The sequence below is a fragment of the Mesoplodon densirostris genome, chromosome 18, assembly GCF_025265405.1.
Source record: "Mesoplodon densirostris isolate mMesDen1 chromosome 18, mMesDen1 primary haplotype, whole genome shotgun sequence".
Classification (NCBI taxonomy): Eukaryota; Metazoa; Chordata; class Mammalia; order Artiodactyla; family Ziphiidae; genus Mesoplodon; species Mesoplodon densirostris.
In genome coordinates, this window is record NC_082678.1 from 57,586,267 (window position 1) to 57,708,055 (window position 121,789).

General features: G+C 39.5%; 1 protein-coding gene across 1 annotated transcript; it reads right to left on the minus strand.

Moving 5' to 3' along the window:
• Positions 1–813: 813 nt before the first annotated feature.
• Positions 814–67,504, minus strand: APPBP2 (amyloid beta precursor protein binding protein 2). The gene is made up of 13 exons (XM_060081353.1): positions 67,074–67,504; positions 44,395–44,483; positions 40,225–40,376; positions 35,355–35,478; positions 19,866–20,034; positions 16,017–16,106; positions 15,088–15,155; positions 14,902–15,007; positions 14,076–14,200; positions 11,347–11,432; positions 9,497–9,687; positions 8,040–8,205; positions 814–5,813 (listed from the first exon to the last, which is right to left on the minus strand). Exons 1-13 carry the CDS (start codon positions 67,209–67,211, stop codon positions 5,560–5,562), a joined length of 1,758 nt encoding a protein of 585 aa, XP_059937336.1. The 5' UTR covers positions 67,212–67,504; the 3' UTR covers positions 814–5,559.
• Between the last annotated feature and the right edge of the window lie 54,285 nt (positions 67,505–121,789).

A 121,789-nucleotide genomic window follows, 5' to 3' on the forward strand; every position in this document is an offset into this window, starting at 1 on the left:
GAAAAAAATTTAAATTCAGTATCACCAGGGAATTCCCTGGTGGTCCAGTGGTTAGGACTCCATGCTTTCACTGTGGAGGGCTGGGTTCAATCCCTGGTCAGGGAACTAAGAACCCGCAAGCCACACAGTGCAGACAAAAAAAAAAAAAAAAAAAAAAATTCATTATCACCAAAGGTGGCAGGTGATGAAGTCAGGGCTGACTATTCCAAGTGCAGGTGGGGTTTTGTCTAAATGTTGATCAATTTTCTCTGTAATCTTTTAAGCTCTCGTTTCATTTCCTGTAACTGTTTTGAGTGCTTTAGAGTCATGCTGTTTCACGGTGGATTTTTTAAAAGACCTAATGTGACCCCGCCATTCATACGAGGAAATAAAACACGAAGAGGCTTGTACTGACATATCTCAAATTCCTACTGTTGAGAGGCAGGGCTTGAACCCTAACACACACCCAGGGTTTTCCCCATTGTCCCCAGAACTTCACCAGGTCTCATCCCCCATTCTCAGCCTTTTCGAGTTAGAAGACTAGGGAAAAGAGTGGTGTGATTAATTCTGTAAAGACCAGAAAGCCCCCTGCATTAATGCAGTGCTTATCGTTTCCAAAGTACTTTCACGAGCACCATCTCCAGATGCTGTTACCATGTGTCTTCTCTGCCACACAGCTTACTTTTGTTGAACAAGAACACTGTTGTTTTAGTTCCGACAGTTTCTCTCACACTGTTCTCTAATAAAAAGTCTGTGACGTCTCAGCAATCCCAAGTCCCAACCAAAAGTGAGCCCAACTAAATTGGAAACAGATACACTATGAATGCAGGAACACTATATTTATTAAGTCAATAATTCATTTTTAGCAATACAAGTACAGAATATATCACAATGCTGGTTACAAACATACTTAGTATGGTTTAATGGTTACAAATAATGGTGGGCACTACAAGTTTGTGATAAGGATGACATGAAAGGTCATTCTGACACAATGAAGAATTAATTGCCTTTAAAAAAATCTATCAATGACCTTAAGATATTTCTATAGAAATTACTGTGGCACTATTAGTGGGGATTTTCATGTAAAGAATTGATAGTGATTTGCTTTTAATTGTTTCATTAAGAGATTTTTGAATCTATTAAACTAAAATCCCCTGTTGCTTAGTAAAGTATAAAAATAGTACTGACCTGGTAATAGTTAATAAAACATAGCATTCATTCACATCATCAAAGTGGAACTAAATTGAAAAGTTTTAGTTACCATGGCAACATATCTTCCCATAAAAGAAATCTACAGAAAGGAGTAATGTTACACAAATGGTACCTGCAAAGTTATTTAGTGATCCAACACCTGTGCACCACAAACCAAGTTTTCTAGATACTTATATATAGCATATATTTTTAATCTTAAATTGTACTTTTGAAAAAAACATGTGCACTTCAAAAAACTCACTAAGGCCACTCATGCTATAGATGCCTAGGACTGTAATTAAAGAATAGCATTATTTTAAAAAATGCCAAAGCACACTCCTTCAGATCACCAACAGGGTAAAAACCAGTTTTCTGCCTAAAACATTCCTGAGATTTGTGGACAATACAACTACTAGTGTTCAAGCTGGAGATTAATTCAAATGTCAGATACAAAAAGGAATTTTCTAGCAAGAACTGAGGTCCTCCAAAGCCAAGAGGTGAAATATACATGTTAATTCTTAAAGCAAAAATAAAACTCTTAAAGACGTTTTTACTTATAAGTAAGTATTTTTCCAGTAGTAACTTTGCCATCCAGAAAAAGGACAGTTTGGAAGCAGCAAGGCTACAAATTCAGGGGAAAAAAAACAACAAAACTGAGTAGCAGTTAATACAGGTCTCCTCCGCTTTCTGAAAATTCACTTTATGCTACTTTGCTTTTATGAAAGACCTACATGAGCACCTGTTTTCGCTAACCGAAAAAAATCCAAAAGGATCTTCACTCTTATGAAAAAAGGTGAAAAGCAAAAATAGCTTTCGGCGCTTGTTTTGCAGACAGCTGTTATAGAGGCTGTAGCACCCTGAGCAGGAGTGGCACCGCCAAGCTCCTCCCCCAGAACTCCGCTCAGCATCTCAGCTTCAAGCCACAACTGTGCGAGTTTCTGTGCTTTATCTCAATTTATTTTGTGCATCCATTAGCAAGACATGTCCTAAGGTAACTGCCTCTCTGCTGTTCACCTGTTTTGGCTTAAAGAGGTTTCATGGGAACGCTCTACTTTTGGATAGCGGTGAAAGCCTCTACCTGCTACTCAGCAAACCATTCTTTCAATCTGTAAAGTATGGCCAAAAGCTTCAATCACGTTCTAGGCATGTGTTTACTGTTCAGCATTCTGTCTGCACTAGAAGGCGCAGCCAAATGGCACTCTCATTATTTATGATTGCAGCCGCTGGACCTAGTTTTCACAATATTATGAACCCTTCTCTAACAGGCTAAGAACAAAGGTCTTTGTCAAATCTTTCATTTTCACAAGTGAAAGCACACCTGTGTGGGGATTACCCCAAAGCAATAATGAGTTCATTTTTTTTTGCTGAAAAGAGACAAATTTTGATGATAATAAGGGTCCTAATGCTTCGGGCAAAGTCAGCTTTGGGGACCCATAAAAATTATGGTCTAAAAAACCCAACTGGCTCTCCTAAACTGAACATAGAAGTGACCGACCACCCGTGTGGCTCATGAATGTTACAGGGCTCCCTGATGCACCCAACTTGAGTAGCACCAAACTTTAGGAAAAAGACTGGGTAAGAGAGAAAAAATGAAAGCCAGGAAAGGATGAGACCAAAGGCCCCTTATTTAATATTACTTTGCTGAACTTCCAGAAAAATCTTTTAAGTTGGTCTAGGATTTCTTACACACAACTCCACCATATATAAAAAGTTTGTTCAAGCAATTGGCTATTGTGAGGTAATTTTATTCTTTTCTTTGAGATTTTTTTCTAACCCCAAAAATCATGATGATATTTACCTCCCTAACTTATCCTAAACATCCCTACTGAAAGGATAAATCCCACACTTAAAAATTATTAGGGTATCATTCTTCATTAAAACCAGAAATAATAGCACATTAAGTTACATCACTAACAGAAACTGGCAATCTCTCTTCTCAACCTAGAGTGTCTGCATTAAGTCAAAGTATATGGATTTACAGAAAACTACATTAAAGCAGTGGCAGTAAGGGGGAACTACCAATAATGACTTTTTTTAAAAGAAAAACTGGCTGCCGTTTAATATTATCACCCGGTGATCCTAGGCTTCTAAATATCATGTTGCTTTATCACTGAGTGTGAGCTAAGTTGAGTTCAAACTGAATTAGAGAAGATGAGGCCTTAAGTCATTTGCTTGATTTTATCCTAGGAAATGTTATATGTGCACAAAACCAAAAATATAGATTTTAAAAAAAAAACTTCATATGAAAACATAAGTTTCAAAATATTTATTGAAAAACAATTTACCATGACATTCCTATACCACAAACATACCACAGGACTCTAAATAACCAACAAAAGTATACAAAGCCTATCCTTAAAGTATCTTTGGAGGTATTAAATATATAGGCCCATGAGGATAGAGCTGAGTAACTTAAAAATGTTAGTCCTTGGTCACACAGACTATTTGGTAATTAATAAAGAGGTGCCTCTTGGCATTAGATTGTAATAAACTGGAAGGGGAGGTGCAGGTGTGCCAATGTACTCTTTTCAAAATTAAAAATAATTCAATTTGAGGATTAAACCCAGGTTTCAAAATCACATAGCTATAATCTTAGGGTCTGGGCTTGCTTCATTTCTTTAGGTACCTCCCCTAGTCAGCGCCCACTTCGGGACTTAAAAACACTGGCTCATAACTAACAAGATGGCAAATAACAGTTTTAAACAAGGTTGTATTTAGGAAGTCCAAAAAAGTGTTTAAAATCACATTTATCTGAAATCTCCAATTACTTTTTCTGTAGTCAATGTGGTGGACAGTTTAGATTTTTTCCCCCTCCCACCCCAACGTGCCTGTTAAAAGAAAACCAAAATTCAGCACACATCCACTCACCCACAGACCACTCCCAGCATTAGCCAGGAGCAACATCTCTAACAGCCAAGTCATGAACCCCTGAAAATAGGGGGGAAAACCCTGATTCTTAACTATAGAGGCACCAAACAGGCCACTATGATAAGAACTGAGGTAACAGCAAAAGACCTGTTTTGTGTCTTGGATTTTGCTACATGTCACAACGTCTCCAATGTGAATATTACCTCAACATTAAATAACCTGACTGGCTTTAAAAAAAAATCAAAACCCAATAAACAGAAAGACAAGTTAGTGAACTAGATATATCATTAGGGGAATCTTTCCACTTGATTCTTGAATTTCAAATAAAATGACCTAGTTGCAGTATTATTTACCATAAACATGAAGGATTTCTAAGAAGACTTGCTGTTTCTCATAATTCCTTTTTCCATTAATCCCCATAGACCACACAGTAACTGATAATTCCCATCTGGACATGAGCTATTTCATGACTCTTAGCCAATATACTTGCTAACTGTGTTGCTTATTAGGGTAACATTTAAAATGAGGGAGATGGCTGCAGCAGGTATTTATAGACTTGCTTATGGCATTGCCATCTGTGTACCTTCACTAAAATATGCCACTGAAATTGCCAAATTTCCCTAGTTCGGTGTCTATTACATGAATATAATTTTTGCATGATCACTTTTCATTATACATCTAAATGAAATCATTCTACTGATAAAAGTATAGGCAGGGGCTAAAATAATAATCTAAAGCTTCTGGTCCAAATAACCCCTTTCTACATTAGGCTGGTCCTTTTCAGATCCTCCTGGTCCTGTTAGCAAACGCTATCAGAGCATCTTGCATTTTTGTACCCCCAAAAAACACAACAAAACCAAAACAACCAAAGAGTTAAAACTGCTGGTTTATCAGCTTTCCTGTTACTTACAGATCAACACTGGTCCAGTTCAGATGAATCTGACAGTCCTTCCCTTGTAATAGAGCTCTGGAGTGGTTGTATCCACTTCTCTGGGTAAGGTAGCCAAACCTAAGTCTGGATGTCCCTCTTCTATTAGTACTTGTGTTAACTTTTCTATACTGCATATAAAGATTTTCCCCATAAAATTTCTTTACAGTACAGTATTGAATACCTCCTCAAGGAAGAATTATATGTTAAAAAGTTGTTAAAATCATCCTTACATAATAAGAATGCAACTCTTTTAAACTCTTAAATAGTTTTATTTAGGGATTCTTTTTTTCTTTCAGGCTTTCTGCAAAATGAATTATTTTTTAAAAAGAAAAAAAAATTCCTGTTGTTTGTTCTACTAGGTTGAAAATATGGGCCAGATTACTTATACATGCGGTACATGCTGAATATAACTGAATATATGCTTATTCCTACGGACACTCTGCAAGATAGGGATCACCCAAATAGGGTCAATGGACTGGACCAGTGTTTCAATGCAAATTCCAGCCCCGAAAAAACAACATGGTTTTGATTTCACAGTATGAATTCCCTGGAATCTGGGAAAAGGTAAATTAGTTAACTGAGGTCCTCCCTCAGCAGCTCGGTCCCTCAACATTTTGAGAAATCAGGAAGGACTGCACCACTTCTTCAGTGGACTGGGGGCTGGTGTTGACATCTTCAAGAGCATCGGTCACTGAATACTGCCGATCTCGCAGCCGGTTCCAGTTAGACAGAACATTGTGATATTCAAACACTTTCTCGTAATTTCCAACGGAGTTGTAAAGTTTAATGAGACCTCGGTAATCATATTCTAGTCCACTGTAGCCTTCACCAAAAAGTTTCTTCCCTGAAAGTAAACAGAAAAAGAAAGAAAACTCAAATAAATAATGAAATAACAAGTAGTTTCCACAACACAAGCTCAGTTCTTTAAAATAAGGTGGCTTCGTTTTATTCCCTTAAAAAGAATAGATTCAATTCTTTTATCAGCATTCACCAACATAGTGCTACCCATAATCTACCTCTAAGACTTAAAAGAGATCTAAAGAATTGCAGCACCTTCAACAGCAGAAAAATACGTATGTACAAGGCTATTTAGTACAGCATTGTTTTTAAGTGCAGAATATTAGAAACAAATGAAGATTTGTTTCAATCAACTATGGAACATCCACTCAACTATGGAACATCCATTCAAGGCATACTATGCAGCTATAAACAGAGGAGGGAGCTCCCAGCTCTTTATGAACTGACATGGAGTCATTTATAGGGTATACTGTTAAGTTTAAAAAAAAAAGCAAAGTACAAAATAAGTACCAAGAGTTTGCCACCTTCTATGTATAAAAGGGAAAATAAAATATTTATGTATCTGAACATTTGTGCAAAAAGATACACAGAAAATATGGGACTTCCAGGATTGAGCAAGGATAATGAGCAATCTCACATACATGGATATATGATTTATTGGCAAAGGTAGCACAGCAGAGGGGAAAGGACAGTCTTTTGAAAAAATGGTCCTGGTCAACTGTATATCCATACGGAGGAAAAAAAAGGCGGGGGATGGGGGATTTGTTTGCTACCTTACACCATAAACAAAAATCAATTTCAGGACTGTGGCTCTAAATGTGAATGGTAAATAAAGTTTCCAGAAGATAATCTTCCAAAAGAGTATCTCCATGACTTTGGGGTAGGAAAAGATTTCCTAAACAGAATATTAAAAGTGTTAACCATAAAAGAAAAGAGCAATATTGGATTACATTAAAATCTAAGAACTTCTGTTCTTTGAAAGGCACCATTAAGAAATAAGGAGTAGAGACTTTCCTGGTGGCGCAGTGGGTTAAGACTCCATGCTCCCAATGCAGGGGGCCCGGGTTTGATCCCTGGTTAGGGAACTATATCCCACACGCATGCTGCAACCAAGAGTTTGCACACGGACTTCCCTGGTGGTGCAGTGGTTAAGAATCCGCCTGCCAATGCAGGGGACACGGGTTCAAGCCCTGGTCCGGGAAGATCCCACATGCCGTGGAGCAACTTAGCCCATGCACAACTACTGAGCCTGCGCTCTAGAGTCCGTGAGCCACAACTACTGAAGCCCATGTGCCTACAGCCCATGCTCTGCAACAAGAGAAGCCACATCGATGAGAAGCCCGTGCACCGCAATGAAGAGTAGCCCCCACTCGCTGCAACTAGAGAAAGCTTGTGCACAGCAACAAAGACCCAACACAGCCAAAAATAAATAAATAAATAAAAATTTTAAAAAATTTAAAGAAGACAGAGTTCGCACACCACAACTAAGGAGCCCGCCTGCTGCAACTAAGACCCGGTACAACCAATCAAAAAAGAAAGAAAGGGAGGGAGGGAGGGAGGAAGGAAGGAAGAAGCAGTAGAGTGAGAGTTATCTGCAACACACTTAACCAACAGATACATCCAAAGTATACAAAGAACGTCTATAAACCAATAAGAAAATGACAGACAAGTCAATATAAAAATGGGGAAGAGTTTTAATAGGCACAACATTCAGATGATGACCACAGTATCTTATTTTGTAATAGGGCTGAACTGAAAACATTCAAATGTTCCAAATATCCATTAACAGTAGAATGGATTAAATAATGATATACTAATCCTATACAATATTACACGGCACTGGAAATTAACAAGCAACAGTGATATGAACAACACAGATGTATCTCACAATTGATGTTCACCAAAAGAAACCAGGCATATAAAAATATACATTGTATGATTTCATTTATATCAAGTTAAGAAACAGGTAAACTGGGTCTATGTTAAAATCAGAAGAAGGGAGAGGATGGGCTGGGGGTAGTATTTACACAAATATTTAAAAATAACTACTTTTGCCTTTACTTGACACTCTACTGTCATATTTCTTACTAGTGGCTTCAACATCAATAAATAATCTTTAGCAAAATGTTTCAGATGATTTTTGAGTGGTTCCTGGATATCCTTAGCAGCTCTAAACTCACTTAAGTCTTAATAATAACACTTCCCTTTACAACATATGACATGTTGATCTCTACTCTAATCAATTGACTAAGAAAATTTTAAAGTAACATACCAATTGCTATGGATCGCAAATAAAGTTTCTCAGCATTTTCATACTGATTCATGTCATAATTATATAAAGAAGCCAGATGTCCCACTGAAAGGGCTACTTCATAATCTTCTTGACCAAGAAGTTGCTCTTTAATCTGAATTGCTTTGATGTGCATTTCTTCTGCTTCCTGAAAAATAATTAAGGTGTATTAACCATTAGATTATACTTTTTCTTATGTCAACAATTCTTACCCCATGAGTTAAGATTCTTCTAAATGCCAAAGACATCTTATGGATGGCATAAGGTAGTCTGATCAGAGAACACGCTATATTCTTCCAAAAGTTGCCTACAGGAAGCCTTACTGGTTTGGGGAAGCTATGCACATAAGCTGATGAGAGTAATAGTGTCCTATACCAAAATGACAAAAGAAAACCTGTCCTTGTAATAAAAAATTGTTAGAAGAAATTAACATCAAAATATTCTAAAATGAAAATTTCTTCTTTCAGTTAATACACTCCAAAATTTAATTGAACCTTGTTAAGAAACTCTACACTATGTTATTTTACATAGAAGTACACTTTATTTTATTTTTTGGAGTTTTGACAATTTTTATTCCAACAAACCAAACTCAGGTTAATTGAGGAATGTGTAAACTGATTTTTAGATAAAAATGAATGTCTTAAGCAGTAACTCTCATCCCTTCCTTATTGTGACCCTGTAATGAACAATAATAAGAATCTGTAACCCAAAATTCTAAAAGGGAACTAAATTCAGTAAACTTTTATCGCTATAATTAATAACACTTGCAATATCTTATATTTCTTGCATACCTACTATGTGGCAGGCATTCTGCTAAGTGCTGTACTTAAACTACTAGCTAAGAGCTATGTTTTAAGTCTAACTATAATAACTGTTTTAGTCTTTATGGTTTGATATATTTATTTTTCTAGGGTCTGTATTTTTGAATTTTATTTATATTTTGACTGTCTTTTTAAAAAATTTTATTTATTTTTATTTGTTTATGATTTTTGGCTGCAGTGGGTCTTCGTTGCTGCGCGCAGGCTTTCTCTAGTTGAGGCAAGCGGGGGCTACTCTTCGTTGCAGTGCGCGGGCTTCTCATTGCAGTGGCCACTCCTGTTGCGGAGCACGGGCTCTAGGCACGCAGGCTTCAGTAGTTGTGGCTCACAGGCTTAGTTGCTCCGCGGCATGTGGGATCTTCCCAGACCAGGGCTCGAACCCGTGTCCCCTGCATTGGCAGGTGGATTCTTAACCACTGCACCACCAGGGAAGCCCCTGTCATTTTATACTAGCCATTTTCTCAATTCTTATGTGAAATAATGTAGGAGTATAATAAATGTATACCTCATTATTTAAGATGACTAAAGAAGCATTATTTAAGATTTATTTATTATTTAAGATTATACTTTATTACCTAAGATTATTTAGAGAGAAAAAATATAGTAAAACATGCTTCTAACCTTAAATTTTCTCATTGACTGATAAAGTCTTCCAAGGTTTCCATAGTGTTTTGCAGTCTGTACATTAAATTCCCCAAAAGCTTTTTTAGCTAGCTGGAGTGAAGACAGGTGCAAATCATGAGCTTCTTGAAGCAACCTCTGTTCAGTTTCTTTATTATGACAGTCAATTGCAATCTCCTCTAAAATAAGTGCTGAATAAGAAGGCAATAAAATTAGTGCATTTCCAAACCATGTATCAAAGCTAATCAGAACATAAAATTTAAAACTAAATTTTACAAATGTTAGTTGTATATACTTATATATGCTTATGGTTTAGAACCATAAACCATATCCCATACCACAGAACTGGTAAAGATGAAAGTGTTCCATTTTAATGAAAAAATACACTTTTGGGGTCATTCTATTTTGCACAGTATAATGAATTTCAAATTTAAGAAAAGCAATGGTATACAACAAATTATTTTGCAGAATTACTCTCTATTTTACCAGACCTGTTATGCTTTGCTGATGTGAATTTGTTGTTTAAGCAAATACAAGGAAGACAAGAATAAAGAGGCATATTTTTTAAAGTTGTGAAAAAGTTGTCAAGGAGTACCTAAGCACTGTTGAAAATTTTGAAACCACACTTTGTAAGTTATATAACCTTTAACCAAATACAACTAAAAGAACTGGTTTCCTCCTAACTCACTTGACCAATCAAACCAGTCAAGAAGATAATTTAACTTCAAAGTCCCATTCAAGACCCTCAAATTCCATTTAAAGTCTTAAAAACACATATTCTTTTACCAGGCAATTTTATTTCTAGGAAAATTGTCCATGTACACAAAAGTAAAAAGAGATTTAGTTCACTGTAGCATTTTTAAAGAACAAAAGGTTAAAAAACAATTTAAAGGTCCAATAAGACAGGTGAGGTTAAGAACATTAGAAAACAAGATATATACCTACATGTACTGAAATGGGAAAATGTTGATAATATATTAATTGAACAAAGCAGATTATAGAACTAAAAAAAATTATTCACTCATTTCAGCATTTGAAGAAAGAAAAGTCTAAAAAAATATTTACCAAAATGTTGATTCTGGATCAATGAGATTTCAGGTAACTTAATTTTTTCTCTTTTCTAACTTTTAATTTTTGACATTAATCATGTATTACTTGCATGACTTTAAAAATGCAAACCTAGAGGGGAGGTAAAACCCAGTTCCAGAATTAAGGTAAAAGTTATCCAACATGCATGGAATTACCACATGGGTGACCCAATCATGTTGGCAAAATGAAAGCCTTGGTAGTGATTTGCAGAAGAGTTAAGAAGAAAAGAAGAAAGTGGTATGTGGTAAGAGCCTTAAGGGTAACCTGATATGAAACTGAGTTTCAGAAGCTTGCATGATAAAACTGAAGGTATGAGAAAAACCCATCTTAAGTTTCCTACCCTTGTCACTGCACAGTAATGATTTGTGATTCTTCCATCCTCTCCTCAAAAGAAAGGACTGAATGAATGCATGAATGAATGAGTGAAAGGAAAGAGAGGAAGGAAGGTAGGAAAAGGTAAAGAAAGAGGCAAAAGAAATGTATTCTGGCCTATCAACAATGTTATATGAGAGACGTGAACAACCTTTCATTATGAACCACCGTAAATTCTTAAGAGTTGTAGGCAAATACTTAAAATCAGTGAATTGGCTATTTTAGTAATATGCAGTCTAATCCTGAGGAAATAAACAAATACCCCTATTTTATACCATATACCATCGATTTTAAAGTATCAGAGTAGACATCTATTATAATTGACAGCGAAAGAAATCTTAAAAAAAAAAAATATATATATATATAGGAGACTAGATTACAAAGGGTACCTTTCACCCTCTTTGAAGAAGCCAAAAGAAGATGATCTTCAGGTAGGATGTGGGTAATGATACCAATAGCTCTTTCTGCATGAAATCTGCAATACAGATAGATATACTCTGGCATTTCTTTTAAGTTACAAATAATTTAAGCATTTAAAAAAATCACTATTTATAATACTGAGAGAATTTCTAAAACTATCTGTGGAAAAGGACCAGTTTTTTGTTTGTTTTAAAGTTCCAATCTTTTGTAGACTGAACTTTTAAACATCTAGTGGATTCCCATCTCCCTCAGAATCAACTGTGAAGTTGCTATCACAGCCTATAAGGCTCAATATAATATGATCTTTCACTGGGCTACCTGTCTGACCTCATCTCCTACCATTCTCAGAAACAATCCCCTCTTTTCCTTCCAGGCACACAGGAACTGCAGTTTTCTGAACACGTAAAGCACGTGCTCACCTATGACTCTTGCATTCACTTTACTGTCTCCCTGTAATGGCTGTCCCCTGAATATCCACATGGCTTACCCTCACTGAAGTTTTTCCAGACCAGCCTATACAAAAGACCCTAAAAAATCTACCATCACTCTTTAAACTCTTAGCTTACTTTATTCTCCTTCATAGCATGTATTCTCACCTGACATGTTTGGTTATTTGTTCATGGCCCATCTCGTCAAACAGAAGGCAAGCTGTTTGTCTATTTTATCTGCCAGATCCTCTCAAACAACTCCACGCCTTCTATTACCACCTTCCAGGTAATCATAATTTTCTCAGATCCGTCTTCCAGTTCACTGTCTCTTTAGTTGTGTTTAATCTGCTGTTTAACTTGTCTACTGAGTTTTCATGTCAATGACTATTTTCCAATTCCAGCTATTACAATGTTTTTTATAACAAAAGTGCTTATTAAGACAATTCATACCAACACAATTCACCCATTTAAAGTGTACAATTGAAGGTTTTTAGTATATTACAGAGTTATGTACCCATCACAATTAATTTCAGAATATTTTCATCACCTCAGAAAGAAACCTTGTGCCCCTTAGGAGTCACTTCGGTTTCCTCCAACTCCACCAGCCCTAGGCAACCACCAACTTACTTTGTTTCTACTTGTTTGCCTGTAACTAGATAGTTCATATAAATGAAATTATACAATATGTGGTCCTTTGTAACTGGCTGCTTTCACTTAGCACAACGTTTTAAAGGTTCATTCATGCTGTAGGATGTATCAGTTGTTTTGTTTTTTTAATTGAAGTATAGTTGATTTACAATGTTGTGTTAGTTTCAGGTGTATGGCCAGGTGATTCAGTTATACATACATATATATCTATTTTTTTTCAGATTCTTTTCCCCTTATAGGTTATTACAAAATACTGAGTATAGTTCCCTCAGTTGTTTTATTTTTAAATCTGCCTTTTTTTTTTTCATTTTCCCTCCAGAATATTACTGATTCCTTCTTTTGTATCAGCGCCAGCACATTTTTTCTGTAAAGGGCCATATATAGTAAATACCTCAGATTATGTGGCTACACTCTGTCCCAAGTACTCAACTCTGCTGTTATAGCATAAAAGCAACCACAGACAATACATGAGTGCATGAGCACTGCTATGTTCCAATAAACCTTTATTTTGCCTTCAGGCCATAGTTTGCCAACCCATTTTATATCTTTAAACATTTAAGAAACCTTACTTTATAGTATCAGCCATAAAGTTCTGTTAACTGATATTTTTAGTGTTCTAATCTTGATCATTATGTCTGCTGACTCACCCATGGGGGAAATGTTCCCTTATTTAAATATTTTTTATGATGAGTTCATCTCAGGTACAGCTAGATCTATGGGAAGTCTGTATGGCTTGGATGGAAGGTTAATTATTTCCAAGAGTTTTGCATTTTCTCCTGAAAAGCATCCCAGGAGAACTAGCAGTCCCAAAGTGCTTCTTAATGTTTTCCTCAGTTTGGGGGTTCCTGCATGCATGATGCCCAAACACAACATAGACATCTATACATTATAAATTCCCCTGTGAGGCTCCTTTTTTTTTCAACTAGGGCCCAACTTAAGTTGGACAAATTTCCATGTCACCTCTCTTGCCAGTGGGCAGTTTTTTTCCCTAGTCTACTCTTTCTCCGAGGGTGTAGCCTTGATCTTGGCTGCATGTGAGGGTTTCATTTTTAAGTCACAGCTTCCTATGGGCTAAATGCCTTGTCTCTTAAACCCAGGATTGCTGTTCAACCAAGGTTACAGAAACGTCTAAGCCTTCTAAGCCTTTCCACCCCAGAACGCTCATACTGTAGATCATGCCTACCCTTTTTGGATTTTAGTCCATTACTGGCCCTTGGGGATTTCTTCTCTCTCTTACAAGCTCAGTTATGCATTTAAAAAGATGATTGTTACATTATTCAGTATTTCTGCATGTTATAAGCAAGTTTTTAGGTTAAGTCTGTGATTTAACCAGACACTACTGTATTAGTCAATGAAAAATTACTGAAGGAGACACTTAAAAAATAAGTCATGTTCTATATGGAGATATATGTCTCAACATTAAACCACATAAGATCTAAATAAATGGCTTATAAATTGATATGATTTTAAATGACTCCAAGAACATTTTAGGTATCTTGTTCAAGTTCCAGGAGGACAAATTTAATCCATAAGATACACTGAAAAGTATTGTATTAGGAAAAAACAAAACAAAATATAGCAATAGTATTTAATCCCTCACTGAAAAGGAAAGTGGAACTTACAGTGCATTGTCAAATTTCCCAGAGCTATACTGGTGAACATAAGAAGAATAAGCCAAGTCTTCATGAGCTGTTGCTACATGGATATTTTTGCCACCAAACACTGACTGCCGAATGTCAAGGGCTGCCTGAAAGAGTCAAGAGAATAACTGGTAATACTGTGAATCCTTAAAAGACACTACCCAGTTAAATTAAGCATCCTAGTAATTTAAATATATATTCTATATACTCAATCCCATCAGTTTTGAAAAAAGTCCTGCTGTATTTAAATCACAACAGAACATAAAATTCACCTACAGCCTGATTTTCTAAAGAGTAAGTCTGACTTAAAAGGCAATGGTTTAATAGTAAAATCATTCACATGTCTTAGGAATTAACATTAGCGTTTTCCTCTATGTCCTCTTCAGAAGTAAACTATAAAATCAAGGATACCTTGTCCAGAGTGATGGCATAACACCTCATTTTCCTGTGACTGACTGAGGTAAAGCCTAAAATAACTGCTATCAAGCCTCCTTGCTACTACAAAGGCAGCTATAATGATTTGTGCTAAATCAACAACAAAGACAAGCCATCATCTCGGTAAATGAAAGGTGGAAAACTACTCCTAAATACTGACCCACAACCCCCGAACTTTTTTCCTGGATGATTCTCTTTAATTCCTAAAACATTAAGTTTTAAGCCTTCTAGGTATTATTTAGTAAAATAATGGAGTACCATATATGAGGAAGGGCTCAGAAAGAGTTATTTTTAGATAGTGGTTTATACATCACAAATTATAGGTCAGCAAGTCAATTTACATGAAAGAAAAAAAGTGTAACTATTAACATACCTGATAAATTGCAACAGACTGACAGATATTATCTACATTGAGTAAGTAGAACCCATAATCTAGCAGTGTATCAGAATATTTTGGGTGTTTGGATCCAAAATGATCCCTATAAAAAGATACAAAACTATTAGGATATAAAGTAGAAAGAAACAATTTGAAATGGTATTTTTAATAACAATCACCTACCGTGCCAAATACACTGCATGCTTAATTAACTGTTCTGCCTTCTTAAATTCACGTTTTACAACACAAGCCTAAAGATAAAGTAAAAAATTGTTAAATAACTCTAAAACAGTTAATTAGTGTGTTGAAAGAAGTGTGGCTTATATTGATATAGTCAAACTATAATGGTTGAAAAAAGCATCTTCAAACATAAATAGAATGGTTCTATTCGTAATTTCTTTCCTTCCAAGTATTTGAAAATTCCATTATAAACAGATCTGTACATATCCTGGGAAATTACAAAACTTGCTCTAATAATAACCTGAATATTTATGCTGTTTACTTGCTCTAAAATGACATATTTCATAAATTTCACAGAAATCTTAAACTCTTCTAAATCTATAATTTTAGAATAATTCTTCTAATTGAAATTTCCATAAGTAAAACCAACCAAAATGGAATATTCAAAACTGAAAAGCCTCTGGGTAGAAAGAGTATATCTGAAAAGTACATTAATGCTTCAAAGAGCCTCAGTGTACAAAAGCAGCAATTTTTAAATATTACTAAATAGCTTCAAAGACTTAATGCATTTTTTTTTTACAGAGTAAGAAGAAACTAGAGAAAAAAATCAAATAAGTATTGCCTACCAAGTCAAGAAAAAAAAAGCTATCACACTGTGACACTGCCAATACTGTGACTAAAAGATTTAATACCAGGCTATTTTTTAGGAGAAAAGTGACGAAAGCCCATACAACTATGACATAAGGAATTCAGGTTGCTGTAAAGGTTTAAGAAGAAGCCAGATTTCTAAAACTGAGCAGAGAAACTTAGAAAATAGACTTTGTTATCCATGAGTATGCAATACCTAATTTGTTAAATAGTACGTTAATTTACACACATTTAAAGCTTACTAAATCCTATAATCCATTTAATAATTTCAACATTATATTCACCTTAGAAGCTTGTCTTAAAACATCCACCACGACTTTGACTGGTAAGCCTGTTGTGATTTCTTTCATTGCCTCAATGCACCATTTGTATGCCTAAAAAATATTTACAGAAGAGCAAAACCTGTGATATATCAAATTGACAATATTTAATGAAGTGATTATGAATTTTTCCTGCAAGCTTACAAGTACTTGAATAAGAACACATACAAAATATTTACACTTAAAATTTTCTCTCAGAGGCTGAGTCTTCTTGGAAGTGTAAGTTTGTTACATTTTTCTTTGGATATGTGACACATATTCAGGAAATCAGAGGCATGTTCTTTGTGGCCCAGAAGCCTTTGCACATACCGTTCCCTCTGCCTTAAAATACATTCCCCTCCGCCCTCCGACCCCTTAAACCACCTAAGTTGTCCTTCAGGTTTCAGCCCTAGATTAGGCTTCCTGTACTTTCCTTCCCCTACTGTAACACTTATTATTTTGTATCTTAATTGCCTGTTCAGTTGAGTGCTTACTTTGTGCCAATTATTGTCCTAAGCACTTTATGTGCACTAACACATTTAATTGACACAACACCCCTTTGAGATATGTACTATTATTATAGGAAAACGAGGTGCAGAGAGGTTAAGTACTAGGCAATGTGCTGGCACATAGGTATCTATTGGGGAGCACAACAGAAAATGTCCTTCGTCTCCTAGTGCTTAGTGGGGAAAAAAAGCAAAATAAATTACTTTAGATAGTAAGAACTGCTTCAAAGAAACAAAATAATATTATGAAGGGATCACAAAAAATGTGGGGAAAACAAATTGAAAATATTAGAAAGTAAACATTTGTTTTCCTCTGTAAGCTTCCGTCTCTTCCATTCCACCTAAAAGATGTAGCTATTCAGAAGCAATTTTGATGCAAAAAGGAAATATATGAGATTAAGGCCAAAAAACCTGATTTGTTTGTAAGATACTAATAAGCTGATTTTGTTCCAGAATAAGAAGGTAAAATCTGTGGTAAGTTGTAATATTGCTTTTAACATATTTACTGCCCCTCCTCGGGGAAAGATAAAGTTCCCTTCCACATTAAAGACGAGAACGGTTATGTGAGTTCCTTTAGCCAAAATATTAATTAAAATATAAGCAGAGGTGAAACATGGCATTTCTGGGAGAAAGCTCTAAGAACCAGTAATCCCTTCCCCATAATGTTTCTGTCTCTGCTCAAGGCTGGTAATGTTCTAGATACAGGCTGCTCCACAACACAGGGTTTTGATCAAAGTATAGATGGGATGTTAAGCAGAGCCACAGAGTTCCCAAGATGGGATGTAGCATGAGCAAGAAACAAACTTTTGTTATTCCAAGTCAGTGCTATTTGGAGGTTGATACTACCTTAGCATAACCTAGCCTACATGGACTAATAACAGAATATGGTGATAATTCATGAAACTATTGATATATCCTCAAGATTTGTGTACTTTTCTGTAGACACAACGACAAATTTATAAACTATCAAGATTATCCAAGAAACATCTATAGACTTAAATTCCTCATGAATGTGCGAGTTGCAAAGATCATGAATAAGACACAGTATGACACCCCAATTCAAATGTTCAGAAAGAAAATAACTGTCAATTAAATAGTAACTGCCTAGTAAAGAAAGTGGGAACTGGTGGGACTTCTCTGGTGGTCCAGTGGGTAAGACTCTGCCCTCCCAATGCAGGAGCCCTGGGTTCAATCCCTGGATGGGAAACTAGATCCCACATGAGGCAACTAAGAGTCAGCATGCTGCAACTAAGAAGCCTGCATGCCGCAACTATGAGCCCGCATGCCGCAACTAAACACACCGCAACGAGGATCCTGAGTGCCTCAATGAAGACCCAGTGCAGCCAAAATAAGTAAATAAATAAAAATAAATATTAAAAAAAAGAAAGTGGAAACTGGTGAATAAAAGGTACTTTTCTTCCACTGAATACATCGGTGAGTCTGGACATATTAAGGTGGGTCTGGAGCTGAGTACATGAGTAAAAAATGGCAAGACATGACTCACTTTATAGAACAGAAAGAAGGATGCAGGGCAGTATGAAAAACGAGGATGAAAAGAAACAATGAAAGAGGAAACAGAGATGGCCAAGAAGAGGAGGACATATGCAGAGAGATAAAAAGATGGTGGGGCACCTGAAGAATTTTTTTTTCTTTTGGGCGTACCATGCGGCTTGCGGGATCTTAGCTCCCCAATCAGGGACTGAACCCGGGGCCCCGGCAATGAAAGCACTGGACCGCCAGGCAATTCCCAGAAGAACTTTTCAGGTAGGCATTTCTAATACTTGAACTGTTGCTGTTTACTTCATTCTCATTTCTAGTAAAGGCTATCCACACAAAGGCCCTCGGTGAATGGGGTTCGTTGTTTTTGGTGTGTGGAAATCATAGAAAGGGGCCAAATTCTATATCTGGGTCAATAAGCTATGGAATAGTCTGCATAAAAGGGGCGGCAAAATAATCCATCGACAGAACGAGTTCAGCAGACACAGGAATTCAGCATCAAAAATAACCGAAGAACTTATATAAACCTCCTGAGAAAATGCTGGCATGCTGATAAGGATTTTAGATTTTAACACATACACTTAATAACTTAAAAAAATTTCCCCCCAACTTTATTGACGTATAACTGACAAATAAAAATTGTATATATTTAAGGTGTTCATGATGACTTGATATACATATACACTGTGAAATGATTATCACAATCTAATTAACACATCCATCACCTCACACTGTTACCTTTTTTGTGTGTGATGAGCACACTTAAGATCTACTCTTAGCAAATTTCAAATACACAATATAGTATTAACTATAGTCACCACACTGTACGTTAGATCCTCAGAACTTACTCATCTTATAATGAATTGTTAAGCTTTCAAAAATAGTTAATGTAAACAATGAGGCATGCCTATTAGAATGGCGAAAATCTAAAACACTGACAACACCAAATGCTAGCAAGGATATGGAGCAACAGGAGCTCTCATTCATCGCTGGTGGGATATATACTGGTACAGACAGTTTGGCAGTTCCTTCAAAAACTTATACTCTCACAATACGATTCAACAAATGCATTCCTTGATGATACCTCTTAGATATTAAAAGCAGGATGATCCTAGCACTGGGATTGTAAACATCACTTCACAATTATTCTAGAATTCTGCAGTTTCACTTCTAATGATGACTTTCTTTTAAATATGGAACATACACGTATTTATATTACAGGGTAAAAATTGAGATAGGGATAATTTTAAAATATGAAAGCTAAATGACAGCTATCTGACAGCATAAAGTAATTATGATATTCTTCCATAAATAAAGGAATTAAGCTTACACAGCTCACTTCTCAACTATGTATTCATTAGCACCAAAGCCTTAATTTAACAGTATAAAGCCAAGAATGAGGCTATCTTTCTCATAATGCAGAGACAGAAGCAAAACAATGCAATAAAGTATAAATAAAATCTAGGTTCCCACTGAAACGAATGCCTTCAAGTTATGAGAGTTCACCCAGAGCTACACATCCAATAAAAAAGCACCTATTAAAGGTTCATTTAACAGAGCATGCCCTCAAAATAATTTAGGCAGAGATACATTTGGTCAAATTAAAAACAAAAGCAAAAACAGGCTCTAAACTGTATATGTATGTTTAAAATCCATCTCACAGAATAATCCCTTTGCCTAATTTAAAATATTCCATTACAAATGTATATTGCTTTAGGTAAACCTAATATGTCAAAATGAGATCTATTAAAACCAATATGACATTACATGATTTATCTTTTGTTTTATAGATACTTACTGGTCACAATGAAATGTTCTTCAAAACACTCACCTCATCATAGTGACTTTTTGCAAATAGGAGTGCACACAGTTCTCCATAGAGTGCAGCTCTGTTTGCTTGCTGGCCATGTTTTGAGAGTTTATCCATGTATGTCTGAGCTAACTTAAATGTTTCTTCACCCAAATGATATTTGCAGTTTCCATTTCGTACATGAAGCAATCTGCAGAAGCACAAATAACATTACTCTATTTCTGAGAGCTATTTCCAGAATGGTAGAACTGATGACCTCTTACTGACCACTATGGAGCACCCAAATGAGTTAAGGTCACGAGGCAGAAGACATGAGGCAGCACACTGGAAAACAACCATCCGGCTGAAGCTGGGACCGACTAATGCACAGGAGAAAGTATATGCTCGTTCCAGAAAGCTACCTATGGTTATCTCATCCAACTTCGATTCCTTATCTTCTCTAAATATTTTGTGTATTCGCGCACTTACCATGTGCTACATCTATCACTTAATTCTTTTTGTTCCAAATCCCAAAGGAATGCAGTTTCATTATAAAAAATTTGGAAAACAATGAAGACAATAAAAATCAACATGAAATTCTATTACCTACCATTCTTTTTTTTAGTATATTCGTGCAACCCTTGATCAGTTACCACTCATTTTAAGTTGCTTCATAAAAGTTGTTTTTACTTATCTTTCCGGTAAGATAAGTTCACTGAAAATAGTGGTACTGCCAGTTCTTTCTTTTATAACCTTTATCCTCTATGGTGGAAAAATACAGAATTCTTTACACAAAGTATCTGTAAAACCATGCTATCTAGATTTTTTAAAAAATATTTATTTATTTAGGCTGCACTGGGTCTTAGTTGTGGCACGTGGGATCTTTAGTTGCAGCATCTGGACTCTTAGTTGCATCATGCAAACTCATAGTTACAGCATGCATGTGGGATCTAGTTCCCAACCAGGGATCGAACCCGGACACCCCAAACTGGAAGTGCAGAATGTTACCCACTGAACCACCAGGGAAGTCCCAAAACCATGCTATCTAGTGATATGTAAGAGTAGTAAAATGCTTTAGGTCAGAATGAGGTCAAGACAGCAACAGACTATGCATCTGTATAGACCATACAAGACAGGAGAACAGAGTAAGGACTGGACATATATTTATGTACCTATTATAATGTTGGCTAAAACATTATGTCCATATATCATGCTAAACATTATGTCCATATATCATGACAATTTTCTGAAAATGCTCAGCCCTGAGACGGAACAAAATATAAATGTAATTTAAAAGAAAACCAAGTATTAAAAAAAGAAAACTAAGTATGAAGAGGTTAGGAAGCATTCTTCAGGAGTATTAAATAAAACCCAGATACTTAAAATCTAATTTTTATATCTATTCCAAAAATATTAACAGATCAATAACCCAAGATGAGAAACACTCTAACAATCTTCTGATGTCTATCATTCCATTGTACAGTGAGAAAAAAGAGAGTACTTTTTTTTTTTTTTTTTTTTTTTTTTTGCGGTACGCGGGCCTCTCACTGTTGTGGCCTCTCCCGTTGTGGAGCACAGGCTCCGGACACGCAGGCTCAGCGGCCATGGCTCACGGGCCCAGCCGCTCCGCGGCATATGGGATCCTCCCGGACCGGTGCACGAACCCGTATCCCCTGCATCGGCAGGCGGACTCTCAACCACTGTGCCACCAGGGAGGCCCAAAGAGAGTACTTTTAATTTACTTTTTAAAAAATTGAAGTCCAGCTGATTTACAATGTTAATTACTGCTGTACAGCAAAGTGACTCTGGTTTACATGTATATATATATATATATATATATGTATATATATACATACATTCTTTTTCATATTCTTTTCCATTATGGTTTAATCACAGGCTACTGAATATAGTTCCCCGTGCTATACAGTAAGACCTGTTGTTTATCCATTCTATACATACCAGTTTGCATTTGCTAATCCCAAACTCCCAATCCATCCCTCTCCCACTCCCCTCTCCCCGTGGCAGCCTCCAGTCTATTCTAAAAGAGAGTAATTTTAAATTATCAGTACTATTCAATAAGTAAGGTGGCAAATATTACACAATGCCACTGTGTATCCTCCCAACACTCACAATACAGTTATCTGCTTTTAGAAAAGACTAAAACCCTCAAATAAAATACAGTATTGAAGTTAATAAAAAGTTCTGGGGACTTCCCTGGTGGCCCAGTGATTAAGAATCAGACTTCCAATGCAGGGGACGTGGGCTCGATCCCTGCTCGGGGAACTAAGACCCCACATGCCACAGTGTAACTAAGCCCGCACGCCACAACTACTGAGCCCGAGCGCTCTGGAGCCCGAGCACCACAACCAGAGAGCCTGCACACCACAACTACTGAGCCCACACGCCACAACCAGAGAAGCCCGCACACCACAACTACTGAGCCCACACGCCACAACCAGAGAAGCCCGCACACCACAATGAAGAAGAATCTGCACACCACAACGAAGACCCAGTGCGGCCAAAAAAATCTGAATGGAGTATATTTCATATTACAAAATTTCAACTTAAAGAATAAATATAATTATCAGGCAACTCCAGAATGGTGAGTTGATTAGATTTATATTTTAAAGCAGAAATATAAAAGTAGAAAAAATATGTTTTGTATACAGGCAACTTTTCATGCTAAAGTAAGTATACTCATACAGAATAAAGAGACAATATCACTTGACAGTCAAATTGCTGATCCAATGACCAAGCAGTCTGCAATGATCCCTGTCACTATGAAAAAAAAGTGAAATCTAGTAAAATATTATAGTAAAATGAAGTATGTACTTCAGATGATAAAGTTTTCAGAGACTCTCACAGTCAAATATTGACTGAACACCTATATGTGCCGGTTATTTCTATTTCTCTAGGTGCAAGGGATATAGTGGTAAACAGGAGAGAAAGAATCCATGACCATAAGAAGCTTCATTCTAATAATGGAGGCACTATACAATGGGGGAAAGACAGCCTCTTCAATAAATGGTGTTGAGAAAACTGGACAGCTACATGCAGAAGAATCGAACTGGACTACTTACTTATACCATAAAAAATAAATTCAAAATGGATTAAAGGCTTAAGTGTTAAGTCCTGAAACCATAAAACTTCTAGAAGAAAACATAGATAGTAAGCTCTCTGACATCAGTCTTAGTAATTTTTTTTTTTTTTTTTTTTTTTTGCGGTATGCGGGCCTCTCACTGTTGTGGCCTCCCCCGTTGCGGAGCACAGGCTCCGGACGCGCAGGCTCAGCGGCCATGGCTCACGGGCCCAGCCGCTCCGCGGCATATGGGATCCTCCCAGACCGGGGCACGAACCCGTATCCCCTGCATCGGCAGGCGGACTCTCAACCACTTGCGCCACCAGGGAGGCCCAGTAATTTTTTTTTTTTTGGATATATCTCCTCAGGCAAGGGAAACAAAATCAAAAGTAAACAAACGGGACCACATCAAACTACAAAGCTTTTGCACAGCAAGGAAAACTATCAAAAACCCAAAAGGCCACCTACTGAATGGGAGAGGATACTTGCAAACAATATATCTGGTAAGGGGTTAATATCCAAAATATACAAAGAACCCATGCAACTCAAATCAACATCAACAAAACAAACAACCCGATTAAAAAATGGGCAAAGATCCTGGGTATTTACTCAAAGAAAACAAAAACACTAATTAGAAAAGATATATGCACCCCTATGCTCATTGTGGCATTATTTACAACAGCCAAAACATGGAAGCTACCAAAGTGCCCATCAACAGATAATGGATAAAGAAGACGTGGTATATACACACAGTGGAATATTAGCCATAAAAAAGAATGAAACCTTGCCATCTATGACAACATGGATGGAACCAGAGGGTATTATGCTAAGTGAAATAAGTCAGACAGAGAAAGACAAATACTGTATGACTTCACTTATAGGTGGAATCTAAAAAACAAAACAAATGAACATATAACAAAACAGAAACAGAGTTACAGACAAAGAGAATGAACAGGTGGTTACCAGAGGGGAAGGGGGTAGGGAAAGAAATAGGTGAGGGAGATTAAGAGGTACAAACTTCCAGCAGCAAAATAAATGAGTCACAGGTATGAAATGTGCAGTACGGGGAATACAGTCAATAACTGTAATATCTTTGTATGGTGACACACTGTAACTAGACTTATCTGGTGATCATTTGAGTTGTATAGAAATATCAAATCACTATGTTGTGTAACAGGAACTAACATAGTGTTGTAGGTCAATTATACATCAAAAACAAACTCATTGAAAAAGAGATCAGATTTGTGATTAACAAAGGTAAGAGGTGGGGGGAGGGGGAATCGGACGAAGGCAGACAAAAAGTACAAACTTCCAGTTATAAGATAAATAAGTACTAGGGATATAATTTATAACATGATAAATTAACACTACTGTATGTTATATATGAAAGTTGTTAAGAGTAAATCTTAAGAATTTTCCTCACAAGGAAAAAACTTTTTTCTATTTCTTTAATTTTGTATCTATATGAGATGATAGATGCTCACTAAACTTGTGATAATCATTTCACAATGTATCTAAGTCAAATCATTTTGTTGTACACCTTAAACTTACACAGTGCTATATGTCAATTATATCTCAATAAAGCTGGAAGAAAAAAAAGCTTCATTCTAGTGGGGAAAAGTGTATTAGGCAGACACACACCAATTAAGTAAGACAAAGATAAATGCTACGAAGATGATAAAAACGGGGTGATATGATCAAAGCCTTCTTAAAGGAAGGGCTTAGGGTAGACAGGGAAGAATTCTCTTGCAGAGGTAACATTTGAGTTGACACTTAATGATGAAGAGGCAATCATGCGCAGATCTGGGGGAAGCATGTTCCAAAAAGAAGGAGTAACGAGTGCAAAAGCCCTGAGAAATGGAAAAAAGTTCTGGCATAATCAAAGAACAGTAAGAAGGCCAATGTGTCTGGAGTATTTTGAATAACAGATTATATAAAGAGAGATGAGAAAGTAGAGAAAAGAAAGATTTTTATAGGGTCTTACTGGCCATGGTAAGTCATTTTGGTTGCAAAAGTGAGATTACTTGATTTATGCTGTAGAACAATGCTATCTAATAGAACTTCTGAAATGTTCTATACCTGCTCTGCTCAATTTGGTAGCCACAAGCGGCTACTGAGTATCTGAAATCTGCCTAGTGTGGCTGAGGACTGACTTTAAATTTTTAATGTTAATTAATTTTCTTTTTAATTTTTAAAATTTATTTATTTATTTATTTTTGGTTGCATTGTGTCTTCGTTGCTGTGTGCGGGCTTTCTTTAATTGTGGCAAACGGGGTCTACTCTTTGTTGCGGTGCACAGGCTTCTCACTGCAGTGGCTTCTCTTGTTGTGGAGCACGGGCTCTAGGTGCGTGGGCTTCAGTAGCTGTGGCACATGGGCTCAGTAGTTGTGGTGCATGGGCTTAGTTGCTCCGTGGCATGTGGGATCTTCCCGGACCAGGGCTCGAACCAGTGTCCCCTGCATTGGCAGCATATTGCTAACCACTGCGCCACCAGGGAAGTCCCATAATGTTAATTTAAATAGTCACATATGGTTAATGGCTACCATACTGAACAGTGCAACTCTAGAAAGATTGCTCTGGTTGCAGTGTGGAGAATGGATTACAGTAAAGCCAAGAGCGGAAGCAAGGCAACCAGGACAGAAGATATTACAACAGCCCAGAAAAAAAACCCTTGAGAAAAAAAGGATTGGTATAAGGAATACAGATTTGATAGTTATCCAAATGGCCAAATGAGAAAAAAGTTAAATTTAGAGAATTTAAAGAACAGTGCTCACCAATCATTTCTACAATACTAAGAACTGCATTTCCAGCAAACTTCACTATAGATATTCTGCCTAAAAATTAGTTTCTGGAAATTATTTAGTAATTGGTGGGGGTAGCAGACTACATATTTTATGCCAGAAAAGCACAGCTTGATATTTTCTCCAGTCTCCACTGATGATCTATTGAAACAAAAGGGCAAATTCAACATATGGAGACTCTTCAGGGTCTGTGTGTCCATCTGGGCTGACAACGAGCAGGATGCAGGATCCAAAAAACTTTTGGTCCAACTAAGGATCTAATTTTGCCTCAATGTTCAGCCTAATAAAAAGGCAGGTTCTCAAGGCTCTCCAAATGTGGCACTGCCATGTAAGCACAGTATTTTATTTTAATAGTTTTTAAAGATAGATTTTATTTTCTAGAGCAGTTTTAGATTCACAGCAAAACTGAGAAGATACAGCGATTTCCCATATTCCTCTAGCCCCATAGTATTTTATTTTTATGACAACGTAAAATCATATCTCCTTGATCAATAGCTATTATCAAAAGCAATTACTATGGGACCTCCCTGGTGGTTCAGTGGTTAAGAATCCACCTGCCAATGCAGGGGACATGGGTTCGATCCCTGGTTCGGGAAGATCCCACATGCCGTGGAGCAACTAAGCCCATGTGCCAAAGCTACTGAGCCTGCGATCTAGAGTCCACGAGCTACAACTATTGAAGCCCGTGCGCCTAGAGCCCGTGCTGCACAACAAAAGCCATTTGAATGAGATGCCTGCGCACTGCAACGAAGAGGAGCCCACGCTCGCCACAACTAGAGAAAGCCTGTGTGCAGCAACAAAGACCCAATGTAGCCAAAAATAATAAATAAGTAAGTAAATTTAAAAAATAAATTTAAAAAAGCAATTACTATTTAATTAGTTAAGTTATTCATTGTTTGAAGTGGAAAATATACAAATCTAGAGGTCACTAGTTTATAAATATATTTACTATAAGATTGATCAAGATGACTAGTTAGATCCTCATTAGATAGACATGACAAAAATAAAATTTTAAAAGTAAACCCAAAGGAAAAAATTTCTTTCCTGCTTATGCAAGCATATTTTTCTATGAACTACTTAAGAATTTTAGAAATAAATGATAAACTGAAAGGGGAGGGTTGGGTAATTTTAAAAAAAGACTGGTGGGCTTTTTAAAAAATTGTGGTGAAATATATAACATGAAATTTGTCATATTAACCATTTTTAAATGTACAGCTTGGTGGTATTAATTATATTTACCATGTTTACAACCATCACCACCATGCATTTCCATAACTTTTCATCACCCCAAACACACACTATAATACACAATAGCTTCCCATTCTCTCCTTACACCCCCCAGCTCCTGGTAACCTTTAATCTATTTCTTGTTTTTATCAATTTGTCTATTCTAGGTATTTAAGTAAAATCATACAGTATTTGTCTTTATATATCTGTCTTATTTCACTTAGAATATTACTTTCAAAATTCACCTATGTTGTAGCATACATCAAAACTGGCTGAATAATATTCCACTGTATATACAGTTGACCCTTGAACAACATGACGGGGGGAAGTTGACCCTCCAGGGCAGTAAAAAAAATCCACCTATAACTTTACAGTCAGCCCTTTGTATCTGTGGATTCAACCAGGAGTAGACTGTGTAGTACTGTAGTATGTATGTACTGGAAAAAAAAAATCCGTGTATTAAGTGGACGCTCACTGTTCAAACCCACGTTGTTTAAGGGTTCTTTTGTCGATGGATACTTGGGTCATTTCCACCTTTTGGCTAATGTGAAATATTCTGCAATGAACACTAACACACAGGTATCTGTTTGTGTCCCAGTTTTCAATTCTCTGAGATATTTATACCTAGGATTGAAATGGCTGGGTCATATGGTAATTTTTTTTGCTCAGCTTTTTAAGGAACCACCAAACTATTCCATAGCAGCTGCTCCATTTTACATCCCCATTAGCAATGCATGAGGATTCCAATTTCTCCATTCTTATTAACACTTATTTTGTTTCTTCCTTCCCTCCTTTCCTTCTTTGCCCTCCCTTCCCTCCCTCTCTCTTTTTCCTCCTTCCTTCCCTTCCCCCCTTTCGTTTTCTTTTCTTTCTTACATTACAGCCAAACGGGCAGATGTGAAGTGGTATTTCATTGTTTTTGATTTGCATTTCCCTAATGACAAATGATGCTTATTGGCCATTTATCTATCTTCTTTGGAGAAATGTCTCTTCAAATCCCTTACCCATTTTTAAATTGGGTTGATTGTTGTTGTTGAATCGTAGTACTTGAAATATTCTGAATACTAGACCCTTATTTGATATACGATTTACAAATATTTCTCCTATTCCATAGGCTGTCTTTTCACTTTCTTGATAATGTCCTCTATGTACAAAAGTTTTTAATATTGGTGAATTCCAATTCACCTGTGAACAGAGATAGTTTTACTTCTTTCTTTCCAACACGGATGCATTTAATTTTATTTTATTTTTGTCTAATTGCTTTGGCTAGAACTTTCAGGACAAAGATGAATATTAGTAGTGAAAGCAGGCATCCTTGTCATGTTCTTGATCTCAGGGAGAAAGATTTGAATATAATGTTAGCTGTGGGTTTTTCATAAATGCCTTTTATCATATTAAGGGAGGTTCCTCTATTCCTAGTTTTCTGAATGTTTCTATCATGAAAAGGTGCTGGATTTTGTCAAATGTCTTTTGTGTCAGTTGACATAACCATGGTTTTCACCCTTCATTCTACTAATGTGGTGTATACTGCATTAATTTTCTTACGTTGAATCACCTCTGCGTTCCTGGGATAAATCCCACTTAGTAATGGTGCATAATCCTTCTATATTCTTTTTTTTTTTTGCGGTACGGGGGCCTCTCACTGTTGTGGCCTCTCCCGTTGCGGAGCACAGGCTCCGGACGCACAGGCTCAGCGGCCATGGCTCACGGGCCCAGCCGCTCCGCGGCATGTGGGATCCTCCCGGACCGGGGCACAAACCCGTGTCCCCTGCATCGGCAGGCGGACTCCCAACCACTGCGCCACCAGGGAAGCCCCTCTTCTATATTCTATTGCATCCAATTTGCTAGTATTTTGTTGAGACTTCCTGCATTTATATTGATAGGAGATATTAGTCTGTAATTTTCTTTTCTTTTTTCTTCTCATGTCTTTTTTCTGGTTTCGATATAAGTTAATGCTGGCCTCATAGAGTAAGTCAGGAAGTGTTCCTTCCTCTTGATTTTTTTTAAGACTTTGAGAAGAACTGGTGTTAATTCTTAATTTTTTAAAAAAATATTTATTTATTTATTTGGCTGCATCGGGTCTTAGTTGCAGCACGCACAATCTTCATTGTGGCGGCAGGATCTTTTGCTGTGGCAAAAGGGCTCTTCGTTGCAGTGCACGGGCTTCTCTCTAGCTGTGCTCAGGCTTAGTTGCCCCACAGCACATGGGATCTTAGTTCCTTGACCAGGGATCGAACCCGCGTCCCCTGCATTGGAAGGCAGATTCTTAACCACTGGACCACCAGGGAAGTCCCTATCTTCTTTTAATGTTTGGTACAATTCACTACTGAAGTCTTCTGGTCTTGGACTTTTCTTTTTTGGAAGGTTTTTGATTACTGATTCAATCTCTTTGTCATAGGTTTGTTCAGAATTTTCATTTTTTTCTTGGGTCAGTTTAGGTAACTGGTGTATTTCTAAGAAATACCTGTCTGGTGTGGTTTTAATTTTAAGTGGGGAAGCAAAGCACTGTGAGATGTAGCAGATATTGCTGGCTCCCTAACCAAGTCATCTTTCCCATCTCATGCTTGTTGGCAGAACCCTGATTTTGTTAGGCACTGACCCCTTTCTCATAGGACTCATAAGTAAATCATGATTAGTTTAAGCCAATCCTAACATGGTGATCCCATTCAGATTGCCACTGATTGATTTAGAGGTCAACAAATGACCTAGCTCTGGTTAATGAGACTCAAGGGTACGTCAGCTAGGTGGTTTCTGAGAAAGGCTCCTTTGTCATTAGAGATAAAATATGGTCTTTCTGGGCCTCCCTGGTGGCGCAGTGGTTGAGAGTCCGCCTGCCGATGCAGGGGACACGGGTTCGTGCCCCGATCCCGGAGGATCCCACATGCCGCGGAGCGGCTGGGCCCGCGAGCCATGGCCGCGGGGCCTGTGTGTCCGGAGCCTGTGCTCCACAACGGGAGAGGCCACAGCAGTGAGAGGCCCGCGTACAGCAAAAAAAAAAAAAAAAAAAAAAAAAAAAAAAAAATATGGTCTTTCTTCTGCCAGACAATGTGGAATCTGCATGTGATACCTCAAACCACAGCAGCAGTCTTAAAATCACTGGGGATAGAGGAGCCAGAAGATGGAAAAAACCTAGTTCCCTGATAACCTCTATGAATTCTGAATTAACCCATCCTGGAGGTACTCGACTTTGTAGTATCTTTTTAATCAAATTCTTTGTATTTTTAGGGTGCTGTGTTTATGCAGAGGGCTACTATCTTATTTGCTATAATGGGTTTATGGCCTTTTTGTGGATTGTACATTTTATTATCAATATCCCTTTTGTATCAACTAATGTTTTTTATCCTGAATTCTGCTTTTATTGTTAATATTATTGTCTAAGGGTAGTTTCTTTTAACAATATATAGCTGGGTTTCATTTTTTATTTATTTTATTTTATTTTTTTTTAAAGAATTGCTTTATTTTTTTATTTTTGGCTGCGTCGGGTCTTAGTTGTGGGATCTGCCTTGCACCATGTGGGATCTTTCGTTTGCAGTGCGTGGGCTCCAGAGCATGTGGGCTCTGTAGTTTGCAGCACACGGGCTCTCTAGTTGAGGAACGGGGGCTTAGCTGCCCCGCAGCACGTGGGATCTTAGTTCCCCGATCAGGGATGGAACCCGCATCCCCTGCATTGGAAGGCAGATTCTTCACCACTGGACCACCAGGGAAGTCCCTGGGTTTCATTTTTTAACCTTCCTGGCAGTCGCTGTTTCTAGATAGGGGAATGGAGCCCATTTACATGGTCATAGTTATATTTGGTTTTAATTGTTTCACATTTTTCAGTTATCATACTTAGTTATTTCCTCTATTCTCTTTGCTTATCTATCTACCTTGGACAAGTTTCCAATCATTCTTACCCCTACTCCCACTATTCTAATTTAGAATGTCTATTGTATTTTTCCATTAGTCAATTTATTATATACCCCTCCCTAGCACTGACAATGTTTGAACATTAAATGATAGGCATTCATATTCCCCTTACCAAGATGAGACCTTTATAATACTTTCTTATACTACTACATTTTCCCAAATGTGTATTTTTAAAATAGGCTATTATATAATATATGCCCAACAGCAAGCAACCTGAACATAATAACATGAGCCTCAATTTTCCATCCAAAGAGGTTTTTTGCCAACTTGAATACATCAAGTTTTAGGGATATATGTGATAACATTTTGAAATTTATAATATTTAAATCATCTTTATGTTATGTTATAGATACATATTTAAAATCTAAATTTTCAAAAATTAATTCTCCTTCTTGTAATTTATGAAATGTTACCCAAACTATTCACATGCATCTTAAAACATTTATCTTCATCATCACCAAACTACTTCTGAGTCATCTAACAGTTTTTCAGAGTAAAACATTTTCACTTGCTTGAAAATCAGCACTTTTGAGTCTGGTATCATGTCCCTAGAAATGTTATCCAAAGGTACCAGCAATCATTTGCAAAGCATTAAGACAGTTGGGCTTTCCCATTCCACCTAAGACAAGTAGACACCCATAATCTCCACAACCAAACCACTTAATGCATCACATTTCAAAGTAATATCCAAGAAGCCAGTTAATAAAGATATCTAACACAACTATAAGGTTATGACCCCTAGAATAATTCTAAATTTTGTGTTAAATTATGTTAAATTCCATTACTTCCGTAAAAAGAAAATTCTGCCAGGTGACCTCTATGAGCTTCCTGTTGCTGGCACTGGCTGAGTTTCAGGCTAACATTTCTTTCCCAAACAGTACTTTGTTGTTCAAAACAAGAGACTTGAAAGAACATCACATAACATGAGGGACTTTGTAAGGCAACTCTTTTTTCAATTTTCAGGTGGAAAAAACACAAACAAACTTATCTTACATTTAATAGTATGTGGTAACTGAGAATTTGTCTTGTTATTTCTAAAATTTCCCTTTCATTTCCAGTTTGAAAAAAAATCCTTACATAAGACATATGACAAATTCACCATTTGTTCTTCATTCTTTCCACTCCATTACGTCCAACTATATATGACAATATTCACTGCTTACCACTGTTTCTACAGCAGCTTCCCCTGTCTTGAGATTTGTTACTATTGAACTTTTATTTGGTCAGAGATATTCATTGACTATTTTCCTCAGATAAAGTACCTGGAGGTATATTTGGTATCTACAAATTTGAAAAATCTGAATTTTATCCTAAAAGTTTGTGAAGTGCAGTATTTTCTCAGTAATTGAGATACTGCTCTTCTCTCTTAGCTTCTAACTCCTATTTATCCTTGGATTTCAAGAAATTCACGTGCTTCGGGCTCAAGGTTCTTTTTCAATCTAGATTCAAGTCTTTTCCCTCCAGTTCAGGAAGTTCCATTTTTCACTTAAAATCCCCAAAATACACCAAAATAATAATTGTGGTTATTTCTAGGCAGCAGGGTTACAGATAATATTTATTTTCTTCTTCATAGTTTTCTGTATGTTTTCAATTTGTTTGGTAATAGACACGCACATGAGCAGAACAAACAAAGCTATTAAATAGAAAGCAAGTAAATGAAACTAAGCAGAGACTTCAACGAATAAAACAAAGACTGAGAAATGGTACCAGGTTTAACAAGAAGAGTCTCTGATATTTGCTCTATACTGCTTCCATGCCAGTCCCAGATTAGAAAATGGTTTTGTGCTATTAAAGTTAAAAACACCCTGTTACATTAGGCTCAAAGCTCCTGGGATTGGCTAAAGGATTTCATTAGTATCTGTTCTCCAAAATAATCCTCTCCCAAATCAGTTAAAAGCTAAGTAAGAATAATTTAATATTTTTTCAAAAAATACTACTATAATAATAAAAATTATCTTAACATCTGTAATGGCCAAGAATTTAGCAAGCAAAGCTGTGTAGAAGCAAATTTTATTTTGAAATTTAAAATTCTTAAGAACAAGATGTCTAGGTATGTAGGCAGTAAGCTGGTATAAATAGTTTTGTTTCTTGGCACAGGTATTTTCCTATTCACATGTGCTTGTTCTGAAAACAGCCCGAGCACTCACAGTATTTACAGTTACCTGTCCAATATTCCCCTCTCCTCCTTCCTTAATGTAGACCCATGAGTTCATTTGGGGCAGCAAAATGCACAGTTGAAAATGTTTTGCTCTCCAGACCCCCTTATACTGGTTGGAGGATGTGCAGAATGTGTCCCAGTTTCCCAGTTTCAAAGAGAGGTAATAAGTAAAGAAGATAAGGCTAGGCCTCTGGGAAAGCTATTTTTTCTTACTGAAAAAAAAAAAAAAAAAAAAAAAAAGGAAAAGGAAGCAGACTCAGCGGGCATGAGCCCTTTGCCCTTCTCTTTGCCTGTAGCATTTGCAAACATAATGACGTGAGCTACATGCTAAAGATGACAAAATAGGAAAAAGAAGAGGAGTCCTGGTCCTTTGAGAAAACTAAATCTTTTGGTTATATTAATGCAAAATTTATATAAGAGACTTAAAATCAGACAGATAGGAGAAATGTTAGTTATCTGGATGGAATAAATCTTCTGACTTTGTGCATAAAAAGCAAGCACTTACAAGAAGAAAATGTTTTACCTTTTGGTCAAAAGACTGCTTGCAGTGAAACAGCAATCTACAATGAAATCATACAGAATGGGTTTTCTGTTCTAAATTAACTAGTTCATACACAAAGAAACATTTAGCTAGCCCCTAAAATCCCTATGAGATAGTCTAGTCTTCTATTCCTAGGATAGGCAGAAGTGGGGAGGAAAGATGACATAGATTGTCAGTACTACAAACTACAGGTCCAGTACCAAGCCTTTTATAGTTTCTGAGCACAAGTATTACTATAATTTATCATAAATATCTGTGGGAAATTAACCTAAGCTTCTAAAATATTATTTATAATTAAGTTTGCACATTATAAAATTAACTTCAGGATTTGAATGTTTGTCTAACACAGGTAAGCCCTGTATAAAATGGAGTAATAACCTCAAAAGATTGAGCAGAGAGAGCTTTAGTCAATAGTAGCATAAATCAACAATGGTTTTATATAGAAGAACCTGTATTCTAGCTCTGAAGAGGTGCAGATTTAATTAACTCATCTCTAAGGTACAAAAAAAAAATATGACCCCTTATTCAAAAAAATAGAAGACTATAAATTCAGTAAACTGACCAGACTCTAGTTAACTTAGGACAAAGAACTATTTTGCTATTTTTTCAACTTTATTTCGATTTCCCTTTAGTTTCATAAAAAAATTCTTTTTAAGAAACGTCAAATCAAATGGGGCGGACAGAGAGAAAACCTACATGAAAATAGCTAAAACTAAACGTTACATATACAAAAAAAAGACAGTAAAATCAAAGAGTTACTTCTGTATCTGCTTGCCTTTCATTTAAGTACATCTGTTAAAAAAATGTATTTTAAAGAAAGTTAGGGGGACTTCCCTGGCTGTCCAGTGGTTAAGACTTCGCCTTCCAATGCAGGGGTGTGGGTTCAATCCCTGGTCAGGGAGCTAAGATCCCAGGTGCCTCGCAGCCAAAAATCCAAAACATAAGACAGAAGCAATACTATAACAAATTCAATAAAGATTTTAAAAATGGTCCACATCAAAAAAAAAAAAAAAAAAAAAAGAAAGGTTAGGGACTTCCCTGGTGGTCCAGTGGCTAAGACTCCATGCTCCCAATGCAGGGGGCCTGGGTTTGATCCCTGGTCAGGGAACTAGATCCCACATGCTGCAACTAAAAACAAAAGATCCCACATGCCACAACTAAAGATCCCACACACCTCAACGAAGATCCCGCAAGCAGCAACAAAGATTCCCGCGTGCCGCAACTAAGACCCCGTGCAGCCAAATAAATAATAAATAAAGATTTTTTTTAAAGAAAAGGTTATTTAGGGGCTTCCCTGGTGGCGCAGTGCTTGAGAGTCTGCCTGTCAATGCAGGGGACGCGGGTTCGTGCCCCGGTCCGGGAAGATCCCACACGCCGCGGAGCGGCTGGGCCCGTGAGCCATGGCCGTTGAGCCTGCGCGTCCGGAGCACAGTAAAAACAAAACAAAACACACACACACACACAAAAAAAACCAAGAAGGGACTTCCCTCGTGGCACAGTGGTCAAGAATCTGCCTGCCAATGCAGGGGACACTGGTTTGATCCCTGGTCCAGGAAGATCCCACATGCCACGGAGCAACTAAACCCGTGTGCCACAACTGAGCTCGCATGCCACAACTACTGAAGCCCGTGCTCTACAACAAGAGAAGCCGCCGCAAGGAGAAGCCCACACACCGCAACGAAGAGTAGCCCCCGCTCGCTGCACTAGAGAAAGCCTGCACGCAGCAACAAAGACCCAACACAGCCTAAAATAAATAAATATTTTTTAAAAAGCCACTAATACCATTACAGCATGTAATTAAAGGACTGTTCCAACTTACCTCACACAACATTCTACTGCACGAAACCAATGAAGCATCTCATCATGTAGAGTACACAACTGAAGGCAAGACAGGAAAACTTTCTCAGCATCACTGTACCAGCCTGCATCTGAAAGAAAGCCACCTAAGGGACAAGAAAAACCAAAAGCTTTAGATAATATAATAAATCACTTGAAAGCTAAAATGACATGCTTACAATGATTATTACCTAAAATGAAAAAACCTCTGTTTAGTCTGAAACAAAGATACTAACTGTGAAATTAAAAAAAAAAAAAAAAGGAACTTTCAAACTAGGGAAATTAGATCAAAGTTGCGACCCTGAATAAGGAGTAAAGAATTTTTGTTTTGTTTTGTTTTTTTACTTTCGGCTGCATTGGGTCTTCATTGCTGCGCGCGGGCTTTCTCTAGCTGCGGTGAGCAGGGGCTACTCTTTGTTGCGGTGCGCGGGCTTCTTGCTGCGGTGGCTTCTCTTGCTGTGGAGCACAGGCTCTAGGTGCGCGGGCTTCAGTAGTTGTGGCACACAGGCTCAGTAGCTGTGGCGCACGGGCTTAGGTGCTCGGTGGCATGTGGGATCTTCCCTGACCAGGGATCGAACCCATGTCCCCTGCATTGGCAGGCGGATTCTTAACCACTGTGCCACCAAGGAAGTCCCAGGAGTCAAGGGTTTTAGCCTTGGGCTTCCCTGGTGGTGCAGTGGTTAAGAATCCGCCTGCCAATGCAGGGGACATGGGTTCGATCCCTGGTCCGGGAAGATCCCACATGCCTCGGAGCAACTAAGCCCGTGCGCCACAGCTACTGAGCCCACTCGCCACAGCTACTAAGCCCGTGCACCTAGAGCCCGTGCTCTGAAGCAAGAGAAACCACTGCAATGAGAAGCCCACGCACAGCAACAAAGAGTAGCCCCTGCTCGCTGCAACTAGAGAAGGCCAGCCCATCAACGAAGACCCAGTGCAGCCCAAAATAAGTAAAATAAATAAATTTTAAAAAAAAGTTTTAGCCCTCTAAATGTACTTCATCGCCTAAGAGTTGACATTTTCCAGCTCATCAGCCACTATATTTAGTGATTTGTCTAACATTTTAATCATGCAGGGTAAACACAACTTTCCAATCTCTCCATACCCAATCCCAAAGAAGATGAAGAAGTCTGAATGAACTTAATCTTCTCAGCAGAACAGCACATCACAGAGGTCACGCAGATGAAAGGGACAGTAGTGCTTGCAACTGCTGTCCTCCAACAGTCGTAATGCATGGGGCATGTGGGCCTCATTTCCTTAGGACACCGTCCCTCTTTTTAGAGGCTCCTGACCCCCTCCTAATAGTTTAATACATTTTTTGATAGTGTCAACTAATCTGAATAGCGTCAATAGTATCTGGGTCAAGAAAAAATATATTTTGCTCAGACTGGTGTTTCATGTTTGATCAAAGCTATATGAAATGAAACAAGTATTTTAACTGGAGAGAAGTGTGCTTTAGAACACTTTTTTATCCCCCCAAATATGACATTTTAGGGCCCTCACTGAATGACTGGAATAATGAGATTGTAATATTCATATGAAGCAACCTCCTACTCATTACCTTAACATATTGTGCACTGTGCTGGGTTATTAGGCTGTTATCTCTCAGCTTCAAACCAACCCTTCTAGACTGTTTTATGACGCTGGGCTAGGACTCTATAACCACATTTCTCCTCTGCCAGCTGGCTCCCTAGTAGTCTCTACCAAAGAAGGCACGAGAGAGAAAGACTGTAAGACTGGAGAAGTAAGAGACACTCCCTGATAGCTTCCAGTTTCTGCCAGCAATGCCCCTGCTAACAGCAGTGTCCCAGGGTAATGTTTCTTTACTCTGGCAGTGGCAATTCATCTCAGTAAGCCAATTCCAGCTGCAGTTTTCCAACACTTACAGAACCTGATTCACAGCACCCCATCAGAGAGGCACCACTACCAGCCAGTCGGGTGTCCCTCCTAGAGGTCGGGATTCTAGACCCACAAGCTCCCTTCTCAGAACTCTGAGGCACCTCTACCAGCCAAGCAGCATCCCAGCTCTGCGAGGTACCTCCTCAAGCTTCTTTTTTTTTTTCTTTTGGCCACGCCACGCAGCTTGTGGGATCTTAGTTCCCTGACCAGGGACTGAACGCTGTGAAAATACTAAAGACCTTTAAATTATATACTTTAAATGGGTGCACTGTATGGTATGTGAATTATATCTCAATAAAGCTGTTATTTTTTAAAAGTTTCCATCATGTATGCTTCTGGTATGAAGTGTTTTCACTGTTCTGGTAATTTTAGGATCAAGACTGATAATATAACTGAATCTGTTAGGACTTGGTTCTAACTCCAAGATACTCGTTCCATCTGGCTCCTTACAGTAGCCAGACGGGTACAAGTGAAGAGACAACAGAGGACCTCAGTGAACATTAGCCTTCCTGCCTTTCATCTTCCTCGATACTAAACATCTCCCACATAGATTTTTACATGACTACCTAGGACTAAATGGATGTCAATATTAACATTCATCTAGGTCACAAACACTCTATTAAGAAACATTCTTTAGTCACAATTCTTTGTTGCAATTTATATTCCACAGGACTATCAAAGGACAAATGCTGAAGGTTGTTTTCGGAAAAGAATGTTCTTAAGTTCCTCCAAGCAAACTCTCTATGACCACTACAAAAAAAATTTTTTTTTCCTAATACTGAAGGAAATGATCGTGAAAACTTGGCAAAGAAAGTAAATGTGCACGTGCCAAAGAGAGAGAGAGAGAGAAAACATGCACACACACACATTAATGTGAGAAGTTAAAAATGAAAAGTAGGGCTTCCCTGGTGGCTCAGTGGTTAAGAATCCACCTGCCAATGCAGGGGACACGGGTTCAAGCCCTTGTCCGGGAAGATCCTACAAGCTGTGGAGCGACTAAGCCCGTGCGCTGCTACTGAAGCCCGTGCGCCTAGAGCCCGTGCTCTGCAACAAGAGGAGCCACCACAATGAGAAGCCCGCGCGCCGCAACAAAGAGTAGCCCCCCACTCCCCGCAACTAGAGAAAGCCTGCGTGCAGCAACAAAGACCCAACGCAGCCAAAAATAAATAAGTAAGATAAATAAATTTATAAAATAAAAAAATGGGCAGAGGATCTGAATAGACATTCTTCCAAAAAAGACATACAGATGGCCAACAGATACATGAAAAGATGCTCCACAACACTAATCATCAGGGAAATGCAAATCAAAACCACAATGAGATACAACCTCACACCTGTCAGGATGGCTGTCATCACCAGAAAACAACAAATAACGAGTGTTCGCGAGGGTGTGGAGACAAGGGAACCCTCCTGCACTGCTGGTGGGGCTGTAAATTGGCACAGCCACTATGGAGAACCGTGTGGACGTTGCTCAAAAAATTTAATGTAGAACTGCCACATGATCTAGCAATTTCACTTCTGGGTATTTATCCAAAAAAGGCAAAAACACTAACTCAAAAAAGATATATGCACCTCAATGTTCAGTGAAGCATTATTTATAATAGCCAAGATATGTAAGCAACCTAAATGTCCATCAATAGATGAATGAACGGATAAAGAAGGTGTGAGATATATTTATACACACAACAGTGGAATATTACCCAACCACAAAAATTAAACCTAAAAAAAAAAGAAAAGAAATCTTGTGACAACACAGATGGATCTAGAGGGTATCATGCTAAGTGAAATAAGTCAGACAGAGAAAGACAAATACCGTATGATCTCACTTATACGTCGACTCTAAAAATCAAAACAAACAAAACAAAATGAAAATAGACTCGTAGATACAGAGACCAAACAGTTGGTTGCCAGAGAAAGGAGGTGAGGTGTGGGGTGAAATAGGTGAAGGGGGTTAAGAGGTCTGAGCCTCCAGTTAGAAAATAAATAAGCCATGGGAATGTAATATACAGCCTAAGGAACATGGTCAATAATATTGTAATAACTTTATACAGGGACTATACTTGTCGTGGCAATCATTTCATAAAGTATGCAAATTCCAAATCACTATGCAGTACACCTGAAACCAACATAATACTGTATGTCAACTACTTTTAAATAAAACACACACACACACACAAATGAGTATATGTAAAAACCAATGAAAGTTAAATAAGGTCTATAGTCTAGGTAACAGTATTAAACCAGTATCAATTTCCTGGTTTTGATATTGTCTGTAAATCTACAATCATTTCAAAATAAAAATTTTTCCAAAAACAAAGTAAAAAGGTAGCAATAACTTGAATAAATAATTGCCTGAGACATACTTATCTATGTAGATTTGTAAAAGCCATACTAAAATGTTATGCAAACATTAAATGATATTTTTCTATGTGTGTAGCATACAAAACCTTTTCAGAATCCTTTTCCATTTATGTTTTTAGAATTCTCATACCCATGAGGAAATGGAGATTTACCCTCATTTTAGAGATGGGAAAACTGAGGTCCCAAAAGGATTAAGTCCCATGTCACAACACACAGTAAGCTGGTGAAAGAGGTTGGTAGCAGCTTGACATGGTAGAAAGGTAAGTGGTTCAGAATCACAGGGCCACAGGATTCTAAACTTAGCTCCATTACTATGTGACTTGAGCAAGTTACTCAACTTTTCTGAGTCCGTTTTCTAAAACTCTATGAATACCTTCACATCATTGGAATGTCATGAGGATTTTCTCGAAAGACAGCATTTAGATACATAGTATCGTACTTAGCACAAAGTTAATGTTTAATATACCACATCTAGTTCTTCTCATAACCTCCCATGTTGTCCTTGGGAATGTCCTGTGAGAATACTTTAATGCCAGCAGGCTTAGTTCTGAGTCACGTTACAGGACAAAACACCCCTCTGTTTTACCATGACTTACCTAAAACAAAGCCAACCTGAATGGCTTTTTCCTTTACTGCAGCATCGGATTCCGCTATGTAAGAGCACCGTCTACTGAATGAGTAGGCTAACACTGAAGCAACTTTCACACCATGATCCATCAAAGCCTGGAAACAGTGATGAAGCAAATGTCTGCAAGAGAAGGAAAAGGTCGTTTTTGTTTTTAGAAAGGTAACATATTTTGTCCTTTTAGCAAGTGCTAACTTTCACGCACATTGTTCCTTCCTGCCTCGGGTAATCTGCACATGCTGTTCCTTCTACCTGAAAAAGCTCTTCACCACCACCACCTAGTTCTCTCCCATAAATCGGTTAGACTTCAGCTCAAATGTCACTTCCTCCAGGAGATCCTCCCTGTCTCCTGTCTCTCTCTCTTCACCAACCTGATGGGGCCATGGTAGGCCTATCCCAGGATCCCCAAGGACCTTGTAGGTTATGTTAAGGCATTTACTCTTCTATCTAGAAGAGAACAGGGAGTCACCAAAGTGTTGCCAGCCAGGAAAGATAAGATCAAATATGCTGGTAGGTCTGGCTGGGGCTCAGAGAATTATGAACAGCAGCAAGCAGCTTACTTGGGACACAGATGACCCTTGCTCAACAAACAGTGGCCTCATCCTACCTCCCCAGGGTACCTCCAGTAATTCCCTACAGTAGTGTTTTCCAGAATGGGGCATGACTATCACTAGGGGCTCTAGGCACAATTTTAGTGGCATATAACCAAATATTTTTCAAAGATTAACATATTTATTTCAATGGGGATTCAAAAATAAAACTTGCAATCTAAAAAAAGAAAAAAGAAAGTGCTAACTTGCTCTTTTGAAGTAACAGTACCATTATTTTCAAAGGTGGAATAAGATAAAAAGCAACTGTTTGCCTTATGAATTATGAGGTCATAATAATTCACAATTTAGCCTAGTATCTTTTACTCAGTGGATCACTGAATGATTCTGTATATGTAAGCTGATGACAATGAAGGATGAAAACAACTTCTAACATCAATCTTAAAAACCAAATTGTCTTGTAATTCAACAATGACCCAATTAAAAAATGGGCAATAGATTTGAACAGAGATTCCTCCAAAGAAAATATACAGAGGCCAATAAGCACAAGAAAAGATGCTCAATATCATTAGTGATTAGGGAAATGCAAATCAAACTCACAATGAGATACGACTTCACACTATCTAGGATGGCTATAATACTACTTGTTAAAAAACAGTTGATGGCAAGGATATGGAAAAATTGGAACCCTCATACGTTGGTAATAGGGACATAGTGGGCTGGCCAAAAGGTTCATTTGGTTGTTTCCGTAAGATGGCTCTAGCAGCACTTAGTTGTCTTTAGCTTCATTCAAAACAATTCTGTTAGACTGTATGTGACAGCTGTCATATCAGTGTGCATTTAAAAAAACACATCAAAATTGGTGAATTTTTGTGTAGCCATTTTAATATTGAAGATGGAAGAAAAAAAGCAACATTTTCAGCATATTATGCTTTACTATTTCAAGAAAAGTAAAAACGCAACTGAAACACAAAAAAATATTTGTGCAGTATATGGAAAAGGTGCTATGACTGATTGAACATGTCCAAAGTGGTTTGCGAAGTTTCGTGCTGGAGATTTCTCACTGGATGATGTTCCACAGTTGGGTAGACCAGTTGAAGTTGAAAGCAATCAAATCAAGACATTGATTGAGAACAATCAACGTTATATGGTGCGGGACATAGTTAACATACTCAAAACATCCAAATCAAGCGTTGAAAATCATTTGTACCAGCTTGGTTATATTAATTGCTTTGATGTTTGGGTTCCACATAAGTTAAGAAAAAAAAACCTTCTTGACTGTATTTCTGCATGGATTCTCTACTTAAATGTAACGAGAAAATGTTCTGTTTTTAAAACAAATTGTGATGGGTGATGAAAAGTGGATACTGTACAATAACCTGGAACGGAAGAGATCATGGGGCAAGCGAAATGAACCACCATCAACCAAACCAAAGCCCGATCTTCACCCAAGGAAGGTGATGCTGTGTATATGGTGGGATTGGAAGGGAGTCCTCTATTATGAGCTCCAAGACCGCATGTCTCTTTGATGACCAGGCAAAAACTGTTACAGCTTGGCTGGGAAGTTCTGATTCATCCACTGTATTCACCAGACATTGCACCTTCGGATTTCCATTTATTTCTGTCTTTACAAAATTCTCTTAATGGAAAAACTTTCAATTCCCTGGGAGACAGTAAAAGGCACCTGGAGCAGTTCTTTGCTCAAAAAGATAAAAAGTTTTGAGAAGATGGAATTATGAAGTTGCCTGAAAAATGGCAGAAGATAGTGGAACAAAATGGTGAATATGTTGTTTAATAAAGTTTTTGGTGAAAATGAAAAATGTGTCTTTTACTTTTACTTAAAAACCAAAGTCACTTTTTTGGCCAACCCAATAAAATGGTGCAGCTGCTGTGGGAAACAATTTAGGAGTTACTCAAAAAGTTAAACCTAGGTTTACCCTAGTTATATATACATACAAGAGAACTGAAAATATACATCCACACACAATCTTGTCCATGAGCATTCATAGCAGCATTATTCATAATGGCCAAAAGGTAGAAACAACCCAAATGTTCATCAACAGATGACTAGATAACCAAAACATAGTATATCCACACAATGGAAAATTGATACAAATAACAGCCATGAATGAACCTTGAAAACATTATAGGTAAAATCCAGTCACGAAAGACCACATACTGTATAGTTCCATTTATATGAAATATCTAGAGCAGATAAACCCAGAAACAGAGAGTAGATTAATGGTAGGCTAGAGACCAGGGGTAAGGGGAAATAGGGAGTGACTGTTAATGGGTACAGGGTTTCTTTTGGGGATGATGAAAGTTTTCTAGAATTAGATAGTGGTGATAGTTGCAAAAATTTGTGAATATACTAAAAACTAATGAATTGTACAGTTTAAAATGATGAATTTATGGTATGTGAATTATCTCAATAAAAAAACTGCTTTAAACAAAATTGTAAATAACCAAGTCACTGCTTTGCATAAAGGGGGAAAAAAGTCAAACTACATGCGTTTAGTTTCACAAATATATTAAACACTTACCAAGGGATCTGGACTTGGTAAAAAGATAACCTGAGAGATGAAAGAGAGGTAGTCCACTAAATCTTTATAATGGCCATCTTTAGAACTGCATAGAGAAATTCAAATCCTAGAAAGCTAACCTTTTCCAAGAGTAAAGAATTTCTTTAAAAAGTTTTTCTATGGCCTTCTTGTCCCAAAATGAAGCTCTCATCTATTATTTTTTAACAGATTAATTTTTTTTTTTTTTTTTTTTTTCTTTTTGCGGTATGCGGGCCTCTCACTGCCGTGGCCCCTCCCGTTGCGGAGCACAGGCTCCGGATGCGCAGGCCCAGCGGCCATGGCTCACAGGCCCAGCCGCTCCGCGGCATATGGGATCCTCCCAGACCGGGGCACGAACCCGTATCCCCTGCATCGGCAGGCGGATTCTCAACCACTGCGCCACCAGGGAGGCCCAACAGATTAATTTTTAATTAGTCAACTAACCAAGAAATTTCTCTTAGGCTTAGTACACAGGTCACATCCAAAGGTATCCCTAAACAATGAAATCATGTTAATTTGTTAACATGTTACTTGTTGATTATTTTATCTTCTCTTTCTAAAATACAAACTCCATGACGAAGAGACCTTGTAAAACTTATTCACTGCTGTAACCCCAGCATCTAGAATAGTACTTGACATATACTACGCATTCTAACAAGTATTTACTTAACTTGGCAACATTCATATTAGAGATTAACAATATTTTGTAAAACTACATTCTTATTTTCCCAGAAATGTAGGTTCGGAAAAAGAAATGGCATTTCAAGCAAATTTAGGCAAGAATGCTAAAGAGAACAGCAAGGACAATCAAAGGCCATGTCACCTACATCCACATGTAACTCCTACTACATAATAGCCAGAACGGGGAAGATGAATTCAGTCTTTCTTGAACACAAAAAGCAAAGGTGGTACTGATGGTTTCAAAGCAATATGAATGTACTTACTGCTACTGAACTGTACACTTAAAATATGGTCACAATGGTAAAATTCAGATATGTACCGTTTACCACAATTGTTACAAAATGAGTTTACCTTTTATCCAAAGCTCTCAATACTTTAGCAAAAACTTCCAATTCACAAAATTCACTGCCCAGTTGACATAAGCGTCCCTGTTGGTACAGCTGAAATTAAAAACAAACAAAGAAAGATAACATTTAAAATTTTTAATTTAATTTCAATTTCTACTTTACTTATGAATATAATTTGATGGAGTTAATATTTGATGAATTTATGACTATTACTCAAAGTTAAGATTACACAGTAGTATCAGGGAAGATGCTTATGCTAAGAGAAATGTAACGCTAAGTTAACAAATCTCTATAATTCATAGAGAACACTTTAATAGTTGTATATAATATTTAGAAATTAATATTTGTATAATAGTATATGGTACATGCTAAGTACTAAAAAGTGCTATATAATTACTTTATTTATTAAACACTAAAAACAGTTATACTCAGGACTTCCCTCGTGGAACAGGGGTTAAGAATCCGCCAGCCAATGCAGGGGACATGGTTCGATCCCTGGTCCGGGAATATCTCACATGTTGCAGAGCAACTAAGCCCGTGCGCCACAACTACTGAGTCCGCGTGCCACAACTACTGAAGTCTGAGTGGCTAGAGCCCATGCTCCACAACAAAGAGAAGCCACCGCAATGAGAAGCCCACACACCACAACGAAGAATAGCCGCCGCTCGCCGCAACTAGAAAAAGCCCACGCACAGCAATGAAGACCCAATGCAGCCAAAAAATAAACAGATAAATTGATTTAAAAAGAACAATTAGGGCTTCCCTGGTGGCACAGCAGTTGAGAGTCTGCCTGCTGATGCAGGGGACACGGGTTCGTGCCCCGGTCCGGGAAGATCCCACATGCCACGGAGCAGCTGGGCCCGTGAGCCATGGCCGCTGAGCCTGTGTGTCCGGAGCCTGTGCTCCACAACGGGAGAGGCCACAACAGTGAAAGGCCCGCGTACGGCAAAAAAAAAAAAAAAAAGAACAATTATATTCAAGAAACTAAACTTTTTTTTTAAAAACTTCTTTTTTTTTTTTAAAACAAAACTGGGTAAAGTAAAATTATCAAAATGATATCAAAGATAATATCTAGAAGCCAGAACTGGTCACTAGGCCCCACTAAGGGCTCTTCAGACCACAAAAACCTCAGTTCAGTTCCAGGCATGAAACTTCACAAGCAGAGTAACAGTAAATTATATCTAAAGTAATCCAGCATGGCAGGATTTCTGATCATGTCACAATCATTTATGCCTTTTGCTTGACTTTTCTTTTTCTTTAACATCTTTATTGGAGTGTAATTGCTTTACAATGTCCTGTTAGTTTCTGCTGTGTAACAAAAGTGAATCAGCTATATGTATACATATATCACCACATCCCCTCCCTCTTGCATCTCCCTCCCACCCTCCCTGTCCTACCCCTCTAGGTGGTCAAAAAGCACCGAGCTGATCTCCCTGTGCGATGCAGCTGCTTCCCACTAGCTCTCTGTTTCACATTTGGTCGTGTATAGATGCTACTCTCTCACTTCGTCCCAGCTTACCCTTCCCCCTCCCCGTGTCCTCAACTCCACTGGCTATGTCTGCATCTTTATTCCTGTCCTGACCCTAGGTTCATCAGAACCTTTTTTTTTTTTTTAGATTCCACATATATGTGTTAGCATACGGTATTTGTTTTTCTCTTTTTGAATTACTTCACTCTGTATGACAGACTCTAAGTCCTTCCAACTCACTACAACTAGTTCAATTTCGTTTCTTTTTATGGCTGAGTAATATTCCATTGTATATATGTGCCACATTTTCTTTATCCATTCATCTGTTGATGGACACTTAGGTTGCTTCCATGTCCCAGCTATTGTAAATAGTGCTGCAATGAACACTGTGGTACATGTCTCTTTTTGAATTATGGTTTTCTCAGGGTACATGCCAGTAGTGGGATTTCTGGGTCATATGGTAGTTCTATTTTTAGTTTTTTAAAGAACCTCCATAGTGTTCTCCGTGACTGTATCAATTTACATTCCTACCAACAGTGCAAGAGGGCTCCCTTTTCTCCACACCCTCACCAGCATTTATTGTTTGTAGATCTCTTGATGATGGCCATTCTGACCCCTGTGAGGTGATACCTCACAGTAGTTTTGATTTGCATTTCTCTAATGATTAGTGATGTTGAGCATCTTTTCATGTGTTTGTTGGCACTCTGTATATCTTCTATGCAGAAATGTCTATTTAGGTCTTCTACCCATTTCTGGATTGGGTTCTTTGTTTTTTTGATATTGAGCTGCTTGTATATTTTGGAGATTAATCCTTTGTCAGTTGTTTTGTTTGCAAATATTTTCTCCCATTCTGAGGGTTATCTTTTTGTCTTGTTTATGGTTTCCTTTGCTGTGCAAAAGCTTTTAAGTTTCATTAGGTCCCATTTGTTTATTTTTGTTTTTATTTCCATTACTCTAGGAGGTGGGTCAAAAAGGATCTTGCTGTGATTTCCGTCATAGAGTGTTCTGCCTGTTTTCCTCTAAGAGTTTTATAGTGTCTCGCCTTACATTTAGGTCTTTAATCTATTTTGAGTTTATTTTTATGTATGGTGTTAGGAAGTGTTCTAATTTCATTCTTTTACATGTAACTGTCCAGATTTCCCAGCATCACTTATTGAAGACGTTGTCTTTTCTCCACTGTATGTTCTTGCCTCCTTTATCAACGATAAGACCCATATGTGCAAGGATTTATCTCTGGGCTTTCTATCCTGTTCATTGATCTGTATTTCTCTTTTGTTGCAGTACCATACTGTCTTGATTACTGTAGCTTTGTAGTATAGTCCGAAGTCCGGGAGCCTGATTCCTCCAGCTCCGTTTTTTTTTCTCAAGATTGCTTTGGCTATTCGGGGTCTTTTGTATTTCCATACAAATTGTGAAGTTTTTTGTTCTAGTTCTGTGAAAAATGCCATTGGTAGCTTGATAGGGATTGCACTGAATCTGTAGATCGCTTTGGGTAGTATAGTCATTTTCACAATGCTGATTCTTCCAATCCAAGAACATGGTATATCTCTCTATCTGTTTGTATCATCTTTAATTTCTTTTATCAGTGTCTTGTAGTTTTCTGCATACAGGTCTTTTGTCTCCTTAGGTAGGTTTATTCCTAGGAATTTTATTCTTTTTGTTGCAATGGTAAATGGGAGTGTTTCCCTAATTTCTTTCAGATTTTTCGTCATTAGTGTATAGGAATGCAAGAGATGTGTGCATTAATTTTGTATCCTGCTACTTTACCAAATTCATTGATTAGCTCTAGTAGTGTTCTGGTAGCATCTTTAGGATTCTCTATGTATAGTATCATGTCATCTTCAAACAGTGACAGTTTAACTTCTTCTTTTCCAATTTGGATTCCTTTTATTTCTTTTTCTTCTCTGATTGCCATGGCTAAAACTTCCAAAACTATGTTGAATAACAGTGGTGAGAGTGGACATCCTTGTCTTGTTCCTGATCTTAGAGGAAATGGTTTCAGTTTTTCACCACTGAGAACGATGTTGGCTGCGCGTTTGTCATATATGGCCTTTATTATGTTGAGGTAGGCTCCCTCTATGCCCACTTTCTGGAGAGTTTTTTATCATAAATGGGTGCTGAATTCTGTCAAAAGCTTTTTCTGCTTCTATTGAGATTATCATATGGTTTTTATCCTTCAGTTTGTTAATATGGTGTATCACACTGATTGATTTGGTATATTGAAAAATCCGTGCATTCCTGGGATAAACCCCACTTGATCATGGTGTATGATCCTTTTAATGTGCGGTTGGATTCTGTTGGCTAATATTTTGTTGAGGATTTTTGCATCTATGTTCTTCAGCGATATTGGCCTGTAGTTTTCTCTTTTTTGTGACATCTTTGTCTGGTTTTGGTATCAGGGTGATGGTGGCCTTATAGAATGAGTTTGGGAGTGTTCCTCCCTCTGCTATATTTTGGAAGAGTTTGAGAAGGGTAGGTGTTAGCTCTTCTCTAAATGTTTGATAGAATTCACCTGTGAAGCCATCTGGTCCTGGGCTTTTGTTTGTTGGAAGATTTTTAAGCACAGTCTCAATTTCAGTGCTTGTGATTGGTCTGTTTTTATTTTCTGTTTCTTCCTGGTTCAGTCTTGGAAGGTTGTGGTTTTCTAAGAATTTGTCCATTTCTTCCAGGTTGTCCATTTTATTGGCATAGAGTTGCTTGTAGTAATCTCTCATGATCCTTTGTATTTCTGCAGTGTCAGTTGTTACTTCTCCTTTTTCATTTCTAATTCTACTGATTTGAGTCTTCTCCCTTTTTTTCTTGATGAGTCTGGCTAATGGTTTATCAATTTTGTTTATCTTCTCAAAGAACCAGCTTTTAGTTTTATTGATCTTTGCTACTGTTTCCTTCATTTCTTTTTCATTTATTTCTGATCTGATCTTTATGATTTCTTTCCTCCTGCTAACTTTGGGGGTTTTTTGTTCTTCTTTCTCTAATTGCTTTAGGTGCAAGGTTAGGTTGTTTATTTGGGATGTTTCTTGTTTCTTGAGGTAGGATTGTATTGCTATAAACTTCCCTCTTAGAACTGCTTTTGCTACATCCCATAGGTTTTGGGTCGTCGTGTTTTCATTGTCATCTGTTTCTAGGTATTTTTTCATTTCCTCAGTGATCTCTTACATTATTTAATAGTATATTGTTTAGCCTCCATGTGTTTGTATTTTTTACAGTTTTTTTTCCTGTATTGATATCTAGTCTCACAGCGTTGTGGTCGGAAAAGATACTTGATATGATTTCAATTTTCTTAAATTTACCAAGGCTTGATTTGTGACCCAATATATGATCTATCCTGGAGAATGTTCCATGAGCACTTGAGAAGAAAGTGTATTCTGTTGTTTTTGGATGGTATGTCCTCTAAATATCAATTAAGTCCATCTTGTCTAATGTGTCATTTAAAGCTTATGTCTCCTTATTTATTTTCATTTTGGTTGATCTGCCCATTGGTGAAAGTGGAGTGTTAAAGACCCCTATTATTATTGTGTTACTGTTGATTTCCCTTTTTACGGCTGTTAGCATTTGCCTTATGTACTGAGGTCTTCCTATGTTGGGTGCGTAATATTTACAATTGTTTTATCTTCTTCTTGGATTGATCCCTTGATCATTAATGTAGATTCCTTCTTTGTCTCTTCTAGTAGTCTTTATGTTAAAGTCTACTTGTCTGATATGAGAATTGCTACTCCAGCTTTCTTTTCATTTCCACTTGCATGGAATATCTTTTTCCATCCCCTCACTTTCAGTCTGTATGTGTCCCAAGGTCTTTTCATTCTTTTTTCTTTATTCTGCTCTGTGGTAGTTAGTTCCACTATTTCATCTTCCAGGTCACTTATCCGTTCTTCTGCCTCAATTATTCTGCTATTGACTCCTTCTAGAGTATTTTTAATTTATTTATTGTGTTGTTCATCACTGTTTGTTTGCTCTTTAGTTCTTCTAAGTCCTTGTTAAACGTTTCTTGTATTTTCTCTATTCTATTTCCAAGATTTTAGATCATCTTTACTCACATTACTCTGAATTCTTTTTCAGGTAGACTGCCTATTTCTTCTTCATTTGGTCTGGGGGGTTTTTACATTGCTCCTTCATCTGCTGCATATTTCTCTGTGTTCTCATTTTGTTTAACTTACTTTGTTTGGGGTCTCCTTTTCGTGGGCTGCAGGTTTGTAGTTCCTGTTGTTTTTGGTGTCTGCCCCCAGTGGGTGAGGTTGGTTCAGTGGCTTGTGTAGCCTTTCTGGTGGAGGGGACTGGTGCCTGTGTTCTGGTGGACAGGGCCGCGTCTGGCCGTGTTTTGGGGTGTCTGTGAACTTAGTATGATTTTAGGCAGCCTCTCTGCTAATGGGTGGGGTTGTGTTCCTGTTTGTTTGGCATGGGGTGTCCAGCACTGGAGCTTGCTGGCTGTTGGGTGGAGCTGGGTCTTAGCGTTGAGATGGAGATCTCTGGGAGAGCTCTTGCCGACTGCTATTACGTGGGGTGGGGAGGTCTCTGGTGGTCCAATGTTCTGAACTCGACTCTCTCATCTTGGAGGCACAGGCCTGACACCAGGCCGGAGCACCAAGACCCTGTCAGCCACACTGCAAGGTATGTGGGGATTTTCTTGCCTTTGGGGACGTCTGAGGTCTTCTGCCAGCGTTCAGTATGTGTTCTGTAGTTGGTCCACATGTAGATGTATTTTCGATGTATTTGTGGGGAGGAAGGTGATCTCTACGTCCCACTCCTCTGCCACCTTGAAGGTCCCCGTGCAATAGGAGGCTCCTCCGCAAGAGCTAGAGGTGCAGAGGCATTTTTTTCAGAGGATTTGCAGAGCTTGCTTTTCTTTTTCTTCTCCTTTGTGCTCTGTCTGGTTTCACCTGTTCACAGGGTGCTTCACGCAGAGGCCCCACACCCAGTACTTCAGATCAGAGTGCCTAGTGAGAAATGGCTGAGCTGACACCTCAGCTCAGCGGGCCGGGCTGTGTGCGGAAGCACTGCCCCTGACACTGCAGCTCAAGATCTGCCCGATGTTGTAAAACTTCCACTTAAAATAGCATTTTAAGAAATGTGTTACATGTTTATCCCAAATAATACATGTACACAGTTAAAAAAAAAAATACGACTGCCTCTCTTTCCCCTGCCTCGACGTCACCAAACGTTACTGAATTTATATATGCTATATAAATACAGTGCCTCAGAAGGCAGGAATTTTATTGTATCAACTCACTTTACATTAGTAAGCACTTAACACTCAGCTCATTTGACAATAACATGGGTTTCAGAAAGAGGACACGATCCTGAATTCATCTGCCAAACGGGCCAGTTAACTTTGCACAGGGAAAACATACTACAAACTCATTTAGCAAACTCTTAGGCATAAATCACTAGTCATAATGGAGGCCAGGTCAGATTAGGTAGATATAGGAATACAAATCAATAATGACTGCTGGAAGGGAGGGGACAGGGAGTGCCACATGCTCAGGAAGGGGAGGCAGAAATGTTATCTTCAAACAGTGATTGGATATTCATCTTAACCATAAACTTTCATAAGGAAAGATTTGCAGTTTTTGGAGATGATGTTTTCTGAGGTTAGAAAAACAGGGACTTCCCTGGCAGTCCAGTAGCTGGGACCCAGCGCTCCCACTGCAGGGGGCACAGGTTCGATCCCTGGTCAGGGAACTAGGATCCCGCAAGCCACACAGTGTGGCCCCCCCAAAAAAAAGCTTCTGGGAATGTATATGATAAAATTCCCTTCCCTCACATATACCTTCACAGTTAACCAATAAAGAATTACTCAGGGAAAATAAAGCTGAGAATTTATAATCACATCCTATTTGGGGGCTTAACAATGTGATATATTTCTGATTTGGGGCAGAAAAACAAATGCACGTATCAAAATATATACAGACACATACTCCAAAAACAGTACAGGACCAAAAAACCTTAGTTTCTTACCAAAGTAACTCATCATTAGCAAACTTAAGGCTTAGAATTTCTTTTGTAAGACAGAAGAAATGGAAACTTGTACAACTTTTTTTGCCTACACTTACTAGTCAAATAAAGACAATTAAACTAAACTTTATATGTTCTACAACTCATAGTATCCCTTTAATACTGAAAATTTCCTAACAAATGGATTTGAAACTAAAATTTAGGAAAGTAGTAACTTTAGTTACAATTTTAAATGTAAGTATGCCTATTAACAAACACAAGCTTTTTTTTTTTTTTTCTCTCAGCCGTTTAATTTTTCTAGCTAAAAAGGGGTTCGCATTTAAATTCTGGGGAGAGAGTAGTGATTTAACTGTTTCAAACCATCCTTTCCTGTACAGCAACTATAATTCAAAAAAAGAAAATCCTTACTAGGCTTATCCCCAAAAATGAAAATTTCTACATTTTATGAATGGGATTTTTGAATACCAATCCAGAATAAAAAGAGCATTTAATCCTTACAGAGATCTTATATGTATGTGCCAGGCACTGTTCTAGGTGCTTTTCATAAGCAACTCACTCTGTCCTTCCACAGATGAGGAAACTGAGGCATATAAAGTTAAACAACCTGGTCTAAATCACACAATTAAGAAGTGGCAAGGCATCTGCAGCAACATGGATGCAACTAGAGATTATCATACTAAGTGAAGGAAGTCAGAAAGAGAAAGACAAATACCACATGGTATCACTTATAGGTGAAATCTAAAATATGGCACAAATGAACCTATCTACAAAATAGAAACAGATTCATAGATACAGGGAACAGATTTCTGGTTGCCAAGGAGGACAGGGGGAAGGAGAGGGATGGACTGGGAGTTTGTGGTTGGTAGAGGCAAACTATTACATAGAGAATGGATAAACAACAAGGTCCTACTGTATAGCACAGGGAACTATATTCAATATCCCATGATAAATAATAATGGAAAAGAACAAAAACAAAAATCAAAAACAAAACAAAACAAACCCAAAATAATCTAGGCTTATTCCCCAAAACAAAAACTCAGAAAGGTTTAGAAAAAGATATAAAAGAAATCAAGTTCAAAACTATGGTCTAGGGACTTGCCTGGTGGTGCAGTGGTTAAGAATCTGCTTGCCAATGCAGGGGACATGGGTTCGAGCCCTGGTATGGGAAGATCCCACATGCCACAGAGCAATTAAAGCCATGTGCCACAACTACTGAGCCTGTGCTCTAGAGCCCATGCTCCACAACAAAAGAAGCCACTGCAACGAGAGCACGCACCACAACACAGAGTAGCCCCCGCCTGCTGCAACGAGAGAAACCTCGTGCGCAGCAATGAAGACCCAACGCAGCCAAAATAAATAAAAATAAAGTAATATTTTGTTTTGTTTAACACACATAAGATACATTTATTCTTGTTCTCTAATCTCAAAATTCACTTGAAATGTAGCTCTGAAAAAATTAACCTTGGCATATAACTTGATATTCCTTTACTTTGCTCTCATGTTACACTGTATATTACATGTAATGTCCTTTATCTGCTGTTTAATTACAATCTTAACGTGTTGTCAGATTACACATTCTTGGATTAAAGTATCACAGAAGTATTTTAATATAACGCACTTAATTAAAAAGCATTGGCTTGGCAAAAAAGTTCATTCGTTTTTTTCCTGTAAGATGGCTCTAATAGCACTTAGTTTTCTTTAACTTCATTCGAAACAATTTTGTTAGATTGTATTGTGACAGCGGTCATATCAGCATGCATTAAAAAAAACTCATAAAAATTGGGGAATTTTGTGTAGCCATTTTAATATTGAAGGTGGAAGAAAAAAAGCAACATTTTCAGCATATTATGCTTTATCATTTCAAGAAAGGTAAAAATGCAACTGAAACACAAAAAAAGATTTATGCAGTGTATGAAGAAGGTGCTGTGACTGATGGAACGTGTCAAAAGTGGTTCACGAAGTTCTGTACTGGAGATTTCTCACTAGATGATACTCAACGGTCGGGTAGACCAGTTGAAGTTGAAAGCAATCAAATTGAGACATTAACTGAGAACAATCAACATTATACCACGTGGGATATAGCCGACATACTCAAAATATCCAAATCAAGCATTGAAAATCATGTGCACCAGCTTGGTTATGTTAATCACTTTGATGTTTGGGTTTCACATTAAGTTAAGCGAAAAAAGCTTCTTGAGCATATTTCCACATGCAATTCTCTATTTAGATGTAATGAAAATGTTCAGTTTTTAAAACAAATTGTGACGGGTGATGAAAAGTGGATACTGTACAATAACCTGGAACGGAAGAGATCACGGAGCAAGCGAAATGAACCACCATCAACCAAACCAAGGCCCGATCTTCACCCAAGGAAGGTGATGTTGGGTATATGGTGGGATTGGAAGGGAGTCCTCTATTATGAGCTCCTTCCGGAAAACCAAACAATTAATTCCAACAAGTACTGCTCCCAATTAGACCAACTGAAAGCAGAACTCAATGAAAAACGTTCAGAATTAGTCAACAAAAAACACGTAATCTTCCATCAGGATAATGCAAAACTGCATGTCTCTGATGACCAGGTAAAAACTGTTACAGCTTGGCTGGGAAGTTCTGATTCATCCACTGTATTCACCAGACATTGCACCTCCAGATTTCCATTTATTTCGGTCTTTACAAAATTCTCTTAATGGAAAAAAATTTCAATTCCCTGGAAGACTGTAAAAAGCACCTGAAATAGTTCTTTGCACAAAACGATAAAATGTTTTGCGAAGAAGGAATTATGAAGCTGCCTGAAAAATGGCAGAAGGTAGTGGAACAAAATGGTGAATATGTTGTTTAATAAAGTTTTTGATGAAAATGAAAAATGTGTCTTTTATTTTTACCTAAAAACCAAAGGAACCTTTAGGCCAACCCAATAAATGCTTTCTTCTGGAGGTAAACCAAATATTTTAATTTCTTGCTTCTTATAACATTTTAATTGCTCAGTTGTTCCACTCATTGGTTCTATGTCATACTTTAAAAAAAAATACAACTGACCAACAAACATGATTTTTTTTATCTTGCAGGGCAAAGTGCTTTGCTTATTGGTTAAGTAAGCAAAAGGTTAAGTGGAAATGTTCACATTATTTAAAGCACAAGAAACAGTTAACTCTCAAACGGGAAGGCAACCCTTTCCTAACGTTTAAATACACCGTCCACATATAAAGATGATACTAGGGCCTCCCTGGTGGCGCAGTAGTTGAGAGTCCGCCTGCCGATGCAGGGGATACGGGTTCATGCCCCGGTCTGGGAGGATCCCATATGCCGCGGAGCGGCTGGGCCCGTGAGCCATGGCCGCTGAGCCTGCGCGTCCGGAGCCTGCGCGTCCGGAACCTGTGCTCCACAACGGGAGAGGCCACAACAGTGAGAGGCCCGCATACCGAAAAAAAAAAAAAAAAAAAAAGATGATACTAGATTTGCCATCCATTAAATGAGAAATTGAGTTTTTTCCCCAATCATTACAAGAATGAACTTATGTCTAATACACAGATTCTCTAATTCTGTCTCTCATGTGATGGGTCAATGGCATAATTTTCAAGATACCATGATTGTGCTAATGGTGGAAGATGCTACCATGGTACAAATGGAAGGTCAAAACAAAAAACTAGTTGGATGTAAAATCTAACCAATAATGATAACCAGCCACATAAAACTCAATACGTATCAGTGATCTCTACATTTGGGTAAGAAGTTTCTCGACTCCTCTTCTTAAAGCTTCACTACCGGGCCTCCCTGGTGGCGCAGTGGTTAAGAGTCCGCCTGCCGATGCAGGGGATACGGGTTCGTGCCCCGGTCTGGGAGGATCCCATATGCCGCGGAGCGGCTGGGCCCGTGAGCCATGGCCGCTGGGCCTGCGCATCCGGAGCCTGTGCTCCGCAACGGGAGAGGCCACAACAGTGAGAGGCCCACATACCGCAAAAAGAAAAAAAAAAAAAAAAAAAAAAAAAAGCTTCACTACCAATCTTGGTGAAAATTAGGAGTGTATCCATGAAGCACTAGAAAGAAGATAGTATGGTTATAACAAAACATTCTGCCTCTATAAGAAAACTCATTCTCTACAGCTGAAACATTGTAAATCAACTATACTGCATTTTTTTTAATTGTAAAAAACAAAAAACCCCCCAAAAACTCACTTCTGTATTCTAGATAGCCAACTTTAAAACATTTTTCCCTTTGATTCCAGAATTGCATATACTTTTTTTTTTTTTTTGCGGTACGCAGGCCTCTCACTGTTGTGGCCTCTCCCGTTGCAGAGCACAGGCTCTGGACGTGCAGGCTCAGCGGCCATGGCTCACAGGCCCAGCCGCTCCACAGCATGTGGGATCTTCCCAGACCGGGGCACGAACCCGTGTCCCCTGCATCGGCAGGTGGACTCTCAACCACTGTGCCACCAGGGAAGCCCATATATACATTTTTAAATTAGAAAATATAGAAAAGAATTTATAAAAAAGAGTAACATTCATTCAATTTTACCATCTAGAGAAAACCACTGTCAACATGACAACACGTTTCTTTTTGGTCCTCTATTTCTTCCTGATTTGCAGGAGTTTTCAGTATGTTTCATAAATTTTAATTCTCCATTATGGATGTTAAAAACTATTTTTTTCATTACACATTTTTAAGTTATTAAACTTGGTTCCAAGACACAAGAGTTACAGAGAAATCATATCTTTAAAACTGAATCTTCCAATCTAAGAAGAAAATATGTTTCTTCTACACTTATTGAAGACTTTCAGATTTCTGTACACCTCTTTTTGGATTTACTCCATGGCATGTTTTCTTTTAACAAGTCAAACATATTCTTTCCTATATTGCATATAGAAAAATTATCAAATTTTTAATTATAAATGTGTAATCATCCTCCTATTGAATTATCTTATTGTAGTTTTTCACTTGATTTTGCTAGATTTTTCTTATTCTAACTGCATTGGTTAGCCCTTCAAGAATGTTGAATATGTAGTATACAGCTCCAGAAATAAGTCCGAAAAATCACTTAAATACCAATAATATCAAATGTTATTTGAATATACCCAAGAAAGTATCTAACATTGGCGGGAGTTTTGTCTGCTGAGGGAGGAGGCATGTGAACAAAGAGAAAAGTACAATTTCTCAATTCTTTTATAGTTTTTAGTCTATCAACTTCTCTCTTGGATCATTTGTATCTTCCTAGAAACACAATTTCAGTAAGGTTTTCAGACTGATTAGCACAGAATTACATAAGCTACTGTACATCTAAAGAAGCTATTCTATAACTTAAAAAGCTATTTTTCCCCTTTCCACTGTATCTATGGTTGTTTTTACTTTCTCATTCCTAATTTTGAGAATGTGAGCTTTCTCTCACACTTGTTGATCTGGCTAGCTAGTGAATTAACTACTTAGTTGAATTATTTACTTTTCTTTTAAACCAATCACCTCAACTTATTTCTTTTTTTTTAAAGACTTCTTAAAAATTAAATTTATTTATTTTATTTATTTATTTTTGGCTGCGTTGGGTCTTCATTGCTGCACGTGGGCTTTCTCTAGTTGCGGCAAGCAGGGGGTACTCTTCGTTGCAATGTGCGGGCTTCTCAATGCGGTGGCTTCTCTTGTTGCGGATCACAGGCTCTAGGCATGCAGGCTTCAGTAGTTGTGGCTTGCGGGCTCTAGAGTGCAGGCTCAGTAGTTGTGGCGCAAGGGCTTAGTTGCTCCGTGGCATGGGGGATCTTCCTGGACCAGGGCTCAAACCCGTGTCCCCTGCATTGGCAGGCGGATTCTTAACCACTGAGCCACCAGGGAAGTCCCTCAACTTATTTCTTGGTCACGCTAATATTTTAGAATATCAATTTTTAAGCTATTCCCCTCTTAGTACAACTTCATGTCCCAGATATCTTATTCTCAAAAATTCAATTTTATTTCTTTTATATATCAAAATAATATAGTCATAAAAATCCAAGCAGTATAAAAAAAAGAGAGGATAATAAACAAAAACAACATAAGTACTTTGCTTGTTATCTTTCTTTAAATAATTAGAGACCTTTATTAATGTTAAGTGTAAAACACAACCTACTAAATTAAAATATTAATAATGTTCCTGGATTTTAGGATATTTGGAAGATACTTTAGGAAATAATTTTGTTGATCCAAGTTTCTTTAAAAAAATCTGTCAAAGGATGTTTGAGTGGATTCTTTTTTCCTACTCTCAAATGTCTTGGAAGCTAAGGAAACATTTTAAATTATTTTAATTTTAAAACCTTTTAAAGGTAATATAGTGAGCATGATAAAACTAATAATTTGAGGAATTTATTCTACTTAGAATATTACAGTAAGCCAATAGTAACATCAATAAATGGATATCATTTATTTAAGAGAATATATGTACACAGTTAAAAATGACTATAATCCTATCCCTTGAATAAACACTATGAAATTTTGTGTTCCTCTAATTTTTTTCAACACATATACAAATGTACACATATATTCCTCCATTTAAAAACAACAGGATTATATTATTCACACTACTTTGTAACAAGCTTTTTATTCTCCCCATGTGCTCTCTACCTCAGTATACACAGCATCCTCATTCTTTCTTTTTTTTTTTTTTCTGGCCACGCTATGTGGCATGTGGGATCTTAGTTCCCCAACCAGGAATCAAACCCATGCCCCCTGCAGTGGAAGCACGGAGTCCTAACCACTGGACCACCAGGGAAGTCCCAGCATCCTCATTCTTTCTAACTGCAGTATGATATTCCATTCCTGATTGATTAGCATATAGTTGTTTCCAATTTTTGCCATCATAAACAATACTGTACTTAATATCCCCAAATAGAATTTTCTGCAGAGTCAACAAGCATTCCTGTAGGAAAAAAAAATTTAGTGGTATTGTGGATTAAAGGGTATGAGTTATTTGAATCATTAAACCATGACAATCTAGTAAGTGAAGATGAATGTTAATTTTTAAACCTTTTTATTGAAGTATAACATACACACAGATGAGTGCACAATTCATATTTAAAATATAAAGCTCTAAAAGGTACAAACTATTATGTACAAAATAAGCTACAAGGATATATTGTACAACACAGGGAATATCACCAATATTTTATATGAACTATAAATGGAGTATAACCTTTAAAAATTGTGAATCACTATACTATACACCTGTAACTTGTATAATACTGTACAACTATACTTCAATAAAAAATATATATAATTTAGGACTTCCCTGGTGGAGCAGTGGTTTAGAATCCGCCTGCCAATGCAGGGGACACAGGTTCGAGCCCTGGTCCGGGAAGATCCCACATGGTGCGGAGCAACTAAGCCCAGGCACCACAACTACAGAGCCTGTGCTCTAGAGCCCGTGAGCCACAACTACTGAGCCCACGTGCCACAACTAATGAAGCCCACGCACCTAGAGCCCATGCTCCACAACAAGAGAAACCACTGCAATGAGAAGCCCACGTACCGCAACAAAGAGTAGCCCCCGCTCGCGGCAACTAGAGAAAGCCCACGTGCAGCAATGAAGACCCAATGCAGCTAAAATTAATTAATTAATTAATTAATTAAAAAATATATGTATATAATTTAAAAAAGAAAATGAAAGAATAAAATGTAAAGCTCAATAAATTTTCACAAAGTGAACACACCCATAACCAACATGCAGATCATAAAACAGAGTATTATCAGAATCCCACACATCTCCCTTTGTGGCCCTGCATAGTCACTATCCTCCAAGGATAACTGCTCCTGACTTATATACTTGTGATTAATTTTGCCTGTTTTTGAACTTTAAACAAATGGAATCTCACTACCTATCCACATTTTCCAAACTGCACCAAGGTTCCCTGGGGGCACTGCAAGATATTTTAAGTTTGGAAGAAACAATATTCCACATCTGTATTAAACCATGCCAAATACTAGATTGCTACATTCCTTTCAACAACATCTTATCTTTGTGAAGCAGCATTTTCAGTGGTTGCTATAATAAAAGTAATGTGCAAAAATCATTATGGAACAGAAAATGGAATGGTGGTGACCAATCTGATTCCAAGATGTGAGAAGTTGTACAGTGCCCGACAAACACACACAACCCAGTAATAAGTAACTGTGGTTATTTAAGAATGAAGTACACTACTCCTTGTTCTTTCAATTTTTGTGCACTATTCTTTTAATGGCTCTTAAGTTGTTAGGATCTAAGTATGATTAATTGTTTATATCTACTTAATGAACAGAACTGTTAGGCATTTCTTTTGGCCTAAGGGTGCTATGAGGGGAGAGAGTTTGGGAGCCTCTGATACATACTCCTATGACTGATTTCTTTCACTCAACACCATTTGTGAGATTCATCCATATGGTTTCTAACAGCTGCAATTCATTCATTTTCATTGCAAAATATTCCACTATACGACTACTCCACAATTTATTTATTAATTCTCCTACTGATAGACATTGGGATAGTTTCCACTTTTTGGTTATCACGAATAGTATTGCTATGACCTTTTTTTTTTTTTTTTTTTTTTTTTTTGGTCACACTGCACAGCTTGTGGAATCTCAGTTCCCCAACCAAGGATTGAACCTGGGCCATGGCAGTGAAAGCACCAAATCCTAATCACTAGACCACCAGGGGACTCCCTGAACATTCTTAAGTGTATATATCTTGAGATGGAATTATAGGGTATATATATGTTCAGTTTTAGTAGATGATGCTCGTTTTCCAAAATGGTATATCAATTTACATTCCCATTAACAATATATGAGAGTTCTGACTGCTCCATATCCTTACCAACACTTTTTTCTTTTTCATTTAGTCATTCTGAGGAAAGTAGAGGAGGACAGCAATTTCCCTGAAGACAAAATGAGGTTGAGCATTTTTCCAGATGTTTGACAGGCCCTTGGACTGTCCCCTTTTGGATGTCTATTGAAGTTATTTCTCCATTAAAAAAAATGGGTTCTTATTTTCTTAATTTCTAGTGTTTTAGATGCAGGATGATTCCTTTGTCAGATATATGAGCTGCAAATATCTTCTACTCTGTGGCATGGCTTTTCCCTTTTTAAAAAATTTATTGATTTATTTATTTTTATCTTTGGCTGTGTCGGGTCTTCGTTGCTGCATGCGGGCTTTCTTTAGTTGCGGTGAGCGGGGGCTACTCTTTGTTGCTGTGCGCGGGCTTCTCACTGCGGAGGTTTCTCTTGTTGTGGAGCGCAGGCTCTAGGTGCACAGGCTTCAGTCAGTCGTTGTGGCGCACAAGCTCCAGAGCGCAGGCTCAGAAGATGTGGCGCAAGGGCTTAGTTGCTCCGCAGCATGTGGGATCTTCCTGGACCAGGGCTCGAACCCATGTCCCCTGCTTTGGCAGGCAGATTCTTAACCACTGCGCCACAAGGGAAGCCCTGGCTTTTCCCTTTTAATGGTATCTATCTATCGATCTATTTATTTATGGCTGAGTTGGGTCTTTGTTGCTGCGCGTGAGCTTTCTCTAGTTGCAGTGAGTGGGGGCTACTCTTCATTGCAGTGTGCGGGCTTCTCGTTGTGGTGGCTTCCCTCGTTGCAGAGCATGGGCTCTAGGTCCGCGGGCTTCAGCAGTGTGGTGCGCAGGCTCAGTAGATGTGGTGCACGGGCTTGGTTGCTCCGCAGCATGTGGGATCTTCCTGGACCAGGGCTCGAACCGTGTACCCTGCACTGGCCGACAGATTCTTAACCACTGCGTCACCGGGAAAGCCCCAGCTTTTCCTTTTTAATGGTATTTTTTATGAATAGATGTTCTTGATCTTAACGTAGTCCAATTTTTCAAGTTTAGCTCATTTGTATCTTATTTAATAAATCTTTGCTGACATAGTGAAAACTTTTTTCCTAAAAAACTGTTTTTTCACACTTAGATCAGCAATCCACCCAAAAATGGTAACTGTGTATGATATAAGTTAAGATCGTGATCCTTCTCTCCCTACCTGGATATCTAACTGACCAACACCATTATTTGATTTTCCTTTCTCCATTGTACTGCTGTGTCACTTTTATTATAAACCAGGTGACAGTATACATGTGTCAGTCTGTTTCTGGACTGTATTGCTCCATTGGTCTATTTGTCTACCCATGTGCCAAAACCATCTTACCTTGTTACAGCTTGATATTTGATGGTGTAAGCCCTCCAGATTTTCTTTCTTCTTCATGGTTGACTTAGCTTGATACTGCATTTTAATTTGCATTTCATCTGAGCATCTTTTGATATTTATTATGATTAGTATTAGATGTTTTCTCCTTGTATGAGCCAGCTGTTCAGGTCTTCTGAAAACAAGTTGGTTGTCCTTTACATACTAATTAGTATTAGATCTTTCTGTATTAGGATATTCACCCCTCATGTGACTAATGTTGCCATTTGCATAGTCTTTTTTAAAAATGTGCTTAGGGCTTCCCTGGTGGCGCAGTGGTTGAGAGTCTGCCTGCCAATGCAGGGGACACGGGTTCGTGCCCCGGTCCGGGAAGATCCCACATGCCGCGGAGCGGCTGGGCCCGTGAGCCATGGCCGCTGAGCCTGCGCGTCCGGAGCCTGTGCTCCGCAACGGGAGAGGCCACAACAGTGAGAGGCCCGTGTACCGAAAAAAAAAAAAAATGTGCTTACAATTTCCCCCCTATTTTTTAATGTACTCAAAAGTATCAATTTCTTTTTTTTCCTCCTGGGTTTTGGTTTCAGGCTTAGAAAAGCCTTCTCTATGCCAAGACAGCATTAGTGTTGGCAAGATGAGTAACAGAGGACTTCACGTTTAACATTACTCATTTTTATAAAGTTTGACATTTTTTAAATTTGTAAATTACCTCAATAATTTCTTAAAAAAGAATTTCAGTCATTTCCCACTCTAAGATACCGACCCCATAATTTATTCTGATACTTTTATGATTTCATTTGCCATATTTAAATCTTTAATTCACCTGGAATTCATTTTGATATAAGGTGTGAAGTAGAAGTCTAACATTCCCCTCAAATAACCAATTTTCCCCCATTTATTTAAAATACAGGGCCTCCCTGGTGGCGCAGTGGTTAAGAGTCCGCCTGCCAATGCAGGGGATACGGGTTCGTGCCCCGGTCTGGGAGGATCCCATATGCCGCGGAGCGGCTGGGCCCGTGAGCCATGGCCGCTGGGCCTGCGCATCCGGAGCCTGTGCTCCGCAACGGGAGAGGCCACAACAGTGAGAGGCCCGCATACCGCAAAAAGAAAAAAATAAAATAAAATAAAATACAGCACTCTCCTATAACTTTATTATGTAATATATTCTTAAATATGCTTTGGTTTCTACCTAGTCTGTCTACTATGTTTTAGTAATGTTCTGTCTACTATGTTCTATAAATCAATTTCCCTCTTTGCTGTTCTTATGCCAATACTATGTTGTTTTAAAATATATAGCCTTCTAATACACGTGACTATCCTAAATACTGTACATCTTAAAAATTTCCTTGGCTCATTTATTCTCATGTAATTCATTCCTCCATATAAATATATTTAATCAGTTTCCTACACCCAATAAAATTCTGAGATCCTGATTCAAGTTGTAATAAATTCACAGCTTAAACTTACATGAGTGGACGTATTTACAACATATTACCTTCTCATCCAGACACATGGTATGGCTGGCTATTTATGTTTTTTTATGCCCTGCCTCCCCTAAAGTTTTTGCTCTCAATTTATTAAGCCTAAGAGTTTTTTATGTGAAAAGAATATTAACTCTTTGGTTGTCAAATATGTTGCAAGATTTTTTTGTCAATTTGTCACCAGCCAATTAAAAAAAATATTAGTTGAGGCTGTGTATAACTAAGAATAGAAATAAACACAGAAAAAGAAAAAATTAATTCAACTCTAATACTAAATCAGGCATTAATTTGTATAGTTTTCAGCATGAGACTTACAATAATAATTTTTAAAAATCCCAAATTATTAAGTTTAAGACTGAAAACAATAAATAGAACACATTATGGAAACACTTCACTGGGTCAAAACTTAACTCTATGGAAAATTCTGTAATTGGAACAGGATAAAATAGACCATTCAGCAGTTACAATAAAAAGAAAAGTTCATAAACTTCACTCTTTGAAGAACCCAGCCCTTCACTCTATTTGTCTTCAGTTGGTCTACAATTTTACAATTCTTTCTATTCACTTTACCTACTTCTATACCCAAATTGTTGAGTATCCTTAGAGAAAACCCATTCTGATTCAAAGATTATCCTGTAGGATACTGTTTTATGGAACCATCTATATCTCCTATCATTTTTTTAAAACATATTTTTACTGAGCCTCCCTTTCTATATAACTTAGTAGCCATTTGCAACTTCTGTTTAGCCTTTCTACATAAAAGCCACCACTCCTATCCCTGATTCTCAGCAGATGATCTTACCTCCTAATTCAAAACTACCATTCTTTGCAAACTTAGTTATGTAGACACTTTATGTCTTTAACTCTTTGCATCTGATCTTAGAGGAAGAAGTATTCCTTCCTCAACTCCAATGTAAGACTAATACCTTGTACTTCCCTGGTAGCGCAGTGGTTAAGAATCCGCCTGCCAACGCAGGGGACACGGGAAGATCCCACATGCCGTGGAGCAACTAAGCCCACGCACCACAACTACTAAGCCTGTGCTCTAGAGCCCACGAGCCGCAACTACTGAAGCCCGCGCACCTAGAGCCCGAGCTCCGCAACAAGAGAAGCCACCGCAACGAAGAGTAGCCCCCACTTGCCGCAACTAGAGAAAGCCCGTGCGCAGCAACCAAGACCCAATGCAGCCAAAAATAAATACATTAAAATAAATAATAAATAAATAAAAAGACTAATACCTTAATTTATGCAGGGTGAAGGAAGGGGCAAGGCACATTAATTTAACGCTCCTACTCAAGGACTCTGCTCTGTAATTTACTTCCTGCCTTACTTGTATATTCAACCTCTCATTTCGTTTTGGTTTCTGCCATTCAGCCAATAAACATATTCTAACATCTTCCATTCTTAAAAAACAACTTTCACATTTTATCCTTTCTACATATCAATACCCCTCTCCCTTCCCTTTTTAGGGAGCACTCAGCCTGTCTACCTCATCTCCCATTCATTCCATAACCCCATTTCCTAAAGCTTTATGACTGTGCCTTCACCTGAAGCTACTGACAAAAACTAACATAGTGACACTGGACTATGGTGAATCAGGATGGGGAAATTTTTGATTGCACAAATACTATTATTTTGTCTATGACTATGCCTATTGATGGAAGTTGGGACAGCTGGAGGGAGGGATCTGACTGTGAGTTTCTCCTTGGCTCTAAATTGGAGAAAAGTGGAAACTGTAAACATTAAGCAAGAAAGCAAGGAACTCAGGAACTAAATATTAGGTATGAGACCTAGACTAAATTACTTAAATTTCTCACCTATAAAACAGGGTTATACCCCACTTTACAGTTTAATTGTGAGGCTTAAACAAAATAACTGTGTAAAAGCACTTACAGTTCCAGGCACATGTTAAACACCTTCCTTCACCTTAGTACAGTGCCATATTCCCTACAGGCACACAGCTATTAAGGAGTACAAGTGTACCAAAAAAGACACCATATTAAAACTTTGTGGACTATGTGAAACAGAAAATGTGGCAAAAGCACCATCTGTTCATACTCACTATTAATAATCCACAAATGAAAAGCTTTAATTAGAAATAAAGTTACTAGAAGATATCCAAGTACTTTGAGGGAATTCAACCACTAAATATACTTTGATTAAATTTCCAATGATTTTCTCTAAAAAGTGTAAAAGATTACACGCGATTTATTAAAATAGATAGAGTTAGCATACACAAAAAGCTGCAGTTTCCCAGCCTGAGAAAGAAATCCAACTCATCCTTCCTGGGAGGAATGAATCTTAAATATATTAAACTTCCTTAGATATGCACAAAAGTAAATCAATGTATCAAAGGGATCTGGAATAAAGGGAGATTTTTCTCTAACTTCCCCTCCCCCCAAATAATAACATAAATGACCAAAATGAATATTCCCCAAATATCTAGGGGGAAAAAATTTAATTGTTAGAATTGGTGTAAAGCAGCTGGATTTAGTAGAATGCAGCAAGTCAGCTGCTTTCTGAAAAAATATTCGGGGTGGAGAAAGCGGGCAACCTTCCCGATGAAACAACTGCCATAAAACATCATACATATATAAGAACATACACATCTGTTAAATATCAATTTACAATGTTCCAGCCAACTTACAAATCAAGAGGAAGTGTTTAGATCTAAAAAATAAATCACACTTTACTTCTAGTCAAATTTTGCGTGGGTGGCTACAGGAGAAGAGGCGTTATCCACGCCGATTCAAGGCAAAGAGGATTGAATAATAAGTCCACTGTTCACATTCAAATGTGGGGGGAGAGGAAAAGGGAGGCTCCCAGTCCATAAAGTTCTCCTCCCTCTCTAAACACTGCAAAACTGTCCACGTCTAAAGACACTTACCCCTGAAACTACTTGGAGACTGACTTGGAAACTTTTTGTTCAGATTTCTGAGGGGGAGCGATTTAGGAATGCTGCAAGATTACAACTTGTAAATATATGAACATACTTTAAATTCTAAAGTTTTTTTTTTTAAGGATTTCCCCCCTTTCAAGTAGTTTATCACCACTCCCATGTTAATAAACCCCCCTTTTCAACCCCTAGTATAAACAAAAACCAAGGCTTTAAAGGATATGCGAATAAGGCACACGACTACTTCCAGTAATTCCTCAACTCCCTCCCAATTAGGAAGAAATAGGTAAAGTTAAGGAACAAGAAGCAGAAGGAAAAAAAAAAAAACTTGGGAAGGAAGGCGGCGAGAAAAGAAACTAGAAAGGAGGGGAAAAGAGCAAAGAAAAGTCCAGCTGATGGTGACACCTAATTGGGAAGGGAGGGCAGAAAATATCCCCAAGACACAGGCTAGAAGGGAAAGACTGAGTGGGACAAGGGCGCAATAGAGGAAGTCCACGCAAAAGGCCTACCCAAAGGGGCCCCAATGTAGGAGGGAACACCAAAGGGGGGAAAAGACTCTTTAGGAAGACGTATCCATCAAGGCCCAAGAGCTTGCGGGACAGAGGCTACCAGATGGGGTGTTTCTATACTGGTCACCCCGACACCGCCCCATATGTCTCGGAAGACGACCCTGCTACAAGGGGTAAGGGGTTAAACGCGGGGGTTCGCGGACGTGGAAGGGGGTGCGGCCCCAGGGGTTGCGGCAGGAGAGCAGAGCGCTGGCCCACGGTCCATACCTTATAGTAAACATCGAACTGAATGTTCTCGGGTAAGGAGCGGATGTCTCGGCGTGAGCGGATGTAGTTGTCCACGACAGCGGAGATGGCGGTATTATAGAGGGTCTCTGGGATCCACTCTAGTTCCACGGCCGCCATCTTCCTTCCCTCCTCCTCCGCCTCCTCCGCCTCCTCCTCCCGAAGGCCCCCGCCTCCCTCCGTAGCGAACTCCTCGGCGGCCCCGGAGGATTCCGAGGGGCGGCGGCGGCCACGCGGGCACACAGCAGAAGGGCGCGGCTGCCCTGGCTCCTCCGGGCGAGCTGCGGGCGGCGGAAGCGGGCGCAGGCCCGTGTGGAGAGCGGGCCAGGGATCCGTGGGCAGCCAGGCCGAGGCCTCACATTCCGTGTTTGCGAGCACCCTGGGATCCGTCCCAGTGCCTCTCTCTGCAGGGGCGGGACTACGTGTGCGGCGTCATGACGTCAGCATACGCCGACGCGCTGGAGGGAAGGAATGCGGCAGGCGAAACACTTGGGAAGAAAAGATCCGTGATCCCGCCCTCGGGGAACATACTTTCCGAGGGCGCTGGAGTTCCGTGGATGGGGGTGAGCTTTTTTCACTGCGACAAGTTATGACAGGTTTTTAAGCAGCTCCTTCCGAGTCACCGGCCGCATCAGTCCTTTCAGCCAATCCTGCTTCGGGGGCTCTTAGGCACGGACCCTTTCCAGGCTCAGGTAGAAGTTTGGATGCAGAGTTATCAGTCCATTAAAAATCATGCATTCAGAGAATTCACATTACTCTGGAAACCCTCCCTTAGACTCCGGTCCCTAAGCCAAGTTAGGAACCTTTGGCCTAGGAACTAGGGATCAGGATGGTAGGGAGACTTGCATTGTGTAACCATTTGCCCTGTTTGAACTTTACTATGTTTCTTTTTCTAAATGAAACTTACCAAAAAAGGGGGGGGGGGGGAAGAACTGCTTTAGAAGAATTTGGTGGGAAGGTTAGCCTTATTGTGGATTTACAAATAGTGGTGAGAGGAAAAGGGCTAAATGGTAACTGTGATATGACTGTGGTAAAACAGAAATGAAGATATCTGTTTCCTTCCGTCCTCAGCCTGAATATCTGCTACTTACGTAACTTAATTTTCCAAGTCAGTGATTTCAAGAACTTTATGCAACATCTTTCTGCTCTAGGAATTTAACAAGGAAATTACTGGCCGTAATTGGTGACACTGTCAATCTCGTAGTCACGCTGTAGCAATGTAAAACCTGAAAACAATGATGATAATGTGCTGACATTTAGAGCTAAAGGAATTGGAAGTGGCTCTTCCAGTTCACCCTGCTATTTCAATGTTAAATGGTTAAATAGTTTGGTAAGAAAGAAAGAAAGAAACACACTTAGTCCTCTTCTCAGTCTGTACCAGTTCTTACTCTGTAGTCCATGAACCTGGGAAAGCTGTGATTGGCCTTAAGGTAGGGTTGCCAGAATTGGCAAGTAAAAAAATACAAATGCCCAGTTACATTTATTTATTTATTTATTTATTTTTCGGTATGCGGGCCTCTCACTGTTGTGGGCTCTCCCGTTGCGGAGCACAGGCTCCGGACGCGCAGGCTCAGCGGCCATGGCTCACGGGCCCAGCTGCTCCGCGGCATGTGGGATCTTCGCGGACCGGGGCACAAACCCGTGTCCCCTGCATCGGCAGGCAGACTCTCAACCACTGCGCCACCAGGGAAGCTCTGCCCAGTTACATTTTAATTTCACATAGACAACGAATCCCTACCTTAAGGCACTAAATCCAGAATTAGAATCCATCGGCAGGCCAGACCCTTGTGAACCGGATGAACAGAGAAACTAGTGGAAACTAGGCCATTTTTGTTGTGGACTGTCCTCAATTGAGGGAAGAAAGCTTCTCCCTTGTACTCTAGAAAATTAACGAGTCCCAGCAGAGCTGGTATTTGAACTCACTAATTATATAAAGGGGCTTCCCTGGCGGCGCAGTGGTTGAGAGTCTGCCTGAAGATGCAGGGGACACGGGTTTGTGCCCCGGTCCGGGAAGATCCCACATGCCGCGGAGCGGCTGGGCCTGTGAGCCATGGCCGCTGGGCCTGCGCGTCCGGAGTCTGTGCTCCGCAACGGGAGAGGCCACAACAGTGAGAGGCCAGCGTAATGAAAAAAAAAAATAATTATTATTATTATATAAATACTGCCTTTCATATTCTGTATGATAGCATAACATCTGAGTTTTCAGTGGTCAGGGTCAGATCGTGAAGGGGCTAATGTGATGCTAATGACCTTGGACTTCATCTTGGAGATGATAGGGAATCCTTAAAGGATTGTAAGGAAGCAAAAGGATCAGATTTGTGTGTCAGCAAGAAGACAGTAATCATCTATGACCAGCAGAGCCGGAGGAAGATCTCTAATCATGCACTCCCAGCTACAGAAGGATAGAATACAGAAGAGGCCTGCTAAACTGTCATGGCCATCTATATGTTTTGGCGGACAGAGGTCCTTTGTATCACAATGTTATCCCTACAGTCCACCAAATCTCCTTTAACCGTTGACTACTGGTGGCCTCAAATTTGGCAGAAAGCCTTGCACTATACAGAGCTGTATGAGACATGAACTTGGTCCAGAAGGAATCCTGGAAATCCTAAGAGGCAATACACATTTTGACCATTTTTAAATTACAGGTTCTCCCTTCATTGAGATGTGGGGGTCTAAGTATTGAGCAATACCTTGCTCTTGACTCTGGTTGGATTGTGTCTGTTTCAACAAATGGAGTACAGCAGAAGTGATGCTAGGCCAGAAAAGGCTATATGGAGTCTACCTTGTTCTCTGGAATACTCACTCTTGGATTCCTGAGCCACCACGTAAAAAGATGAACTACACTGAGGCCACCGTGCTCTGAGTAAGCCCAAGCCACATGGAGAGGCTACGTGTAAACACTCCCAGTCAACAATCCCAGCTGAATGCAGCCTTTGAGTCATCCCAGCTCAGGTACCAGTTGTTTCAGTGAAGAAACCTCCAGATGATTCCTCATCTCTAAGACATTTGAGTTACCTTCAGCCACTCCAGTCCAGATGAGGATCCAAGCATCAAAGAACTGATTGAGACAAGTATCCCTGCTCTGGTCTGAATTCCTGACCCATAGGAGCATAATAAAATGGTTCTTCATTTATATCACTAAGGTTATAGTGGTTATGCCACAGCAGGTCACTGGAACACCCCATTCCAATCCCCTAAAGTTCCCAGGAATCCATCACTTTAGACTCCATAGTCAACCTATTCCCTCTCAGGGTTATACATTACTAAACATATGAATTCATTCATGAGAATGAGACAATTGATAACCTGTGTTGGACAGTTTTCTTAGCTTTCTGACAATGGCTCTGCTATACTACTTATAAGAATGAACTGCCTAACCAAAGAGAATCAGAATGGAAACAATGATTCTTGTTCTAAATTTGAAGAGCCTTTTTCAGAGCCCTCCAAGTCTAAATCCACATAATCAACACCCATCAACCACAGGCCAAAAATCACATGGACCTCATAAATAGAATCATCAAGGCACACCTGTGGCAGCACACATCACATAGGCAAAATGACTGGGTCCTGATACTTGCAACCGTCAAAGAACAGAGCAAGGCTTTGCCAACCAGTTCTTGTCACTTAGGGAAACAATGAAGATAGGAAATCCTGCCCAATTCTCATCCCTCAGTACCATTACCCATATCTGCAGAAAACTCAGGAGTTTTTTGGACATGTTCATAGTTACTGTCCATCTTGTCTTGACCCCTTTAAATTCACCCTGCTTGCTACATGTGGCTTCCTGTCTCCAAAGTTAATCCAAACAGCTACCTACTAGGATGCTTCCCCAATTCTTGATCTCTACTGTCTTCATTAACATACTTAACACCCCCATTTGGCCCTAAGAGCAATAGAAAATAAAACCTATCATTTGCCAGTCCTTATTTTGAGGAAATCCACTTGGAACGTGCCCTGTATGCAGTCTGTCTACTAACCCTGACAATCAGAAGTAGAGAATTAGCATAGAAGGTCTGAGTGGTTTTGTATTTGTGCTGCTAGTGCTGGTCCAGTGCATGGAATAAAGGCTTAAAGTTCATTCTTGGAAAGACAAACATGTAATCAACAATCACAATATAATGTGAGAAATACTGTGATAGAGTTTGCACAGGATATCATGAGAGTAGTGAAGAGATAATGAGTTGGTTCTGGATATAATAGTCATATAAAAGTTCCAAAATAGGTCAATTCCCAAAGTATTTTCAGTTGCAATGAAGTTCATAGGAAAATATATACCTGAAACTAACACAACATTGTAAATCAACTATACTCCAATAAAATTTTTTTTAAAATAAAGGCAATAAGAGTTAAAAAAAAGTTCAGGACTTCCCTGGTGGCACAGTGGTTGGGGATCTGCTGGCCAATGCAGGGGACACGGGTTCAAGCCCTGGTCGGGGAAGATCCCACATGCTGCAGGGCAACTAAACCTGTGAGCCACAACTACTGAGTCTGTGCTCTAGAGCACGCAAGCCACAACTACTGAGCCCACGTGCCACAACTACGGAAGCCCATGCACCTACAGCCCGTGCTCCATAACAAGAGAAGCCACCACAATGAGAAGCCCACGCTCCGCAGCGAAGTGTAGTCCCCACTCACCGCAACTAGAGAGACCCCACGCGCAGCAACAAAGACCCAACGCAGCCAAATAAATAAAATCCTTTAAAAAAAAAGTTCATAGGAAAATAACACGAATAGATTTACTTGAGCAATTACAGTATAAGTGAGTTCATTTCACCTTGACACTATACCTCCAAGTTCTAGGAAATTTTCTAATTTTCAGAATGTAAAAAAATACATGCAAAATTGTGAAACAAAGTTGTGGTTCTTTAGTTGTGACAATGAAAAGTTTTAACTTTTCAAAGAGAGAGAAAATGGGAACAAAGTAAACTATACACAAAGTGATATAGTCATATAACTCTTGAGCCATCTTGTATAGATATTATCCTACCTAAGGGCATTCGAGTCACATCCAACTCCCCACCAAACTTTTTAGTCAAAATATACAAATGATACAGATTTTTAACCTAGAAGACAAAATATGTGGTGAGGTCATTTACTGAACTTAACAACATACTGAGGAGTTTGGGTCCAGTTTTGGATCTTTTAAGGATGAGGTTTCTATGAGATACACAGGCAGACTTGGGAAAGGTTTCAAGACTGGGGGGGTGGGAAACTTGATAATTTTTGAGGATAGTTAAAGATAAGAGAGTAAAAAGAGTATATCAAAAGAGAGGGAGAATGTATAATTCAAGAGAAAAGAAAAAGTTAAAAGATCACATTATAATCTTCCATGTAACATCTCTTATAATGATATCTTATAATTCAATTACATCATATGTGGATGCCTTATCTCCCCAACAGGCCTCTAAGCATCTTGAGGACAATACAATAAATGTTGTGGGGACTTCCCTGGTGGCGCAGTGGTTAAGAATCCACCTGCCAATGCAGGGGACACAGGTTTGAGCCCTGGTCCGCGAAGATCCCACAGGCCGTGGGGCAACTAAGCCCGTGCGCCACAACAACTGAGCCTGTGCTCTAGAGCCCACGAGCCACAACAACTGAGCCCACATGCCATGAGTACTGAGCCCGCGCTCTGCAACAAGAGAAGCCACCGCAATGAGAAGTTCGCGCACCGCAGTGAAGAGTAGCCCCTGCTCACTGCAACTAGAGAAAGCCCACGCGCAGCAACGGAAGACCCAAAGCAGCCAAAAATAAATAAATAAAATAAATAAATAAACAGTAATTCCACATTTCCCCCCTCTTCCCAGCCCCTGGTAATCTCTAATCTGCTTTCTGTCTCTGTGAGTTCACCTATTCTAGGTGCCTCAAATACGTAGAATCATACAATATTTGTCCTTTTGTGTCTGGCTTATTTCACTTAGCATGTTTTCAAGGTTCATCCATGTTGTACCTTGTATCAGAATTTCATTCCTTTTTAAGGCTAAATAATACTCAATTGTATGTACATACCACATTTTTTTATCCATTCATCTGTTCATAGACATTTGGGTTGTTTCCACATTTTGGCAATTGTGAATAATGCTATGAACAAAGTATACAAACATCTGTTTGAGTTGTTTTCAATTCTTTTGGGTGTATACCTTGAAGTAGAATTGCTGGCTCATATGGTAATTCTACTTCTAACTTTTTGAGGAACTGCCAAACTGTTTTCCACAACAGCTGTACCATTTTATATTCCCACCAGCAATGCATACACGTTCCAATTTCTCCACATCCTCACACTTGTAATTTTCCATTTTTTTGATAATTAGCCATCGTAATGAACAGAAAGTGGTATTAAAATATCTTTGTATTTCACAAAAATTCACATTAGAGTGATCGGCTAGCCCAGTAAGAAGACAAAGTATTAAATACATAGGTAAAGACACTAAAGTTATGTTGGAAAAAACATTTAGGCAATACGTATCAAGAGCCTTAAAAAACGTGCAAATTCCAACTTAATTTATAGGTGTTTCCTCACATGTTTAAACTGACATGTATAAAGATGTTCATACAGTTTGTTTATGTGGTAAGATACTCATTTTAAAATATGAACAACAACCCTTCCCCCTATTGAGGCGGTAGATAGAATGGTTCTATGCTCGTTTGTTTTAAATGAGAGGACACAGAAGAGGGAAACAAGGATCCTTTTCTTTGCTTGTGCATTTCAAAAGTCTAGGCCCTGCTGGGGAATAGAAAGAACTTATATACATAGACAACACAGTAGATTTGATGAAAACAGTTTCCCCATCCCTTACACAAGCCTGTTTTTGCTGGAAAGGAGAAAGGAAGAAGGGGGAAAGCCCAAAGTGGAAAGTATAGGAAACTGATTATGTGGAAGTGCCCTGTGCCCTGTGCCTTCACCGCCTCCACCCCTCACCCCCACAGCCCTGCATGGGTCCTAGAGTAGGAACGAAAGGGGGCGGGGGGGCGTTGAATGCAGAAGGTCTACTTTCATAAGTATTAGAATCCATAAAGAGAGTAAAGAACACATAGTAGGAAATGCAGCTTAATAGGCCCAGGCAGATGGGCCTTAGACAACATCACAGGGCACCCCAGCATGATATGGGAGTGGTATAATGACTACCTGGGGATAACCGGCATTTGTGAAGGGCTTTGAGTAACCCAAGAGTTGCTCAGAACAGCAGAATGATTTCTGTATACCCAAGATCCTGAGATAGCCTCCCAGAGCTGGCCACTGGCAGCCTGTCACAGGGGCTGACAATTCCAATGTAACAGAGAGTGCCCTTAACGGAGGAGAGAGAGAAATCTGTCTCTCAAGAAGCTCTGAGATCCAAAAGCAGTGATGGGCATGGACCATCTTGGAAGAGCTGATCACTAGCAGGATAAAACAGCTCCAACCATTTTTGGTCCTTGGATCACACCACTCAAGATTCAAATTCCAAGGATAGAAGGTCATACTGGCTAGCTTGGGTCACATGTCCAACTTTGGCCAGAGGAGGACAAGGCAATATATATGACTATTCACCAAGATTATATCAAGTAGATGGTGACCTAAATGGGAAGGAAATCCAAAAAGGAGGGGATATATGTATACATATAGCTGATTCACTTTGCTGTACAGCAGAAACTAACACAACATTGTAAAGCAACAATACCCCAATTAAAAAAAAATGTGGGACTTCTCTGGTGGCACAGTGGTTAAGAATCTGCCTGGGGGCTTCCCTGGTGGAGCAGTGGTTGGGAATCTGCCTGCCAATGCAGCGGACACGGGTTCGAGCCCTGGTTCGGGAAGATCCCACATGCCACGGAGTAACTAAGCCTGTGTGCCACAACTACTGAGCCTGTGCTTTAGAGCCTGTGCACCGCAACTACTGAAGCCCGTGAGCCACAACTACTGAGCCCACGAGCCACAACTACTGAAGCCCGCGTGCCTAGAGCCTGTGCTCTGCGACAAGAGAAGCCACCACAATGAGAAGCCTGCGCACTGCAACAAAGAGTAGCCCCCACTCGCCGCAACTAGAGAAAGCCTGTGCGCAGCAACGAAGACCCAACGCAGCCAAAAATAAATAAATTTATTTAAAAAAAAAAAAAGAATCTGCCTCCAATGCAGGGGACACGGGTTCAATCCCTGGCCCGGGAAGATCCCACATGCTGCGGAGCAGCTAAGCCCGTGCGCCACAACTACTGAGCCTGCGCTCTAGAGCCCGTGAGTCACAACAGCTGAGCCCGTGTGCCACAGCTACTGAATCCTGTGTGCCTAGAGCCCGTGCTCTGCAACAGGAGAAGCCACAACAACGAGAAGCCCGCACGCCACAACGAAGAGTAGCCCCCTCTCACTGCAACTAAGGAAGGCCCGCGCACAGCAACGAAGACCCAACACAGCCAAAAAACAAACAAAAAAAGAAAACAAATAAATAAAATAAATTTATTTTTAAAAAATGTGTTTAATGAACATACATTTTATTCCAGACCATATTCTGGATGTGGGGATCCAGAAATAAATAAAACAGGTTAAACAAAAAAGACTATCTCAAGTAGAAAAGTAGTAGTTACCTAAGAAAATAACATCAGATGATATTACCAAAAGATGAGGTCAGAGATAGCTGGCAAGCAAAAACTATAGATGTATACCACAGCTGAAGTCACCAAGTGGATTTACTCTTCAAAGATATAATAATTTTTGGAAAAAAGCAACTTCATTAAGGCATAATTTATATACAATAAAAGTTATGTGTCTTAAGTGTATAGGTTGATGACTTTTGACAAATGTACACATGTATGTAACCACCACCCCAATCAAGGTGTATATATATATATATTTTTTTAAGATGTTGGGGTAGGAGTTAATTAATTAATTAATTAATTTTTGCTTTGTTGGGTCTTCGTTTCTGTGCAAGGGTTTTCTCTACTTGCGGCGAGCGGGGGCCACTCTTCATCGTGGTGCGCGGGCCTCTCACTATCGCGGCCTTTCGTTGCGGAGCACAGGCTCCAGACACGCAGGCTCAGTAGTTGTGGCTCACGGGCCCAGTTGCTCCACAGCATGTGGGATCCTCTCAGACCAGGGCTCGAACCCGTGTCCCCTGCATCAGCAGGCAGATGCTCAACCACTGCGCCACCAGGGAAGCCCTCAAGGTGTATATTTCCATCTCCCCAGAAGTTCCCTGGTGCCCCACTTGCAGTCAATCTCCCCAGCTGCCCCACTCCAGGCAACCACCAATGTGATTTTCTAGTACTATTGATTAATTCTGTTTTAGAATTTCTTATAAATGGAATAACAATCTAATATTCTAAATATTTCATTTTATTTCCTATTAGCTGCTTAGCTATAGCTCTTTTTATTACTTTTTCAGTGTTTCCTCTAAGGCTCATAATATGTATTCTTAACTTATTAGAGTCTATTTAGAGTCAATACTAAATATATCTCTTCCCATTTCCCACTTTCTACTTAAGCCTTATCCTACTTATCTGACACCTCCTGCCTCACAATGAAATAATTTTATAACAAATAAAAATTTACAAATAAATTCACCTACCCTCTTATACTTTATGTGAATATGTTCATATCCTTTCCTTCTCCATTATAAGCCCCTCCTTACATTTGTTTTGTTTTAACAGTTACTGTCTTTCAAGTGAATTACAAGAAAGAAAGCAGTCTTTTATATTTCCCTGCTTAATTACAACTCCTGATGCTCTTACCGTCCTTCCTGCAGATTTGACTATTTGGAAAGTATTTAATACTCTATTAATTTACATTCCTGACAGTAGTGGCGGTGATTTTCCTAGATACAAATCATAGCAAGTTAGGAAACATAATGGAAAGAAAGATTATAAAAGCAATAAAAACTGAATAAAGATTAAGAATATAGAATAAAGAATAAGAATAAGGGATAAAGTCAATAAGAAATGTGAAAGACCTATGTGAGAATAGCCACAAAACAATAAAGGGATACAGAAGAGGCTTTTGATGAAAGGAGGGACATGCTTTGTTCCCAGAAAGACAATTTTGTAATTATGTGATTTCTACTTAATTATACTTAGTTTCTACTTAATTCTCAGCAATTCCGCATTATTTTTGTGGTCAATATAACATAGAGCTGGAATTTACCTTTAAAAAAAATCATATATTAACTACTGGTATATCTGATTTTGCTCCAGCAATCATGGTTTACATTTTCCACCCATTGTATAGTCATGCCTTCTTTCTTTTCTCTGACTGTGACTTTGGCTATATAGGTTTTGAAATAAAATGTAGTGCTGGGCTTCCCTGGTGGTGCAGTGGTTAAGAATCTGCTTGCCAATGCAGGGGACACGGGTTCAAGCCCTGGTCTGGGAAGATCCCACTTGCCACGGAGCAGCTAAGCCCATGCACCACAACTACTGAGCCTGTGCTCTAGAGCCTGCGAGCCACAACTACTGAGGCCAGCATGCCACAACAACTGAAGCCCGCGCACCTAGAGCCCGTGCTCCGGAACAAGAGAAGACACCGCAATGAGAAGTCCATGCACTGTAACGAAGAGTACCCCCTATTCACCACAACTAGAGAAAGCCTGCGTGCAGCAACAAAGACCCAACGCAGCCAAAAATAAATAAATTAATTTATTTTTAAAAAATGTAGTATTGCATTCTATTTTTGCAGTACTGCATTCTATTTCCATTCTTATAGTGGTGAATTTTATCTTTTATAAAATAGTAGTTATTATTATTTTCTGATTATAAAAGTAAGACATGCCCATGAAAGAATATTTGGAATAAACAGAAAACTAGGAAAAATTTTACTGTAATCCCAATATGCAGAGATAACCACCGTTAATATCTTTAAACTTTTTGTGTATTGAAATTAATTTTTTTTTACTAAAAGTAAAGCATGCTTCCTGTAACAATTTCAAATAATACAAAGACACTATAGTGGGCATCTTTTATTTTTGCTTGTCCAGTATCTAGTCCTTCTTCTTCTGGAAATGATACCCTGATTTTGCTTTGGGGAACTATCTCTCCCCCACTTTCAGTCCATGTGTTTCAGATGAGACTGATCCAACACCTCAGCTCTAAGGGCTATTACAAGACTCAGTTTTGGCCAGAGTAATGATGGCCCAGGAAAGGCTAACAGGAAACAATTCTGCAACTTTGGTTGAAATTACATATTGGGAAAAAGAAGTTCATTTCTACTATGACCCACATCTAAAAAATAGAATATGATGAAAATGGTGCTATGTGACTTCCAAGGACATAACTTCTACTCTGCGCTTTCCTTCTTGAGTCATTCATAGAATGAATTGGGAAGCCAGCCACCATGTTGTGAGGATACTCCAGCAGCCTCATGGAAAGGACCCTGAAGAGAGGAACTGAGGCATCAGCCATGTGAGTGAGCCACCTTGAAAAGAAATCCTCCAGCCTCAGTTGAGCTTTCAGAGGACTGCAGCTCTACCTGACTTCTTGGCTGCATCTTCATGTGAGATCCTGAGCCAGCACAGCTCAGCTAAGCTTCTCCTGACTCATGGAAACCTTGAGAGATACTAAATGTTTATTGTTCTTTTAAGCCATGAAGTTTTAGGGTAATTTGTTATGTGGTAATAGATAATTAAAACAGGTTGGTTGGGGCCTCCCTGGTGGCGCAGTGGTTAAGAGTCCGCCTGCCGATGCAGGGGATACGGGTTCGTGCCCCGGTCTGGGAGGATCCCATATGCCGCGGAGCGGCTGGGCCCGTGAGCCATGGCCGCTGGGCCTGCGCATCCGGAGCCTGTGCTCCGCAACGGGAGAGGCCACAACAGTGAGAGGCCCACATACCGCAAAAAGAAAAAAAAAAAAAAAAAAAAAAACAGGTTGGTTTAGGAATCTAGACCTAAGCCAATCAGAATGTGGCATTCCAGGTAAACATTATCCATTTGGGAATAGGCAATTTACTAAACTGTCCCAACTGGACAAAAGGGATGGGATTTCTCTCTTTTTTTTTTTTAAAAAACAGTTGGGTAAGCAACTGTCTTCCACTACCCATAAACATGAAAATCTATATTCAGATTGTAATTGGCAGCCATCCTGTTGTTATAAAAGAGGCCAACTTTAGGATGAATATAATCTGGCAGGTGGCAAATCAGATAGACCAAATAAATTGGGTCCTTGATAAAATTATTGAGCCACAGAAACAAATAACCATAAACCCCACCTTAACTTTAGCTTTCCAGTTATATGAGCCAACACATTTCCTTATCATTTTAGCCACAAAAGCCTTCCTTTTGTTAGCGTATTCTTTGAAATGAACATCTCCTGTTATTTTCAAACTTTCTTAGTCATGTCGTTTTAGCTGCATCTTTAGCTGGGGTTTTGTTGTTGTTTTTTCTTTTCTCAACATACCTATGCCTCTGATTGGAAGAATTTACTGTATTTGCCTTTATAGTGATTAATCATATATTTGTTTTTATTCTCACTATTTTGGCTCATGCAGTCTATGTATTTCGCTTTATTCTTTAGTAAGTTTGAAGTCTTGCCTCAGAGGTTGCAAATTGATAGCTTTATATTCAACCCCCAGATATGGTTGGGGTGCTTGTCTTATAGGGTATTTAAAAGTTTTGAGTCAACATTTAAAAGTCTGGAATTTGGAGACTTTCCTGGTGGTCCAATGGTTAGGAATCCGCCCTCCAATGCAGGGGACATGGGTTGGATCCCTGGTCGGGGAACTAAGATCCCACATGCTGCCCTGATCTCAGACTTCCAGCCTCTAGTACTGTGAGAAAATTAATTTCTGTTGTTTAAGCCAACCAGTTTATGGTACTTTGTTATGGCAGCCCAGGCTAACTATAATACACTATTTTTTCAAGAAAAAAAATGTACATTACCTCTCTGGCCCCTGTGGACATTTGGGTTTGCAATTTCTGTTTAAATCTTTTTTTACTTGTGGTTGCCCATAGTTTGTTAAGAATTATGATATGAGCCAATATGTTTATGAGCATCAAGATAGTTTATCTATAATTTTGCTACCCTACACAGGATACTTTTAAGAAGATTTCATTCTCCCCTACTTTATACCTCACTTTCACTTTTATTGTGATTCAGTTCAAGATTGTTATTAATTTTTCTTATTTGTTCTCTTTTATTTTAAGATCTCTTCCGAAGAATTTCATTAAACTTCAAAATCACTTTATCAAAAACTATTTATACTTAACTGTAAGCTTTACTGATTTCTTTGCTTATCACAGTTTCTAATAAATCATGCTTCCCCTTTTTGTCCTCTTTATTGTGATTCATTTTTTATTTTGCTGCAGTACTTCCTTAAGGAAAAAATCTCTGTTGATAGATGGTTTGCACTCCCTCAGAACTTGTATCAGTCACTGACCTATTCAGTTTCCCCTGAGGAAGGCCTCTCACTCCAAGCCTACAGCATCCTGCTGGCTTTACCCCCAGGGTAAAGCCATAGGCATGGAACAGGCCTGCAAGTGAAGACCCTCCCAGAGCAAGAAAGCAAGGGAGGTGGTGGAGGCTTAAGGAATTTCACTGACGTGAAATACCTTTCACCATATCTATTGTGACCACCCCAGTCTAAGCCACTATCATTTCTCATCTGGATGACTGAGATAGTCTCCTAAAATGGTCTCACTGCATTCACTCAAAGTAAAAACAAAAGTCCTTACAATGGCCAACAAGACTCCATATGATTTGAAGTTCCCTCCACCCCACCTCACCTCCCTGACCTAATCTCCTACTGCTTTCCTCCTCACTCTATTCCAGACACAGTGGTCACCTTGCTCTAATGTTCTCTCTGCCTGGAACACTCTTCCCACAAATAACCTCACTATTAACTTTCTCACCTCTCCAAGTCTTCACTCAAATGATGCCTTTCAAATGAGGCCTTCCCTGATCACCCTAAATAATGTTGTAACTAGCCCTCCAACCAATTTGCTCCTGATCCTCTCTGTCCTCTGCTTTATTTTTTCCCATAGCACTTACCATCTTCCAACATACCACATAAACTAGTAATTATTATGTTTATCATTTATTACCTCTCCTCCTGCTGGAACATAACTTCTACAAGGGTAGTGATTTTGTCTGTTTTGTTCACTATTCAATCTCCAGTGTCTAGAACAGTACTCAACACATAATAGGTGCTCAATGAATATCTGTTAAATATAGTGAGTAGGATATATATTTCCTTAGATTAAAAAATTCTTACCATGTAATTTTCGAAAAGAAGTAGAAAATAAAAAGCATAATAAATTGCCATGTACACATCATCCAGCTACAACTGTTATCAACACTTTGCAATGTTGTTGAGTAGGATATATTTAGATGTGGCTTATCCTTCAGTAACCAAAAATAAAGATGATAGCAGCTTATATTTTTTCCCAAATAAAGGTAATCTGTGAGAAAGCCCTCTTTTTCATCCTTAAATGAATTAATCCCAGACTTTTAAAAATTGCCTGTATAGGTGCTACTATCCTCCAAACCTTTCATGTGACTCAGCTCCACAAGAATTACTTGAAGGCTAAGGTGTGAAAGGGGTTCCTCTTTAGTTTCTGGAAGCATGATAAGATTTTTCCTTTTTACAACTCTTGAATCATTTCATCAGGCAACTGGAGAGATAGGAAGTAGAATGTGTGTGATTTGTTCACCACATGGTCCAATTGAACATCTGTTTTTTTTTTTAATGTGTGCATGCCCTCTATTTTTAAAATATTCTTTCTTTCTTTCTTTCTTTCTTTCTTATCTTTTTTTTGGCTGCATCGGGTCTTAGTTACAGCACGCAGGATCTTTGTTGAGGCATGCGGGATTTTTCGTTGTGGCACGCAGGTTTCCCTCTAGTTGTGGCATGAGGGTTTTCTTTTCTTTAGTTGTGTGCATGGGCTCCAGAGCACGTGGGCACTGTCGTCTGCGGCAAGCTGGCTGTCTAGTTGAGGCACGCAAGCTCAGTAGTTGTGGTGCGTGGGCTTAGTTGCCCTGTGGCATGTGGGATCTTAGTTCCCCCACCAGGGATCGAACCCATGTCTCCTGCATTAGAAGGTGGATTCTTTTTTTTTTTTTTTTTTTTTTTTGCAGTACGCAGGCCTCTCACTGTTGTGGCCTCTCCCATGGCGGAGAACTGGCTCCGGACGTGCAGGCTCAGCAGCCATGGCTCACAGGCCCAGCCACTCCGCGGCATGTGGGATCTTCCCGGACCGGGGCACGAACCCGTGTCCCCTGCATCGGCAGGCGGACTCTCAACCACTGTGCCACCAGGGAAGCCCAGAAGATGGATTCTTTACCATTGGACAACCAGGGAAGTCTCTCAACATCTGTTTTATACTAATTTTTTTCTAAACAGTATTTAAAATATTCCTGACTTCTATTAAAAAGTTACTTCGAACAGCTGTGATTTTTTTTTTTGCCAAAAAGTTCCCTCTTGCCAAAACTCCATTATAGCAACAGTAAATTTTTTTTTTTAAAAGAGGCATAAACCAGCAGGAATACAGAAAAAAAGAAGGGAGGTAACAGCAACAGTACTTTGGCTGCTGGAATGCAGATGAAATGGATGGGTATTAACTGACTTAGTAAGACCTAAGAAAGCACAGTCTTCAACCAGCAATGGAGAAAGTAGAGCATCCATCTGATTTTTGTCAGAGAACTCATAAGACTCAGGAATTGTTGGCACCAGGTACCTCTGGAATTGGGGAGAAAGGAGTGGCTAAAAACAGGAAGACTGACTGAAAATATGATTAGGAAATGTTAGGCTCCTAGATGCTACCCTTCACACATGCTGACAAACAACTCTGCTTCTTCCATACTGGCAGGAGAATAGAAGCTTATTCTTTCGAGAGGGTAAAACATAGGGTCTCTGGTCTGGGGGATACCAGGTTCAGTTGAAGGCAGGAGTTTCATGCTAAAAACAGGTTTAGGAAGTGAAAAATTTTTATAATAAATGTTAAGATGCTTCCCCTACTTCTTAGCTTTCTTCCTGCCTCAGCTTCCAGAATGATGATGGCCAGGTCTATAAAGATGAGTTGTGTTTAACTTCATTCTGAACAATTCTGTTAGATTGTATTGTGACAGGTGTCATATCAGCATGCATTGAAAAAAACTGGTGAATTTTTGTGTAGCCATTTTAATATTGACGATGGAAGAAAAAAACAACATTTTTGGCATATTATGCTTTATTATTTCAAGAAAGGTAAAAACGCAACTGAAAGACAAAAAAAAAATTTAAAAAAAAACAACACAACTGAAACACAAAAATAGATTTGTGCAGTGTATGAAGAAGGTGCTGTGACTGATCAAACATGTCAAAAGTGGTTTGTGAAGTCTCGCTGGATGATGCTCCATGGTCAGGTAGACCAGTTGAAGTTGAAAGTGATCACATTGGGACATTAATTGAGAACAATCAACGTATACCACTTAGGAGATAGCCGACATACTCAAAATATCTAAATCAAGCGCTGAAAATCATTTGAACCAGCTTGGTTATGTTAATCGCTTTGATGTTTGGGTTTCACATACGGTAAGCAAAAATAGCTTCTTGACCACACTTCTGTATGCAATTCTCTATTTAAACGTAATGAAAATGTTCCGCTTTTAAAACAAATTGTGACGGGTGATGAAAAGTGGATACTGTACAACAACATGGAACAGAAGAGATCGTGGGGCGAGTGAAATGAACCACCACCAACCACACTAAAGCCCGGTCTTCATCCAAAGAAGGTGATGTTGTGTATATGTTGGGATTGGAAGCGAGTCCTCTATTATGAGCTCCTTCTGGAAAACTAAACAATTAATTCCAACAAGTACTGCTCCCAGTTAGACCAACTGAAAGCAGCACTCAATGAAAAGCATTCAGAAATAGTCAACAGAAAACGCATAATCTTCCATCAGGATAATGCAAGACCGCATGTTTCTTTGATGACCAGGCAAAAACAGTTACAGCTTGGCTGGGATTCATCCGCCTTATTCACCAGACATTGCACCTTCGGATTTCCATTTATTTTCGTTTTTTCAAAATTATCTTAATGGAAAAAATTTCAGTTCCCTGGAAGGCCGTAAAATGTACCTGGAACAGTTCTTTGCCCAAAAAGATAAAATGTTTTGGGAAGATGGAATTATGAAGTTGCCTGAAAAATAGCAGAAGGTAGTAGAACAAAACGGTGAATATGTTTTTGTTTGTTTTGGTTTTTTTGACAACACCACGCAGCATGCACGTGGAACTTCCCCGACCAGGGATTGAACCCGTGCCCCCTGCAGTGGAAGGCTGGAGTCTTAACCACTGGACCACTGGGGAAGTCCATAAAATGGTGACTATGTTGTTCAATAAAGCTCTTGGTGAAAATGAAGAATGTGTCTTTTATTTTTACTTAAAAACTGAAGGAAGTTTTTGGCCAACCCAATAGTAAAGGCCCACAGTGAATAAGTCCCACCTGCAGAGCCTAGAGGCAGCTCAATTAAATATGAGCACACAGCCATGCATCTCATATAAAACACAGTAACCAAAGCAAAGAGAAAAAGCCACTTGGAGGAAACCTGTATGTTGAGCAAGAAGAAAACACAAAAACTATGTCTCATATCTTCAGAGATATTTTATCTGTTAAACAAGAATAAGATACAATTTTAAAAGGGACTTAAATTCTAAATTTTAGAGAGCAATAAGAGCTCTTGGAAAGTAAACACATGATCACAGAAGTTAAAATCTCAATAGCAGTTTTGGAAGTTAAATTTGAGGAAAGCTCCCAGAAAGTTGAAAAAAAAACTGATAGGGAATAGAAGAGAAAAATATAGGGGATCAGGCTGAAATGGATGACATTTTCAAATATTAGGAGGTGAAAAAAAAGGAAAGAAAAAAGAATAGAGAAAAATAGAGGGGAGAAAATAATCCAGACATAATTTAGAATTATTTTCCCAAACCACAGGACATGAGTTTCCAGACAGAAAGGGCCTACCAAGTGCCTAGCAAAATGGATGAAAAATGAACATTCACCAAGGTTCATCACTATGAAATTTCAGAACACCAAGGACAAAGAATAAATCCTTCCAGCAAGATTTTAAAAAACAATCAAAGAAGCAATTATACTCCAATAAAGATGTTAAAAAAAAACCAAAACAAAAACCAACAACAACAACAAAAAACAATCAAAGTGACATCAAACTTCTCAACAGCAACACTACTGTGAAAATATTAATGTATGGTCTCAGGAAATTCCTTTGAGAGAAAATTATTTCCAACGTAGAATTCCCTACTCAGCCAAATTATGAATTAAGTATGAAAGTAAGGTAAAAATATTTTCAGACATAGAACATCTCAAAAAACAACTGCTCCTCATTTACCTATTCTCAAAAACAACTAAGGAACGGACTCCGCCAAAACGAAGGAATAAACCAAGAAGGAGGAAAAAATATGACAAAATATTGAGGGTCCAACCAAAACAGAGCTAAAAAGTAAAACTCTAGGATGATAGCAAAGGCAGCTCCAACAAGACAGTGGCACAGGCCTGAAGAGGAACCAATATAGACTAGAGCCAGTCAGAAGACTCTGGAAAAGATGTCTAAAATAAGATTAAATCGAAAGAATATTACTGCTAGAATACTACTATTTTTAAATGTTTCAGGAGATTTATATAGCCAGAGGAAGTTTGGGGTTAAATTAATAATAAATAAGTAGAAAGCTAAATAATCTAAAAAACAAGATAACCCCACAAAAGGCAAAATGTGAAAGAAATGAAAAGGACTCATAGTATAATACTAAATTTGATAAGACTAGCATTTACATAGCCATAATAAAATAAATGCTATATGTTGATCTATTGAAATTATAAATTAAATGTACAAGAAGGATAAGGAAATGGGAAGGGTGCATATGTGACATGGTAGGGGATGGCAAAAGAGTTAAATCCTCATCTTTCATGAAAGGAAGACAATAGATAATGCCTGAATTTGAAAAATAAGAAGCAGCAATGCATGTTATTTTACAGATAGGGAGGTAAATTCCCAAAAAATCACTTGAGAAAGTGAAATTTGGTTACCGCTTGGGAAAATATTTCATTAAAGGGTGGACAGATAACAAAGGAATCAAACTTCCCAATAGGAGCACTGTTGTTGGAAACCTTTTAATTAGTGTATAGACTTGGTGAATGACCTTGAGGGAAAAATCTTTCCAATCTACAACAATCTGAGAACAGAAAATAGAAAGGAAGACTGCTGTCTGACATAATAAAACTGTAATAGAACAGCTTGACTCAAATTAAATGAATATATAACTTTGAGAAAACTAATTACAAAATATTTTACATAATTCTATTAAGGATACTATATTAATAATTAACTCATATGACTAAATTTGTTGGAATTCTTATATGGAAATTAAAAGCTAATTTTTCTCCTTGATACAGTAACTAAAAATGATTAAGTTAAAATGTGAAAATGTTTACTACTGAATGAATTCAGTGAATTCTTTTGACCCACTTAAAGAAAAGAACATGACATTCATGAAGCAATAACTGAAAAGACTTTAAAAGAACTGTTGTGTAGTTCACATTAATTTAGCTTTTCTTTTTTAATATGCCTGCATTACAAGAAAAAACTTCTTTCAAGCCTGAGAAAAAGGAATGAATTCTTCTTTGCCCTTCAGGCCCTCTCCTGCAATATACTGAGGCCATATAAGTGGTTGGAGTTTAGTGGAAGCTGGGAAGGGTTGAAAAGGTCTGCCTGACCAAAGGTACCTTTTCCACCTGACTGTCAAGATGTCAGAAAAATCCTCCTATTAGTTACTCTTTTTTATGTGGCCATTAGAGCCTCCTGTTAAAATAAAAATAGTTTAACTGGAAGTGAATTTACTAAGTCATCATCACTTATTAACAATTTAGTTTACCAGTTTATCTCTTAGCATACTCCTGGTATTGAAGGACGCAGAAATAGTAAGCACTGAACAGGAGAGAAGAATGATCTAATCAGCAATGTACAATAGAAACACAGTACCAGCCATATATGTTAATGTGAAATTTTCCAGTAACCAAAAAGTAAAGAGGAACAAACCAACAAGTAAAAAGAAACAAACCAGGGCTTCCCTGGTGGCGCAGTCGTTGAGAGTCCGCCTGCAGATGCAGGGGACGCGGGTTCGTGCTCCGGTCTGGGAAGATCCCACATGCCGCAGAGCGGCTGGGCCCGTGAGCCGTGGCCGCTGAGCCTGCACGTCCGGAGCCTGTGCTCTGCAACGGGAGAGGCCACAACAGTGAGAGGCCCGCGTACCACAAAAAAAAAAAAAAAAAAGAAACAAACCAAGAAGGAAGGACCTACTCTATAGCACAGGGAACTATACTCAATATCCTGTAATAATTTATAGTGGAAAAGAATCTAAAAAAGAATATATATATAAAAGAATATATTCATATATGTATATGTGTGTATAGATATAGATATAGATATATCACTTTGCTGTACACCTGGAACTAACACATTGTAAATCAACTATATTATATTTCATTAAAAATTTTTTAAAAGTAAAAAGAAACAGGTGAAATTATTTTTAATATATTTTCTTTAACCCCATATATATATATATATATATATATATATTATCATTTCAACATAGAATCAATTTTTAAAATTACGAAGGAGATATTTTACATTCTTTATTTTACTAAGTCTTTAAAATCCAGTGTGCATGTTACACAGCACATCTCAATTTGGACTAGACACATTTGAAGTGCTTAATAATCACATGTGGCTACTGGCTATCATATTAGACCAAGAGGATCTAAATCAATGGTTTTCAAAGTGTGGTCCCTGGACCAGCAATATCACCATCACCCTAAAACTTGTTAGAAATAAAAATTCTCAATCCCTGCCCCATACCTACTGAATCAGAAACTCTGATGGTGCAGTCCCGCAATCTGTGTTTTGACAAGCCTTTCAGGTGATTCTGATACATGCTAAATTTGAGAACAGCCAGTCTAAATAACAGGCAACTGGTGGGAGAATTTTTTTCCTTTACTCTATTAAATAGGTATTACATTCAACATGGGTCAAAAAATTTTAAATACAAAAGCATATGGGGACTTTCCTGGTGGTCCAGAGGTTAAGATTCTGCATTCCCAATATAGGGGGCCCGCGTTCGATCCCTGGTCAGGGAACTAAAATCCTACATATCGCAGCTAAGCACGTGCACCACAACTACTGAGTCCTGCCCACTGTAGATCCTTCGCGCCTCAACTAGAGAAGCCCATGTGCCACAACGAAGACCCAGCGCAGCCAAAAATAAATAAATAAATGCATACATACATAAATAAAGCATATACAGGGAGAAGCTTCCTTTCCTGCACTGGCCCAAAACCACCTATTTCCGCTTCCCAGAAGCCTCCAAGCTGGCCTTCAGTGACTCCTGCCTCCTGGTAGTGACTCCTCTGATACTGTGATAAAATCTAAGTATATATTTTGGTTTTCATCCCTAGCCCTTTGGCCAGTGCAATGAAAACCTCTGCAATTTTCTAAGTGATAAAGGAGCTAGGAACATCTTTTTTTTTCGGCCGCGCGGCTTGCGGGATCTTAGCTCTCTGACCAGCGATTGAATCTGCACCCTGGGCAGTGAAAGAACTGAGTCCTAACCACTGGACTGCCAGGGAATTACCCATATTTGTTTTGACATTTGGCCTTTGACCCTGATTCTTGACACAGAATTCCTCAATCCTTTGGAATTTCTTGGATGATAGGAACATCTTTTGCTCTAATGAGGTGACTCTTGGTCAGCTCCTGGATAGCTTCAGATAGGGGCTGGTCACCATACAGACTAAGCTATGATTAGAAGCTTGGAGCTTTCAGCCTCACCTCCTACCTGAGGAGAGGAGATGGGCTGGAGACTGAGTTAATAATCAATCATGCCTACATGATGAAGCCTCTGTAAAAATCCCTGAAGTATATATAGGGTTCAAGGAGCTTCTGGGTTGGTGAACACATCCACATGCTGGGAGGGTAGCACATCCCAACTCCACAGGGACAGAAGGGTTTAGGACGCTTCCAGACCTCCCCCTATGTATCTCTTCATCTAGCTGTTCATCTGTATCATTCATCATATCTTTTATTACATAATAAAATGGCAAACATAAGTGTTTCCCTGAGTTCTGTGAGCTATTCTAGCAAATTATCAAACCTGAGGACAGGGTTGTGGGAACCCCAATCTATAACTTGTCAGTCATCAGAAATACAGGTGACAACCTGGTACTTGTGACTGACATCTGAAGTGAGGACAGTCGTATGGGACCAAGCCCCTAACTTATGGCATCTGACACCAGCTCTAGGTGGATAGTGTCAGAACTGAATTGAATTATAGGACAACCAGCTGCTGTTGGAATACTGGTCAGTGTGGGAAAATCCTCACATATTTGGTGACCAGAATTAGACTGTGAGAGTAAAGGAAAACAGTACATCTTCCTAAACAACTCCCTTGTATAATCCCCTCTCACACTGGATCAGGGTTGGTCTTTGTGACCAGTAGACTACTGTAGTAGTGATGGTATGTTCATTCTGAGGCTAGGGTATAGTAAGACATTATGGCTTTTACCTTGCTCTCTCTTGCATCACTCTCTGGAAGGTTCGTGGGAGGGCAGCTACTATGTTGTGAAGACACTCAAGCAGCCCTATAGAGAGGTCCATGTAGTGAGGAACTGAGGCCCTCAGCCAACAGCCAGCAAGAAACTGAAGCCTCCTGCTAACAGCCATGTGAGTGAACCATCTTGGCAGTGGATTCTCCAGCCCCAGCAAATCTTAAAATGACCACAGCCCCAGTTGACATCTGAATTGCAATCTCAAGACAGACCCTAAGTCAGAACCACCTAGCAAGGCGCCCTCTGAATGCTTGACCAACACAAACTGTGAAATAATAAATATTTGCTATTTTAAACCATCAAATTTTGGAATAATTTGCTATGCAGTAGTAAATAACTAATCTACTATGGGGGCTTCCCTGGTGGGACAGTGGTTAAGAACCCGCCTGCCAATGCAGCGGACACAGGTTCGAGCCCTGGTCCAGGAAGATCCCACATGCCGCAGAGCAACTAGGCCTGTGTGCCACAACTACTGAGCCTGCGCTCTAGAGTCTGCGAGCCACAACTGCTGAGCCCGTGTGCCACAGCTACTGAAGCCCATGCACCTAGAGCCCGTGCTCCACAACAAGAGAAGCCACTGCAATGAGAGGCCCGTGCACCACAGTGAAGAGTAGCCCCTGCTCGCCACAACTAGAGAAAGCCCGCGCACAGAAACAAAGACCCAATGCAACCAAAAGTAAATAATAAATAATTTAAAAAATAATAATAACTAATCTACTATGTCTAGAAGAATTTTGAAAGAGTTACTTGAGGTCTGCACAAACAGTAAAACTAGGCCTAATGAATCTAAACTGCTGCCCTAAGAATACATTATTTATGCTAGCTTTTGTGTAAACAAAACCTAAAACCAAGTCTTTCTTAAAGATTTTAAAATTATAAACATTATGAGTCCTTCTCATTACACATACGCACACACACCATACACACAGACAGTACAGAATTATATGAAGTAAATAGGACAACTCCCCCATTTCTGAAACTGCCCTGATTACATTCATTCCTGAGTATTTATGCTTCAACTTTTCCTTCTTTTTCATGAAATATAGTATATTTTTAGTATATTCTCATTTCCCCCCAAAACCACCCAGAACCTTTTTCTTTTGCTTGCAATTAGAAGAATTGTAATAGTGTAAAATGGATATACCATAATTTAACCTGTCTTTTCCTTGGACATTTAAATTATTTCCAGTTTTTAATATTACTAATAATATTACAACAAACATTCCTTACATCTCTGCCTACCTGTGTGTTATCTTTAATATAAATTCCTAGAAACGAAATTGCTGAGTCAAAGCGTATGTGCATATAAAAGCTTGATAAATACTGCCAAATATCCTTCAATAAACCTCATGCCAATATACACCTTCAATGTACACTGAATAGTGTTGTTGGAGACTTTGGATGCTCCTTTCCCCAACTACAACTCCAATTCTGATTAATGAAGAACATACACAACCCCCAAAAAATTGGTCAAATGGGAATTGAAGTACAATTCCATGAATATGGACAACAGACCAGTGCTCCAATGCTAAGCTGTAAGTTAGCTTAGGTCTGAGACTGAAATAAAGACTTTTATTCCTGGGCTGAATCCAGACCTTGTGACCCACACACTCAGGCTTTCTTGCAGAGAAATCAAAGTTGAAAAATGAAATTCCCTTCCTCTTATAAATGAAAGTTCCAAAAATCTATCCTCCCCAATTTCCACTGGTCGTGATGAGTCTGGTTTCCAACAGCAGGAGCTAAATCTCAAATCCCTATCCCACCCAAAAAGTGAAGCCCCTTTGAAATACCTCCAAAGTAGAATTACTCCTCCCTGTAACAGATGAAGGAGATATTCTATTTCATTCATTATAAAGAAGGGTTTATAAAGAAGGATTCTTTTGTTGAGGAAGAGAACCTAAGTCTTTTTCTCTTAGTTTGAAAAATACTTGACTGAAGATTGGAAGGGCTCAGCTCTGCTTTACTGTTGGTCTGTTGGTCCACTGTATGGATGTTCCCCGTCCACAGAGACCTGATCCCTGTGCCATTGGTCGTATTAAGCTGTATTTCTTCAGGAAAGTAACTAGAAAGGTGAGGTGTTGACTAACTGTTAACGTGGTTACTGATACCAGGGTATATTTCTAAAGTATAAATACATGATTTTAGGGTACTTCCCTGGTGGTCCAGTGGTTAAGAATCTGCCTTCCAGTGCAGGGGATGCGGGTTCGATCCCTGGTTGGAGAACTAAGATCCCACATGCTGTGGGGCAACTAAGCCCACACACGCCACAACTAGAGAGCCCACGGGCCACAACAAAAGATCCCGCCTGCTGCAACTAAGACCCGATGCAGCCAAAAATAAATAAATAAATATTTTAAAAAAACGTATATATATGGTTTTACTTCTCTGATTAAAGACCTCTGATGATTCATCATTGCCCAAATCATACAGTCTACACTTCCTGATTTGGCTTTAAACCCTTCACAATCTAACCCAAACCTACATTTCTACCTTTCACTATTCCTACCCTACCTCCTACCCCACTCCCATATTTCTTGAAATCTGGTCTTCAACTATGCCAAAAAACTGGCCACTGCCTAATCGGGCAACACATGATGAATCATGCTCCCCACACTCTTGTCACATCTTACCAATATTGAGAACACGTATTTACCTTGAATTACTCAGAATATATCCTGCCTGGACTGTCAGGTAGCTCAAAGTTAAATTTGATGGCTACTCACTGAACTCTTACTAGCCTAATTGTCTTTTCCATTTCTTTGGACCAGATCTCTGTCCTTATATTTGACTTTACTTTTTTAAATTACAAAATCAATGGAATATGGAAAAGAAGAAAAATATTATTAGTTTGTTAAAAAGAAATACGCTGTTATTAAAAAAAAGACCACAAGTACTTAAATGTATAAACTATACAACTCTCCATTCTTCCCTAATCCCACTCCCCAGATGTAGCTGTTGTTAAGCTTAACAAATATACTTCTGAATTTTTTATATAAGCAACTGAAACTCTCATACATTGATGGTGGGAACATAAAGTGGCACAACCATTTTGGAAAACTATTTGGCAGCAACTACTAAAATAATATACACAAAGACACACAGTAGTTTTACTCCTAGGTGTATATCCAACAGAAATGTAGGCATATGTAGAAAATATATAAAAGAAACATTCATAGAACATTATTCTTAATAACTCAAAACTAGAGACAACTAAGTTGTAAAACGGATAAATTTTGGTATATTTAATAAGAATACCAGATAGCAACAGAAGTTAACAAACTATAGCAGCATTCAATATGAATCTATCTCACAATAATAACCAAAGAAGCCAGACACAAAAGAAAATATACTCTATGATTACATTCATATAAAGTTCAAAACAGGCAAAACTAGTGTATAGTGATAGAAATCAGGATGTAGTCACCTCAAGAGAGGTTGCTTGTGACTAGGAGGGTGCATGAGGGGGCATTTGAGCTGTTAATGGGTGTAATTGCTTTGTAATAATTTATTGAGCTGAACACCGATGCAGTAAAAATATATTGATCTTATTATTTTGGATGGCTCCAGTGTCTTCCACTGGATAAATGTTTACTAATTCACTGATTTTTTTTTCTATTAATTGGACATTCACATTGAACTTAGGTTTTTATTCCTATTATAATGTTGTAATGAACAACATTGTAATATATCTTTTTCCATTTGTATAAATATATCTGTAAGATACATTCCTAGTAGAAGAATGATGTTTTAAAAGGAATGCACAGGAATTCCCTGGTGGCCCAGTGGTTAGGACTCCATGCTTTCCCAGCTCGGGGAGCTCCAAGGCACAGCCAAAAAGAAAGGAATAGACATTGTAAAGGTTGATGGGCATTGTTTTATAACCCTGCAAAAAAGCTGTACCAATTTGCATTTGCACCAACAGGACATGATTACTTAATTTCTATAACCTGGAAATTCACTGGGTAGTATTGGTCTTTTAATTGCTGCCTCTCTAGTAGGAAAAAACATTTCTTCATTGCTGCATTCATTCGTACACTTCTTTATTTATTTATTTACTTACTTGTTTACTTACTTATTTATTTATTTATTTATGTGGGGGGCGTGAGGAGACCAAGCCATTTTATTGAGGGTCTTCCAGGGAGGGTTGAAGGGCTGGGAGGACAATGAGCTCTGACATCCTTCTCCAGGCCGGGATCTCCCCAGCTTCACAGTCGCTGAAAAGCCACTTTTACTCCTTTAAAATTATTGGTGAAGTTGAAAACTTTTTCATGTTATTAACAATTTTGTTTTGATTTGTTTTTGTTTTTTGGTGGGTTTTTTTTTTTGGCCACACTGTGCAGCATGTGGGATCTTAGTTCCCGGACCAGGGATGGAATCTGTGCCCCCTACAGTGGAAGCTGGAGTCCTAACCACTGGACTGCTAGGGAAGTCCCTGTTTATTATTTTTTATGAGCAGCTTATTTATGTTTTTCTCTTCCTTTTTCCCGTAGAGAATGGTTTACTTACTAATATATGTGTTAAGAATACTAACCATTTATCAAGTGGTGGAAAATATTTTTCCTGGTTTGTCATTTGGAGTTTGTTTTCATTTATGGAGATTTTTGGCCTTAGAAGAAGCAGTTTAAATTTTCATGTGTTCTGTTTTGTTTTTAATGTTTTCTAGTATCTTGTCAGACTTGAAGTCCAGTAGGCAAGTTTTTCAGAATTTGTCTTGCGTTGACTATTTTGTACCAGTTTTTCCTGGAACACAGTGTACCCTTTGGGATGTTCTAGGGGAGGAGATCAAGGTATTAGACAAATTCTGCCCACACATCCTGGGCCAGCCTCCCAGACACTGGTCTGGAGCAAATAAGACAAGCAGTCTAACTCCTCAAGGCCTTTATGAATGCTTCTTTGATCCTGGCCTCTGAAGCCTTTGAAATGGATCAAGGCAGAACATTCACTTTTTAGTCCAAAAACCACATTATTTACTACGTGAGATGTCACACCTTATTTCCTGCTCAGTTATATTTTCAAATTTAGTTTATTGGATGACACCACCCAAATAATACCAGGCCATCTATTTTTTAAAACGGTAACACTTGGACTGTAACAGAATGATGCTTTGCCCGTATATTTAAGAGAAATTCGTGTTCCCCCAATGAATCTCTCCTTTTTTACACCCAAAGAAGCATTAAAATCCGCAAATTTCCCCTTTACCACTTCTCCTTATTCAAGGCTCTAGCTGGCGAAGTCTCATTCAGGTGCCAGCTTATTGTCAGAGTTCTTTCTTTGACAACTGCAGCTCTATCCATCTGTCACTAGACCCACAGCAGTTCTTCCAGCCCCTCGCAGAATGTCCCAACCCAATTCTGGACTTACCCTGAGTTCTAGAAGAACACATGAAAATATTTCAACATAATATATCTTCTCTTCTTGGCAGAAGATCCACAATAAGAAGTCATGACACTGGGACTTCCCTGGCAGTCCAGTGTCGTTAACACTACGCACTTCCACTGCAGGGGGCGAGGCTTTATCCCTGGTCTGGGAACTAAGATCCCGCATGCCACGTGGTGCGACCAAAAAACATATATAGGGGTGTGTGTGTGTGTGTGTGTGTGTGTGTGTGTGTGTGTGTGTATGGCCCTCGCATATAAACTTCCACTTCCCAGACAACAGCATCTGAATTACCTTTGTCTCCCTGCAAAAAAAAAAGACGAAGAAAACTTGTAATGGTTATTCCAAAGACCCAGACTAGTGGGCTTTGTTTTTTTTCTATCCATCATCCAACCTCTTCCATAGTGAAAGCAAGTCACTTACCTCCCACTATAGAAACCAAAGAGGTAAATTCTCCCTACCCTTTTCCCCTTCCCAGCAGTCAGAACACAAGGCCAAACAAATGTTCCTACCCAGGAATTTGAGTCTTGAGTGAGTGATGAAAAAACGATGGTCAGAATTCACTCACAAGAGGGGCTACCGTGGCAGTGTCTTGCCATGTCAGGGTCAGTAAACACTGCTTGATAAAAGACAGCTGTGGTGACTCCTGCTTCTTAGGCCTGAGTTGTCTTGGCCTCTGTTGGTTTTCTGAGCCTGATTCTCCAGTATAGCATTGATTCTGTGAGCCAATCACAAGACTATACAAAGTGAGGGATACCCCTAAAAAAGGAGGATTAACGTTAGCCAAAAATAGCAACAGACGGTTTACTACATCTTCTTTCTGCTTCCTTTGTGTTTATCTCATATTTAAAACCTATGAATTTCCATTTCATCTTTGGTTCCTGTACTCCTGGCACAATGCCAAAGAGAGTCTTAGGGTGTGGCTTCCATTTTCCTTTAGGGATATGATTCCATGTATTTATAAAAGGCATGTCTCCAAGCAAAGTTTACAGTTTTGTTTTGTTTTGTTTAATATTTATTTATTTATTTGGCTGCACCAGGTCTTAGTTGTGGCATGCGGGATCTAGTTCCCTGACCACGGATCAAACCTGGGCCCCCTGCATTGGGAGCTCGGAGTCTTAACCACTGGACCACCAGGGAAGTCCCAAAGTTTACAATTTTGTATTCCCCACATTTCACCCATGGCCTCTGCAGCCATTTGCTATTATGTATGCTGCAGTGGATGCTGATGCTGCTTCAGCTCCACAGTTCCTTACAGCTGTGGTTGGCTGGTTCTGGGTAAAGTCCTCCATTGTGTGTATTCCTGGACTGGCTGGAAATAACCCAGATGTCCAAATGAATAAACAAATTGTGGTATATGCCTACAATGAAATTAAACTCAGAAATTAAATGCAACAAACTATTGATACAAGTGACCACATGAATGAATCTCAAGATTATTATGTTATTATTACAAGACAGTTACAGGGCTTCCCGGGTGGCGCAGTGGTTAAGAATCCGCCTGCCAGTGCAGGGGACACAGGTTCAAGCCCTGGTCTGGGAAGATTCCACATGCCGCGGAGCAAATAAGCCCGTGTGCCACGACTACTGAGCCTGCACTCTAGAGCCTGTGAGCCACAACTACTGAAGCCTGCACACCTAGAGCCCATTCTCCGCAACAAGAGAAGCCACCGCAATGAGAAGCCCACGCACCGTAAGGAAGAGTAGCCCCGGCTCGCCGGAACTAGAGACAGCCCACGTGCAGCCATGAAGACTCAACACAGCCAAAAAAAAAAAAAAAAAGCACTTACAAAAAGCTACATACTGTAAGTTTGCATTTATATGTAACTATAGGAAAGGCAAATATAAAATATAGTGACAGGGACTTCCCTGGTGATCCAGTGGTAAAGAATCCACCTTCCAATGCAGGGGATGGGGGTTTGATCCCTGGTCAGGGAACTAAGATCCCACATGCCACAGGGCAACTAAGCCCGTGTGCCACAACTACTGAGCTCACGTGCCTCAACTAGAGAGCCTGCGTCTCAACTAGAGAGCCAGGGTGATGCAAACTACAGAGCCCGCGCGCCACAACTAGAGAAAAGAAAACCCGCATGCTACAAATAGAGAGAAGCCCGTGCACCACAACAAAAGATCCCTCACTCCAGAACTAAGACCTGATGCAGCCAAAAAAAAAAAAAAAAAAGGTATAGTGACAGAAAACAGATCAGTGGGTTCCTGGAGCTGTGGATAGGGGGATTTACTGCACAAGAAGATAAGGGAACTTTTTTGAGGTGGTTGTGGTAGTGGTTATGTGTATTTAAAATGGGTGCATTTTATAGTATATAAATTATACCTTAATAAAGCTAGTTTTTAAAAAATGTCAGCATAGGGCTTCCCTGGTGGCACAGTGGTTGAGAGTCCGCCTGCCAATGCAGGGGACACGGGTTCGTGCCCCGGTCCAGGAGGATCCCACATGCCGCAGAGTGGCTGGGCCCGTGAGCCGTGGCCGCTGAGCCTGTGTGTCCGGAGCCTGTGCTCCGTAACGGGACAGGCCACAACAGTGAGAGGCCCGCGTACCACAAAAAAATAAAAAAATAATAAAAAATGTTAGCACTGAACCACCTATATTTTTTCTCTGCTTTCAGGCACTATTAAGGTTGAACTGTGTCCCTCCAAAAGATATGCTGAAGTTCTATCCCGCAGTACTTCAGAATGTGACTTTATTTGGAACCAAGGTCTTTGTAGATGTAATCAAGTCAAAATGAGATCATACTGGATTAGAGTGGGCTCTAATCCATGACTGTTATCATAATAAGAAGAGGAAATTTGGACAGAGACACAGACAGGAGAACACCGTATAACAACGGAGGTTGAGATTGAAGCTGTGCATCTACACACCAAGGAACACCAAGGATTGCCAGCCACCACCATAAGCTAGGAAGAGGCAGGGAAGAATCCTCCTAGAGCCTTCACAGAGATCATGGCCCTCTCGACACCCTGACTTTGGACTTCTTGCCTCCAGAACTTTGAGAGCATAAATTTCTCTCATTTAAAGATATTCAGTTTGTGGTAATTTGCTACAGTAGACCTAGGAAACTATTACAGGAACATAGCATTATTTTCATAATATATTATTCTAACTCCTGCCTTGTGGGGATCTTCTAAGAGGGAGATATGATTCCTTGAGCTTGAGGTCTGAAAAATTCCTCTTAACTCAGCACCTCCTTGGTGGAGTTGTCAAGGAACTAGCCTTCCACTGTCAGCCCAGCATCCATCCCAGTCTCACACATGACCGTTTGTGGTGCTGTGGTGCTGTCTGTCTCCTGTTTCATGGATCTCAACACTTGTGGTTTCCCTTAGCTTCATATACATCCTAAGCCCAGCTTCATACACATCTAAGCATGCTACTTGTAACATATGTCATCGTGAGAGTGATGGGCTATAAAATTTCAGATGTTACTGTATATTTCCTTATCCTCCAGATCTTTTTTCTTTTCTTCCTCTTCCAGAAGAGATTTTCCCACAACCTACAATTAGTTCTGAATTTCCCACAGCTTTGGGAAAATGGGGGTGGAGGGTGGAGACCTCACTGTGCAATGTCAGGAACAAAAGTCAATACATTTTTGTTTTTGTTTGTTTTGTTTTGTTTTTGGCTGCGTGGCCCAGCATGCAGGATCTTAGTTCCCCGACCAGGGATCAAACTCGTGCCCCCGCAGTGGAAGTGCAGAGCCCTAACCACTGGACCATCAAGAAATTCCAATAAATTTTTCTTTGTAAGCTCAAAATCTATTTCTATATCATAAAGCAAAAAATATTAGGAAAGTAGATAAAAACAGCTGGCAGAGGACTAGACAGGTAGAGATTGAGAAGCTGACAATCTCTCCTCACTTCCAGTCCCTCTCACAGGAGTTTAAACTCCAAAGGGAAGACGGACCACGTAGGAACAAACCTAAACACACTGTATTTTAAACAGGAATTGACGTATCATTGAATTTAATTGTTTGCCTTAAATTGGCAAGGATGGGGACTTGAGGTCAGAAATTACGATGGAATTACAGAAAATAGTTCTATTTTATACACACCCTACACTTGTAGGACCCTAAGAGTGAGCATCTTTTCAGTTGTGCATGCTAAGTATCTCACTTACCTTACCCGAGTACCAGCCCTGTTCTTTGTTTGTTGCTTTCAGAGGATACTTCTCAATGACTTCCTGAACTTTGGGTTTTTCTGGGGAAGATTCAGCTACTTCTGGGATTACTACTTGACCGCTCGTTTGTTAAATTTTTTGGGGTCCCAGACAGCCCTGGTGTCCCTGAAATAGTAACGTGATAGAACGCCTGTTTTCCAAGACTGTTATATCTGAGTAAAAGTTTTTTCATATTTCCCTTTCACTGAAAGAGCACAGCCTTTGTCTCTGATAGGCCCCCTCTCCTCCCTCACATCCTGATAACCTCTAGTCTACCCTCTGCCAACTCTGTATAAAAAGTGCTGTTTTTTCTCTGTTTAAAATTTCCTGTAAGGTGCTCTTCTTTCTGCCAGAGGTCCTTCTTGCATCTCTTTCAACCTAATTCATAAAGCTGAGGATTCCAAATGCAGATTCTTTTTAAATGAAATTTCATAAACCTAAAGGCCAAAAGTGTCACTCATTTTCCTCCCACCTTTTTTCAAGAAGCCACACAGAGTTCCCATGGATTCTTCCCATCCACTGTGGTTGAACGGACATAATGACCCCTCAGGATTCCTAATCAGCAAAGAATGAGAAAGTGGTGGCAGTGTATCAGTTAAATTCCTTTGAGTTTAAATACAGAAAATGACTGCTACATGCTAAGGGGAGAAAAAAAAAAAAGAAATGGAATTTGATGTTGAAGTAGCTCACAAATCTTGGAAAAAATAGTAGTCTCTTTTTGTTGTTGCTGTTTGACCATTTTTAAGTGTACCACTCAGTGGCACTAATTACAATCACAATATTGTGCAACTGTTAGCACTATTTATTTCCAAAACTTTCTCGTCACCCCACACAGAAACTTTGCACTCATTAAGCAATAGCTCCGCATTCTCCCATTCTCCCAGCCCCTAGTAAGCTCTATTCTACTTTCTGTTTCTATGAATTTAACTACTCTAGGTAACTCATATAAGTGGAATCACACAATATTTTTCCTTTTGTGTCTGGCTTATTTCACATAGCTTTCAAGGTTCATCCATGTTGTAGTATGTATCAGAACTTCATTCCTTTTTAGCTGAGTAATATTCCACTGTTTATATACGCCACATTTGTTTATCCATTTATCTTTGGGTGGACACTTGGGCTGCTTCAATTTTTGGCTGTGGTGAATAATGCTGCTGTGAACATGCGTGTACAAATATCTGTTTGAGTCCTTGTTTTCAGTTCTTGTGGTATATACCCAGGACTTGCTGACCATATGCTAATTCTGTGTTTAATTTTTTGAGAAACCACCATACCATAAATTCATTTTTAAGTAACATTTGTTCTTTATGTGATTTAGAAAGTAGTTCTTTTTTTTTTTTTTTTTGCGGTACGCAGGCCTCTCACCGTTGTGGCCTCTCCCATTGCAGAGCACAGGCTCCGGACGCGCAGGCTCAGCGGCCATGGCTCACGGGCCCAGCTGCTCCGTGGCATGTGGGATCTTCCCGGACCGGGTCACGAACCCATGTCCCCTGCATCGGCAGGTGGACTCTCTACCACTGCGCCACTAAGGAAGCCCTAGAAAGTAGTTCTTAAGTGTAATCATATCAGGAAACTTAGAATAGATAAAAATAATCTTGCCTTTTTCTATTTCTGCAAAAAACTAACCTGAGAATTTGCTAGAGATTGCATTGAATCTGTAGATCATTCTGAATAGTATTGACAACAGTATTGTCTTGCAGTCCATTACACAGCATATCTTTCCATTTATTTAGGTCTTTAATTTCATACAGCCATGTCTTATAGTTTTCAGTATACAAGTCTTACACCTCCTCGGTTAAATTTATTCTGAAGTAGTTTATCCGTTATCCGTTTTGGGCCATAGACCTTCTCTCTGCCTAGAGAGTAAGTTGGCTACCAGAAGAAAGTGATGGCAGAAATGCCAAGAGGATAAAAGCAGGACGTACAAACAAACCACCAATCTGGTCTGCGAAGGTTGATCTAGGTGTCTGTTTCCTTACTGATTTGCTGGAGCTAAGTAAAATGTTCAGTGCTGGTACTTTCCTGTTCACTCAGTGTGGATGAGGATTTCTGTAAGGCAATAAGCAAATTTTCTGTTTGAGATCAAAGCATTATACGTAATGTCCAAGAGAGAAGGGGGAGCTCAGGTACTCCTAACCAAACAGAACATACTTATGATCCTAAGAAAAATCAGGGTCATCAAGTCCTTCCTGTACTGAGACCTGGAACTCAGATGACACCTGTGTCTCTGTAGTTCACAGTAGACAACAGAAATCTCTCTTATATCCTGACCATATGTAATATCTTTCTTGTCTACCTACAAGTATCGACAAAGGGCCCAGTTTCTTCAAAAGGGGCACACCCTCTCTGAAACTAGATGTCAACTTTATAACTTTGGATCATTCCCCAATTAGGCAAGAGTGAATCTTGCAACATAATTTTACGATATATATTCTATTTTGCAAATGCCCCCTGGTAGACAGAACTAGTATAACAACCAGCTACAAAATGTCACTGGGGGGCTTCCCTGGTGGCGCAGTGGTTGAGAGTCCGCCTGCCGATGCAGGGGACACAGGTTCGTGCCCTGGTCTGGGAAGATCCCACATGCTGCGGAGCAGCTGGGCCCGTGAGCCATGGCCGCTGAGCCTGCGCGTCCAGAGCCTGTGCTCTGCAACGGGAGAGGCCACAACAGTGAGAGGCCTGCGTACCACAAAACAAACAAACAAACAAAATGTCACTGGGGATAATAGAGTGGGTCCAGGGGGTGAACAAACCCTCCACTTGGGTCTACTCACAAGACAGATCAGCCTTAAAGGGCCTCAGATGACTCCACCACCTTTTCTCTTGTCTTTTCTGCTTCCCTCCAAATTAATCATGATATAATCATTGAAAGGAAAATATTTGTTGTTGCAATTCATGTTATCATGCTGTCCAAGTTGTTGGCTATTGTGGTAAGCAAGACATTTGGGGAAAGTATATGGAGTAAAGGTTCAGGTGCTAGGCAATGACGGGAAGTTAGTAATTAATATATTCACTCTCCAAAAGCATAGAATACTCACACCCAACAGGAAAATCTCTAAACCAAAAAGTCCATATATCGTGTGAGAATTCAATAGGGGCCTTATTGTTTGCAAAAAGTATAAATCAGGACTTTTTCTCCCCATCCATAATAGTAGCAATGAAGAGCTCTGGAAACCTTTTAAACAAATGTAAGAAGCATTCCATGATCTCAGAAATAGAACATTTATAGATAAGATCCTTGAAATCTTATCTTGAGAAATATCTGAGTAAAACTGAAATCCAATTTCTGGGTTTAGGCAGAAAAATTATCTGAAACTTATGTAAGTACTCGAAACTCCAAGTTATTTGTGACTTGACCTTCATGAGTCACATGGCAGCCCATTACAGCTCTTTTCTGTTTCTTCCCTCCTGTTGCTCTATGCTAGGTTTAGTGGAGGAGTATATTTTCTCCCTCTCTGCCAACCAGGAACTTCATATTTGAATTTCAGCTAGAGGAAGTGGCACAAATAAACACCCATTACAAGTTATGTCATCAATAATGGTTTCTGATGAGAAAGTTTTAAAAATCAGAGGAGGGCCTACGGCAGACGCGCTGGGCTCTCACATGAGGTCCCCTTGACCCATCTCTGCTTTCAGAAACAGCTGTGGTGGATAGTTCTGTGTGAGCTCAGATGCACCTAGCACTAACTAACTAGATAGCCCATGACTATCTACGGTGCACGTTGCATATTCTGCTCCAGGACATTCTCCAATGCCACAGGAGTCAGCTAGACCCATAGACAAGTATAGGCCGGGGCAAATTCCTCCAAAGGGGAATGGGAGTGGATGATGATCCAGCCTCCCGTCATTCAGAGGGACCATTCTGGGAGGCATTCTATAGTTTCTCAGGAGGCTCTGGCTAACGGGAGCCCCTGTTGCCCATAGCAACAATCTATACAATGACCCTTATATGATCTTTTCCTTCTCTATTTCATTCTCCTCAGTCCCTCCTGTGATCATCTTCCAAATAAACTACCTTCACTCAGTTCTGTGTCTTAGGCTCTGCTTTCAGGGGAACTCAGTAGTCATCACTGGTATTCTCTGTACAGGAACTTAGATATCTTGGCACCTGGTCCCACTAAGGAACTATGGCTGGGGACATGTGGGAACAAACTGATGGCTGTGAGTAGGGGAGAAGTCTTCAGAGAACAGAGACAGATAAAGGAGGAGAGAAAAGAATCCAGAACTAGAAAAGGCAGAAGAGGAAAGGCTTTGATGGAATGGGGAAGAGGGTGAATGGGGATCCTGGACCACACAAAAGGGAATATCGACCTTCACTCCAGGGAGAAGGCTAGCTCAAGACTGTGCTGAGGCTATGTTGACATATTACCCACCTTCCTATTGTCCTCCTGATTCTTATTCTGAGAGCTCCAATGATTCTGTGAGCCCTAACATAAGCAGGAGCATGCAGTCATGGCTATTGTCTCCATTCCAGAGATGATATATGACAAATAAGAAAATTCTAAGGAGAGAAGGGAGTGCATGGTCCAGGCCCTATCCCCAAGGATCCTTAGTTCATTCCTACCCTTCCTTAGCCCCTTGTCTCCCTGCTTTTCTTGATACCCCCAGCTGACTATAGGGTAGATTTTCATGGTAGATTAGAGGATGGCAAAGGACAAAGAGATCTTCACTTTCCTCCTGTATATTTGATTCTCAGGTTCAGGAGTTGTGGCCCAGCCTCAGTGTCAGGGTCACTTGGTAACCCTCACAGGATCACACTATTATATCACTTTCCCCATTTCACTCTCTAATTTGTCCAGAGGAATATGTTCCCTCTTCTCACACTTCTTGTGAATGGAGTTCTAGATCCTGTTACCCATTCCTTAAACTTATGAAGAAAAATTAAAGTTCATTAGGAGCAGGAGGTATCCTTTACTGTGGATATCTTTTTTTTAAAAATAAATTTGTTTATTTATTTATTTTTGGCTGCATTGATGTTGGTTGCTGTGCGTGGGGTTTCTCTAGTTGTGGTGCACGAGCTTCTCATTGCGGTGGCTTCTCTTGCTACAGAGCACAGGCTCTAAGGCTCTAGGGCACCCGGACTTCAATAGTTGTGGCACGTGGGCTCAGTAGTTGTGGCGCATGGGCTTAGTTGCTCCACGGCATGTGGGATCTTCCTGGACCAGGGTTCGAACCCGAGTCCCCTGCATTGGCAGGCGGGTTCTTAACCACTGCGCCACCAGGGAAGTCCCACTGTGGATATCTCTATGGCTTCCACCTTTGCCAAGGGAATCTGTGTGAGAAGGTGTGCCTTCAGACTTTAGGCAGTTTACCAGACAGCCTTAGCTTTCACTTTCTGTTTGCAAAGAGACTTAAAGTCAGCCAGAAATGAGTAACTAGGACCTTCTCCATTCCCTTGTCTCTCCTGTGCATGTGCAAAGCGTTGTGCATTCAAACAGCCTTTTAGAGCTGCTGGAATATGCTAGAGCTTTTCAGAGCTCCCTCTGGTTATCTAGTTCTCCAAGATGTACTCAAATTCCCAGCCTGTCTCTTGCTAACCCCAACTGAAAGCATAGCCTTAGGCAACTCCTACGTTGCCAGCGATGGCTATTTTTTTGGTAATGCCCTGGGAGCAGGGTATTTTTTTTCTGTTGAGCTGAACTCTGAGTCAAATCAAATAGTCAAAACTACCTAAGAATAGAAATTTTCCAGGGAGCTGCAAGTTCAGACAAAATATTGACTGTGCTCTGGGGATGTTGCTTTTAACTGAGCTCCGCAAGAGGTCAGTCCTCTCCATTGGCTGTGAGACTGCTGGCTTTTTGTGGCTACCGTAAAACTGAGCTGGGGAGGGAGGGTGAATGGGAATAGTATTCCATTCATAAGTTAAAATATCACAGATCCCATTTTCTAACCAAAGTTCAGCTGTTTCTCTTGGATAGATGATTTTCAGTTTTTCTGTGGCTTTGATTGGTTTCCAAAGTTCTAAAATGGTTGATTTTAATTGTTTTGCCCGCATTTTTATTGTTTTTGTGGGAAAGTGAGTTCACTGAGCTCCTCAGTCTGCTATTCTGGAAGTTGACCTCCAGGCAAGCTCATTCCTAATCATGGTTCTTCTCACATATCCTACATCTCTCAGCAGAGTCTTTATTTAAAGTTTGTCCTGCTTCAAGGTGAGTGTGATATAAGCTTATTCTGACGTGGAATATCCCAGTTATCCTTAAGGTGTATGGTTCTCTTAAATGGAACTTCCAGAGGTCATTGGAACATATTTCATCAGGAGCATCCCCCTAGCCTGCTGTGCAGTCCAAGTTACTGTACAGCAGCACCCTGGACAGAAGGCAATAACTTGAGTACTGTCAAGTTATCTGTACAGGTGCCCTGGCTGGAACAAATGCCAGTAGATTCTTTTACTTCTGTTTTTCATCTGTCTTGTCATCTGGGATGTGTCCTTGATCTATCATTGCTACCTGTGGGGAAGGGAAAGCATCATGGGCTATTTAGGATGAGGTGCTAATCCTTCCTACTTAGCTCTGGACCTCTCACCTGGCATTAGTGGAGACAATCAATAATGGCTTTTCTCCAGATTTCTCATTCATTCTCCTAAGAATCAGTTCATATTGTTTCCATGTCATTCATGACTTTACTGCTGGGACATGAATTGTGCCTTTTTGGGGTCCCAGCTGGTAATCTGTCAAAGCTTTCTGTCTTTAGTGAGTTTTTGTTATCCTCCAATGATTGAATGTGAGGGAAAGAAATAGACACCAACTCCTCTATTTCCATGCAATTGATTTAAATAATCAAAGGAAAATTAATATCGATGAAAATATACATCATTGTTGAAACAATGGAGGGGAGACATAGATACACACCACAATCATTTCTGCTGGATAATGGTCACCTGGGACTCAAGGTAAGACTAAAACCCATATGTATCATTTCCAAGAGACAAGTGCAGTATCATGAAAACTGAGTAGAGGAAATCCTAGCAGATCCCCACTAATCAGAGAAATAAGATCTCCTAGAAAAAGCTGTTTTTTGGAAGGATGGGGCCATTTCTATTGAATACCTGGAATTCTTTTCACACTACAGATCAATAGCACCTGAAGGCAGTTGCACATAGTTTAGAGAACAAAAGGAGGCCATGCAAACAGAAGAACCTGTGGAGAGGTCTTTCCCTGACTGTACATCTCATTAAAGCAGGTAGCTCATCTCAATGCTGGGAGAAGTTTTCTTATTTTTAGGGGCAACTGACCCCATGAGGCAACTCAACTTACAACACAGCCAGGGAGACAGCCATACACCTGTACCTAAAGCAGAAGCCAGGCCAAAAAATCAGATAACAAAAAACTGTTACCAGGAACAGCCATTTGAACAAACAATAGGTAAAGATCTACCAAGACAAACTTCTAGATGAGATGACCATGACTCTAACTTCCTCTCAACCCTGTGCAGGAAGCTGACACTCTGAACTTATCATTTAAACCCACATAATGAAGGACTCCAAGAGCAGCCGGGTAAATAGAGAGACCCAAGGAAAATAAATGCGTAATATTTTTAGTCAATTATGAAATCTTTCTAAATCAGAGGTTGGCAAGGTTTTTCTTATAGGGCCAGATAAGCAAACATTTTAGGCTTTGTGGGCCAAGAGACACAATCAAGGCTATTATGCAGGTACTTTTATAACTATTTCAAACTGTAATCATTTTTTAAAAATGTAAAAACCAGGGACTTCCCTGGTGGCGCAGTGGTTAAGAATCTGCCTGCCGATGCAAGGGACACAGGTTCGTGCCCCTGTCCGGGAAGATCCCACATGCCGCAGAGCGGCTAGGACCGTGAGCCATGGCCGCTGAGCCTGCGCGTCCAGAGCCTGTGCTCCGCAACGGGAGAGGCCACAATGGTGAGAGGCCCGTGTACCGCAAAAAAAAAAAAAAAAAAAAAAAGAATCTGTCTGCCAATGCTGGGGACACTGGTTCAATCCCTGGTCGGGGAAGATCCCACATGCTGTGGAGCAACTAAGCCCGTACGCCACAACTACTGAGCCTGCGTTCTGGAGCCCACGAGCCACAGCTGCTGAGCCCGCATGCCACAACTACTGAAGCTCTCACACCTAGAGCCCATGCTCCACAAGAGAAGCCACCGCAATGTGAAGCCCGTGCACCGCAACGAAGAGTAGACCCCGCTCACCGCAAGGAGAGAAAGCCCGCGGGCAACAACGAAGACCCAACACAGTCAAAAAAAAATATTGAAAAAAAAAAAGAGTAAGCTGCAGAGTGAGTAGCTTTGGATTTAAGGGGGCTTGAGGGGAGTGGGGGAAGCCTCGGAAAGGTGGGAGAGAAGAATGGAAGAGGAAGAGAATTGATCAAGGGCAAGGAATGAGGTTCTTGAGTAATGCTCTGGGCGTACAGATCCAGGAATTTGAGGCAACACATCCTTGTAGCATTCCTCATCATTCTTGCTATAGGGGCAGCGAAGTCGGCATAGGGTTTGTTCTCGAGAAGGTGTTTGATGTCCAGGTTGATAGAAGAAGGAAGTGATGTGAGGGAGGTGAAAGTGCTCCTGAAAGAGTCGCTGAGGTGATAAACCAGGGAGGTCAGACTAAAGAGTGAAGGAAGTGAGGCGGTGATAGTTTGAGAAAAGAAAGATCCAGAACCTATATGTCTCCAGAAATTTACACAACATTGTAAATTAACTATACTTCAATAAAAAACGAAAACCTGTATGTCCCTTTTTCATTTGTCAGTCAAACCTCAATAAAGCTGGGGAAAAAAAGAACCTATAGGACTCTGTATGACCTAAGAACAGTACTAATAACAATTAGGGCTTGGAAGAGGTGGAAATAGAGAATGGTAGGTACACTGAAGTCAAAGGTTTCTATTTTATTTTTTAATTTTATTCTATTATTATTATTATATTTATTTTTGGCTGTGCTGCATGGCTTGAGGGATCTTAGTTCCCTGACCAGGGGTCGAACCCAGGTCCCTGGAAGCACAGAGTCCTAACCACTGGACCGCCAGGGAATTCCCCAAAGATTTCTAATATGGAGTAGTTTTTAGCATGGTCATGTATGAGTCTGATTGACCTGGAGTGAAACTATATGTCACTTGAGTTGCATAAGCCACTGAAGTGTGAGGTTATGAGGTTTGTTTAATGGTTCTTTCAAGGGAAAATGAAGTTATCAGGGTGCTGGCACACTGCAGGGTTTAGCAGTGAATAGGAGCCAGGTGCTACAAGCTCTTATAAATGTAGAATAGAACCATAAACTGGTAGATGAGAAAGAAAGGTGGTGGAGGAATTTTTACCCACCTGAGAGGAGTACTGGCTTAGTAATAATGGGAATGAAAAAAATGCAAAGTTCCCTCCAGCCCCTATAATGTGTGGATTATGGGAGACCATGAGCCCCCTAACTTGAAAAGAGTAGTCCCAGGAGCAGGATTTTTGAGATGAAACAAGAAGGGAGGGAGGGAAGATTATAGAGGAGAAGAAAATGTGGAGTTTGTTTATAATGGAAGTAAATATCCAGAAGGCACAGTGCAAAAATATTTTAGGGAAGAGAGCAATGGGAAGATGAGTCAGGAAAGAGAATAAAGTGGCATTGGCCTGGAAGTCTGGGAGAGGAAAAGAGTGGGAGATACAGAAGCTAAGTGATGAGCTGCCCATATTTCGGGTAAAATCCAAGAATGATAGGTGAGTTCAGCTGGCCTCTATACAAAACTCTGGTGACCTGTTCAGGTATGTCTGATATTCTGATATAGCTATATTCAGATAAAGTTTCAGTGGATTCTGTATCATGATATGCAGGCTAGGGAGCTGGGGTGAGCATGTTGGAGCAGGTCTAGTTTGGCTCTATCATTCAAAAATTTCCAAGCCATTGTGTACAGTACGTGTTCAATGTATATTCATTATTTGTCCAATGAAAGAGGGACTGGGTGTAACCAAAGAAAATAGGTGAAGTCTCCAAAGGACTGAAAAGCCTAGAAGATCTCAGCTATTTTTCCTTCCTTTCCCATTTTGACAGTCATAAACTGGGGAATGGGGTGGGGCTGAGAGTTGGCCGCCTCAGAGAACTAGAGTGGCTGAGAGACTCTCCTGCCCAAAGGCAAGGGTATTGACCAGATGAACTTGATCTTGCATAGGAAGGTGTGTTTGTTGAAAGGGAGGTGGAGGAGGAAGAATTCATTGTACTCTGTCCCCTGGAACATGTCTAAAAAAGTCACTCAATGAACGGTCTACATGAGAGTCAAGCTTCTGAAATGAATGTAGGGAAATAAATCCACTGCCAGATGAGGTGGAGGAAAAAGTCTTTCTTTTAAACAGAGACTCTTCCTGCCCCCCCCTCACTCCCTACCATCATCTCCATCAAATTACCCAACAATTCTGACATATCCTCATCTCACTTCATCTTCTGAATTTTTTCTCACAGATCTAATCTCAATGACATTGTCACTTGTCCTTTGGGGATTTTACTATTTTGTACTATATTTGTTGATTGATTTGTTTCCTCCTCTCTTTGCTGCAGTACAGAAGGTGCTGAATAGGATTACCATTAATTACTCCGAACCAGATGGAAATAACACCTCAAAAATTGAAGGTAAAGCTCTGTTAGGGAGATTGACAGACCCCAAAGTCCTGAAAGTTCAACGTACACTACTTTGTCTTGAAATAATTATTTTCAGTCTAAAATTTGGGAAATAGGAAAATTTTGTTGACCTCAAGCAAAAAAAAAATTTTTTTGTTTTGTTTTATGGCTGTGTGACACACCTTGCGGGATCTTAGCTCCCCAACCACGGACTGAACCGGGCCCCGGCAGTGAAAGGACCGAGTCCTAACCACTAGACCAGTAGGGAATTCCAGACCTCAAACAAATTCTTAACTTCAGATTTTTATCTGTTAAATGATGTATTAATATTTACCTTTGCAGAACAATTGTATTAAGCCTATGGTATATTAGGGATCTAGCATGAAATAGGCATTCAACAGATAGTAATCATTATTATAATTTTCAATCCACATAAACTATATTACTTAAGTATCGTAACAGTCCAGTTAAATAAGGATAATTATTTGGCTATCACAATAGTAGACTATCGAGATTTTGTGTAAACTAATATGCTTAAAGCTAATAACTGGTTAATTGGTACCACACCCTAGTGGTCACTCCAAGGTCATCTTCTTGGGATCTGAGCGAAAACAGAAAGAGCTTGTTCCTGGACTTCCCAGGTGGCGCAGTGGTTAAGAATCCACCTGCCAACGTAGGGGACACATGTTCGAGCCCTGGTCCAGGAAGACCCCACATTGCTGCAGAGCAACTGAGCCCATGCGCCACAACAACTGAGCCTGCACTCTAGGGCCCTTGAGCCACAACTACTGAGCCCAAGTGCCACAACTACTGAAGCCCACGTGCCTAGAGCCCACGTTCTGCATCAAGAGAAGCCACCGCAACAAAGAGAAGGCTGTGCATGGCAATGAAGAGTAGCCCCCCGCTCACGGCAGCTAGAGAAAGCCAGCGCTCAGCAGTGAAGACCCAAAGCAGCCAAAAATTAATTAATTAATTAATTATTTTAAAAAAGAAAGAGCTTGTTCCTGAAACCATATCCTAGATTCTGAAATCCTAAGTTCTTTAATACCAAATGACAGCTACCTCATCTGATCCACTTATATGACACATAATCTGAAGTGAATTCACATTACAGAGCCCCAAAGAGGCTATATTCTGAGGTGGTTTGAGTATATAGTCCTGGAGTTAGACTGTGTGAGATCAAACTCTACCAATTATTTTTTGTGTGACCTTAAGCAAATTATTTTCTTCAAGTCCCAGTTTCCTCATTTGCAGAATGGGGAGAATAATAGAACCCGTCTTATGGAGCTATTGTGAGAATCAACTGAATTCATATGTGTAAAGTGCTTAAAATAATGTCTAGCACACAAAAAAATGGTTATTTTTTTGAGTATCACTCGAACTAGGGAAAGCCCACACGCAGCAACGAAGACCCAATGCAGCCAAAAATAAAAATAAATAAATAAAAATTTTAAAATAAATAAATAAAACAAATTGAATTCCTAAATTTCTTCATCAAAGCACATAGCAACAAGATTCGGGCTTGGCAATTCCCAAAGCAGGTGTTTCTAGTTACCTGCCACAGGAAAATCTTAATAATTCTTCCACTGCACCGCATAACTTCCTTGTCAACTTGTCTGGATGAATTAATTGAAAAACATTCCTTTAATAAGTAACAGAACAAATTGACCTTTTGTGCAGTGTTATGAGAATAGCTAATTACAGAGCAATAGCTTTCACCTAATATTTATAGTTCCTTAACCCATCAGTCTCTCCCTTGCTCCCAGCTGATTTCACTCCTACTTCGCTGAGAAGATATAGGCCAATGGGCAGTAAATTCCTCAGCATCCTACCTCCCCACAAATCTACAAACTTGTCTGCAACCCTGTCAATCTCTGCCTTTTCCTTATCTCCTCAGTGGTGAAGCTAACTCTGTTCTAAGGTGATTTTCTCCATTTATCTACTAAATCAATGGTTCTCAGATGTGATCCCTGGGCTGGCAGCATCAGCAGCACCTGGAAGCTTATTAGAAATGTAAATTCTTGTGCCCCATTCCAGCAGTACTGAAGCAGAAACTCTGGGAGTAGGTCCCAGGAACCTGTTTTAACAAGCCCACAAGGTAATGCTGATGCACACTGAAGTTTGAGAACCACTGCTCTAAATTCTTACTATTCTAAGTGGAGCCCAAGACTGGCGGCATTGGCATCACCTGGGAGCTTGTTAGACATGGAGGCTTAATCCCACAGGTGACTCCAATATCCCCAGGATAGTAAAGTTTGAGAAACTGCTCTAGATAGCATTCTCTTCTCAGGGACCATCCACAGTCCCCCTCTCCCTTTCACTTTTTACTCTCTTTGTATCTTTCCTGTCGGCATTTTTTTTTTTTTTTTTTTTAATTTTTTTTTTTTTTTTTTTTTTTTTTTTTTGGCGGTATGCGGGCCTCTCACTGTTGTGGCCTCCCCCGTTGCGGAGCACAGGCTCCGGACGCGCAGGCTCCGGACGCGCAGGCTCAGCGGCCATGGCTCACGGGCCCAGCCGCTCCGCGGCATATGGGATCCTCCCAGACCGGGGCACGAACCCGTATCCCCTGCATCGGCAGGCGGACTCTCAACCACTTGCGCCACCAGGGAGGCCCTCCTGTCGGCATTTTAAAATTACCTTTCTCTTCTTGTTTTTTCCAGGCCATGTCATGTGACTTATGGGATTTTAGTTCCCTGACCAGGGATCGAACCTGGGTCCACCACAGTGAAAGCACGGAGTCCTCACCACTGGACTGCCAGGGAAGTTCCCTGTCTCTTCATTATTTAAAAACAAATTATTGGGGAGGTCCCTGGTGGCCTCGTAGTTAGGATTCCCAGCTTTCACTGCCGTGGCCCGGGTTCAATCCCTGGTAGGGGAACTGAGATCCTGGAAGCCGAGCAGCTCAGCAGAAAAAAAAAAAACTAACAAATTGTTCCCTTGACCCTTCAGCTCCTTCTCTCTCCCCTTCCATTCACAGACAAGCTTCTTGAATGACTTGCCTACACTATAATCAGGGTCTCTTGGTCATCACCTCTCACTCACTCAATCCATATCAGCCAAACTTCAGCCTTTACCACCCTACTGGAACTCTTGGGGCAAAAGTAACAAGTAACCCCTTTAGGGATAAATCCAGTGAATGGTTTTTAGTCATAAACTTACTTGACCTCTCTACAGCATTTGACACTACTGACCATGTTTGCCTTTTTTTTTTTTTGCGGTACGTGGGCCTCTCACTGTTGTGGCCTCTCTCGTTGCGGAGCACAGGCTCCAGACGCTCAGCGGCCATGGCTCACGGGCCCAGCTGCTCCGCGGCATGTGGGATCCTCCTGGACCGGGGCACGAACCCGCATCCCCCTCATGGGCAGGTGGACTCCCAGCCACTGAGCCACTAGGGAAGTCCTTGCCTTCTTAACATTCTTCTCCTTTGGCTTTTTTAAAAAAATAAATTTATTTATTTTTGTTTTTGGCTGCGTTTGGTCTTCGTTGCTCCATGCTGGCTTTTCTCTAGTTGCAGTGAGCGGGGGCTACTCTTCGTTGCAGTGTGTGGGCTTCTCACTGTGGTGGCTTCTCTTGTTGTGGAGCACAGGCTCTAGGTGCACGGCCTTCAGTCGTTGTGGCACACGGGCTCAGTAGTTGTGGCGCACGGGCTTCGTTGCTCCGTGGCATGTGGGATCTTCCCGGAGCAGGGCTCGAACCCGTGTCCCCTGCATTGGCAGGCGGATTCTTAACCACTGTGCCACGAGGGAAGTCCCCAACATTATTCATCTTATATCTTGTAACATTATTTTTGAGATGTATCCATATTGACAGAGCATAACATTTAGTGATGCTTCTGGCTGAGAATAGTATAAAATCAACCAAGGGTGACTTAAAGAAGGATTTTTTTCCTCACATAACAAATACTCTAGAGGTAAACAGCTGTTGGTATTTTTTCCATGGCTCAGTAATGTAAGGACCAGAATCTCTATATTTCTCTTGGCATTTCCTTCATGGTTGCATGCTGAGGGAAAAGCCAGTGCCAGCTACATTTGTCTTCAGAATCCCCCAACAAATTTCCATTTATATTTCATTGATCTTTATTATCTCAAGACCCAGGTGCAGTGGAGTTTAGGAAAGGGAGTGTTGAACCTTTAAATCCTCTACAGAGGAGACAGCAAATGGAGAAAGGAGTTATGAATGGTTGGTAGGTCAGTCAAATAATGTCTGACACACTATTCCTAAAAGAACATTCCTTCCAAGTGCTATCACAGTCGCATGAATACACCACACATTCTTATCTATTCCTTTTTTTTTTTTTTTTTTTTTTTTTTGCTGTGACACCGGGCATGTTGGATCTTAGTTCCCTGACTAGGGATTGAACCCATGCCCCTTGTGGTGGAAGCACAGACTCTTAACCACTGGACTACCATGGAAGTCCCTCTATTCCATTTTTGATGGACGTTTTTGATTTTTGCTATTGCAAACAATGGTGCAATGAACATCCTTGCATATGTCTTCTTGTAAGTTTGTAAAATCTTTATCACCTTCATTACACACAAAAACTGGCTCTATTGAATTATATATTTTTGCATACCAAGGATTTTGAAACAAGAAAGTTAAATATTTAACTTTTTTTTCCCCTCTAATATCACTTTCCTGAGGTGTAAACTCAGTGAGTTCATGAGTTTGTTAATGAAGGAAGGGTCTTGAGGTAATAGAAATTTCTGGGAGTAAAAAACCAGTAAACATAAGAACAATTTTCTGTTACACATAAATCAATAAATAAAGTGTCAGTGTATGAAAACTGTAATTTGAATTAGTACATAAGCAAAAACTAGGACATATCAAAAAGAAACACAAAGAAGCAGAAATCTCAGAACAAACTACATGGGATGAAAGCAGCACTGAAATACAGAAGAATGTGGGACTGTTCAGAGCCCAAACAAACAAGACCAACCATACTAGTTACGGGCCATCCCCAGTTCCCTATTGAGGAGGAAGAGGAGATTTCTGTTTTTGTCAATGAAAATTCTTTATGTCGCAGTGAAGAAAAATTCAGGGCAAACTGGTTTCATTAAAAGGGAAACTGAAGAGACCGTTGATAGATCCAGGGGTAGTCATGACATTATTCAGAGTTCAAATAATGTCACCAGACCTAGCTCCCAAATCTTCTTCCTGTGAGTGTTAAACTTCATTTTCAGACTGGTTCCCAACCTGGTAGCAGAACGGCTGCAGCAGTTCCAACTTCACACTAGATCCTAGGGTGAGAGTCTCTTCTAGTGGCTCCATTATTAAGGAGAAGCTTTTCTCTCCCAGAAGCCCCAGCAAATGTCTCCTCATATCTCACTGGTGTCTGATCAGGCTCTGAGTTCATTAATGAACCCATCACTAAGGCCATAGAGATGTTGACTGGCCTAACCCAATCTGGGCTCTTTCTTAGAGCTGGGTTTGGGACCAGTGCTACCCAATGACATAGCTTGAGAGTGGGGGAGGGAGAAGAAAATCACTGCATCATTTTACCAAAGGAGAGGCGGATGGGTGCTGAACAGGAAAAAACAAAATATCTACTATAAGAGTATTAGAACATATTTTATTTCATTTTTAGTTTACTACATGTAAGTAAGCAGAGTAAGCTATATGATTCTCATTACAAAGCTAGTCTCAGTCATTTTCTATGAATTCTTTGATCTTTTCACCTCATTTTTCATGAAAGCCCTTCCAAGAATAATTACACAATAGAAGCTCTTTCCACCAGTCACCACTTAAATGATTTACCTGATTAATCAGTGCTCTCTTTTGCCTCTAAAAAAGATGCATGTGCAGATGCCCACTGCATGCTGAAACTTTGGGGCTAGACTTTGATTCGCTGATACATCCAGACACTATTGCTCTCACATGTTAAGTCAATGTTGGTTCATAAACCTGTTTGTTCCAGTTGCTCTTGTTTAATTACATATTTAATTAAATGTTACATAACATGATGAAATATGAGTGGAAGAAAAATAAAGTTCTCTCTATGAAAATTAAATGGAATCCTTTAGAAAGATTTAATAAAGGCAAATCAATTAAAAAAAACTGCTGTGAATCAGGTATGGGTGAGAGAGATTACTGTAAACGGTGGATGGTGAGTTGGGTAAGTCATAAAACCCAGCAGGATTCTGTAATGAGAGCACTCTGATCAGTTTTTTAAGTTCTTGTTCCACTCATAAGAAATCAAAACTGAAAGTCATAGGTGATACACTATTCATGTGGTTTATGGGAGAAGGGATGCTGAACTCCAAACAGTGGACTCATATTCAAAGTAAAGGTCTTGGCCCTACATCAAAAGATTGGCAAGTGAATATACATGAATGTAAGTTAAAATGTTTAAAGTACGTATGTATATGTGTGGTGAAAGCTGTAAATTAAGCAGAGAGGTCAATGAGCAAGATAGTTGGAATTGAATTTGGTAATTAGAAGGTAAGAAGTAGATGGTTAACGAAGGTAAAGAGGACGGAGGGCAGATTATAGGAGAGTAAGGTGAAAAATAAAACTACGGAGAAATTTTAATCAAGAAGCTAATAGAAATAAATCATTAAGAACAATAATAAGAGCTAACATTTATTGAGTGCTTATTGTATGCAGGTACTATCCTAGACATTTTCCACGCACTATCAATTTTTTTTACAACAGTTTAGGCGATAGTAGTAAGTAACTTGTGCCCACTTAAACAGCGAAAAAGTGAAATCAATTTTTCTGGTAAAGCACACGCTGAAGGGAGAAAACTCAGGATTTTTCTGATGAGAGAATATCCCAGGAAAAAAAAATAAAAGGATTAAATCAAAAGCAAATTATAAGTAAAGTTCCCTACATATGAACGAATTCTGTTCTGAGAACATGTTCGTAAGTCCAATTTGTTCGTAATTCCAACAAAGTTAGCCTAGGTATCCAACTAACACAACTAGTTATATAGTACTGTACTGTAATAGGTATATAATACTTTTCACACAAATAATACATAAAATACAAACAAACACAAAAAATAAAGAAAACATTTTAAACCTTATAGTACAGTACCTTGAAAAGTACAATAGTACAGTACAACAGCTGGCATACAGGGGCTGGCATCGAGTGAACAGGCAAGAAGACTTACTGGAGGAGGGAGAGGAGGAGGGAGATGGTAGAGCTGAAGGATCGTCAGCAATAGAAGACGGAGGGCAAGCTGCAATTTCACTCACGTCTGATGTTGACGGCACAGGTTCTGGTTCCTTGCTGGATTCAATTCTATCTACCCTCTTGAAAAAACCATCCAGTGATATCTGGGTAGTAGCTCTTTTATTCTCGTCATAGGACACGGTACCACTGGATTGCATTCTGAACGGCTGCCGCAACCTTCATGTACCGTTCTATGTTCGGGTCCTGTGCCTCAAAAACTAACAGTGCCTCCTCAAATAAAGAAAATCCCTTGCCATTTCCTGCATCGTGAATCTCTTCGGTTCTTCAGTTACTTCTTCCTCTTGTCTCTCTTCATCCTTTCTCTAAGCTTCCAATTCCATCAGGTCTTCGTTAGTAAGCTCCTTGTGTTGCACAGCAAGGAGTTCAATGAAATCATCCTCTTGTAAATCTAGCTTGAAATAAAGACACTGTACTACTGTACTCTATTCAGTACTGTACAGTAAAGTACACAAAAGCACAACCTCTTGTAGAGGATACATGCACGTGACAATGTATGCCAGACACGTGAACTAACTTACGTGACTGGACATGACAATGCATGTTCATTCACATATTTGAAAGTTTGCAACTTGAATGTTCGTATGTAGGGGATTTACTGTATTGCGTTCTTGCTACCTGGCTAACATTCGTTTAAAAATACAAGCTTCCTTTCTCAAAACTAGGTAATTTAATAGTTTACCTTTATACCACCTCTCACAGGTCAGAATGGCCATCATTAAAAAGTCTACAAATAACAAATGCTGCAGAGGGTGTGGAAAAAAGGGAATCCTCCTACACTTTCGGTGGGAATGTAAATTGGTGCAGCCACTATGGAGGTTCCTAAAAAAACCAAAAATAGAGTTGCCATATTCTCATGCAATCCTACTCCTGAGCACATATCTGGAGAAAACTATAATTTGAAAAGATACATGCACCCCCATGTTCATTGCAGCAGTATTTACAGTAGCCAAGACATGGAAGCAACCTAAATGTCCACTGACAGATGAATGGATAAAGAAGATGTGGTACATACATACAATGGTATACTACTCAGCCATAAAAAATAATGAAATAATGCCATTTGTAGCAACATGGATGGACCTAGAGATTATCATACTAAGTGAAGTAAGCCAGACAGAGAAAGACAAATACCATATGATATCACTTACATGTGGAATCTAAAACATGCCACGAGGGACTTCCCTGGTGCCTCCCTTGCAATGCAGGGGACACGAGTTCAATCCCTGGTCAGGGAACTAAGATCCCACATGCTGCAGGCAACTAAGCCCACGCACTACAACGAAGATCCTGCTTGTCACAACTAAGACCCAACTCAGCCAAATAACTAAATAAATATTTTAAAAAATGACACAGATGAACTTATCTACAAAACAGAAACAGACTCACAGGCATAGAGAACAGACTTGTGGTTGCCAAAGGGGAGGGGAAGTAGAGGAGGGATGGACTGGGAGTTGGGGATTAGCAGATGCTAACTGTTATATACAGAATGGATAAACATTCTACTGTATAGCCCAGAGAACTATATTCAATATCCCATGATAAACCATAATAGAAAAGAATACGAGAATGCATATATATGCATAACTGAATCACTTTGCTGTACAGCAGAAATTAATACAACACTGTAAATCAACTATATTTCAATAAAATAAATTTAAAAAAATAGTTTACCTTTAAAAATAAGTTCTGAAGTCCCTTCTAAGTTCACTCAAGTCCCACAGACTGGATGGAAGAAGAAAATGTGAAAAAAAAAATGCTATGCCTTACAGTCCTGCTCAGCACAGAGGAGGCAGAGAGTATTCTAAAATAGTTTGCTCCTGGGACTTCCCTGGTGGCACAGTGGTTAAGAATCCGCCTGCCAATGCAGGGGACAGGGTTTGATCCCTGGTCTGGGAAGATCCCACCTGCCGCGGAGCAACTAAGCCCCTGCACCACAACTACTGAGCCTGCGCTCTAGAGCCTGTGAGCCATAGCTACTGAGCCCACGAGCCTAGAGACCGTGCTCCACAACAAGAGAAGCCACCACAATGAGAAGCCTGCGCACCGCAACGAAGAGTAGCCCCCACTCGACACAATCAGAGAAAACCCGCAGAAGACCCAACACAGCCAAAAATAAATAAATAAAAATAAAAATAAAATAAAATAATTTGCTCCTACCCTAGCTTAGAAACCAAAATCATGATATTAGCTCCCAAAAATAAATGCAATGCTTAAATTTTACTAGTTTCTGTCTTAAAGGTGGTCTTCTCTGATTTTATCTCTAATTCTGAAGGGTATACAATTTGGAGCTTGAAACCTTCCCAGAAGCACAGTAAGCAGTACTGCTGAGTAAAACTGATAGTACACAGTACTTCAAGGGAAAAAAAAAACAAAACCCTGCTTTTTCCAAATTATTTAAAGAAATAACTTTTGTTAAACTTTTCAAAAATTGAGAAAAATGGAACTTTTCATCAAGGAAAAGCAATAATAAATTCAAGAGTAGGTTAGATCTCTTTAGAAAAAAACGGCCAAGTGTGTAAGTAGAGCTATCTAAAGAGAAAAGGTATGAATGCTCTGTCCACACTAATGACTGCAAAACTAGTTATCTGCAGAAACCACGACAGATTGAATTTCCATGCTAATTAAGAACACATACAGGTTTGACACCTCTGGGACTCTGGCAGCAGTGATTCTAATTTTGTGTCTCCTACCAATTTGCCTTTGCACACGTTGAATGTGACAGCGGTAGCCAGATTAGACTGACTATTTTGTTAAATACTGAGTTGCAAAAACAACAGGATCAGAGTAAAGGCAAGGTTATAGAATTTAACCTCTTGAGACACATAATCTCATAATTCCAAATACACAGGGTGGCTCTAATAGATGAGGAATGGACTATTACTTAGTAGATATTACTGATATTTACTAGCCATAGGAAGAAAAAATAGCAAATTAATTAGTGTCTTATATTTCTTCTAAGGTTAATTCTTTTTTTTATTTTAATTTTTACTTATTTTTGGCTGCGTTGGGTCTTCGTTGCTGTGTGTGGGCTTTTTCTAGTTGTGGTGAGCAGGGGTTACTCTTCGTTGCAGTGCTCGGGTTTCTCATTATGGTGGCTTCTCTTGCTGCAGAGCATGGGCTCTAGGCGCGTGGGCTTCAGTAGTTGCAGCACACAGCTCAGTTGTGGCTCACGGGCTTAGTTGCTCCGTGGCATGTGGGATCTTCCCGGACCAGGGATCGAACCCATGTCCCCTGAATTGGCAGGTGATTCTTAACCACTGCGCCACCAGGGAAGTCCCTGAGACAATTCCTTAAAATTTTTTTGGGGGACAGAGAGCAGAGAAATTGGGTAGAATCAGGAGTCAAGGTAGTTTTTTTGTTGTTTGTTAAAATAGAAAACAGAACATATTTGTACAAAGATGGAAATGACCCCGTAGAAAAAGAGAAATTGATGAGGCAGGAGCAAGAAAGGATAACTGGTGGAGCAAAGCTCTTGAGAAGGAGAGAGGAGACGGGATCTAGAATACAAACGGAAGGGTTGCCTTTAATGGTAGCAAGGCCTTGGCATCATGAAGAGGAGGAGGAGGAACTGAGAAGCCAGGATATTGGATGGAAAATGTAGATAACACTTTGAAGAATAAAGTGGCTGAGAAGTGATAAGAATAGTGGAAGAAAGGATGACAGTGAGCCATGAACAAATGAAGGGGGAGTTAACAGGGATCGGTAGGTGACAGCGTCTTGGTGTGGTGGCAGCTGGCATTAACGTTAAAAGAGCTTGGGTTTTGTGGGGGTTTTAAAAATATTTATTTATTTATTTGGCTGCGCTGGGTCTTAGCTGCAGCATGTGGGATCTAGTTCCCTAATCCGGAATCGAACCCGGGCCCCCTGCATTGGGAGCGTGGAGTCTTAACCACTGGACCACCACAGAAGTCCCAAGCTTGGGTTTGTGAAGGAGGAAGGAAGAGAAATGATTTGGGGGCAACATGAGAAGTTAGTTTGAAGATAAGAATACCTGTGAGAGGAAAAATAATCTCCTGTACTTGAAAAGTTGGAAGGGAGGTAGTTTTGCTAGGCGACAAACCAGTTTTCAGTTGGAAGAGGAAGTTGATGGAACATTTAGAGAAGAGGTTAAGAATAAAGAGGAAATGGCTGATAAAGATGTTGAAATCTGAAGGGTGGAGTGAAATGGTTAGGATGATTGGTAAAGAGCAGAGTACTGAATCAGATTAACAGAAGTAGAGAGTACCATGGAGATGCTAATCAGGGTAATGACGGATGACCTGGAGGCTACCGGTTGTGACTGAGTGAAAAGGATTATAGAGCATGATGGAATTATCTTTTTGTAATCTCTAGGAGTGGAAGGGAAGGTGAGTACGCTGTTTAAGATGAGTAATATAGAGAGCTACACAAACTATTGTCTCTTGCAAGTCTTGTGTTATGGAGGGTACTGAACTAGAATTGCTAATATTTCACTTAGGTTTTTTGCATTTAGTTATAAAATATGGTCTACAGATATCCTTCCAGCGTTACAATTATTAGGGTTTAATAACAGGATTATGATTATCTTTCAAAACAAGCTGGGATTTTTTTCCAAGTGTTTTTACACTCTGGAACCATCTGGTATAGTGCATTTTGACGTAGGGTATATCTTTGATTACATTTTCAATTTAATTGACCTAGTCAGATTTGTTACATTTTTAGGCGATTTAATTTATTTTTTTAAATTAATTAATTTATTTACTTACTTACTTTCGGCTGCGTTGGGTCTTTGTTGCTGTGCGTGCGCTTTCTCTAGTTGCGGCGAGCAGGGCCCACTCGTTTTGGTGTGCGGGCTTCTCATTGAGGTGGCTTCTCTTGTTGCGGAGCACGGGCTCTAGGCGCG

What these genes read in the sequence shown, in the direction of transcription:
- APPBP2 (XM_060081353.1), bottom strand. Translation starts at nt 67,211, where the DNA reads ATGGCGGCCGTGGAACTAGAGTGGATCCCAGAGACCCTCTATAATACC. An exon ending in AGTCAATGAGAAAATTTAAG is followed by an intron (nt 8,206 to 9,496) that starts GTTAGAAGCATG and finishes ATTATTTTTCAG; the next exon opens with GAAGCAGAAGAAATGCACAT. An exon ending in TTTGCGATCCATAGCAATTG is followed by an intron (nt 5,814 to 8,039) that starts GTATGTTACTTT and finishes GTTTACTTTCAG; the next exon opens with GGAAGAAACTTTTTGGTGAA.